This window comes from Diadema antillarum, unplaced genomic scaffold (genome assembly GCF_040938485.1).
Source record: "Diadema antillarum isolate AM-2024a unplaced genomic scaffold, OU_Dant_1.0 scf00000107, whole genome shotgun sequence".
Lineage (NCBI taxonomy): Eukaryota > Metazoa > Echinodermata > Echinoidea > Diadematoida > Diadematidae > Diadema > Diadema antillarum.
This window is the reverse complement of record NW_027270996.1, coordinates 487,122-631,300: the sequence shown is the minus strand read 5'-3', so window position 1 is coordinate 631,300 and position 144,179 is coordinate 487,122. Positions and strand designations below refer to the sequence as shown.

Below are 144,179 nucleotides of genomic sequence, written 5' to 3'. Positions count from 1 at the left end.
ACTACAGTAGCTCACGCTTTGATGTAAGACATCACTTTCCATGTTGATGTTACTGTTTCATTTGGTTCAAAGCAAATACTGATGGATAAATGAACCCATCACTTCTATGTTGATAACTGGTTCATTTGGTTCAAAGCAAATACTGATGGATACATGAACCCATCACTTCTATGTTGATAACCGGTTTATTTGGTTCAAAGCAAATACTGATGGATACATGAACCCATCACTTCTATGTTGATAACTGGTTTATTTGGTTCAAAGCAAATACTGATGGATACATGAACCTATCACTTCTATGTTGATAACTGGTTTATTTGGTTCAAAGCAAATACTGATGGATACATGAATCCCTCACTTCCATGTTGATAACCGGTTCATTTGTTTCAAAGCAAATAGTCTAATTCTACTTGGCGCTTAAAAAAACCCCAGAAACATGTGACATGTTGAAATTTATGGTCTGAAACATGTCGAAACATGAAACATGAGACATGTCAGAAACATGTCGAAATTTATGGTCTGTTCAAGTGTCGCAGCTGGCAACAGGTAATATTTGTAAGTATAATATAGTGGTGTTACAATTAGATTCATTTTTGAACTTAAATGAAATATGCAAGTAATGGTAGAAAACTTGCTACACAAACTCTGGTATGCTTATCTTCGGATAGTCAAGAAAAAGAAGTGTTTTCGGCACACCGAAGCAATCTATGAATGTTATAAACAACACCATCGAGACAAAGTTTTTAAAGGGGAATAGTGAGGAAAGGGGGAAATGTAGAAAATGAAAGCTATTTCTATTGATTATAATGCATTCCTGCAAACTCGTTAGCAGGTAATGGCTTGCTATTTTTGGAATTACGATAAAATCATTCCATCCATTAACACACCATGGCAAACGAGCGTTTTCTCGTAGCCCCTTTACTTCATAATGGAAGGAATAAAGTGCTACCATCGGTGGTTTACATAACATGGTCTTTTTCTTTGGTACTATATATATCTAGCATCAAAACTCTTCGCCTATTTTAGAGTCTTAATATAATATCTATAAACTAACACGGGGGGGGGGGGGGTGTCCGTTCTCTAACTACCTCTAACCAGCTTCCGTGTATACATACCGTGTCATCACGTTATTTAATTGTCTTTTTTGGAAGCAAATGGATGGGAAATTGCTTTATGTTAATTATACAGGAGCATGATGTACCTCACGACCCGACCGCCGTAATGATTTTGCCGCGTTTTCATGAATTCGCCCCTCTCCCTCTCCCTCTCCCTCTCTTTCTCTTTCTCACTCCCTCTGACACCCCCCCCCCCCCCGCCACCAATGGCTCCATAGTTATACACGACTCTATTTGGGTTCACTGTTTATTAGCATAAGTAATGCACCAATTCAGGCGAAACAAGGGTTTTTATTATCCGCCTGCAAGAGAGGCCCCCGTTCAGCGTACGATGAAATTATGTCAGCCCAGTATGTCTATATAGCCATGTGACACATTCACTGATTAAGAATTTGAGCAGCACAAACTGTGAAAGTAGCAGCCACTTAATTGCTGTGGGAAGACGGGAGGGGAATGCTCATTCATGATAGAGATCAATTATGCACTAAGTGGGGAAGAGAACTCGAGAACTCGAATGATTATGATAAGAAATAGTTCAACGCATCTGAAAACGCAGTAATATCGTGATGAAAAACAATTTGTTTCAAACCACGAGCAAGTCTGTGTATCAAATGATAAGCGTGTTACAAGGGGTGGGGTTTTGCCACTATGTTGTCTCAAATAATGGGGTACACTTTAATTAATATCATTCAATTAGACCTATTTATCGAGAGAAAATAACACACACATACAAGCACTTAGATTATACATGCAAAACTCACCATTTGAAAAAGTTGAAACTTATTTCGACAGGATAGGTCTGCTGGAAATTCGATGGCATCGAAAACAAATGAAAATCGAAATCACTGATATTCACTGCTGACTTCTGGCGTTATTTCTTATCCAAAACGGCTGAGTTGGTCGATGCCTACTTAAAAATACATACAAAACCACACTGATATACGTTTACCACGTTGTAGCAAAGACTAGAGTAGGGAAAAAATGAGACGACGGGTACAAGTTCACTCCGCATTAAGCCCCCACTACACATGAAATAATATATACAAAATGTGACGCCATACCTGTTGATCGACCAGGGTCCTTGAGCCCCTGTCCGACTGGAGACCAAGGATCAAAGGTTACTGCTCCCAGTTACCAGCAGGTTGTGACCTTCCCAAGGCACTTTGGTTCATGTGCGAACAGCCCATCCAGATATTGCGACTGTATCCGGGTACGGGAGTGATAAATCCGATCGTCAAATCCTAGAGTCAATCGCTGTACCGTACCAGCACATCGTCTCCCAAAATGTGGCCAGTGCTCGAATTTGGTTCACCGCCTCTACTTATAGGGATATTTTGTGGCGTTAACGGTGATTATGCGGCGGGGAATTCTTCCTCAAATGTTTTGTCCTGAACGAGAACGTGCGCTCAAGGGGTTTGGTAGCACACGGATGTCCCTACAAGCACAGCACACGGCATCAACCTGTGCGATCGGTAGAAAGGGGTTTAAGGCAAGCAAGCACAGCGGGAAACCCTTTTCACCGTTCCCGCACCGCGCGTGGAGTGATCGTATGCACGCAGCTACAACACGTTACTATCTTCAGTAGCTAACCGCTGACATAGCAAAGTTCGTTGGTTCAGCGTGCGAATTGATAGGTGGGTAGCAAGCAGGCAACTGGGCTCAAACCCGCCACTACACACTGCCTCGCATTATGCGCGATCTGAACCTAGCCGACCATTTACTCGGGATTATGAATTATTCAGTATGTTAGCTTGCATTTGGAAGCTCACTATCTCTCTCTCTCTCCCTCTTTCCCACTCATGCAATCTAGCTGTCCATTTGGCTTCTTTTTTTCTCTTGGCGCGCAAATTATACCACCACGGTGCGGTGAATATACCAACGATGCTATAGATTGGCACCACCCCCACTTCACCATGGCAACGGGAAGTGAAAACGACCAAAGTGATGTGATGCGGGCAGAAGGAGGAAGTTGGATGACAGTCTGTTTCATGGCTGGCAGAGCATCAGCATATTTGAGAGATAGCTGAGAGATAAAGATGTCACTCAACACACTTTGAGCACTAGCAAACAAACAAATTCATTTTGATTTCAGTCATGTACTTCGTGTACTTCGTGTACTCAAGAGGTTACATGAGGTTATCGAGGGATTCGACACTAACTTATATCAGGACATTGACACATACTCACGCACGCAAACACACAAGCGTGTATAAATATATACATATATATACATATACTTACATATATTTATATAAAATATATATATAGAGAGAGAGAGAGAGAGAGAGAGAGAGATATGATAATGTATATATGTAATTATATATGAGGCGCATGATCGCAGACAGAGTTAAGTTCCATTTGTAGATATTTTACAGTAAGTCCATCATCAGATATAGCAAATATAGCACATACCCAGTGATACCTCACCGGTTACATATAACATGGAAAATTCTTGGAGATTATGATTAAGAATATCCCATATTTTCTTTCTATATATTCTTTTTTAGCAGCTTTAATCGAAAATGTCTCAAATTGACAAGCATGGAGCAAACATGTTTAGAGATAAAACGTGTCATATCATATCGATGTTTGTATTCCTGTGATTACATATTCAATTCAATTCAAATTTTATTTCATTTTTCGAAAAGAACATAGACTTTTCACTTTGCTTGGTAACAGAGAAAAAGGTCGCATAATCAAAAAGTAAACTGAGAAAAATGTAATTGTGGATCCTTGTTCTGATAATACGTTGTCATGAGAATTGAAGCGATAAAGACGAAATAACAATACGCAAACTTCGAAAAATGGAGGGACCCACTAAAAAGACAAAGTTTGTAGAATGTGGGCCCCTCGGGTCAATGTCAAATAGAAAAATAAGCTGATGCACAAAGGGAAAAAAAGACTATGAATAAAAAGTCTGAAAAAAGGTCTGGAAGCCCACTAAGAAGACAGAGTAACAAACAGACACACATACACACGCGAAATAAACATCTAACGAGGCTGAGACGATGAAACTAATAAAGGGAGACCAAGAGACAAGACAGAATGAGACAAGACTAACATGACAGGAAGACAATAGAACGGACAGAAAGGCATGACAGATCCAGCGATCCTTGACAGAATTATATCGAAAAAATAATGGGATGCGTGAAAAAGGATACGGAAGTATAGAGAAATAGATGCAGAAGTAATATAAATAAAATCGAATCTACCCTGCAAGTGCTTTGGGACAACAGGGACGTGTTCTTGACAATGTATAATGTGTGTGTTACGTAGAATTTTAACAGTTTCAAATGAAAATTTCAGAGAAAAATATCTTTGAAAGGCTTAGAGAAACCGAAAGAGAAACAATCAATCAACATCGTTATTGTGTTGCCGGATCATCATCTTTTCCTAGATTCTCAGCATAAGAAATATGCAAAGGGATTAGGATTTGATATCATAAGATTTTATTATGCAAAGGAATTTTGCTTACAGCTTTATGGACAAATCACTGTGGAAATTACAAGTCGTAGCTCTGTGGCCGAAAGTAATTAACCCGCTCCCTTTCCAGCATTTCTGAGATTTTGCCCAGAACTAGTCAGATTTCTGAATGTTATGGGTTAAAGCAAGGTTTTGAAAAGATCCCCTCGAGCATTATATTACTATAGTCACTTGCTTCAGGCACAATCCTGTCCTGGATATCAATGCCATCATCACGCGATGCAATCCCATGCATTAATATGCTCATGGACAAACATTGCTTATGACAACTGACAGACATAACGGCATCATTCAAACAGTGCGTGGTTCGAAGATTTACAATCAGCCCTGAGTCATAACGAAGTTATAAATAAAAAAGAATCAATTACCATGTATTAGTATTCGGGAGCAAGCGTATCTAAAGGTTGAAACATTATCTAAGACAATGGAAAATTCCTATATGCCACCGCGAGTACAAGATTTTTTTTAAATTATATTTTATTTTTCATTGTATTACAATGAAGGCCAATGCTGTGAATCATAAAAGTTTCCAATAAGCCAGTTGACAGCTACAATCTGAGCATGTGCTGATGACGGTCATTTCAGACCTTCTCTTAAAACTGACTTGTAAATGAGGTATTTTGAAAAAAAAAACTGTATAAGTCTCCATAACAACTATGATACAATTATTCATGTATGAATTAGATAGGTATACATCTGAATGTACAGGTGAATGTGTATTCTTTTCCAGCGTTCATGCAACATTCACTTGTAAATTTTACTCCTTTATGCTTGGCTGTTTTCAACTGCTCTTCTAATCCAAAGTTTGTTCTATGTTTTGGAAAGTCTGTAAGGTTCAGAGGTCATTGGAGACTATTGCAAACTGTGAACTGGCCTATTATAATAAATGAGTCTACATGACACGCAACTTGCATCAAACTGGAATAAGCCTATAAAGTTGATACATTCAGGGAGACATTTCATAAAGCGTTTTGTCGGATATTTTCTTTTTCTGACAAATTTGCTCTCAGCCAATCAGATTTCAGTATAGCCTTAAATATTTTGTCAGGAAAAAATGTCTGACAAAATGCTTCATGAAATGCCCCCAGAAGTTAGATGTTGGCTATACACACACACACACACACACACACACGCACACGCACGCACACACACACACACGCACACGCACACACACACACCCACACACGCACACACATATTTATGCATCATTAAGGAATGATGCCTTTTCTTAGAATTTGTATCTATTTTTTTTCAAGAAAACCACCTGCATTGACTACAGGGCCATCAATGTCATCCTGCTGTAATTTTGTTCTCTATCACAGCTCGCTATAGCCAATTTCGGCGATCGGAAATTCACGCTAGAGTTAATTCCTAATAAGGACGAAACCCAGATTTTCGCCCACATCAGACGGAGAGGGCGATTGTCTTACATTTTTCTACCCGTAGAGAGACGACGACACGGAAATGATCTTAGCATGCAAAGGATTTCCGAAGACTAAAAATGTCTCAATTTCCTCGTAGAAAAGATGTCTTGTGCGGCGGAACCATGAATAAATGACCTGATTAACTAAAAGCAGCTGAGTATATAGTTAGACTCTTAGCCTCGAGTATAACATAGGCCTGCATGATTCTTTAAAAAATGGTGTGATTAGAAAAATGTGCTATTCCGGAAGGTCTATCTATATTATGTACTCAGCATATGAGGATTTTTTTTCCTGAAGATAAAAAGATTAAAAGGAAAAAAAATGAAATTATTTAACAGCAAAAGATCTACAGATTATACGGTGTCGCTTGGGATATGCAGCGAAATTATGAAAGACCATGAAAAGAAGTCGAATTATGACACGAAGTTTGTTGTGGTTGTTGTTGTTTGTAGTTCTACTTGTTGTTTTTTGAAGAGCTTGCAAAAAGGCGCTAAATCCATTGAAAAATGATGGATTTAGTGCCTTTTGGAAGCAAGCTCTTCATTTGTTTGCCTTGTATATAGGAGATACATTGAATAAAGAGACAATTTTGTATATATTCTGTGGGTGGCATGTATCCACATAAAAGTTTCTAAGCCCTCTATAGAATCCTTCACACCCACTCTGCTTGGAGAGGAAGACGTGATGGAAATAAACAATGAAAGCAGTATACATATCTTTTTATTTCTTGTCTTTAACTCTCCATTCAAAAAATATTTTACTTGTGTCAGCGGCAAGGGTTTTTGTTTTCAATTTTCAAGGGGTTCCAGAGAAGTAATGACACGCCATACATTCAGTTCAAACATGATCATTTGCGATGTGAACTTTCCTAGCGTATACCTTTAATAGTCATGAGGTCTATATCTACTGAAGATCGGAACACACTCACAAATTAGTCTAGTCGACTTATGATGTCGTGACAGAGAAAAGAAAACCTTCATGACACTATAAAGTAAGATTCTTTTCAACATCTTTGAATAAATATGAGACATGTTCAAATTACGTGAATCATCGCAGCAAATCAACAATACCTTAGGTATCATAACCCCAACACAACTTGCTTATTAAAAAGTGTCGTGATTAAGCATATATCTCGCTTATCTGGCAAGTCTCGACAATACCGGATAATTGGGGTTGGACTATATTAACAGGTGGTTAATCATGCGCTTCTTTAACTTATAAGAACGCAACAGTGTCTATGTATCATATTTTTGTAAAGTGTATGTGTGTGTGTGTGTGTGTGTGTGTGTGTGTGTGTGTGTGTGTGTGCGTGTGTACAAACATGCACTGATGATTTCATGTGTCAGTTAGAGTGATCATTGTGTCGATCAACAAGATCTGCGCGCGGACCTTGTGCTCGTGCGTGTACGCGTGAGTGTAACTTCATGTTTGTGTATAATACCAGATACAAAAAAAAAAATTGTATCAGTTATCATCTGTGGTCAAAGACATTATGAACAAGACGCTATACATCCTGCAGCAGTTGCAGCAGCAACATCAACGCACACACACACACACACACACACACACACACACACACAATGAGGCAATAATGTCCGCCGCCCACGTTTACACTTAAAAGGTCTACTTTTTCATTAATAAGACGAGACCGACGGCAAAGCGTTCAGTGGCGGTGTGCAAAGTCCAAGAATAAACATGAAGCACATCATGTGATATCGTGCTGTGTTTGGTATGGCACATATACTCCTAGTATGGTGTATGACGAAAATAATGTCATCTTCGCCATATTTTCATGTCTGTCCTTTTATCTCTCCGTATCTCCTATTGGATCGTCACTATAGACACTTAGTTTATTTTTTTTTTCTCAGAGTAAATTGGACCCGATTACACCATATCATAGGCCTACCTGTAGTAGCACCTTACCCTATCGACGGTATTTTCGAGTTTAACAGCTAAAACATCAGCATGGTCTTTCCTTAGATTTTTGTTGATTCGCTCTTCTCGAATTCTTTCACACTGTCTATGTTATCAAGAGAGAATTCGTATTCCGAAAAAAAACAAGGAAGTGACTGTATGTTGAGGATTCAAACCTATGTTCAGATTGTATTGATTTTCCACGAGTAAAACTTACATAATCCGATTTGCTCAAAATGTACTTGATCAGCCATGAACAATAAAGTCTTTGTAATGATCAAGTTTTTTTTTTTAATGATCATCCCCCTCGCCTCAAGTGTTATCACAATTATCAATATGATTGATTGATTTGTTCCTACCCGTAGAATGTATCATACTCATTACTTGACATGAACTACATGCATGCAATATCATCATATTCATGGACACCTGTTGGGCGATCTTACTTCAAAGGCGATTCCCGCGTAATCAGGCGTGACGGGTGATCCAGTTTGTAATGCATAGCTGCTGTGGAACAGGTCAACAAACCGGCTTCCGTCGGATATTACGCGGGTCACCGATGCGCGGGTTTCTGTGTGTTTGCATCAAAAGGCCATTGTGTCGGGCCTGCCAAGGTTACATATAGCTAGAAGCTTTTGTGATCTCCTCCGTGGCCGTATTATATCATTAATTTGGATGCGTATCGTTATCATCGTCCGCGATGCTTTCCAAAAATACCACTAAATTAGCAGACTACACACCACAAACAACCTCGCGTATGCCATGTGCCCGCATAAACACGTTTCCGCTAACCTTCATCCTTTGAAATGTATGCCTCTAAAATTATATTAATAGACCGGAGATCTTTGTCTCCCTCTGGCTTTCTTACTCTCGCTAAGAACGCAGAAAGCGACATTACCGACATTCAAACCTGTTCCACCCCATTAATGACAATGTATATGTGCTCCTTTCGATCCTATATATGTGGCTTAAACCTGATGAAGCACGTCCTACGATTTCATATCGTAGAAAGAAAAACTAATACATTTAAAGCAGGCCTTCAACAGCAGCAGCAGCAACACCAACGACAACAACCATGATAACAATTACTGGTGGCGAGAGTAAATGCAATCGGTCTACCGCGTATGGATTCATTTCACGTATGCGGTATCGCCGATCGCCGCGTGCGACACAATGCACGCGCCATATACTCGGTCACGGTATGACGTCAAACGTGAGAGATGAATGACGTCATACTGCAGCGTTGGTTAAGAGACGAATCACGCTAAATGCCGCGCCCGGCGCGACTGCAAAAGGCAGAGGGTAGAGAGATCGCCAAAATGTGATGTCATGTTGTTAGCCGGGGACATTATATTCCAGACGAAGACTGTGGAAAATGTCAACAGTGTCTACAGGGGAATAATCCAGAGATGGAATCAAATCGAGTCGAGAAAAAGAGACAAACAAGTCGCTTCATAACACGCTTTATCGAACGCGGAGGGAGACGTTTTTGGCACGGAAGTCAGTTCATTCCCTCGTATAATCTCATCAGCTTTAAGCTTTTTAGACTTTTTTTAACCCCAAGAGAAGAGAGCAGGAATGGTAGGCCTATGTATGTATAATACTCGTGAGTAAGCTATAGTCAGGAGGAAATTGAATGAAGTATAATGGGTTGGATAAAATCGGCGTGGGAGAGAATTCTAATCTGTGCGGTGATATTTATGACATCCGAGGTTCATTTCAGTTCTTTTTTAAGGACGTTTCCGGCAGTCTGTCCTGATGTCAGAAATTTCCATCAATCTGTACGCAGTCTTTTGGGGCTTTATTCGCTGGGACGAATATGAGTGATACCACATCCTACTTTCGATTTTTATTTCGAGTTTTGTATCTCATTCATTATCTTTATTCAGTCAATAGACATCATATAATTAGTTACGCAATAAGAGGTAGCTTGATTTATACGCTAACAACATTTATGAGTACAATGGCGGCACGGGTCGATGTGATAAGATACAATCGATGGTAATCCTCATGTTCCTTTCATTTCAGCAGGTAATGAATAATTGCAGTCTTAATCTAGTGCAAGTGGTTGCTGTGCGGGAAGTGGGGGGGGGGGGGGGCTTGCAAGGAAGAGAGATATAACTTGGTCAGCAATTTTGAATGCGCACAACTACTTAAAAACATGCATGTAAATGTTAACTAAACGAGTATCATGATGAATACGATTATGTAAATGTTATTTGATAACAGTACCACTGCAGAGAAAGTAATGTAATCTCGATGCTTCTTTCTGCTACTATTTCATTCTACAGTATCAGGTTTAGCTCGGTATTGTTTTCCCTTCCCCTTTTGTACAGCCAGGCCACGCCCCTTCGCGGCTGGCGACACTCCCACTGAAAGCAAACTTTATACCAAACCCAACTACCACCTGTGTCTTCATGCAGATGTGTGTGTTGTTTTTTGGTTTCATTTCCATCTGAGAGGATGGCTGGATAGCCCATATTCAGCTGCAATAGCTAGTCTCTGCACCCCCCCCCCATATGTTAAAATTTATGAAATTACTAGATTCAACGCGTAAATAAAGACTTTAAATAGGATCGGGTGTTGCTGACATTATTCACAAGCCCCTCCGTGTATCTTGGATAGTTCGTCGACCCGTGATTATTAAAGGGCAAGGTGTTATGGCGTCACAGACGTCGAAAAGATCAATAACTCGTGTAATCGCTGCGAGGTAACGTCGAATGATTGGGTAAAAAGAACAACAACAATATCATGCGTCGGTTTGTGCCGCAGATCGCGTAAAAGTCACGATGACCTTTCGGTGATATCGCACCCATTAAAACGATGTCTGTGTAGAAAATATTTATGTTGAAAAAGAATGCGTTGTTGCATATTACCCAGGCACAGAGGGTGTGATAGGAGGCGGGAGGGGGGGGGGGGGAATGGAGGAGGGATTATACAGTTGAACACAAATTGACATTGTTTTCATTTGTTTCGTTTTGATAAAAAAAGTGGAGCCCAGGGAGAGAGATTTGGAAGAAAGGGTTTACGTTTCGTTTTCGTCACATATTTTCCCCAAAGTTTTTGTTGTTTGTTTTGTTCACAGGCTAGCCTTAAACGCTGAACTTAAGATATGTGTTCTTTGCTGAATGTCTTCTATCTTAAAAGTGTCTGTATCAAAATGTTGACAATATCATAAAGGGTAACTTTTGTTCGTTATGGATTGGAAAGCAACAATGTAAATAAAAAATCTAAAAAAGGACACAAAAATTGATCGATCCAGCGGACATTAGGAAGTGCTGTTCCTTTTTGAAGCATTGTCTTGTGCAGTTAGCCGTCGATCTCTTTCCCCTTTGGAGCCGGCGGCTGAGGCGGATGTCGGGGCCATCTGCCCGCTGTTTGATGGTCGATAATGCCAGCCTGCAGGGAAAATTCAGCACAGACGTCTATCTCCCCCTCTCTCTTTCTGTCTTTCAACCCTTAATAACAGCTTGACATTTTAAACTATGAAGGTCAAACGTAAAGAAGGACAGAGATAGAGAGAGAGAGAGAGAGAGAGGGTGAGTGTGTGTGTTTTTTTTGTGTGTAGTGGGATGAATATATAGCTCTTAGGACAGAAAAGATTATATGAGACATGTCCAAAATAGACAGTGATGCTTTAGTCGCAGTGGTTCAACAGACATTTAAAAAAGCATCATGACTAGTAACACGATAGCTTCTTAATGAAAACAGTAAAATAAACAAATCAACAACAAGAAAATCAAATCAGTCTCTTAAATTTTGCATAATGTCTCTGGATATACTAAGTAGTGCTAAAGTTTAAACACACACACACGCACACACAGCCATAAACACAGCTTGAAACTGGCCGGTGCTGGAGGAGAAAGACTTTATTTTCATCAATCAAAAAAATAAATAAATAAGATGTATACCAACAGAGAAAGAGAATATCTTATGGAAGAGTAGGGCTAGCTGCATAGATCCGTTTTCACGATTTGGAGGGGAGGGTTATTTGGAGTTGGAAGATCTGTGCGAGGGTGTGGGAGTATGGGGTGCATTTCGTGCACCAAACGTTCATTCATTCGTCGACGAAATGCCAACTTCGTAACGAAAGAGACCATACTACACTTGGCGCCCCGTATATGGGAGGGGGGTATGCCCCCCCCCCCCCCACACACACACACACACGAGGGAGATTTTGCATTTTTAAACCTGAAAATCAGAGATTTGGTGCACACTTTTTGTGAAATTTTTGGATTTTTTTCCCTATGAAAAATAATATTCACAGAAATGTAAATGACTATAACACGCGACTAAATCGCGGTATCTCAGCTCTTATTCCGCGTGTGCGTCATCTCTGTCTACTAAGTGTAGGAAGTTGAGGGAGGGGGTAGCCCCCTTCAACACCACGGAGTTTTTGCATTTTTAGAACTGAAATAGAACGGTCTATGATGCACACTTTTTGTTGAATATCCGGGAAAAATGTCAATCCCCAAAGTGTGCCGAGTCGAAATCTATGGATAGGAACCGAGCGGCACAAGGGTAAATTAAAAGAGGATGAGGGAACTTTTGAATTTATTGGAATTGAAATGACAGATTTGGTGCACCTTTTCGGTGAAATATATTGGAAATTTGTTATTTTCCAAGCGTCTTGAAATGTATGTAAGGGGACCTGACCGGGAAGGGTCCCACGCATGGGAGATTTTGCATTTTAAGAATTGAAATTCAAAGATCTGGTGCACAATATGGGTTAATTTCTATCGCAAAAGCAATGAAATTTTCCCCATCTCGGGAATCATTTTGGGTCAAAATGACATGATTGCTCCACTTGCCCTCCAGGATCGACGCCCATCCCATGAGTGAGGGAGCTTTTGCATTTTTAGATATTAAGTGAAAATATGTCGTAGACATATTTTTGATTGAAATTTGGCAATTTTAAATCCCCAAATTGTATCAAATCTGTGGAAGGAAACCAAGATGGGAAAGGGTTAATTGAAAGGAGATAGCCCCTCCCACCGAACTTTTGCATTTGTTTTAGCTGAAGCCACAGCCGCTCTGGTGCACACTTTTGATGAAATATTCGGAGGTGAGGGATTGCATGTTCAGAGTTGAAATTTATTAATCTCATGCACACTTTGGGTAAAATGTTTGAACTGTTTTCTATCAAAAAAGCCAGAAAATTTCCACATCTTGCGAAATATTGCGGGGGGGGGGCAAGATGATATATATTTGCCCCGCCTCCCCCCCCTCCCCCCATCGACGTCCCCTACATGGGGCTACATTTCCAGGGTATGTTGGCACTTAGATTATATCTTGGACCGACTTTACTTCATGTTTCTTTCTGGATTCATGATTTGTGGAAACAAGTAAGAAACAGACGAAGGATGCTAAATTCAACATGTTATGTATTTTTTAATGGTATATGTTATTTGTTATTTGCAACTAGAGTCTACGATTATATTTTTATACCTCTCTGTTTGAAAAACAAACAAACAAACAAACAAACGAGAGGACTAACGCGTACTCGGGCATGTGCACACAATCACATGGCCATTTATATCAATGCTGTGATATTTTCGTTATCCATGAATGCATTCCTCCTATATTTGTGGAAACCTGTGACTTGTCCGTGTCTCGAGGCGGTTCCATGACACATTATATGCCCGTCGACAATCGCTTGGAGCATTTTGTCCATTTTCGGAGCAATTCCACACATGATCACTTTAATCAATGCTCTGATATCTCAATTTTCCGTGCATGCATTCCTCCTATATTTGTGGAAACCTGTGACTTGTCCGTGTCTCGAGGTGGTTTCATGACATATTATGCTCCGCCGATAATTGCTCCGAAAAAAAAAAATGAACGAAATATCTAAATGCTCCGAGACATTTGCTACGCCCACATTGCTCCAGTGACAGTTGCTCAGCTGATATTTAACTTCACCAACATTTTGCTCCGCCAACAATTACTCTACCAGCAATTGCTCCATCGACAGTGTCTCCGTCGACAGATACTCCGGGGATACGAGCGAATACAACTTTTTCAGTCATGTCCAAACCGTAAGAAAACAAGTCATAAACTTTTTTTGAGAAGCAGGAACAAGATGCTGCAGACTGGTATATAGGTCCAACGAACTGTTGAAATCCGTGTAGGACCCCGTTTACAGTGCGGGGCTGGGCTGAGCCCGGCCTCAATTGCGGTACTCGGCCCCGCAATTTTGTCCGTTTACAGTGCCGGGCTCGGCCCGGGCTTTTAATTCAAACCTTTAAATATTTTGTCGTAGTGGCGCCCTGCTTGTGAACAAACACTATTATTGGGAGGGCGCCGGTCGCAATGTGGTATAGTCTGGTTTCCAGACCCTTAGCCAACTGGACTCCGCGGCGACGAAGTCGCGGCCTATGCCGAAGGCAAAGACCTCTGCAGGACAAATCCACCTTAAACTATACTAGTTTTCGACGTTGAGGGCGTTGATATCCTGAATAGCGAAATAGTACGGGTAGAGGGTCTGGAAGCCAGGTTGGTACCGCATTTGGCCCAGTTTGCGTTTACAGTGAGACAAGGCCGGGCTCGGCCGCGGCTCGGCCGCGGCCGAGACTACCTCCAGAGCTTGGCCGATTTTGGTACCGCATTTGGCCTTTTGCGCGTTTACAGTGAAATGAAGGCCGGGCTCGGCCGAGCCCGGCCTTTTCACTCACTGTAAACGGGGTCTTATAGTTCCGTATGCGTTTCCGGTGTGGTCCGCGTTGCTACCTTGTCTGTCCGTATATATAGACACCATATACATTATAAGATGAAATCGTGGTGTCCCACGCCAGAACAGCCCGGTTTAGGATCCGGGATGATCCGTAATGCGATCAATGCAAGTGTTACAAGTGCAGTGACGCGGCCCCAGTCACGTGCTGGTATAATTATGATAGGTTTCCACGTGAAGTGTTCATCTTACCTCACTGTTAACGTATGATGGACCCCTTTTTCTAACAATTCTTGCCAAACCTTGTGATTAACAAAATGCGTTTGATTTTTGTGCTTTTTTGTTATACAATGTCATGAAATAATTAACAACTTACGTTATAGTAGAAAAGACAATCATTTTCAGGGGGGAAAGTGCGATAAGTGGGCTGTCATTGTTCATTGAACGGTGCAGAGATCTAGCAATTTGTAGAACTTGAAATGTTCGACAGTGCATGGGTAAAAAAAAATATATTTTGAAGCTCGATAAGAAATTTGATAAACACTTCAAAATCTAGTTGTTGCAAATATTGGGACTCATGCGAAACAATACCTGTTGAGTTATGTACAGATAATTTGATCCATAAAAAGTCTCACTAACGGCAACTGAATTACTGTGGCTATCTCATGCCAGTGGAAATGTAACATAAAAAGAAATTACACTTATCGAAAAAGAATAATCGTAAGGATTGTCAAACCAACAAATATGAATCGATGGTTACTCCAGAATTACTCCAGTTTCACCTATTTCAATCACCTGTCGATGTATTTATTCAACAAAGAAACGGAAATATCCTACAATTTTTTTTCTTGAATGATTTTTTAATGTCGCAAAACTATCGCTTCATGGCATAAAACTGAAAAGCGAACATTGTCATGCAATTATGACAGAGTTGAGAGTAAAATAATATCGATCGAAGAATTATTGTTGAGGAGCAAATGTCGTATCTTCGGGGCATATTTCGGCAGAAAATGTTGGCTGCTGATCAACTGAATATCTGAATACAAGAACTGCCCAAATGCAAATTTGGCTATTAAACACAAACAAACAAAGAATTCATGCTCTAGTATTCACAACACCTTTCGCCAACCTACACAAACAATACTCTTAAAAAGTCATTTACGAAAAATCGTTGCCAGGCGACAATGCGTTGGTGTAATCTGTATACGAATATTATTCAGTAAGATTATGTGTGTTTACCGTTTGAATAATGACAAACAAGGATAGAAATATTATGGAATGCTTCTGCCGTTTTCAGGAAATTGTCAATCTTTAGCTTTGAAATTGTCAATCTTGTGCTTTAAATATATATTTCGGATATGATAGTATAAATTATGTAAGGTCAACATGCAGCCCTACTTTCAAGATTCAAGATTCAAGATTCAACCATAATCATTTATTATCATGCACTAAGGCATAAAAATCTTCTCAACAGACTCCATTTCAAAATTTCACATGTAAAGGAAAATAAGTATATATGTATACATAACTGAAAGACAAGTAACATAACACTAAACAAAGTTTAGTGTTATTTACTTTTCTTCTCTTCATATTCTCTATGTGTGAAAGTTTTCAACCATAACAGGGTCGATTTACGCTTCCCCTTCTCTATGTATGTATGTGCAGTATGTATATATATATATATTTATATATACACACACACATATATATATATTTGTATATATATATGTATATATATATATATATACATGTATATATACATTATATACATCTATAGGTCTATATACGTTTACGTTTCTCCTCTGTTTATGTACGTGTAGTATGTGTGCATATATATATATATATATACATACATATATATATATATGAAAAGTTGGTGCTATAATCATCTTGTTCTACCTCGGATTCAGTGGCAACTGATGATATATGACATTGCGCTTTCACACGTTCAACGAATGGAGACTTTGGTGTCGAAGGTGCTTCGTAGGTGGCTTGGGGTCAGCTGTAATCTATCTTCTGTCGCGCTCTACTGTAAACAGTCGACTCTTCGCTTACCGTTGGACAGTCTTACGGGAATTCTGAAGAGAACGGCAGTTAATAGCTTACTCCAGCTTCGCGACAGCGCTGATGAGACGGTACAGAAGATGAAGCCTACGATTCGATGTGGGAGAAAGTGGAGTCCTGAGGAAGCTGTGGAGAGAGCGGAAAGCAGATTGCATTTTGAGGACATTGCAAGGGGACAAGTTGGGCGCAAAGGGGTAGGAGTTTCAAAATCCCGCCCATCGCTGGAGAAAATGAGCAAAATGGAGCGGCGGTGTGAAGTTGGCAAAATTGTGGCTATGGAGCATGATGACGAATATTTTGTGCGTGCAGTTCAGATGGGGGTGCAGGGGAGGTGGACTTCGTGGGAGAACGTCAAACATCGCGATCTAAAATGGAAGACTTTGTTTGATATGAGTCCAAAACTTCTACAATTCGTCATAGGCACGACATATGACACCGTCTCATCCCCTAAAAACCTTAAGAGATGGGGCCTCGCTGCGAGTGATGCCTGTGCCCTGTGTGGAGAGGAATGCACCACATCACACATCTTGGCTGGTTGCCCTTTGAGTCTACAACAGGGTCGGTATACTTGGCGGCATAATCGTGTGCTGAGAGTTATCCTTCATGGTCTTCAGGAAGAAGTGAGCGCCAGGTCGGAGAATCCAGTTTCTGGAAGCCCCTCCCACAACATACGTTTCGTACGCCAGGGAGAAACAGTAACCAGGAGTTCGGAAAGAAAGCATATGGGCCTACTGGCTGCAGCAAGTGATTGGAAGGTGAAAGCAGATTTGGACTCTAGACTTGTGTTTCCAGAGCAAATCGCTGTCACAGATTTGAGACCCGACATTGTACTTTACTCAGATGAGAGGAAATTGGTAGCCATGGTGGAACTCACAGTATGTGAGGAGGGAAACATGCAAAATGCTCACGAGCGAAAAGCAAGGAAGTATGAAGAACTCCAAGCATGCTGTGATGAAAATGGATGGGCTGCATCAGTGTGGCCGGTAGAGGTAGGGTGCAGAGGGTTTGCATCTCATGCTCTTCTACCTTCCCTCTATCGCCTGGGTGCTAGACGTTCAAAGGCAAAGGCTCTGGAAAAGGTAGCGTGTAGCGTAGCAGAGAAAGCCTCCTTCCATCTGTGGCTGCATAGACATTCACAGGTGTGGGGTATTCCCCATGCCTAAGCATTGTGACGTAACTATGGGATGCGCGGATGCTCCAGACCGCTTGTGTTGCCGATAGTGATACGCGATCTTTCACCATGGAGACGGTACTGTGAGCTGCGTGCATCATTTCGAATCAAACAGGTTAGTGAGAAGAGTCGTCTTGCCGGGATCGGTCATGTTTGCAAAAGCATGCCCGATTCTGAAACGATTCTTTCCTACCCTTTTCACCTTCCGCTCCCCGGCAACTGATGAAGAGAGCGGTGTTTTGGGACTAACCTGTTTTTCAATTTCACTTGTTTTGTTTTGGCTAACTCCTGTCGGGGTGTCGCCGTTTATTTTGGCCAATGTTTCGGTATTTCATATTCCCTCCTGATCGTAAGTTTCAGTGACCGCCAGGAAAGACTGGATGACTATCAGGAACAGACTGATTGACAGCTAGGAAAGACTAGTGTGATTTTTATCATGGATACAGTTACTTCAGAGAATTTCATACCGGCTGGGAGGTCGCCCGGGTTAACAAGCTCCCATGTTTCGACGACTTTGGACCTGGATTTTGACTTAGACGACGATTTTGATTCAAGCGATCTGAAGCTTGCGACCGAAGAGGACACTTGTGAAATTTGTCACCGTCAATTCAAAGGGAGGAGAGGAGTCCGAATTCATCAGGGCAAGACAAATTGCGGTGAGTCTTTGAACCGTATCTTGTTTCATAACTTGAGTAAATCGGGGCAGAACGGGAACTTGGTAAACGAAAACCACAATGTTCATCGTATGCCGTCAGAGGCTCGAGATCGTTTTGTTTTGTCAAAGCAAGAAAGAAACCCTTCGATAAATTGGCCAAATATGAGTAATAATCATGAATGGGAGAACTTTGATGAGGAAGCAGAAAGAGTGGTGAAATCTCTCATGCATGGTTCCACCGAACAAAAGCTTAAGACTTATGAGAAGATGGTGCATGCTATTGCTGTGGAATGCTTTGGTACAAAGGAAAAGGTCAAGCGTGTGATTAAACCGAACCGACGAGCTCTCCGGCTGAGAGAACTTCGTGAGGAGAAGAGGAGGCTCCAAAAGAGGTTGCGGACGGCACCGGATGAGGAGAAGGAAGGTTTAAAGGACCTGTGTGATAATCTGCATGTCGCGATTCTCAACCTACGTAAAGCGGATAGGGCTTGTAAGAGGAGACGAGAGAGAAGAGTGGGGAGAAGGAGCTTCATGACAGACCCTTTCCGTGCAGCCAAAAAGATTCTTGATCCGAGCCCGAAGATTGATCTTGACTGCTCGAGGCAGGAATTAAATAACCATCTTCAACAGACTTATTCATCGGACGCGTCAAATGTTTTTGAAGAATGGGATGGCGCAATCAAGCCTGACCCGCCTTCACAACCTTTCAGAGACACTGCCCCATCTTTCCGGGAGTTGAAAGTAATACTTGGGCGGACAAGAAATGCTTCTGCTCCGGGGCAAAACGGTCTTCCATACAGAATGTACAAGAAGTGCCCACGTCTTCTTCGCGTGATATGGAGTCTTATGTTAGTTGTATGGAGAACAAAGAAGATCCCTATCCAATGGAGAGTAGCAGAAGGTGTGTACATTCAAAAATCGGCGACTTCCAATGAAAAGACAATCACTGATTTCCGACCGATTTCTTTGCTTAATGTGGAAGCTAAGCTGTTTTTCGCAATTCAAGCCAAGAGATTAGAACATTATCTTCGAGCGAACGACTATCTAGATGTCTCCGTGCAGAAAGGAGGAATACGTGGCCATTGTGGCGTATGGGAGCACGTATCTACTCTGTGGGAAACCATCAAAGATGCCAAAACCTGTCAGAAGAACCTCGCCGTAATTTGGTTGGACCTTGCGAACGCGTTCGGTTCCGTTCCCCACGCGGCGATAAGTTTTGCTCTTCGCTGGTACCACGTTCCCGACACGTTTGTTGATCTCATTCAATCTTACTACGCCGGATTGTACGCGCGCTTTTCGGTGAAGGATTGGACCTCGGACTGGCAGAAGTTTTCAATTGGCATTTTCATGGGTTGCACCTTGTCTCCTATTCTTTTTGTTTCGACTTTCAATCTTTTGAATGACTTTGTCAGCCAACTCTCGACGAAGCAATATCTCTTGAAGAAGAGGGGTTGTCGTGTTCCTGTCTTAAAGGAATACATGGATGATATAACCATCTGCACTTCTTCGGTGAATTCGGCGCAGGAGGTTTTGGACAAAGTGAATGAGTTTATGACATGGAGCCGTATGAAAATCAAGGCAGCGAAATCGCGATCGCTTGTATTGGTCCACGGGAAAGTTCGACAAGAAGAACCTTTGTTGTGGACGGGCAGAGGATCCCTGGGATTCATAATACGCCAGTCAAATTCTTAGGACGCAAGATCAATGGAGATTTGAATGACAGGCAGGCTCGCTTGTCCATTGAGAACTCCCTTAGAACTTGGATGAAGCTGCTGGATAAAAGTGTGCTGTCTGGAATCATGAAAAGTTGGTGCTATAATCATCTTGTTCTACCTCGGATTCAGTGGCAACTGATGATATATGACATTGCGCTTTCACACGTTCAACGAATGGAGACTTTGGTGTCGAAGGTGCTTCGTAGGTGGCTTGGGGTCAGCTGTAATCTATCTTCTGTCGCGCTCTACTGTAAACAGTCGACTCTTCGCTTACCGTTGGACAGTCTTACGGGAATTCTGAAGAGAACGGCAGTTAATAGCTTACTCCAGCTTCGCGACAGCGCTGATGAGACGGTACAGAAGATGAAGCCTACGATTCGATGTGGGAGAAAGTGGAGTCCTGAGGAAGCTGTGGAGAGAGCGGAAAGCAGATTGCCTTTTGAGGACATTGCAAGGGGACAAGTTGGGCGCAAAGGGGTAGGAGTTTCAAAATCCCGCCCATCGCTGGAGAAAATGAGCAAAATGGAGCGGCGGTGTGAAGTTGGCAAAATTGTGGCTATGGAGCATGATGACGAATATTTTGTGCGTGCAGTTCAGATGGGGGTGCAGGGGAGGTGGACTTCGTGGGAGAACGTCAAACATCGCGATCTAAAATGGAAGACTTTGTTTGATATGAGTCCAAAACTTCTACAATTCGTCATAGGCACGACATATGACACCGTCTCATCCCCTAAAAACCTTAAGAGATGGGGCCTCGCTGCGAGTGATGCCTGTGCCCTGTGTGGAGAGGAATGCACCACATCACACATCTTGGCTGGTTGCCCTTTGAGTCTACAACAGGGTCGGTATACTTGGCGGCATAATCGTGTGCTGAGAGTTATCCTTCATGGTCTTCAGGAAGAAGTGAGCGCCAGGTCGGAGAATCCAGTTTCTGGAAGCCCCTCCCACAACATACGTTTCGTACGCCAGGGAGAAACAGTAACCAGGAGTTCGGAAAGAAAGCATATGGGCCTACTGGCTGCAGCAAGTGATTGGAAGGTGAAAGCAGATTTGGACTCTAGACTTGTGTTTCCAGAGCAAATCGCTGTCACAGATTTGAGACCCGACATTGTACTTTACTCAGATGAGAGGAAATTGGTAGCCATGGTGGAACTCACAGTATGTGAGGAGGGAAACATGCAAAATGCTCACGAGCGAAAAGCAAGGAAGTATGAAGAACTCCAAGCATGCTGTGATGAAAATGGATGGGCTGCATCAGTGTGGCCGGTAGAGGTAGGGTGCAGAGGGTTTGCATCTCATGCTCTTCTACCTTCCCTCTATCGCCTGGGTGCTAGACGTTCAAAGGCAAAGGCTCTGGAAAAGGTAGCGTGTAGCGTAGCAGAGAAAGCCTCCTTCCATCTGTGGCTGCATAGACATTCACAGGTGTGGGGTATTCCCCATGCCTAAGCATTGTGACGTAACTATGGGATGCGCGGATGCTCCAGACCGCTTGTGTTGCCGATAGTGATACGCGATCTTTCACCATGGAGACGGTACTGTGAGCTGCGTGCATCATTTCGAATCAAACAGGTTAGTGAGAAGAGTCGTCTTGCCGGGATCGGTCATGTTTGCAAAAGCATGCCCGATTCTGAAACGATTCTTTCCTACCCTTTTCACCTTCCGCTCCCCGGCAACTGATGAAGAGAGCGGTGTTTTGGGACTAACCTGTTTTTCAATTTCACTTGTTTTGTTTTGGCTAACTCCTGTCGGGGTGTCGCCGTTTATTTTGGCCAATGTTTCGGTATTTCATATATATATATATATATATATATATATATATATATATATCCTATTCCTCTTGTTTTTTCGACCTACGTGACCCCAATTTTCGTTCCTCATCTACAAAGGGACTGATGCAGGTCTTATTGGTTGTGGTTAGACAGCGAGATATCGCCACATACGTGATCGAGATGCTGGCGCAAAGGACGCCCTGGTTTGTGGTCGTTGTCCGTGGTCTATTGAGACAGTCTCCGGCCAGCTGCTTGTGTTTCCTGCTTCCAGCAAATGACGGAAAACAAAAGACGAGACATTCCTATCTTCTACATGGCTCGATATATATTATGTACTTACGTAATGTGCGCACACTTTAAAGGTATTGTTCAACGATATCTTTAGCCTTTTCCCTTCTGTTTTTTTTTCTTTTCGAAATTTTGTTTCTATTGCTCTTACATATGCTACCACTGTCTCTACTATATTGTGCTAAAACGAAGCAAAAAGGTTTGTTGTTATTTAAAACTCCATCGTTTAAGGGGATGGCTCGTAACTGATCAGTGGGAATTAGTGGGAATGCTGGGGGATGATTGTTTCAATTCTTGTGGGATTCATTTAAGAGTACATTATATATCTATTGTTGTGTGAAAATTATTTGCTTCAGAACGGTCTCATATCTAAGTAATGTGCAGTTTAATGCCCCGTCACTGTACAGGCATGCTAACCTGGAAACATTAAACTGCACATTACTTGAATATGAGACCATTCTGAAGCAAACAATTTTCACACAACAATAGATACATAATGTACTCTTAAATGAATCCCACAAGGATTGGAACAATCATCACCTAGCATTCCCACTGATTCCCCCTGATCAGTTACTAGCCATCCCCTTTAAATCACAAGAGCAAAAAAACCTGAGGGCTATACACTATGTCATAGTCAAGATATCCCATAGGCAGCAGTGCTACCATAAACCACTGTATACATGGTCAGGTATCAAGGTGATGTCTGTTCATAGATTAATTTTATAGTGAAAGTATGATTTTAATCAACTTTGTCATCAATATTGATGATTTTCTGGGGTTTTTTTTTCTTCTTCAATCAAGCCACTGCGCCACAACTTCAAACATATTGTCGTGGTACACATCAGAGATGGTGATGAAAAAGAACACATAATTATGGAATCAAAACCTGCATGTTCGGTTCGTGTTCTCAATATTCGATTCTCTTGAGACAACACAACTCTACCTGCAAACTGCACGTCTTTCTTACTAGTTTAGTATGTTCATGCTAAGCTAGATGATATATACATTGCATGTTTTATATGATAAAAATATTGTAAACCTTTCAGTAAATACTTTTCGTAAACAAACTTAGCGCAATTATTACCGAATAGGTGCTCCCCTCTAATAAATGAATAAATCAATAAATAAATAAATGAATAAATGAAGTAATAAAACAAATAAATAAATATAGTAATGAATGAATAAATAAATAAATGAATTAATAAATAAATAACAAATAAACTGCGTTATTGTGCGAAAGCTTGCGTGATACCTTCAAACCCAAATTTCGACTGTTACTATAACTCTGAACTTGCTTGGGAATAAGAGTATGAATTATAATGAACCGCATTCGTTTTTCTTTTCTTTTTTTTATCTGTCTAGGGAGGCATGGCAAATAGTCGGCATCTATAACTACCAACGCTCGAGAGCTCCTTCATTTTAGAGTCTGGTCATTATTCAAACGTTCGCTCCATGTGAACCAAACTGCCTGATCAGTCGTTAGCGCTTTCAACAAGCATCAAGTCTGAATTACTTTGTTTGTTTGTTTATTTGTTTGTTTGTTTGTTTGTTTGCTTGCTTGTTTGTCGCTGTTGTTGTTTTGGCGGGGGATCAAATGCTACCTCCTCCAGTCATGACACTCGTGACATGACGTACTGTAGCCCCACTTAACGCCACTTGAGATGAGTGTATAGGATACCCTTCGGGTCCTATTTAAATTTTTTTCTTTCTTTTTAGTGTAGACTATAAAAGGGTGATAACTCATAAAGGTGGTGGCGGAACCGTATGCAAGCGTAACACCAAACACCGTAATCACTTCCAAGTTGAAGCCTGCAGTAGCATTAAGCGAGTATAAAAATGAAAAAAGAAAGAAACGAAAATGAAGAAAAAAAGAAAGAAAATAGAATAGAACAATGGAAGTAGGAAAAGAGGAACATATAATAAGGAGACGACGATGAAGAAGAAGAAATGATGAATATGAGGAAGCAAAAAAAGAAAAGGAAGAGTTTAGTAAAAGGAGGAGAGAAGAAAGAAGAAAAAAAAGAGATGATGAAGAAGATGAAGAAGACTACAATGAAGGAGAAGACGAAGGAGAGTTAAGAATGAGGAAGGAAACATGAGAAGAAGAATACAAAAAAGGAGAATAATTTCAAGACAATGATATTGATCATGACAGAACGAGAGGCGATGAAGGAAAAAAAACCCGCGATATGGCATCGTAAACTTTTCCGAGGTGAGGCTAAAATAAAATCGTTCAGAATCCTCCTGAGACAGTGAGAGGCAAATCAACTCAAGCTGTGTGAAATGTGACGATTTATGGTTCAATTTTACTAACAAAAAAAAAAAGATATATGTGAAAGCCTCTGCATGATGGATACGCTGGTAAAAGGAATGGTGAAGACGAGAATTGTTTGTCCGCGAGTCTCTATGGCAACATGGGATTTCCTTAAGACCGCGCTCACTCCGCTAACTGTACAACGAGAGAACTGTCGTAAACAACGCTCTGCACGCGGGTTTCCTCAATCTTCCCGCACGACAATCAACAGTATACTCGTAGTAGGGAAAGAGCGACGGGTTTCATGACGTCATACTGAGGCGAATTTATGACGTCAAACGTGGAGAAGCCATCAATAAGATAAGAAGGGTGCGTCGGTCGACGCTTCCCACAACGTTTGACTGTTGCGCTATCAATCTTGGCATACAGTCCGACCTCGATTATTTAGATCTGGCCCGCTCGCTGATATCTGGACTTCTCTACTATCCGGACAAAAACGAAACGAAACAAAACAAACAAACAAACAAACAAGCAAGCAAAAAAAAAAAAAAAAAACTATTTCAAACACATTTAAAACTCTTACAAAACACACGCAATTTACCTATGATATTCCCTAAAGAAACATGTTACGAATTTTATAGTGAAATATCTCGATTTCATGACTATATGATTTGAAGTAGGCTAGCATATTACACTACTGTTCCGGTGTACACTACTTACGTATAGCTACCACTGCGTCGGCAGCCTACTTGTATTGCAATTACAAATTATGCATAAACATCGCTTCTCCCATATCAGTCCAAATGGCTTTAAAGGGACATTCCAGACGATTTTCATAATTTCACATCATGTAGTACATTGATCGACAACACCATGTATAGATTTGTGGAATTTATTGTGGTTCTTGAGCAGAGAAACAATGGTTTGAAAAACCTTAAGCAAATTACACTGAACAAGGATGATGACATAGGAGGTTCACATATTTCAGAAAATGTAGCTGTGTAATTCCATTACAAAACCGCTTGCTTGCGAATTCACCTGTGTATAATCTATGCATGCCTTCTTCTTTTGTTCTGCTTCCTTGAGACCCAACTCATGCATTCTTACCGTGACTCTGCCATGTCATCATCCTTGTTCATTGCAATTTGTTCTAAATTTTGAAAATATTCTTATTCTTCATCCCAATTATCACAAATTCTGAAACGCTTTCCTTAGTATCACTAATTTATAGTTGTTCAAAATGTAGAAATCTAAAAATCGTCCGGAGGTCTCCTTTAAATATCCGGACGGGCGCCAGCCCTGACATGACCGGACAACAGAGGTCGGACCAACCTCCTTGGTCGGACTATAGATGGAAGAATTGACTTAATTCAATGACTTACACAGTGAAAGAGTGAAGAGATTATTATGCGACATTTTATCATACTGGTATTTTGATATCATTTCACATATTAGATTGATGTCAACATTCGTGTCGTGATAATAGATTCGATTTGAAATGTTTCGATCTTGAGTGCTTTTGAAGAAATTTGTAAAGAGTACAATGAATCAATATCGTTATTACCGACATTGCTTTAGGGATACATAATATATATATATATATATATATATATATATACATATATATATATATATATATATATATATATATATATGAGATATGACAAAGGGAGGAGAAATCGGTGCGTATCTTTGACATCGCTATTCCTCTTACTGTTCCTCCTTTTTGGAAAAGCGCAAGAGTTGAAAAATTGGTCTCCGCTGGGAATCGAACCCGAGTCTTTGGCATGGAACGCCAACGCCTTAACCGCTCGGCCACGGAGAAGTCATAGCGATTCAGGCAGACCCAAGCTCGAATACCCGACGGACCAACCTTTCAACTCTTTAGCATACGTTCCTTTTTGGGGCAGAGAGTTATGAATAACGATATATACGTATATATTTTATATATATACACATTACACACACATACGCGCACACACACATACATACATGCATACATTTTTTACATGTACGCGTGAAAGAATATAATTACTTCTATGTAGAGATTTATTGTTATTATAAGAGATAAAATAGATTAAAAAAAACTTTCTTGACTTCTTATGGAAAAGCGTCTCATTTTCAAGATTCTTCGTTTTGTTTAGAAAGCACAAATAACATCAGTCCACAGTACAAATGTACTTTATATCAAGGAACTGTTTACCCTATCTGTCCCCATACGGAGTCTTATATCCCAGCATTAACCACTTCTCTTCTTTTCTAAAGTTAATGCAGAATTCTTTGGTCAGAATTCCTTTTCGGTTGCTGTCCCAAGATTATGGAATTTGATACCGCAGCATATTCGGCAGTCTCTTACATTGACATCACGTATACATCCACTTTGAAGACTTACTATTTGGAAAGTAAAAATTTCTTTCTTTTATCAAAGTCATATCAATGTATACACTTTGTATTGGGTGTTGTATTTTTCATGTCATTTTTTAATTGTTATTTTGACTGTAATTTTTTGTCAATGTTTTTGTGTCAGTGTGCGTGTAAAATAGATCATATTGTAAAGCGCGTATGTCGTCTTGATCAGTTTTATGTGCTATACAAAGCCTCAATTACCATTGTTTCATAGACATAAATATAGATTTATATTAAATATATCTTACCCCTCAAGTACATTAAAGGGATAGTACAGTATTGGTGGAGATGAGAATCGGGCTTTTAACTTTTTGTGAGATACCAAGAAAACACTTATGATTGTACAGAGCATACCATTTTGAGAGGAATTCAAAGTTTATTTGATGAAAATCGGGTTTGGAATGACTGAAACATCCAAAAACAAAGTAAACCAAAGCGATCGTCAAGTGTGGGTCCCACACTTTATTAGAATCGCTCTTTTTTGGATATCTCAGCCATTTCAAAAACAATTTTCATCAAATAAACATTGAATTCCTCATAGAATTACATGCTCCTTCATATTTCATAAGAGTTTTCTCAATATCTCACCAAAAAATGTTAGAAACCTGAAATTAGGTCTCAGCCAAAACTGTACGATCCCTTTAAATATTTACATTTTGCAAGAATATTGCGTACAAGACGGAAAGTATGATTCTCCAAAATTCGAAATCTGTCCGAAAATAATTACACGCGCACATACAGTTTTGTTGTTGTTGTTTAAGTAGGCCCACTAGAAAAGTGACGACTCTTTCAACAACCAAAACACATGCTACGTGCTCACGTGCTATACAGTAAAGAAGACAAAAATACGCATCCTTCCGGGCGATAGATATGAGGCATGAGAAACAATGCAATTATGACGTCATCAATCTATTCTTCTTCTATTTCTCCCCCGTCTACCTCGCCTCCGCGCTCGAAAATCGGGAATATTACAGATATTAAGTGTGTTTGTGTGTGGTTGGGACGGCTTTAATACCTGGCGGCTTTCGTTCTTAATACATCACGCACCTCGGCTTGATTAGAAATGAGTCGGCGAAAAGAATGAGAAAAGAGCAAAAATTTGACAAGTGTGTAGGTAAATAGACGCCCGAATCAACCGACTCTCTCTCTCTCTCTCTCTCTCCCTCTCTTTCTCTCACTCTCTCTCCCTCTCCCTCCCTCTATCTCACTTATCCTACACAACGCTGTCAACGAACGTCAACTACAATAAAAACATCGGCGGAAATTCACGTTGGATCTAAGGAAAATACTGCATGGGCTGGCCTGCCCACATGCACTCACTCCATTCAACTTCATTCAAACTTAATTAAAGTGCATAAAACGTTGAATGAACCGTAACTTTTTTGTCCCTTTTTCTTGGCAAAGGCGTGCACATACACAACATAATTATCACTAAAATTACTCGTTGAGATTGAACAGTAAATGATGCACCTTTATTACATAAGACAAGATGCAAACGATATAATTTTCTTCATTTTGATTTCTACAACAGTGTAACCGTAACAAGTGGCAACTCATAACAGCCAGTGAGAAACAAAATCAATTATTCATTAAAAACATAGTATTTGTGCCCGGCACAAAATGTGAAGAAGAAGAAGAAAAATATCACAATCACTGATTAATACCATGTTCATTTCAAGTGTACTTAGTGCATCTCGGAAATTCACACATTTAGCATTATCAAAATACTTTTCTGTAAACGATGTCGTGATTGGAAATAACTTGCAAGTAATCTACAAGTGAAACATTGCAAACATTTAACACATGCAAATCGATCAGATTGTCTATGTGACGTCATTCTGCCTTGACATTGGAAGACCTACGTTCTGATAATTCTTCTGGTTTCTTTTTTTTTTTCTCTACACCTCATCGAAGGCGACTTGCTATGAAAATGGCTTCTCGTGGTCCTCCCATTCATTGGGCTTTGCGCTTGGTAGAAGTCCTTGCATTTCAGGCAAGGTCTACAACGTGTCATCACTTTATTTAAAGAAATCGTATCAACGAAGATTGGGTGCGGTTGACTGGAGGTACTAAAAAAAAATAAATAAAAAGAGGAGATTTTACTTGTCCAAACCTACAATGAGGAATTCAAATAGTTTGGTCCACTTTCTGATATAACTATTACTTGTCCCCATAGCAGAATACACAAAAAAGGGGCTAGCGATAGACTTTGCCTCTGGCCCATACCTCGCCCATACCCCTCCCTCACCCCCTTCTCCCCCCTCACCCCCTTCTCCCCCCTCCCCCCCCCCCCCCCCAAAAAAAAAAATCAGAGGCAGGGAGTACGTAGCCAAACAATTCCCCCCCCCCCACACACACACACATATACACACTGATTGTTCACAATGGAGTCTCTAGTAACAGTGAAACAAAGTTTCTGCTTTCCTAAATCATCTCGCAATAAAAAGAACACACGGCAGATGCAAAAGGACAGATGTTCCCGGTTCAACTGTAGAAACATACTTTTTTTTTTGTGAGAGGTTCTTCTTGCTACAGATTTACCCACACCACCTATGCTCTTATAGCTGGTCATTTGGCATCAATTTTCTAACAGACAGTAAAAGTTGGATTCAGGATAAGATTTAGCAAATTATCATTTAAAGACAAGTAAAAAAAAAATAATAACATGAGTGCTTACGATTTAATATAACTCTTCAGGAACTCCCCAACTTCTCTTCAGCATATTCACGCAACATTGACCATTAAAAAAATGAATAATCATTGTGCAGGAACAAGGGGTGTCTCATAAAATCAGTACACAGAAAATAATCAATGACAGGATAACACACGAACACACACACGAACAAACACACAAATAAAGCAAATTATAATAATGCAAGCAGGCAGGAAAGGATGTGGGGGGGGGGTGTGTGGGTGGGGATTCTGTCAATCCGCTTTTCCCCGAGACATTTGGACATGCGGGCATCAATTTACATATTTCTCTGGAATAATCACCGGTGTATTCCCAATATGCTTTGCAAGAAAAAAAGCGATTCACTTTAATAAATGGGGAATCCATGGCAATGTTTAAAAAGGAAGTATATATTTCATCAACAAATCAAATGTTTTCATCATCTGTTGCCATTCATCTTGTAACCAGTAATACAGTGGAAGAATGCCTCTAACCCTAACCCCCCCCCCCCCAAAAAAAAAAAAAAAAAAAACTAAAAAAAACCTCTGCACTTGAACTTGAAATATACCTATATATAAAGGTATAAATATTATCATCATGAAGCCTTACATTGGAGGTGCATGGTAAATGGCACGGTAATGTATACTTCAAAGGACATTATCTAAATGATAAAAGCTCCAAGACATTGTGTCATACATTAAAGAGTAGAATATTTACATTAACCTTGTACAGAGCAATCAACGAGAATTTCTACCAATAAAACATCAGCTTTGCAGTAATACAGATAAAACAAACAAACAAACAGATATATCAAACAAACATCAAAATCCATTATGGGATTTTGTGATGATGGTGTACATATTTTAAGTATTGCTTCAACAACCGTTCATTTCAAATATTTCATACAAAAACATTGCCTGCAAACATCAAACTCACAGAATGAAAAAGAAAGATTGCAAAACAAATAAAACATGTGCATAAAAATAATCAGATTTTAACATAACATATGTATTCCGGACGTAATGGAAAATTTGCAACTTCTATTTTGTGCATTTCAATATGAAGGTCATGATTTAAGATAGTAGTAGAGATATTATCAACAGGAAAAAAAAAATTATGAAATGCGATCATTTTCCTGTGATATAATGTAAAGTAATATTTCTGCATCTTACACAATTGTAAATGACAGATTAAGATTTCCCCTCAAAACTGTTTCATACTTTTCCTTCTTTGTGACTTCATCTTGGTTTGTAAGTACGATTCTACAACAAACTTTGGTTTATTCTTCACATCAAAGCAAGAGCAACTAAATACAACTGCTTCAATCAAGGATTCAATCATACCCAAGTTAGGGGTTGGCTTCTAATTTATGTAATGGTTTAACAGAAAGACTATTAAAGTTGATTGTCCATATTTACACACACATTTACTTCAACTCAAAAAGGACCATAAAACTGTGAGCAAGTTGACAATGTCATGCTCTCACAAGGAAAAAGCACTAAACAAAAGCCTTCATATTTTAGGACACACCATCATAAATCTATTCTTTTCATTCAATCCATCAATACTGGGAATAAATGCTCACGTCAACTCTTGATATAGACTGATGATAAATGATTGTTCACTCCTGATTCATTCATACATTCAAAACAAACGGATAAAGAGATTAAAAAAGAAACAAAAACAAGCAAACAGCAATGATATATCAAACAAACAAAAGAAATGCAAATCATATATTATATATATCATTTGGCCTGGCAAGAAACAACAACCAAAAAATCAGACAGACCAGGTACAGCATACTGTACGAGCTGAAATTTTCGCGGTGGTTTTATTTTCGCGAATTTCGCGAATCGCTTTTGAACCGCGAAAATAACAACACGCAAAAATAACAACGCGCAAATAGTTACGTTCAGTTAGACCATCGCAACCGCGAAATTAACAACACGCGCAAATGTCCTCCAAGTAGCAATTCGCGAAAATATCTGTATGCGAAAATTTTAGCTCGTACAGTATTCACTCTTAGACATCAAGAACATTAGTTTCACATGTTTTTTTTTTTGTTTTTTGCCAGGAGCCTCCAATGCTCTTGCGCTTATGGTTATTGCACAGAAATGAGAAGAGTCTTAAAAGATAATAAATTTTTTTAAAAAAATGCTGAAGGTAATGTTTCAACTTTGCAGCAAACAAACAAACAAACAAACAAACAAACAAAAAAGAAAATATTGACGTGTGTTGTAACGTATCAATGGCATTTTCCACGATCTGCACATTGCATACACGGTCTTTGTTGTTCAATTCCTACCCAGTCCTTTTTGTTTGTTTGTTTAAAAAAAATATTCTTTAAGGAACCATGATATATGGTTAATACACAGCTCCAGGAATTCATTCTGGACACAAACTGGAATTGCTGATACGTAAATTATAGGGAATTGATAAAGTAAGTATAGAATCAACTGGCTACTGTGCCACTTGATTTCAAGAATGAAACTCATCTGTCCTTTACATTAAAATCAAACTATGTTCACACAAAGTGAACAAATATAAAAAATGATTTAAACATTCAAAACATCCAGGAGATATCTTTAATTCATTAAAAAAAAAAACAGCAAATATTACATCTGCTTGATTATCACCACAAAGAGCAAAGAAAAAAAAAGTGACTTTACTGCAGATATTGAACAAAAATACTGTCATGTCACCAAAGGAAAGATAGAAAAAGAATTCAATGCACAAATACCTTCTATTGATACAAACATGTCTGTGATGCACACAATTTCAGCGATTAATGACCCAACGTATAAACTGTATGTCCAATTTGTGAGGCAGCAATGTTTCTTGACAAAAAAAAAACAAAAAAAGACTAGAGCAAATGCTGTACAGATGCAAATACCTGAATATGAGATAAAAAGACACCAGTGTTTTCTGTCACATATAGACAGTGTGCCGCCTTTATACAGCACACTAAACGAGCGTACCCCCCCCCAAAAAAAAAAACAACAGACACAGTGAAGTTTGAAATGAACAGGTAGTTGGTACGTATGCAGCGACAGAATCTGATTTATATTGGCATATCTCTAAGTCCGTAAAATAAAGATACATTGTACTCCAACAGTTTTTATGTTAAACCCTTCGATAACAACATGGCAGACACATTGCATCAAATCATAAACAATATTATGACCTAATTCGAGCACCTCATTAAAGCATACAAAGTGTCTACGATCAGATGCTTGACTCAGAAGCAAGTGTTCAGATACCTTCAGACAAGAATGAACCTCTTTGTTGTTTGGTTTGGGGCTTGCTTCCATGATTTGCTTTTGTGCAGACATATATAACATCGAGGATGATGTTGTGTTGTACCAGTGGTGAGCAAACAGGCAATGGGTTAAATACAACCTGGCTCGGCTCAGAGCAGTGTCCCTAATGTCTTGGTATTCAAATTGCAGCTGGAGTCATATGGGGGAAAATATCATCCTAAAGACCACTCAAGTCCAGAGGGTAAGCCAAAGCCAAAACAAAAATGTCTTGTCAAAAAGAGCTGGTTTGCCTCTTCAGTACGTCGAAGTCAAAACACTTTATTCAAACTGATAATTCTTGCGTAGAGTTGTTTTAATTGTAACTGATTAAGAAATTGCCTACATCTACACAAATAAATACCGTTCTTGTTTGTTTGTTTGTTTTTTAATCATGGCTACTACTATTAAAAACACTGAATAACTTGTGTCAATTCACGATGAGGAAAGGCAATTTATCAATCCCTTGCAATCAAAACATATTGGCTTGCCTGGATACCAAGCATGTAGTGCATCAACTCTCATTCTTCTTTCACTGAGCTTACTACTTATTTGCAACCGACCATGTGTGTGTCCCACAATGACATCTTGTCATAGAGACGAGAGTGCAGAGAAGATTTTGAAGAGATATGAGATTTTTACTGGCACAACATCTGGAGAGAGCACACTGTAGCAAGATAAAGTAATTAGTGTGCAACCAACCAAGAAGTGGAGTTGAAAACTGTATGATGGACACTCTAAGTTTTTCAAAAACAAACTGACTGCTCTTGTGAAATACTGTTGACACCATGTCCATGAGAGTTGGCAGATGGACTACATACAACCCCAACAACTTTTTATTCTTTCCTACACAAATGCTCAGTGAATGTACAAAACACTGCCATTACTAAGATGGGCAAAACTTAGAGAAATATCTGGTTGTTCCCTTCCATGCTGTGGTAGTGATGCAGTCTGAAGCATCATTTAAAGGTTGTTTCACTGTCGTTGCCTTTATATTAGTGCAGAACTTCTTGTCAGTGCAACTAAATACAACGGCTCTATTTGGCATACATCGTACATAGTTTCCTTCTTTTTCCCATTTTTATTTACTTTTTTTTAATGAGACATAAAAGTTAATTTGTGTTCCACACTGATCTGAATGCAGGTCTTTCTTACTGACATAGTTTAGTGACCAATGGCAGAGACAGAGATGAACCCCCTTGGCATGGCGATTCAATGGAGGCTGCCCTCTACTGTTCAAGTACATATATCTTTGTAACTGAAAAACAATGAGTGCAGAGTTTCCTGGCCAAATGTGTTTTACCCATGTTTGAAAAATATACATATACCTCTATCTATCTTCCTAGTACATAAATATACCTTGCTCTACATGTATTTGGTACTCACTGTATTGCATGCATGTTCTAAGGCATGTACTGTTCTTATTTTAGGTAGAGGAGAAAGCATACAACTGTGTGCATTTGCTTGAATATCAGATGCACAAAAGAGGTGCACTGCAGGACTCACCTACAAGTGAATATCATTAATTACAGAAACATGGCAAACATTCATAGTCAGCACCCCAAGAATCATTCACAGAACTCTGCACTGTGAAGTTTTGTCTGTTGATTTGTTTATTTACTTGTTTGTTTTTTCTCAATAACTACATGTATTATGACAAGCGATTGTACTGTAGTGCGCTCATTGACTTAAAGTAGCATCTTTTCTACCTAGCAGTCTACTAATGGAAGATCACACTTTTGCATTTGTTTTTCTTTTCATTGCGTCAAATCTACTGTATATGCCATATATTCAAAGAGTTTTTGTTTTTTTTCATATCGGGACTTCGCGACAATTTTAAGGGTGGTTTCATTTGCGATTGTGAAGTACAGTAATGAACGAACAAATGTTCATGTGCACGTCACAGCTGTGTCGGGATCAGCGAGTTATTCACGTGTTGTTAAATTCGCAAATCGCAACCGACTCACGAAATTCACCGAAATAAAAACCCTGCGAAATATATGGAGTATACAGTTTTCAATCATTGTGTTACTCTTTTATCTATTCTTTTTTTTTTTGGTCATATTATTTTTCTTATGATCTATGAGAAAGAAGCACTTGACAGCATGCATGCTTCTCTACAGCTGGACACACAGAGTTGGCAAGAAGGAACGATCATTCGTTCATGATACACGAACGGTGTTCTGGTTGTTTCCACTGAACTGTTTATGGCCAAAACGCTTCTCCACACCCCTCACACAAAGCAAAGTTTATACAGTCGTACCATTTGAGCGGTTTCTGTCCTTGGTGCGCTGTTTGCTGAGAAACCTGCTTTCATTTCTCACATGGCCACAAAGGAAGCACTTACATACTTTTGAGCAAACTGCCGTGGGACTTACAACTTTTACGTCCCCTCCAAAGGATCAGTCAATGAGGAAAGAGTATATCTCACTGAAGGGCACAACTGCTGCCGCCAGTGGATTTGAACCAGCGACCTAAAGACTGAGTACCTGTGGTACATATTTCCAATGTGCCACAACAGATCCACATGTGTGGTCTTTATACAAACAACATCATTGAGTGGATACCAACTTCAAGAGACTTCACACCTTTACAGGGGCTAGGCTCATAGTCAATTAAATGTGTCAACATTAATACTCCGCACCTGTCAACAGCTACTGGTTTGTGCACACCGTCACTGACAATTTTTGACGTAGTGGCGATAAGGGCGTTAATGATAGCCCTTCCTGGAGTTTAATATGCCATTATATTTATAGTAGGTGCTTTGCACATATGAAAGGAATGATTTGACTAATGATACATTAGAAACAGCTTGTGATATATTGATTCTGATCTTATGTTTCTTCAGTTCTATCTGTCCTACAATGTATATAGGGCCTACCTTGTTTATACATGTTTGCATCTAGTATGGTGTGACATTAAAGAATCTGCTATCTTTGCTTCATCATTAACTACAGTTTTAATCTCTACAATGAAAAAAGTGAATTTCCTACAGTTTGATTTTTCATTTGCATTTCCGGATTCAAGAATTTCACATGTATCATCGGCCGAAAGATACATGCACTGCAGGTTGGGGGGAAAATACAATGGTATACGTGCTGGGAAAAAAAAATATGTATGAGAATAAGCATTAGCAAGTTGTAGCATTATTTCACAAGTTATCATATTTTTAGAGAGCACATTACATGGTCTCTGTCAGAACGCACTAATAATACTTGCTGAGTTTTCCATCAACAAACTTGCAATGATGTTGGCAGAAACCCATAACACACTTTCATGTTTGTTGTTGTTTTTTTAATACTTTGCTATCCACCGTCTGAAAATCCCACAGGCAACCTTCCCTCTGATATCCATTCCTTTGTTTCCCCTCTTCTGCTGTGGTGGATTCCACGGGACTGTGTAATGGTGGACTATATGGCATTTTCCATTCCGCCTGAGGGGGGGAGCAGATATAAAAATCATGCAGGTGCAACACCAAGGAGTTCATCTAGCTCACTTTCACACCATTGCTCAAGGTTTCTCCCTCCGTGTTACCGGAGGTGCTGCTCTCCCCTGTAGCTAGCACTCCATTGCAATTGGTATCGCACTTTTCACTGCTTTGGCACGCATTGCTGGACTCTCCCGCTGGTGACGGGGGAGACTCCTCCTCTACCGCCTCGTCAAACGTCCGGGGAGTTCTGTCGGGGATTTGGTCCGTTGGCTCGGGGGAGCTGGCCCAGCTCATAAAGTCTTCAAAGAAATCGTCGTCGTCCGCCGACATCTCTCGACGGTGCATCTCGGGAGAGGAGGGCAGCGATACGGACAGCCTCCTCTTGACCGGCTTCTGAAAGATTTCAGTGAACTCCATCGGTCCGAAGAGAGTGGACAACACCTGTTCGATGTTGATGGACATGTCCGGCGAGAGCTGCTTCAGATGTTCCCGCCCCGAGTTCACAAATTTCGTCCGGCCGCCCAGGAGCAGCGACGTGTTGAATGGATTCGTGCGGCTCCCCTGCCGGGACAGTCTGCGGTCCCGTGAGCCCCGGTCCGAGTTGCTGCGCACCAGTCGGTGAGACGTCGGTGATGTGGGCGGGGCAGGGGTGGGGGTGTTGGGCACGTTCAGGTAAACCGTGTGCCGACGAGACCTGGGCTGAAACGTACCTGGCAATGAAACAAGACAAAAGCATCACATCATTTGCACACTCACGAGTTGTCACATCACACTTCTTCATTCACAAAATGTTTACTCTATTCTCAGTTGGTTTGTATTCTGCATCTAAAAGATAGATAATTTTTCTCACTGCAAATATGTTTTTCCCAGAAATGCAGATTACTCTCAAAAGGAGAACTTGCTTTGGCGATTTATTTCTAAATTTGACTTGTCAATAAATTGTCAGATGAACACCAGCTCTAGGACAGAAATGACAATATGATATTCGAAACCTCAATCACAGGAACCAGCAGGTAAGGCAGAGCTTACGTTTTGATATAAAAGCAAGAATCAACTATATCGGAATGCGACAAGGTTACCAACTTCTGCAGATTGAAAAGCATTCCAATGCACACTTAGAAACATATTACAAAGGAAAAAGAGAGAAAGAGAGAGAGAGAGAGAGAGAGAAAATGTCGGTGAAAAAAATTGGGGGATATGAGATACAAGGCAAGCTACTATGAAACTTCAAAAAACAAAAATTTTTCCCTTCATATGCATATTTCCCCTTTTGGATGAAGAAGAAATACTGAAAATAATAAAAATTACACTAGTTTGCTGTTCTGATGTCAGCCTTATAAAAGACAGCAGAGATAAACATTTGGACAATCGTTCATGTACAAATACATGCTGCATTATACTGCATACCACATACAATTTACCACATCTTTATTATTGAGAATTTTCGAGTTGGCTAATATTTGTGGAATGCATATGAGACAACATTGCCACCTGTAACAAGAATGAATTGTTTTTCACCTCCAAGGTGGGACATTGCTAACTTTCCTCTTGAAAGGGATACTATTTTCTTTTCGACCCATCAATCTGGTCCCTAACTGCGAATTCAAACACCTGTGAAACTGTCTTAACAAGTAAGACCAGATTCGCAACATTCGTAACAATGAACTGATATCTCGACTTGTCCAACAAATGAGCATTCGCTCTCCTGTTCATTAATTCTAGCTTACACCCTCTGCAAATGAACCCTCATGACTATATAGGTGGAATGATCCTGGACTCTACAAGCCAAGCCTTGAAGGGCACAGGACTGTGTGTGGAATGGAGGTCCCATGCTTGACGTGGTCATACATTGTAGCTCCTGCCACCAGTACCACTTCTCACAAGCCGAGAGGGTAGAGTGGAAACCAGGTCGAGCAGTCTCACGCATCTTCAAGGAATCAGGTGGGTGGTCCCCCACCCCTTTCCTTGACCCAAGGTGGCTTGCAACACGCTTAACCCATTCCTTATGGCAACCTGGTATACCAGGTTCCCGTGGCATCAACCGACATACGGGAACCTGGTATACCAGGTTTCCTAAATGTAGACAAGAATGCCTGCATTCATGGCCTAAATTCATGTTTTTTGTGATATGCTTCCCAGAAAAATGGCTTTGATAAGAGATTGCAGTTTCTTTTATCAATATCTCTTTTCTTTCTGTATGAAAACTGCATGTATCGCAGTATTATTTGCCTTTTTTCCAATGTAATGTGCGTTTTGTTTTGCTATAAAATTTGTATGAAGATGTACACAGCAATCAAGGCTGAGGTCAGTAGATTTTTACTTTCCCTGACCCCATTCAGGTGCCTCTTTGTGTATACACAAAAGAGTTTGTGAGTCCATCAGCGCACGCTCAATTCAAACCTCGCACCCGATAGATATTTTCATTGTTCGATGGCACATGCAGTTGACCTTGCAAAGGGGACACATGTAGCGCTTGACTGCCTTTGCACAGGTGGATTATCAACCTGTCTAGTCTCTGTCCATCTGTAATAATCTTGTTTTGTGGCATTGAAGGCTCTCAGAGAATTGCAGGAGGAACGGGGTTAAACAATCATGCAGGTTTACTGCCCAATACAAATGAGAAGAGTACATCTATGTATAATCATCTACTGTGAACAATTTTGAGATGGTTTCGTTTTCTAGCACCGTTAAGATCTCGTCCAACAGAGAAGCTGTCACATTTGTTTGTCACAGTGTACATACATCAGTAAGGTTATGCATCGACCAACCGATACCAGCAAAGTGGGAGGACTGGCATCGCCATGGCAACGGGAAGACCGTACCTTTGTCTCTCTCCTGACGGCCAAGCTTGATCTTGATGTGCTGCAGCTGGAACTCCACATCGACGAAGCCAGGTCTGCTGGATGGATTCATCTATAGCCACATGAAAAAAAAAGAAAAACATTTATTTGGAGTCTGTACATTATCAGCAAAATTACAAGAGAACATCAACAACAAAAGCGACACAAAACAAAACAAAGCACAATTTCTGCTTAAACCCTGCAAAAGTAGTTCAAAATCAGAACAATAAGTTTCTGGAGGGGAAAAATGTTGTCACTGCTATTTTTCAGTCATGTAATCCAATGCAGTATAGGGTTATGCATTATTACAGGAAACCAAAACCCAATGAGAAATGTGGATTGAGTGAATGCGGCAACATTAGTAGAACACATCAGTGAAAGTTTGAGGAAAATCGGACAATCGATGCAAAAGTCATGAATTTTTAAAGTTCTGGTGTTGGAACCACTAGATGAGGAGACTACTAGAGGTTATGATGTCATGTGTGGACAACAATATGAAGAAAATATAAAAGGAATTCCACAAAAATTCACTTTTCTAGCATAAAGAAAGAGCACTTGACTAACCGCTTTCAGAAAGCAGGGGGAATAATTGCTACCCTCAACATATGTCAGTATCAAGTTGATGGAATGTGTAATTTCATGAAAAATGAATTTTTGTGGAATCCCCTTTATATTTTCTTTATATTGTTGTCCACACATGATGCAAAATTTAAACATTTCATAAGTTCCTTATTTTTCATTCGATTTCAGTCAAATTTTTACCACTGAATTCGTAAGATTTTACTAATTTTTTATCAGACTAAATTGTTTATGGACTGGATTTTCCCTTTAATTTCCTCCTTGTACGTGCTCAAAACTTTCACATTTAACGTATTTTCATTTCTCTACTTTGCAAGAAATGATGTCCATATTGAGGGTATTTATGAATTCCCTTTGAGTATAGGAAAAACAAGAAATGTCAATGGTAAGCATATACCTTCAATAAAGGGTATTACTCTCAAAACACTTTTCCAGAACATTTGCTATTGAGAGGCAATGAATTCACATGATTGGCAAATAATCAGTATCTGGTTATATACCACTTTTCATGACAATACTTTGAGTCATTTTCAAAATTGGAATAAAAATAGTGAAATTTTAGCATTTCTTCTTGACCTTAACCCAATGACTAACCCGTATCTTTTTTTTTTAAAGCATGCATGCATTTTGCCATTCCAGAAGGATGGCAAACGGACACCCCAAAAACATAATGCCTCAAGCGACGCTTTGTGGCAGAGGCATTAAAGGGATGGTATAGTTTTGGTCGAGATGAGGGATTCGTATCTTAACTTTTGGGGAGATTATTAGAAACCATATATGAAATATATTATAAGAGATTACAATTCTAGGAGGTATTCAAAGTTCATTTGATGAAAATTGGTTTTGAAATGGCTTAAGATATTCAAAAGCTAAAACAAAGTGGTCCTAAAAAATGGTGGGCCACCTTCTATTGGGACCTCTTTGTTTCTGGATATCTCAGCCATTTCAAAACAAGATTTTCATCACACAAACTTTGAATTTCTTATAGAATTGTATGCTCTTTAATAATTCATATCTCATTATCTCACAAAAAAGTTGGAATACTGAAGCCCCATCTCAACCAAAACTATACCATCCCTTTAAATGAAAAAGAATGATAACACTCACATTGCAGCAGAGAAACGCTAGCTCCTTCAGAGGCTCAGGACAGTTCCCGGCAAGAGCTTGGAATGCCTTCTCATCGAGACCGAAGTCCTACAAAAGACAAACACAAATACAAATTTCTTAAAGTAAACAAACACACAGTTGGTAAAGAAAACAAACATGCAGTTGGTAAAGTAAACAAATCACTCCCTTTAAAGCTCCTATACAATATATGGATGCCGTTCTGTGCAAGATATGAATTTGGCACTGACTCACGCTGAGAATACCTTGATCTTTTGGACTACATGTAGTTCATCCCATGACACCTGTATACACTGTATGTGTGAATTTTGTGTGCCTTGGGTGTGGGACACAAAGCATGGTATAGAAACCTATGAAATGATGAATTCTAGTAATATACATACATGTATATATATAATGTCTGAAAAAAATGCAAATCCCATGATCTTTGCATTCATAATTGTGAGATTGATAACATGTGCAACTGCCGAAGACACGAATGTACATGTATTCTCAAATGGAGCAACACTGCTATGTTGATGCATAGTCGCAACAATGCAACATTCACACGGAATATTGGGTGGGAAACTTCATTCTCATAATCCATTATAAAGGAGCAATTGTTTGTTTGTTTGTTTGTTTGTTTGTTTGTTTGTTTGTTTGTTTGTTTGTTTGTTTGTTGTCTTTTTATGGGGGAGGGGGGAGTGTTGACTCACATGCACTCATATTCTATAATGATCTCTGGCTAAATTGATACAAAACTATACAACTTTCAAAGTGTAGTTTTCTTTTTGGTCACTAAAACTCCCAAAGGTGAACTCATCTATAGGTCTGAGGCAACTGAAAGATGTTACCAAACTTTGAAAGTAAAAACAACATTTTGTATATATTAAAATTCAATCAATCTTTTAATTCCTATGGGGAAGCAAATGACATACAGATCCAGACTTCCATCAACCAATGAAATTTTATGGGTCCTATAGGTAACCTTGCGAAACAGTATGGACTTTACACTCTTGACTACAGCAAATCATATGTTTTGGATTTTTTGTTTTGATGTTAATGAAATTCAGCATCAAGTGAGGAAGGCTAACTACTTCCTAGGGCCATATCCTGAGAACAAACGACAAAGAGGCACGAAAAACAAAATATTGAAAAGAGATTAACTCTGACGACGAGTGCGAAATGAATGGCGATGGGCCATGAAGCTGATTATCACAGAGTAGGCAATCAGTGGCACTCATATTTTTTTTTTAGTTCATGTGAAAGAGAAAACATCACAACAGATGAGCAAAGGTATGGTTTAAAGGAGAAGAGTGCATGAGAGAGAAAGTTCATGGGAAAATTGCTGACACATCATATTCTGGCAGAGGAAAAAAAAGCATGGTGCCAATCCCATACACCTTGCTGTGTGCTGCTGCTCTTAGATAACATTGCCTGTGACATTATTTTAAAAATTGGGTGTAGTGAATACCTCTCAGAAGGGCCTATTATCACTCCATCTTCAAGGGGGGGGGGGGGGGCGATCTGGGAGGAGTACAAAGGTCAGCTGCACTTTGATCACAAACGGCAACCTTTCCGAACATGACAGGCACGGAGCCCCTGACTGTGACAACACCAGCATCACTGTGTGATCTCTCCCTTTAATGTGATGCCAGAATGCCTTCCTTTCTTGTATTTGATTTATGAGACATTTATTTGTCTATGTTATCCTAAAGATGGCACGCTATACAATGTACCTCTGAAATACAGCCAAGTTTCATGTCTTCTACCAAGGCTGGAGAATGACTCTACATATTTTATTTTTTTTTTTTCAGGGCATCCTGTTAAAGATTAAATCTAGAGCTAACGAAAACTTCAAACGTGGGTGTCGGATTAACGGGAGGCTTGAGGGTAGGGAAGTTGGGTGCTGTGGAGAAGACCGAAAACAAACTTCCGAATGAGGGGACGGGTGGATAAGTGATTGGTACCCCGCCTCCATCCCCGTCCTAGCGATCGGATTTACCTATCGTGGTAACCTTATGTGGGGGCAGGTCTACATCTCATGTAGAATTATCTGGATAGCAGGTAATCATCACACACTGCCGCACCAGCCAAACACTGCTTAGAGGGGAAACAAGTGTGTGTTTTACATGCCATCCAGCTGAGGTGTAAGGCAAGTACTGATAACAAATGAAGATTGACACCACAGAGGTGTGTCCGTAATGCATCCTATCGAGGGCTGGTTAACATGACGAGAGACACGTAGCAGGTTGGGCAAAGCTTTGCATTCTTTAGTGGTCCATGTTGGTGAATCTTCTTGCATAATTAAAGGGGAGTTTTATACCCCAAATGTACATGTACGTAGATTGGGTGAATGCAACAATACTAGAAGAACACATCAGTGAAGTTTGAGGGAAATGAGGCAATCCATCCTAAAGTTACAAATTTTTAAAGTTTTGGTGCTGCCACTGCTGGATGAGAAAACTGCAAAAGTTTGTGACATCACAGCAGAATAAAACAATAAGGAAAATACAAAGAGAATTCAACATAATTCTATTTTTCAAGCGATATGACGGAGCAATTGACTAACCTCTTTCAGAAAGCAGGGGAAATGATATAACTTTTTTAACATTTGCCAGTCATAGTCAATTTGCCAAGTCAAAGGAATGTGTCCTTTTCACGAAAAATAAAGTTTTGTGTAATTCTTGTTATACTTTCTTTATATATTATTGTCCTGCAATGACGTCACAAACTCTTGTAGTCTTCTCATTCAGCAATGGTGGCACTGAGATCTCAAAAATTCACAACTTCCGAACAGATCATCAGATTTTCTTTTGGGAAACTTTCCCTTTAAGACAGTTGGTTCATAAAAGACTTATGTGCCCACAAACAATGCATAATCTAATCATATGGAAATTGTGACTGCAAAACATGAATGTATATGAATAATATAGTATTTCTAATATCTGATATTGTACATTGCATCACACCACCTCCTTCCTCTAGAAAAAAAAAAGTGGAAAAAAAACACAAAATATTTCATACTAACTAACTATTCTAAGTGACAGACTTCTGGGGACAAACAGAACTATCCCTTTTCATCATGGACCTCCCTGCACTATTCTAGCTGGTTCACATTTTCCACTCAACAAGTGTGCAGTGGACTTCAATGCCTTTTAAGAGGAAGCTTATATTTGGCAACTTCACAAACAAATCACAGAGAGCTACACCCTCCCCTCCCCTCCCCTCATTTCCCTCTGCCTCAATCCTTGCTGGTACTATTTCCTCCTTCCACTTCATCAAGCTAGCAGAAAAAAAAAAATAAAGACAAAATAACATATTTCAAACAAGATAGAGGGAAAAAAAAGGTTAGGTAAGGAGGAACTCAGATGAAATTTCAGACACTGTGGCGCTACAGCTTCCTGACAACAAGGTCTCCGGTACAGAAGACGGAGCGATAGCACTGGCCCAGATGCCTTTTTAGAGGGGAATTCTGTACACCCACAGTGAGAAGCGTGCTTTTGATGCTATGCCAAAATTTGAGTGACTATTCTCTTCTGCTTTCTTTTTTTCACTTCTTGTTTAAGTTATCATTACTTTGTTATTAGAGAGACAGAGGGGGGGGGGGAAGGAAGGAGGCAGGCAGAGAGAGAGAGTGATGGACAACGGAAACTTTGAAATGCAATTGGATAACAATGTGGAAGGGAACTTATGATATTAAATCTACTGAGGAAAATAACTCTGGCAACAGGGCAGCTTGATTCAACTTAGTTTCTTTATATGTGTAGTACTCAAACAGAATGCTGTTAGACTCGCCCAGTATCATCTCAAGCTCAGAACTGCTTGAATTTAAGGATAAATGTCTGAAAATATGGCTCTAACATGAAAGATCAGAATGACATCACATTCCTATAATTGTGATGTTATAGATCCTTATATGACTGAAGAACTATGCAAATTTTATCTGAAAAGGCTCTCAAGGCTAAGCTGCATTTTATCTGGTATTAATACAATTTCTGATCTTTGGCTTCAGGTTGGCATTTGGCCGAAGAAGCAGGTTTGCTTTGTAAATTCTTTCTGAATATCTTCTGTCATTGAGGTTTGCTAGGGGTTTATCTTTTGAGTGTCTGCATCATATGGCACCATGTTTCAAGCTTAGACATGCAAAGGCCATAGTCCAATATATTAATGGCAGTTCTATGTGACATGTGAAGAGTGTTCACTTCGTCAGCGATCAGAGTGCATGGGGGTAAACCCTGGGCAGCCGAAGTAGGGAGTGTTGGCAGAGAGATAGCACGGTGGGATTATCTGCAGGATACGTTGAATCACACTGTTTGGGTGCGAAAGATAAGGGGGTGAGCCGGGGCCTGCGCTTTTTTGGCACCCGCGTCACGTCTGGCCATGAGGGGGCGACTGCAGCAGGATCGCTCCTCATCCAGGGCTACAGGTCTCACGCTCTTTCATGAACACGGTCACACATATACACACGCCACAGTAACTCTTTTACTACGTCAGACTGACTTGACACACCTCTTAGTCACTGAGCATCTGTTCGGCAACCCTTCAGTCAACTTTAAAATGAATCTGGTCGGAGGCACGGACGGGCGAGTTCTTTCACGTTTGATCTTTCAGACCAAACGAACTGTGCAAGGTTACTGCTGCTTATCTATCAACAAGGCCATCAAGACCTTGATACACATGATTAATCTGCACAATCCTCATTAAAAAAAAAAGAAGAAAAAAAAAATGTGCCCTTTGACCTTTACCTATTCATTCAATGCAGTGTTTCACTCAGGAGCTGTTTAAGACCCTGTCCCCCACTGAACTAGTGTCTCAAAAAGTCAAAAGAAAGGTCCTATCACACCACCTGAAGGGGTCTACCACCTATTCCTAACTTCAGCTGCCTCTTTAACAGGAAGTGTTTCATTGCAGATTTCTTGGGATTTGAAGCAAAACATTTAGATGCGTTATAACGTTACATGGAATATACCGGTATTTCATCATTTGTAATATTTGTGTATATTGCTTGGAAATGAAAAAAAGAAGATGAAAGACTATTAAAATGAAATAAAAATGAACGAATTTGCTACTGAACTAGGCAGAAACCCCACATGGATTTGAGATAGACCCATTAATAGCACTGCATGCTGGGGGGGGGGGGGGGGGAGGGGAGAGGGGAAGAGGGGAAAGAGGGGTGAGGGGGTGACAAGGGTTGGGTGTAATGAGGCAGAGGAGGGGGCTACTATACCTTGCGCCGTGGAAGCTCGTCTGGATCGGCAGTGGCCCTGATGATGATCTCACATAATATGATGCCGAAGGAGAAGACATCCACCTGTTGAGGGCGCACAACATCGAATCACAAACAGTTAACGCACATGGAGTGAGGAGCGCAAAAACTTTCTCATTCCTAACTGAGAGCAAGTAGAGCAACTAAATAGTGATTTTTCAACCACATTTTTAAACTTTGTCTTTAACTCTCATTTCATATCTTGTCATTGCCCTGATATGAATGAGTCACTACATGCATGGCTAATTTTTCTTTTGGAAGATACATTGTACTCAAACGTCATAACAGGAGTGGACAATGGACTGACACACAATTTCATCGTGCTGGAAATAACACAAATATTTCTGTGATTTACATGTATGCTGAATATGAATTAACACCATATAGGGACATAACAGAGATTCAGTGTGTGATGCTCAATATGAGCTGACAGTCACCACATGGTGTAGTTATGCCGACCAGCTACGGCATGCAATAACTAAACATTTCACGCTGTGGGGAGTTTGACCCAGAAAGACACCTCAAACAAATAACAGGTCAAAGGTTGTATGTTGTCCCATCATTCTAAACATGTGACTTTCTCTGCCTTCTTGGTAGGACAGCACCCAATATTCTTTATTGTTTGTTTTTTTAAACTTTTTTTTTTGAGGGGGGGGGGGCAGGGTCATTTGAACTTTATTGTCGACCACATTTTGAAACGATCAAATCCAATGTTGCTCTGTCCTTGGGGTTTCAATAGTTTCCTGCTAGTCCCACCCAAGTAGCCTTTCAACTAATAAGGTTAAACTTTGGGCATTGAATAAGACTTCTTTGTCCATATAACAACCAGAGTGAGATGTGTAAAATGCAGCGGCATTAGTCTAGACACACTGTGGTTTACCCCTTGAGACATACATTGTACACAAAAAAAATGTAACAAGGTGAGACAATCAATGAACAGTCTGTGTGAAAGAGGAAACTAGATCAACCACATACCTGATAATCCCATCAAGTCTGATACGTTTCACCTACAACTCTTCTTCAAACAAGACATAATAGGCGAAAGACCACTGCCAGTTTAAAGGGTGTGTACAGTTCTGGTCGAGGTGAGGATTTAGCATTTAACGTTTTGCGAGATATTCAGAAACCACTCTATGAGATGTCAAAGGGCATGCAATTCTAAGGGGTATCAAAAGTTTATTTGATGAAAATCGGTTTCGGAATGGCCGAGATATCCAAAAACAAGGTGAAACAAAGAGATCCTAATAAAAGGCGTGGCCTGTCGCCTTTTATTATTATCACTTTTTTGGATATCTCAGCCATTTGAAAACCAATTTTAATCAAATAAAGGTTGAATCCTTCTTAAAATTACATGCACTTTCACATTTCATAAGAGGTTTCTCATTATCTCACTTAGGAATGTTCAAAACATGAATCCCCACCTCAACCAGTACTGTACAGTCCCTTTAAGACAAGGTATGTACTGTACACACTCATTTAGGGGATGGGTATTACAAGCTTACACGCATCCCATCATTTTGGTGTCAATTTTGAAATATTGTGTTTTCCTGTCTTCTTGAGTCATCTTCACTGGATTTTTATTGAACTAGAACAGTCCATGAACACTTACTAAAATTAAGATGTATATATATATACATTGTATATACATAAAGTCTCATTATATCTAAACATGAAAGGAAACAGTTACAGTCCGGCAAATGGCTGATAAATTGATGCTTGCTCTGGAAATAGATGGCGTATTGACTCTAATGGGCTGCGTTTCTTCCCAATTCCTCGTCATCAATCTGCACATTCCTATTTTTTGACCTCAATGGGAAAAAATACTATCAAAGCCTGGTGGAAAGCGCCGCAACACTTTGGTGTCAACAGAACTCCTAGCTTTTAGAAGTGAAACTGATAGCGGCATATCATCTTAATACAGTAGTCACTGACAAAAGTTTGACAAATGAATTAAATTACACATCACATCTTCATAAAATGAAAATGATGCTAGCAGTTTCACACACACAATGTAAATGAGGCTTGGTTGTATACATGTACATGATCGTCGGCAGTAGATGCTTGTCAAATATTAATTTCCTTTTGCAAGCCCAAATGATAAAACATAAAAACTATGTGCGTGTGTGTGGGTTTCAGCATCCCAAGACACAGCGTCAACCACTTTCGATTGCAGTTTCATTCAAAACTTGATCGTTTACTACAGCTTTATGCTTAATAAGATCACATATGAACAATGTTACGGTATTTGTACTATCGTCACAACTGGTGATCATTAAAGGACAAGTTCACCTTCATAGACATGTAGGTTGAGTGAATGCAGTAATATCAGTAGAACACATCAGTGAGAGTTTGAGCAAAATCGGACAATCCGTTAAAAAGTTATGAATTTTTGAAGTTTCTGCTCAGTCACGGCTGGATGAAAAGACTACTACAGCTTGTGATGTCACATGAGTACAACGATATAAAGAAAGAATAAAGAAAATTCAACATATTTCCATTTTTCTCGCATAACAAAAGAACACTCGACTTCTCTCTTTCAGAAGGCAGGGGGAATAATATTACCCTTAACATACGTCAGTAGCAAGTCGAAGAAATGTACACTTTATCCAAAAAGTAAGGTTTTGTGAAATTCTCTTTTTATTTTCCTTATATAGTTGTACGCATGTGACATCATACACTGTAGTAGTCTTCTCTTCCAGCAGTGACTGCGCACATACTTGAAATATTCATAACTTTTGAACGGATTGTTTAATTTTCCTCAAACTTTCACTGATGTGTTCTACAAATATTGCTGCATTCTCTCAATCCTTATGTATATGAAGGTGGACTTGTCCTTTAATCTGTTGCCGTAGAGATTCTTAAGTCTCAGCAAAACCTGCACAGGGACCTACCCAGATCCCGTAGGCCGTTGGTTTGAATTGAATTGGGGGGGGGGGGGGCACAGTATTATTGTGGGAGGACTCAACCAGGGAGTGAGTGTTCTGAACAGCGTCGTTCACACTTCTAAATCATGGTGCCACATGGCTACCACTAACATTTGCATTGTTAAGTGGCGGACGGGTGTAAAAGTTGGGCAAGGTCTATCACATGTGGACTAGTGACGTGGTGACATTAGTGAAGTGGTGACGTTTAACCCAACACTTCCATAGTCCTTACTGACAGTAAACTATAAAAAGCCTCTCAATGAAGCTTCTTTTATAAACAATCGCCCATAATGGATCACTGATGTGACCCAGTGGGTCAAATAAACCTCAACCACATCCACAATGAAGATATACCAGATAATAATATCCTACAGTACCTCATGAATGAATGATACACAGAGTGGACGTCCCAGAGGTTAGAAAAGCCAAAATCACATTCTGTTTGCTTCGTCAATTTGATAGGTTTATACATCAAACAAATCATCTCCTCTACTTTTGTGAGATGAGATTACCAACAGCTTGGTGCAGGAAAAGTCTACAATAATTTCCTTCTGAAAACCAACCATTATTTACTGCCTTAAGCCACACCCATGCCTTTTGTTGTAGGCCTTAAAACCCTTTTAAGGCCTTCAACCTTGAATTGCCCTTGACATTGTTTGTATCAAAGCCATTGCGATATGGCACTGAGAGGGTTGAAGAGAATGTCTACACTGAATGCAAGTTTGTTGAATACAGCCTGGAAATAGAAAGGAACAGGGTAGTGAAAGTCGCACAAATTCGGATAAAAAATAATGTGACAGAATTTTGAAGGTATTATCAATTAATCAACCAGAAATTGACAAGTCCATGATGTAGCAAAGATGTGAGCTCACCTTCCATTTGCCCGGTGCATGAAATTCCATAAAATGTCTTCCTTTTTTTTTCTTTGCTGATGACAAAATATTTGTGTGTGTGTTAGCATTCAGAGGGTGCATGGAAAAATATGTACAATGATTGTATTATTGGCAGTCACTCTGAGCTCAAAGGCAACCTTCAAACTACAGTGTACAGTTTGGGTGAGAAAGATAGAACGATTACTCCTACCCTGTGATTTTTCCCCTCTTATCTTTGTATCATGAGCTCTGTATAACTACGTTTAATACTATTCCCAATCTTCAGGCTGCCTGATATATTGGCACACAAGGCAAATATTTGGAATTTACAAAACAATAGATGGCTTGCACAAACGTGAAATACTGACTCCAGAGTTTGGACCCCAACGAAGCTCTAACTTTGCAGATTACTGAATTTTCACAAGATTGATTCAAGCAAGGTTGAATTCCTATTTCATCTTTCAGTCTTTTTCCTACTCCCCACACTTTTTTTTTTATAATCAGAATGAAAACAAGACACATGGTACTACCTGACTGCAAGGAAAACTTGATTTCCATAAATACCAATGATATTATATGAGTTTATTGATTTCATGCTTGATTTATCATTAATGAGTGTGTAAGGCCCAAGAGAAGGGGCATGAAAACTTAAAGTATCAATATGTGTGACTCTTGCAATCCTGAAAATGAGATTCCTGTCATATGCTGGTGTATTGAAAAGGTAGGTAATTCAGAATAATTCAGAATAATAAAACTGAGAACTCCTTTATGATGGAGAGGAAAATGAATACTATAAATTTCCAATGAATTTATTTGAACCCCGAAAAAATTCCAATTGTTATTCTCGGTACAAAAGGTGAGAGAATACTCACATGACATGGGGTTAGATTTTCATTTCTTCTTCAGAAACTCTAAGGTGTATTACTGTATGGGTAAAGACTTTATACAAAGTGTTGGGAGACATTATTCTTCAACCATGCAAACTTTTGTGACATTTGCAAAAGGAGTATATGACCTTTAATGGAGTTTTGATACCACCCCCCCCCCCAAATAAAAATGGTCAAAGAGGTACAATTGTAGTACGCTTTTAGTAGAATATCCTTCACATGAAAGACAATAAAGAACAGGTAATACATACTAGCAGAGTTTACAGTACATAAAATTTAAATGCGCCCTTCCCAATATTTCAAGTGTCTCGGAAACAAATTAATGTATCACTGGCTGAGTTCTTTGTCCTTCGCAATCTTCTTTATGGTCCTATGTGTAACTGCATACGAGGCACACTTGTATATCAAGTTTCATTTCATATAGTTATGCCATATAGTGAACAATTTAGAGGAACATTAAAATCAAATATGCAACACCATATTAAAGCACAAGGACTAACAGACATGGCAAGAAGCCATATGAAAAGAGACAATAGTTTGACTACTACACCTTTTCTAATCCATCATATTTGTTGTATAATTTTGTTGCACAGATTATCATGTAGCCATCCTCAAATTGGCCATTCTGAATTTTACTATATATCTTATATTGGAGAAAGACTAGATGCAAAAAGTTAGATTAATATGCAAAAGACAGAGAGAAATAGACAAAAATTCTCTAACTTGACAGAGAAAAAGGAATTCAGATTGTCTATCAGACTATGTTCAAATGAAATCATAATTGTGCAGGGGAAAAAGAGAGATTAAACAACTTAATATAAGCAATGGGTCACACCAAATTTGGCATTAACAAGTGCATTCTGTTTTGATTCTATTTAAGTTCCTCTTTTTTTTCTGGAACCAAAAACAGCTTGCCACTATTCACAAAATCGCCAACCATATCATTTCCAAACAAAGCTACAAAACACATTTTTTTTTTCTCTCTTGAAATGTAGATTCACTATCAAAACTTCCCATGGCCTTAAAAGTTGAGGAAGTTGCAGAGGAAGTCTTTGGGGGCGACCAAGGATCTCGTATCTCCTTCAACCATTCCGGAACTTATCAACCGATCTGCTCCGTGGTGGTGATCGAATCGGAAGGAACGGAGCCTTGGCTCTGGAGGCCCCAGACTCGCACTTTACTAGCGATGAACATCCTGTCTGCTGATCAATTACTGATCTTGCCCATCTCTGAAGATGACTTTTGAAGTTTGTAACAATCATCATTTCCATCAGTGTCTCCCATCTGCTGTCTTCTTTCTTTTCTTTTTCTCTTTTTTTTTTTTTTTGGGGGGGGGGGAGAGGGGAGATGGACTATCTTTGCTTTCTCTCATAAAATATCTTGTATATTTCATAACCACTACACAAGTGATCTATACAGCCAGCTTTGGATATGTTGAATATTGAGGGACCTAGGAAATATTTTTGCTTTGTTCTGTTCTGTTTTGTTCTATTCTGCTCTGTTTAGTTTAGTTTCTGTTCTGTTTTTTGTTTAGTACCTGAGTGGGAAGTTCAATTTCAGCATTGCCAAGACAATGATCATGATTTTCGGGGGCACAATGAACACTTCCCATTCTTACAAAGTGTCCCAGGTACACAAGTATTTCAGGCATGCATAGAGAAGCTTCTCTGGAGGTTTTCATTATTACTTGATTTTGTTAACAGTTTGCTTTTTTTTTTCTTTTCTCCCCCGCACCCTCCCAACTTTTAGCAATGATCTGTGGTGTTTGAAGGTTTGTTTACCATTGGGAGCAGTGATTTAAAAAATGTTTGAGTTACTGTATACGCCGAACATTTCGTGCAGTTTTTATTTTGCGAGAATTTTGCGAGTCAGGTGCTATTCATGAGTTGACAGACTATTACCTGGGAAGAACATAGCAAACTTGGTGGCCTTTCAAAGGACTCCAGGGGACACGGTGTCCACCTGAATATTCTTCCACACTGGCAATAGTACCTGTCAGGTTTGCAGAAAATTTGACAACTGGATGCATTTCACGCATGACGCGAACCGCACGATGAATGATCGCAAAAGCTCACTTGCGCCTTTGGTTCAGGTGATGAGCTAAAGATGCTCTCTGATATCTGCCTCGTGTGAGTTTATAGAAAGTGTCATACTGCAACTAACTGAATCTATATGGCAACTTTAGTTTCATTGTTTCTTTGTTTTTTTAAAGGGGATGGCTAGTAACTGATCAGTGGGAATCAGTGGGAATGCTGGGGGATGATTGTTCCAATCCTTGTGGGATTCATTTAAGAGTACATTATATATCTATTGTTGTGTGAAAATTATTTGCTTCAGCATGGTCTCATCTTCAAGTAATGTGCAGTTTAATGTACCGTGACTGTACAGGCATGCTAACCTGGAAACATTGAACTGCACATTACTTGAATATGAGACCATTCTGAAGCAAATAATTTTCACACAAGAATAGATATATAATGTACTCTTACATGAATCCCACAAGGATTGGAACAATCACCCCCCAGCATTCCCACTGATTCCCACTGATCAGTTACTAGCCATCCCCTTTAAATCACTTTCGTTCTCCAGTTTACCTGTACCTCATTGTTACACCTTCACACTGAGTACGGTCAATGCATTCACCTGCAGTGAATCACTCTGTGCAAAGCAATGTAACCCTTTCGCACCAAAAAAATTAAAAATGGTGTCATTCAGACTTCACTTGATTGTACAAAGTTTTAACCTGAACGAACCTTCTCGTCGTACGGCTTGAAGTGCAGACATTCTGGCGCCATCCAGAAGGGGGTTCCTACAGGCGACTTCAGGCCAGAGTGCTCCCTATAGATAGACACACACACACACACACATAGAAGATAGGGAGAAACATTGAAATGATCAATATAGCACTATAAAAATACACTTTGTGTGCTTGAACAGAGACTATTAAGGCCATGCTCATGTTGTGTGACTAATAACTATTGGAACAAAACAAGCATGAGGAACTGTGAGGGACAGGGGAGTTAGGGGCCCAAAACAGAAAGGGGGCATTAACATTTTAGAATGGAATGTTCTCACAACACACTGCCCGCCTTATTACTCTCTAAAATTCCCCAAAACCACCCGTCAACTTTTTTATATTTTTATGCTTTACCATTTTTATTGTTTTCATATAGAATATATAATTTAAATGTAATTTGAAAGAGGTCAAAGGCCAACAAAAGTATGTCAGAATTACTTCTGTGACACACCATTGTCTTGGTAAAGTCTTAAAGGACAAGTCCACCTTCATAAACATAAGGATTGAGAGAATGCAACAATATTAGTAGAACACATCAGTGAAAGTTTGAGGAAAATTGAACAATCGATGCAAAAGTTATGAATTTTTAAAATTTTTGTGTTGGAACCGCTGGATGAGGAGACTACTATAGCTTGTGAGTCATATGCGTACAACAGTATAAAGAAAATGTAAAAGAAAATTCAACATATTTTCACTTTTTTCGCATAATAAAAGAGCTCTTGACTTGCCTCTTTCTAAAGGCAGGGGGAATAATATTACCCATAACATTTGTCGGTAACGAGTCAGGGGAATGTGTACTTTTTTCAAAAGATGGAATTTTGTGAAATTCTCTTTATATTTTCCTTATATTGTTGTACGCAAGTTATTCATACACTGCAGTAGTCTTCTCATCCAGCGGTTGCTGCACTAAAATTTTAAAAATTCATAACTTTTGAACGGATTGTCTGATTTTCCTCAAACTTTCAATGATGTGTTCTACTAATATTGCTACATTCTCTCAATCCTTATGTTTATAAAGGTGAGCTTGTCCTTTAATAGGCTTTCAAATGAGAGTAATATTGCTGTACCTTCCAGGGAACCATAGGCCATTATGTACAGAATCTTTACTTGCTAAAGGGTTAACTTTTTGCTCACTTTTGGCGAGAGTTCAACACTGAGGTTCAAATTGAAGTTTGAATAAGACTCTAAAGCATGTTTCATCCTTTGATGTTTCTGTGGATACGTCAGCCCAGACATTCCTGTATTATCTCGGCAGCTATACAGTACTGCACGATGTCTCATGCTTATCAGGACATTGGTATGTAGGAAGGAAGGAAATACTTTGCAGCAACAATAACATTTCAAAATCTTCTTGCACACTATACTACATGGTACAAAAGGAATTGTCCTTGATGTTTACTAATTCTCCTCTCATTCTACTCAATCTCTCAGTATGTATGTTTGTCTGTTCATCTTTCTGTATCTGCATGTGTGTGTGTGTATGTGTGTGTGTGTGCACACCCCCTCTCTCTTTCTGTATGTGCTACATTATGTGCCTTCATCACTTCACTAAACTTCAGCACTTCATCTATCTTTGTAAGCACACTTTCAGTCTGTCTTGTCTGTCTGTCTGTCTGTCTGTCTGTCTGCCTGTCTATCTATCTCTCTTTCTGTATGTGATACAAATGAATGACCTTTAAAACACTGCTTAAATTCTCCTCTGATTCCACTCTGTCTGTTCATCCATCTGTCTGTCCGTCTTTCTCTATATGTGATATGAATGAATGACCATCAACACCCCTAAAGCTCTTCTCCTATTCCCTCCTGTCTGTACATCTGGCTATCCATCTATCTATCTATCTATCTATCTATCTATCTATCTATCTATCTATCTATCTACAGACTATCTATATATCTATTCATCTATCTATCTATCTATTCATTTATCTTAATCTATCTATTCATCCATCTATCTATCTATTTATCTATCTATCTATCTATCTATCTATCTATCTGTATGTATGTATCTATCTACTAGCATTGGTCTATTTCTCACTCTCACCCTATAGCTCTGTATGTGGTACATAATTATTATGATATGAATGGCCTTCAACACACTGTCTCCTACTTTTCCTCTGTCCACCCATCAGTCCATCTCTCCCTCTCTCTCTCCTCCACTCATGCATATTTCCACACACTCATTCTAATCTCATTCTTCAGTTTCTCGCCCAGCCTTTTCTTCTCTGCTACATACCAGGTACATGTTGGTATGTTAAATGTGCCTGTATGTCTCCATATGCACTCCCTCCCGTCCATGAAAATATCACTAAAACTCTGTCGTCGTCAATCAACCGAACTCTCACTTTCCCCTGATGCCTAGTAGAAGCACGAGTCTCATTTACATGTTTCCATGTTGCTGTGGTATTCTAACCCCCTCCACTTCATGGGTGTACTTGCCAGAAGCAATTAGCATTATTTTCAAGAAAGTTTTATTCACCCCAAGTAACCGAAACCTCGTCAAACTTGCAACCTTGCTTCAATTCAACTGCGAGCTTGAACTGCATGCTACTGTGATATCTATCAGTGATGATTGGTTTTGTTCTTTTTGTATGCGTGTGTTTTTTGTTTTGTTTTGTTCTGCTTTTGTTTTGTTTTCAAATTCACTCTGTGTATGTGCTGGTATTGACATCCGATCATGTTGGAAATTCTCTCGACAAGGACAGAATAAGTGAGTATTGGCATGCAACAGACTTGATCCGTAACACAATCAAAACGGGTCACGCCTCAATTACAATGTACAAGTATAAACCCAAAGATATGCAAGGTCAATAAACTTATGTAGATGAAGCCATGCTCTATGTTTGAAACACACAAAATAGTGATGTAGTGACACTGCTCCACCATTGGGTGTTTTGGGATAAGAAGATTGCCACAATCAAAGAAGGATGAGTGAGCCAAAATGAAGGGTTCACCTTTGGAAGAGCTAAATCCTCACAATCTGAAGGCAAGCCTGTGACAGTGGTATTAAATACACTACAGAAAAAAAGGACCATATGCCCAGACACAAACATTTAACAGATTCAGAGTAGAAAAGCACATCTCTCTGTTGCTTCTGTCCATTGAAACTGCTTCTATCATTACAGTTTGACTTTACTTCAGTTTCATCAGGCTCATTTCGAGTTCTTACTGCATCCTGCTATTTACAGTTGTATTTTTGTTTCATTTATTAAAATGTACAACTTTTGGGTTACTCATTCTGAAAGAAATTGCAAAAATGTTATGAGTCTTTAGTTCATCACCACCAGCATCATTTTACCACATGGTATAAATGACTGTCCTATGATATTCTTTTCCCCGGCAATTATGGGAAACCACGTTTCACTGGTTTGGTTCCGAGTCCTTTGGTAATTTTCAGTATTCATTGATGGGTGTTACATGAGGTCTAGTAAGCCTATACACATCCTCTTTTATTTGAGTGTGATACTATTCTTACATGTGTGTATTTGCTCGTTTTCATTGCGGAATATTTACTTTAACCGACTAAACACTAGTCCTGAGTATTTCATGAATTCTCCAGCAGAATCAGGAAGAGTTGGCAGCTCTACATCTGCAGTGCATTCCAGAATCCTACCAAACCCTTTTAATAATTCATACTAAAAATACTGCCAACAGAGAAAGTGTTTTCCATTAAGTCTTCCCAGAGTTTCCTCGGGTAGGTCTAGTATCATGCAATGGTCGAAACCGATTGCACAATGCCGCAAAGGAAACACATATGTACACCGTATACTGTGTACACATTGAAGAGATTACTCGTTAGACCTTGATATTGCTACCACTGCGGATCAGCTGGAATAGGTATAAATGTTATATCCAGGATATGAGCAATGGCTCCGACCAAAATCCGCCAGGGTGGACTTCCCCTATAATCCTAAAATCACTCGACAAGCACGTAGCCCAGCCACAGAAAATACTATTAAACAGAAGAATTACAGCTACCGCCACTGAACACTCATCAGATAGAGAGAATATTAACAGCATCAAATTCAATGTATAATCAATATTTGTCTGATATCACACCGAAACCCCACACCCCCCTCCTCCTCTTCCCCCTCCCCGTGGCGACTGGCTGGAATGTTCCCAAGGGAGTGGAGAGTGAGCACTGTCAGAGATGGTTGGAGGTAATGTATCTACAGTAACCAGGGTAAGAAGAGCCTGTAAAGGACATTGAAATTCTTCAGAAGTCTGACTTTGCTATATGTATATTAAAACCAGCTACTATTATTCTTATCAAAACATATTTGTATGGCAATTTTGAGCTCATGTTAAGAGAGACACACACAGAACACAACAAAATCGAGACATGAAACTCGTCACTTAAAAGACGAGTTAGGTGATACGCTGGGGGTCATCACTATCGGTCACCCGTGATCGACAACGAAAATGATGTAATAAATCACCTTAAAGTTGTATAACATATGTGCGTGAAGTCGATTTTTTTTTGACGTGCATAATTCAGATCAAATTGTTTCTATCATGCAAACCATATGGAGATCCCGTGCGTGTGTCTGCGTGTGAGAGTAGGCCTAAGTTGATTAACAGTTTTTCTCAGTACAGTGTATCTGTACCTTGTCGTCCTTGACACGAACAAATTGAAACATGACAATAAAGTGTTTCAAAGATCATCTTAAGTTTAACATTGGTCTTTTCAAATATGAACTTTGACCCTTATTTGCACAACCAAAATTGCTATATCTCATCTTGTTGTCATTAATGTATGATCAGTTTGAAGAGCTCTTACAGCTACAAGCCTGTGAAAATTTCCAGCAGTAAAAACAATGAAGCATCCAATACAAAACAAAGGGAAATATAGCGAGTGTGTGTGTTTACATGACAATGTGATTTATACCTGGACGAAATATGCCGCTATATTGTAACTACTTACTGAACCATTTCAAGGGCTCTGGTGCTTGAGTATCGATAAAATGAGTATAGATAAATTGTAATTTGGCGATAACCGTATCACCTAATGATAGGACTTAAAACACACACACAGCACCCAATCAGCAAGAACAGGAGTTGCTAGAAAATTGGTAGAGGAATATATCACACAAAGAGAGAACTACATGTATGCATTGAATGTGACTCATGCTTTTTACATTAGAGGATGTCAGCTGTTTTGACACAGACTGCACATGGCAAGACAATCTAAATTTTGGCTTTTCAGAGAAAAAAAAAAGGGATGTGGGACAACCACCCCCCCCCCCCCCCCCAAACACACAGATAAAGAAAAGACAGTACTGAAAAACAATCGGCAAGAAAGGGTAATTCCCTGACAACTCGGTCATTGTCACCACTATCAACTAAATGACCATTTTGCGTCAGACCACAGGTACTTGCGCTCCCAACTACGAGATCAGTGACCTCAAAAAAAGCTTGTTTAACTTTACAGCTTTGATTCTACAGTATGCCATTTCTCCCTTTTGTGCCGTTTCCTCTCTCCCCACCAAAATTGGGCTGTTTATTTTGCACGCTAACCCGGTTTGGTTCATTTAATTCCATTGTTTCGTCGACAAAAAGGGAAATCAATTACAGCTGTACGTTTAATAGCTCTCTTCATGTTCCGGGCGTGCACATTTTGATGGACACTTTGAAATATTTGTACGATAAAAATCCATGACAAACTTACAGCTTCCTTCCCCCCCTTTTTTTTTTAGTCCAGATATTCATCAATAGTCACATCACTTCTGGTCACATGGGCAAATTGGGCAGTAAAGATTAAAAACATCGACTCAGCGACAGACCGAGTCATATAGTTTGCATGCTTGTATAATTTTTTTTTTTTTTCGGCAACATCCTCATATATTCCTGCAATGTGTTATGTTGTGAAGATGTACAATATGCAGCATTTGCATTACGGATAGCCTAATACAGACAAATATCTGACTTTAGATGTCTCAGTCTTTATTTGTAGTAATTTCCAATGTGCATACTCACATATGGCGACATTATGACAACAGAATGTTTGTAACATTGCAAGAATCTGTGAGGAAGGCTGGGTGTCTGCGGAGGGTCTTTATCAATGAAACGTCACTATTTTGATTTATAGTCAGTAGTCCCACATGATCATGCCTGTGTGTGCAGGTCCCCTGACATATCAAGAGAAGTTTGTTCTTTTACTGTTACCATGAACAATGATATCATTGTCAATAGTTATAAAACAAGTAATGGACCATATCTGTCCATATGATACATCAGCTCAAATTGTAGTTATACTTCAGTCTGTACGTTTGAGATTGAGTGGCAGCCAGCATAACATGCAATGTAGTTACAAGTGTACTGCATGCTTCAGGATAAAATTTGTTCATCTAGGCCCCTGCCCTGTTTATAGCGGGGTTTGACAAACATCCTCGACATCTCACCGTGGAAACCGACAAGAGAGGCCCAAGTCACAGATCACGGCTCGCCTGTCCAGACCGACTCTCTTGATCAGCACATTCTTTAAGACAAAAAGAAATTTAAGAAATGAAATACAGAAACTAGGCTTTAGACAAATATCTCAGCATTTCACGAACTTGTACAACTGTAATAATGCTTGAGGGATAAAGAAGAGTCATTGAACATATCAAAAATGAATTTAATTGTTATTAACACAATCCATCAATTACAAGACCTCAGGAATAAGTGCTCCATCCTTCCAAATTTCCAGGAGAGAGTTAACAAAAAGAAAGTAGACAAAGTAGACAACAACAACAACACCACCAAAATTTGTTTTCTTTAATAAAGAATTAAATTGGTAAAATGTGTATTAAGCAATTCCATCTCAACACTGAAATTTTTTTAGAGTGAATCGTGGTGCAAACCTCCTGTTTTTACTAGGTTTCTTTCTTGACACTTTATACATATTGAATATACAGCATAACGTCTAGGTAATTATGATGACATCATCTTATTGATCGGTGCGGGACAACAGCTGCAATAACAATTATTTTACTCCAGTGATGACAATACCGGCAATAGTTAAAATCAAAACTGTACTCATTACAATGATAATTCACAGACACCAGCTCAAAAGAAAATTTATTCTCATACCATAGAGCCATATCTCAAAGAGCATGGGCAAATGCATTATGAACTGCACGTATATTTTACAATAAAAATAGCATGATTCAAGCAGAAAACTACTTGTACAAGTGTATCTACCCCACACTGGTCTGGAGAAACTAAATTTTGCTCTGTAACCAAGGCGACTCCAACAGTTCTTTTTTGCCACACCCCCTATAATAACAGTGCAATCCTGTTATAAAGAACACAGATATAACGAAATTCTGGTTACAACGAAGTAAAAATTCAGGCCAGAAAATTATCCATTCTTTGTTCTTTATTGTTTATTTGTTCGGTTATAACGAAATTTTGTTATAACGCAAGAAAATTGCCAGTCCCGAAGACTTCGTTATAATGGGAGTCCACTGTACTTACGGATGAGGTGAGGTCCCTGTGCATGATACACTTCTTGTGCAGGTGAGCCATGGCGCCGGAGATGTCCGTTGCCAGGCCGATCCTAATGGGCCACGACAAGTAGACCTGGCTGTCACACAGCAACCCTGTCAACGTCCCTCCATTGATGTACTGCAAGAACAAAAATAGAGAAACCACATGCTTTTATAGTGTCTTTTTTTTAATCTTACACTTTCCAAGCTAATGAACCTGTAGTTTGCAGTGTACACTGAACGTAGATGAAAGCATGAAAACATGAATGACGCAATAAAAAGACATTGCATGAAACAAACACAATAAACAGACGGTACAAATACTTTTATTTATTTATTTATTTATTTATTTATTTCTAATCTTTTGTCAGGGTAGTCCATTCACCAATAAATAGTGGTCTTCCATGGAGCCCTGAATAATATTGATGAACATACAATTGTATGTACATTGAATAGCAAAACGTATATACAGAAGATGACATAATACAGTGTAGATACATACCAGCATACTGTACATTGCAAAATAACATAAAAAGTACATGCCACAGCAAGAGTTCACCAGAATGCCGAAATAACAATTAAAAACGCTATTATACAGGAATGATAAAGCCCAGAATGAATTTCGTGTGTTACTTACAAATAGCAACTTTGCTTAAACAATCTCTTAAATGAATATATGGAAGAAGTTGATCTAATTGAATGATCTAGCCTGTTCCATTCAAGTACAGAGGATACGATTTGGCTGCACTTGTGACAATCAGAGCGAAACCTTGGCACACATAGAAGAATAAATACTGACACATAGGAGAATAAAATTGTAAGTCAACAAACAACGCAGAATAAATCAATGAAAGAATTTACTTTTTCCTTCAATTTTAATCAAGCACGACACCAAATTTTACACAATATGCACATTAAAATGGCTCTCTTTGGCATATTCGGTCTTAACTGTACTGAAATTATTTTTACGTTTTGATCTTGCATCAGCCGGACAAGTTTCTTGGAAAGCCCGTTAAGTTTCTTGGAAAGCCCGTTTGATGCATTCCAAGCATATTCAAAAAGATGTGAGATGAATTTTGAGCCCTTCTTCTACTAAGAACTATGGTCTGCCCTTAAAGCAGAATATCTCCTTATGGCCAAGTCCCTTTCACATCATGTCGGAATGCTATACGACAGATGAGACCCTTTTAAATCTTGAAATAAATAGTGTGATACTGTAGCAAATGTCCCTATTAAAGTAACGACATCATGCATCCGTACAGCAGATTCCATTTTTAATTGAAGACATTGTTACACCACTGGTTGAGTATGCAAAGACCCCTTTATAAAGGCAAACTCACTGAAGAAAGCTCATATTGACAAAGACAGCTTTTCAGTTTTAGTGTACCAATGAAATGTAATCTCTATTGGTTAATCTCCAGACAGGGAAAGATAGGAAAAGCTAACCACAAAGATACTCCCTGTCCATCCCGAGTTCCCAGGAACAGTAATGTCCACTGGACCGTGGTGAAGAAAAATAGTTCATACCACAATACAACATGCTTCTGGTCAGTGCCACTGACCATTCATCACTCTTGGTTTTGTCTTTTATACCTTCGATACTCGGAAAAAGAGTTCACAGGATGTCACTGCAAGCAATTTGCAAATTTACAACTCAGTCTTGATCTTCTACTACTTGGAAAAACACACCAAGGATCCCTTTAAACTCTTAATGACTGTGCAGTAGAGTTGTGGTTGATCGAGACTTCTCTTTTATTTCAGTACCTATATGATGCAGTCAATCTTACTTCAATCTATGCGGAGCACATAAAAGCATAGCAAAGCACATATGAAAACAGTATGTTTCAATACAATCATTGTCTAACAACTACGTTGCTTTTGCAAAACAACATTCTTTGGGAGCATTTACAGTGCTTGTAGCTGGTGCTATTTTGGTGGATGACATTTCTCCAGGTTGGTTTATTTGTTTGTGTTATAAATGCTATCTACGATGAACTCTACAAACGTTCAGCCTTCGCGTCTCCTCAAGATTACTCTTTATATTTGACGCAGCCACGCAGGCGTCTACACGTTGTACATTTAAAGACATGAACTGTCATCATCACAAAGTATACCGTCTATACTGAGATCATGAACTGATGTTGGAACACGTGTATAATAGCCTGGGTCTGAATAAGGCACTACAATGTAATTCAGGCATCAAAAGTCATAAATTATTTGCACACTTCAGAAACAGACACACAAAAGAGATGGTGGGAGGAACCATTGTACATGCACATATACACACTGTATAACCAAGGAGGTGCCCCTGGTATAATTAAACACTTCAAGTCCTTGTCTATGAATGCTGTAGACACCAGCAGTGAGTTATGTTTCATTTTGTCTTGTCCTTAATTCACTCTTTTATTTTTGTTTTGTTATCATTTCTCACTCATTGACACTCCTGAAAGTGGTTGGTTAAAAGGCCATTACAGCAGTTAAATTTCCCCCTCGGTTAATATGCCTTTTGATACCAGCAACTGGATATTTATCCCTTGCAAAACTTCCTTGTGCCAACATCAAATTGAATGGTCAATGGGTATGCATTATATCACCTATACATGTACCTACAATTTGTAGCTAATTGAATTCAATTTGCCTATAGGATGCAGAATGAAAGAGGTTTGTGTTCTACAGCTCACGCATGAAAGGGAAGAAATAGTCGTAGGTAATGACTACAAGGATGATGATAGTGATGATAATGTTGATCATATTTTCATCTGAATAGTCACTGATGGGAGAGCTCTCTAAGCAAAAGTGGTAGTAGTAGTAGTAGTAGTAGTAGTAGTAGTAGCAGCAGCAATAGTAGCAGTTGCAGTATGCAGTAGTAGTAGTAGTAGTAGTAGTACGTGTAGTAGTAGTAGTAGTAGCAGCAGGAATAGTAGCACTAGTAGTAGCAGTAGCAGCAGTAGTAGTAGTAGTAGTAGTAACAGTAGCAGTAGTACTAGTAGCAGCAGGAATAGTAGCACTAGTCGTAGTAGCCACAGTGTAGTAGTGACACTACAAATGATAGTCATTGTCACTTTCACCGTCAACATAGGCTTACAACTTGTACTATCCTCTGTAATTAAAGGTCACATGAAACTGTGTAGGCGACCACGATCAAATGAAGCATTTATAGGGATGCCAAGCTTGCAAACAGCATTGCAGTATTCTATGGACTGAAAAGGCTAATTTTTGTTAAGAAAAACGGTTACACGTATATTTACCTTTCCTACCATAGACATCTGTACAACTTGTAGTCATACAATTTGGGGGGAAAAAATGATTTTCTATGAAACCCGCAGTATATTTAGAAAAAAAAGTACAAGTAACTACAAGTATTGCAAAAAAAAAGGTAACATTGGACACCTATGAATTCATGAATTCAGGAGACATCCCTCCCCCTCCCCTCCCCCTTCCCCCCCCTCCCCAAAAAAAAAATACAGTCACTGATAGTAAAATTGAAATCGAAAATCAAACACTGAGCATTTCCATGAGGAGAAAATAACATGAATGATGAAGAATTCCTGCAGTACATTGAGATTCATTCGCTGCACACGTTCCAACACATGAAGTGTTTGTCGAACGTCGGGCATGTGCCGCGCTCATATCGAGCGTGGCATTGACGGTAATCGCGCCGCCGCCAAAAATAGCCGCGAAGGTTTCTGAAGGAGATTGGCGGAGAACGCCACGATAAGGGCCTACCCAATCACTCTTGACGGTGATGTGATGTCGGGGGCAGAAAAACATCTTGTTGATCAGGAGGGTTCTTCCATTCTTGGGTCTCATCCCAAAGGGGATGCTACAGCCTCCTACTTACAGTGAAATCAAGGGTGGAAATTATGCGCAAGGCTGCTCATGTATAGTAGCACTAAATATAGCACAGGTGCTCCATGAAAGTATCAGCATCCAAGATTCCTCGCCATAAAGTTATGGGTTTGAGGGACTCTTTTCTGAACCTTTACATGTAGGCTACTTTCAAATCAGCATCTAGTGGACAAGCTCTATGAAGCCCATACAGTTTGACACTTTCAGATCCATCAGCAATATGATTACATACAAAGTCAAAAGGTCTTGAGAGGTTTTGAGAAAAAACCCAATTAAACCGTTGAAGACGAGTCCCGAGTATACTCAGGCAGGTGTCTATAGGAAATGCGTGTTGTAGCAATATTAGCCCGTCCTCAACGGGTTAAAGAAGGAGTATGCATTTCAGAAACATATTTTTCAGATTGTATACAAGAAGACATTATCAGATGTCACACGCAAGGCCTTGAGCAATTTTTCATAACTTTTGTAAATGATATGTACCAGTGAATGCATGAAGGGATTTACGTTAAATCATGCAATAAAATTTCCGTTGAAATGAATCAATATTTTTACCACAGACATTACTTGTAATCCATCTAATAGCATGTGACGCTGCAAATACGTGGATGATTTATTCCCTTGTAGAATTTCAGCTATCTCGATTAATTTAATTTCATCTTCCTTTTTCATCTCTACAATAAAAGAGAAAAATAAAAGAGAAAAAAGAACAACAAAATATCTGTCCTCAGCTGGCTTTCCATTGGCTCAATTTGATAATCTCATTTATTTTCAAGTTATCAAGTCTTGCAAAAAAAGATTGTATTTTAAACAAATCCCCCACAGGCAATTAAACCTGTGTACTTCCTACCAGGGCACTAACCTCTGTCCCAACCTGTGTTTCTTTGAACCACCTTGCCAGTGACTCATACACAGGGACGCGACATCAGAGTGATGTACTGGTATCTACAGTAATGCAGACAATATCCCTGGTAATAAGATTCTGTCATTGAGGGGAAAAAAAAATTGCAGCGCATATATTTTAATAATAAATGGCTCAATTTGCCTGGAATGGGCTCAGGACGGTCGGTGGGTCAGTCTTTCAAGAACAGTCCAGCATCTGTTTTTTTTTTTCTGTGTGACAACAAAGGCCCATCTCTGGTTATTGGACTTTGATTGGGGTTTGGAGGGATGGAAATTGAAAATAACTTCGGGAACCAACAATGAAATCTATTCTGCTCTGGAAAAGTAGTTTCATTGACACATTTCTGGGCCATTGCTCCTTCCTTGCTCAATTCTCTCTTCTTGCGAAAATTGTTATCTTGGAACGGCATCACATCTTCTAAAAATAATTTGTGATGTCACTCTCACATCATCCACACCTCCAATCAGTTTTGCACAACTTTTTTGTTTTCCTTTATGAATGCCATGTTCATAAAGCAGAACTTATCCCCTCCCCCCCCCCACAAAAAAAAAATCCTGAACAAAGAGGTTTGCGAGGATAACATCAGAAAATTTATCAGAGGTTATAGATTTGCTTCTATCCTTTAATCGTCTCTTTGCCAGTCTGTATATGTCTGTCTGTCTGTCTGTCTGTCTGTCTGTCTCTCCATCCTCTTCCTACCTACTTCTCTTCTAATTCTTACCTGTGAAGGTATTCATCTGTCTTTGTATTCATCTTCAAATTTTCTCATTGAGTAATCTATTTCTTTATCTTGCTCTCATTTTTTTTTTTCTATCTACCTATCCAGCTATGAATCTGGTATCTAAAATTTAATGTGATTATCCATTCAATCCAACCCTAGATTTTTCCATCAAATCATCATATTTCGCAGGTACGAATAGCCTATTAATCTGATTACCTATCTATTGAAAAAAAAACCTTTGACTCATATGAAACCAATAGGCATTCTATAGGCCTACCACTTCCTTTATGTTATACCCTTTCAGTGAATGGGCAAAACTATGCAGAAATCCTCATCAAACATCAGCAAGCACCTTCAATTCATCAACTACCCCTGGCTGATATTTGATTATGCCACAACCACTAAGTGGCTCGATTTTTCTCTCCCTCTCTTTTTGTAGGTATTACATCAGATAAGATTGACCTCCATTCATCATTCTCGACAGCAAACTATCATCACAGCAAACAAGAGACGGGTAGACTTGGGAGTAAGACTGTTTGCAATCGGGTTGAGAAATGTTAATGCTGCATTAGGATTACAATTAAAATTACGATTTGAATTGTCGTCCGTATACACAACCAAGGAAGGCTACCTGGATTATGTACTCTAAGTACGTGTGAAAACAGCTTTGTTCACAGCCAAGCCCCCTTTTCACCCCTCCTCTTCTACCACTACAAAAATGTTTTAGGGTGTAAATACACCTGTGGGTATCGCCAGGGAGGTGAGTTCATCTCACCTCCCTGGTATCACAGACACACTGATCCCCTGTTCAGACGTAAGCCAGTTTATACCAAAACTTGATACAGAAACGACGTATAAAGAATCATCGTATAGCCGACAGACGATTCAGACACTAATCTCGACCGTTCTGGAAAACGTTGTATAGATGTGCAGTTTCTCACCGGGCATGCTGTTATGGTCATGAGTGACAGATGTGGGGTCACCTTTCATGTGCGCTCCCATTAAGCCCCGCCCAGTTATACCGTTCTATGGTTGCCATGCATTCAGACACATAATGGACATGATGGAATGCTGATTTGTTATCGAGTTCTGGTTCGAAACGATGCTCTGACCATCGTTTCCCTATATGTCGTTTCGTTAAACGTTGTTTCGTTAGTCGGCGTTCAGACGTATAGCTTCATCGTATAGCTATACCGCTTTGGTATAGCTATACCGTTTTAGCATAGATTTTTTCCGTCTGAACACCCTGTGATAGAGAGATGGGGGGGGGGGGTAGGAAGAAAGGATCTGCCCATAGGGATGATTATTTTGTCAGTGTGTGCATATTGACCTCAGTTGAGGTCGATCCTCTGGAGGTCAAGTGGATAGGTCCTGACACCTTGCTAAGTGGTCACCTCTCCAAATCATTGGGGTCAACAGCAATTGGCAGACTAGCTTTCATCCAGAAGAGGGCAATGATAACACGCCCACCATGGTTATATTCTGGAAAAAATCTACGGTGGCACAGGAGGTGTCATACTGTACATGATGGAAATGAATCTGTGTGAGATGAAATCAGGAGAACAAGATGACCGGACAAAGAATCACCTGCATTGCTACAGAATATGTGGTATTACATTCCGGCTCTGTGTGCAAACTGCTGTATCTTGTTAAAGGACAAGTTCACCTTCATAAACATAAGGATTGAGAAAATGCAACAATATTAGTAGAACACATCAGTGAAAGTTTGAGGAAAATTGGACAATCGATGCAAAAGTTATGAATTTTTTTAATTTTTGTGTTGGAGCCGCTGGATGAGGAGACTACTACAGCTTGTGAGTCATATGCGTACAACAGTATAAAGAAAATGTAAAAGAAAATTCAACATATTTTCACTTTTTTCGCATAATAAAAGAGCACTTGACTTGCCTCTTTCTAAAGGCAGGGGGAATAATATTACCCATAACATTTGTCGGTAACGAGTCACGGGAATGTGTACTTTTTTCAAAAGATGGAATTTTGTGAAATTCTCTTTATATTTTCCTTATATTGTGGTACGCATGTGACATCTAAGTTATTCATACACTGCAGTAGTCTTCTCATCCAGCGGGTACTGCACAAAAACTTCAAAAATTCATAACTTTTGAACGGATTGTCTGATTTTCCTCAAACTTTCAATGATGTGTTCTACTAATATTGCTACATTCTCTCAATCCTTATGTTTATGAAGGTGAACTTGTCCTTTAAATGCCCATTAATATGTTCTCGGAAGTTTCCTCTCTTAACCCATTTCATGCCAGAGAATTTGGACAGTGTGTACAATGCTATGGGGTTTTCTGTGCTACTGATGGGCACAAAGGGTTAATCAATTTCACTCAAAGTACAGATCTTCTTTTCTTTTTTCTTTTTTTTACTGCATGTCTGAGACCGTGGCACAGCATCCAGGTTTTGAGCGCGACATGGTAATGGACAACCTGAGCACACATTCAGTAATTTACAGCATCATGTCCTATCATTAAACAAAGATTAATTGATGGCAGTTGTCGACATTGTACCTCGCTATTAAGTTTTATTAATACCACTTGCATAAGTTCATAGTTTTGTACCCAAGTGAAATAAGCTTAAAGGTGCACCAGCCACGATGGCATAGATGTGACTAGAAACATAATGTACACACCATGCGAAATACCTTGGTTGCCAGGAGTGATTGCATCTCACGGTAACATACCATCTGCTCTCCTTTAGGCCTTTCACACCTTACATGAAGCAGTTAAGAACACCCAGAAAATATGAAGAACCTAAAACCTCCTAGCTTTGGTACTACATGTATGAAGTTCAAACATACTTGACATCTCAAAATTAATGAACTTTTTATCACTCAGAGCTTAATTTATATCCTGACTACATGTAGCTTTTCTTTGTAGGGAAAGTGGAAAATAAATGATGGTTGCAATCAACTGGTTTAACTTATTTCAACAGTCATGTTCAAAGAATGATCTTGCATAGACAAGGGGCCCATTTCATGAAAGTCTTATGAAAGACTTTTTGCTCACAGGACAATTTGCTCACAGGACAAATTTAGGACAGACTTCATGAAATTAATTTTACTTCTCTTTGAAAGTCTCGCTTAGCTAGATATTAATGACTGTGGCAATTCTGAGATTCATGCAAAGACTTTTATGAGATTACCTCATAAAACTGATCCCTGGTGACCAGAGTGACCCAGTCTGTCAGGTAATGCTTGAAAAAGCATCTATTTCATATTATTTTGCTTTGAATCTATTAACAAACTTTTTCAATTAATATTGCTAAATACCAGGCTTGCTGTCAGGTGGATGTGCTGGCAAGCACCATTTATAAGCCAAGGATTACATGAACTGTACAATAATGAATAATCATTGTATCACATATGCTATATCTCATTGAATTTGAAGTCCAACATGCTTGTTGGTACAAATGACCTTTTTCTGCTCATATGCAAATTGAAACTCTGAATAGGCCTGATTGTGGTGAATTAACTTTTCTCTTTGTAGAAATATATCATCTAAGAACCACAGGAAGCAAAATCATGCAATCTCCATGTACATTGTAGCGTATCTTCACATTGGTGTATTAAAATACAGACAGCTTTCACATTGGAGATAAATTGCAATGGGTATTAAACCTTCATACTTGGATGAAGAATTTCTGCATAATAAAAAAGTGTGAAGGTTTAATGTAATGTAATGCCTACTGGATCCCTGCATGTCATGTACATGTATCATTTATGTAGCAGCTGGATGAAGTCATATCTAATGGGGCAAAAGGTAACAATAAGGATATGGAAGATTAAATTTAATAGTACTTATAAACTGGGTCACATCACTCCTGGTTGGATAAGAATCCGCCACACCCATTCATGGATCCTTAAAAAATATGATTTCAAAGGCCTGAACTCACTCGTTACCGATAGCAACCTATCTGTGAAACTGTATTCATGGCATATTGAACAGCAGACCTGGGAGAGTTAAAAACTCAACTTCAGAGTTCTTGCAGTTGATCTGTCGGCTACCAGCACACCATAAATCAGAGTGGTCTTCGGTTTACGGAAGGAGAGTGAAGCAAATAAAGTATACTGTTTCACATCCTATAACATTGGTTGAATTAAGCCTGGTCCATCCAGCATTTATATTTCTGTTGTTCTTGTTGTCTGTAAAGTGACACACAATTATATGCTTAAGTTGACTCTTATCATCATAGATCTCATCCAAACCAACAACAGCACAAGTTTCATTACAGCCTGGATATTAAATTTCTTGCTTGCAATTCATGGACTTCCATCTCCTCGTCAATCAAGAGTTTTTGTCTTCAACCAGTTTTGAGTGACAGCTTGCACTTTGTGCCATTCACGTTTGACTGACAATGCCCCTCACATTTTTGTAGAAAAATACAACAAGAATAGTAACAACAGCAAATTGCACTTTCATTTCCAGCTTTCTGTTGAAGCAAGTCTAAACACATTGAGGTTTGCTACTGCACTTACACAGCCACAATATCATGCAACCCCCTAGTGATTATTCATACTGCATGCTCACAAATTGTCCTCTTCTTTCTTTGTGAGTGCAATGTTTCAGTTTGTCATATTTCAGACATACCAGTAGATCATTTTTAATAGTTCGTTCAAATTTCCCAACTTTACTGACACGCTCTTTCTAATCATTCTGTTCTCATTGAATCCACAAACGTTTGTTTTGGGTGTAAATTCCCTTCACAACATTTTCAATTTTGAATGTACAATGCCCCATTTGGTGATTGCAAAGAAGAAAGAAATGAAAGAAAAAGACATTGCATGACTCACCCTGAAATTATGGTGTGGAGGAAAGGCAACATTGCACCATCGAACCTGATATGTTTATAAAATATCATTGAAAGTGAAATTGCATCTTTCATCTTCATTACGTTTCCGCCACATTAGAACAGCACGTTTCTCAGTGAAAATAAAACCTAAACATAATTATTATAGATGGGTGTTGCCCGCAGTTTGCTAGAAAATTTGTATCACAATCTGACACTAGTATTGGTTTCATTTCCTTCATATTTTTTTTCTTCTCCCGCTGTTTAACTTTTGTAAATGCTTTGAAAACGAGCCTTGTCTCTCATATTGCAAATTCCTCTCGAAACAAGAAGATACGTTCCTCGTAAATAAGACACTCTGTAAACTGTACATGCTCTGTTGGAAGCAATTAAATACATGTAGCATGTGCCTTTTAAACCCATTCTATACAAGAGTCAGAAATCCCCATCCAAGAATTGTACAGGCCCCATAAGATCTTTGTGCGAAAAGGGTTAAATCACGCCCACATAATTTGCTTGACAGCAAGCCATACCCTAACACACAACTTGCAGTCTTGATTTATTGAAATCATGTAACACCCAGTATGCATGACACAGCTATATTTCATCTCTAATGATGGTTTGAGTGATTGAATGATGATCTCCAATGAGGCAGCACTGGGTTTTAATTACAGGGACTTTGTAGAGAATAAAATTCCACTTCATGTTCACGGCAACTTGTATGCAGAGAACACACAGAACAGTACAGAATATATTTACGTCAACTCGGATATTAAGCCGTTGAGGACGAGTCCCGAGTATACTTGGGCAAGCGTCTATGGGAAATACGTGTTGTAGCAAAATCAAACTGTCCTAAACTGGTTGAAAGAATGAGATGTGAAATTGTTAAATGTGCTGTGCTTTCACACAAACTGGTGAGGAACACTTTTTTTGTGTGTGTGTGTAACTTGCAAATCACAGATGTTTTATATAATGTATCATAAAGCAGTTGCACATTAAGTAGTGACAGAATATGGACTCAAAATTCTCAGCATGGCAGAGTACAAGGTACATGATGTAAAAGACTAATTATTCTTTCAATAATAATTCAAATTACTCATCAACTGTAACTCTCTTCCCCTGGCCAAAGTCATCACTGCTATGGAAGAATTTGAAACGAACAAAATATCTTCATCTTTAAAAATCAAGCTTAAAATATTGACAAAATTATGAAAGAACTTCAATGAAAAGAATGGCCTTGTTCATTTAGGTGTACTTGTATTGTGAGATACATTATTGCATTTTGCCTTGTTCATAAATTGTGAGATATGTTGTTGCATTCTATGAACATTTCTCATTTGTCAATGTATTTCATGCTGTTTTGATGGTTCAATGACCATCCCAAGTTCATACATGTACATGTGCCCCACTTCAAAGTGCCTCATGAATTAATTCACATCCTACATTTTTTTTTATTGGTTGGTTTGTTTTTATATGACTTGTCCATGGAAGGCTAGAGTAGGTTATCAACCTCATATCCGTGTAAGCCTAACCCAGTGTATCCCTCTAATCCAGCCCTACATATTTGACATAGACCATCCCACCACTAACCTCCAATCAACGCCTTCAAATATATGACAGGCACATATTCACAGGAGAAGGAAAAAACAACAACAGCATTGATACTGCCTGCAACTCTTTCTAATCTCCGGAGAGACAAGGAACCTCGGCATTGGCCTTGATCAAAGACTAACCAAACTGGGGGGGGGGGGGGGGATGGGGGAGGAGGCTAGGGATAGTATTTCCTCATCTTTATATGTTCCTTCTCTCAGCTTCTATTTCATTTCATTCCTTTTACAGTGAGGCTCTGGGGAAGTTGTTAGATCCTTGTCCAAGTGTCACTGACCTCCTCATCTTGATCTTAGAAGATTTTCTTTCTTTCGCCCCCATATGACACCCTCACGACAAATTGCTGACAATTCATCACAATTGCTTCTTTCACCGCTTGCCAAATCGGCCATAAAAGTCCCAGTTGTCTGCTACTTGCTTGCACAGTGGCTATTAGTACTGGTGACTGATTCTTCTTTGTGTGTTTGTGTGCATGTGTATGTCTGTGTGCATGTGTGTGTTTGAGTGTGTGTGGGTGTTTGTTTGTATGTGTTTATGTTTGAGTGTGTGTGTAGGTGCTTGTGTATGTTAAGTTACGAACTTTGGGTAAGACAATCTAGCCAGCATTTATCAGGTCAACACTACAGATACAATACTAGCCAATGACAATATACCAAGTATTTTGTACATGTCCAAGTCATTCATACTAAATACAATGTAAAGTCGTAAAACCAGAAATTTTCTTGTGCATTTCAGTTTGTGAATTCTGCAAGATTGAAGAAGTTAAAATGCACGCAAAAGTTCTTGTTCACACCATATGCATCGAATGCCAGCTGCAATTTACGAAAATTTCATGCCGCAAAAGAAGGAGGTTGGCTCCAATTCTCGAAATTTCATGCTGCCAATACATCTTGCTTTACAATAGTGTTGACTGTGTTGTTTTGTTTTAGTCAATACCAAAGCATGCTAGAAACACAGGTTCTTTTTAATATCTAGACTGCAGGCCCCTTTCACACCGACAATTCCCATTACAACTGACAGTGAATGAGGCAGTCTCCAAGGCGCAAGAAAAAAGGGGGAACAACAAATGTACATTGTACATGTAGCTGCACAATACCTCTGTATGTACTTATCCAGTGTAATTATTCTTTAAAGGTTCTTTTAATATCTAGACTGCAGGTCCCTTTCACACAGACAATTCCCACTGCAATCGCCAATGAATGAAGAGGTCTCTAAAGGGCGAAAAGGATGGGGGAAATAATACAATGTACTGTAGAATACCTTAGTGTGTACCTATCCTGTGTACCAGTAGTTATTCTTTCATGTTTTTTTTTTTTTTAAATCTAGACTGCAGGTCCCTTTCACACTGACAAGTCCCATTACAATTGTCAGTGAATAAAGAGGTCGCCAAGGGGCAAGGAGGAAGGGGAAATAATACACTGTAGTTGAACAATACTTTGGTGTGTAGCCATCAAGTGTCATTATTTGGCAGAGTGCATTGACCTGCGGGACAGATTTTGGTAAGAACAAGAAACACAATGTAAACCATTCATTTTGCTATTTCAAAGAAATGGCAGATTCCCACTTGGTAGTTGATGTTTTGGCTTCAATCATAAAATACTACTGTAGATCTGATACTGTAAGGATGTGGTACTATTCCAAGAACAGATCTTAAATCATATTTTTCCCATTTCCTACATTTTCGTAATATCTACTTCATATTCATTCATTTTATTTTATTCATGCATTCACTTGTAAATGGAAAATGATGCATCCCATGGTGGTTCATGAACATTCACTACTTGAAACATTTCTTTTACTACTTGAAGTGACTCAAATAAACCAGTATCAGTTATCAAACAGGATTCACCCTTTTAGTTTGTAAATCTAGTGTATTCCTGGAAGAGCTGGCTGCTGCCCCCTCCCCCCCCCCACACACACATACACACACACAAACACACATGCACATAATGAAGGCAAAATAAGAATTTAAGGATAACAAGAACAACAACATTGACTGTGCACATAACTTGGAATCAATACTTCAAAAGGTATCAATTGTGGTTACAACTATAATATCAGTTGGCATTTAAAATAGCAGTGAGCCATTATTTTTCTTCTCAAATGTCATTTCCTTTTCAAATAGCTGACATGCAGACTGTTTGGCCACTTTAAAAATGAATATGAACTTCACTCTGCATGGCTGAATTTTCATCTACAATTGCGACATACTGTAAAACACAATATTTTCGCGGCATGAAATTTTCACGAGTTGCCTCTAACAGTCAAACGATGCATAATGCAGACAAGAACTTTCGCCTGCATTTTAATTTCGCAAATCTTGGCTCTCGCGAATCTCAAAATGCACGCAAACATTCCTCGTTTTACAGTAGTTTTACTACGGAGTCTCTGTCCTTTGCAGACCTCCAGGCGTTCACATTCACCGGTGAACGACACATTGAGAGTTCCTTGACTTTTGTACCATTTCATCATGTTCAGGACTTTATCGACTTGCCCTGAGGGCAGTGGTGATCTATTTCATGTATCAATATCACTTTTGGGCCAAAAATCTAATCTTTTTTTATACTCTTCTTTGACAGCACTTTCTCTCACAGAGTTCTATGTCCTGAAGAGTGCATTTTCAGGTGGCTTTTTTTCCCTTTTCTTTTAGAATTGCAAGTTTCAAAGGGAATATTTTATCCTGATATATTACTTTGTATGAAGACCGAACAGATAAGTCAAAATTTGGTAAAAAATCAGATGCACACACAAATAAATTATTAACTGCAAAAGTCCAGGAAATAATGCAAATTAGCAACTTTGTGTAATGTAGGTGTTGAGTAGCTCTCTATTTGATTTTCACCACCAACAAAAAAAAAATCAATCTTTAATTTTTCTTTTGAGAAACATTTTCTTCAGACCTGTACTTTGTATATAACTTGTTAATCTATCTTTATGTGTCCTCCTGAGTGCATGAGTTTTGCCTGCACCCATATACACATCGTATTTAAGAAAAATGAAATTTAGTCAAAGTTTGTTGCAAACATAAAAAAGGTAAGCTGCTTCCTTTAACACCTACAGTGTACATCACACGAGTTGCAAATTCATCTTACTCTCTAAACTTTTATAATTCATAACACTTTTCATATACATGTTCAAGGTTTTCCCCTAATTTTTGCCAATCAACCTCTCTGATTTTTCTGTTTCCAAACAAAGCAACATACCAGTAATATACAGTACATAAGTAAAATTTCCTTTTAAGACTACATTATCTATGAGAATGGCGTACACTCGGTTGATTGGTCTCAAAAGTACTTTGCCCCACTCCTGTGCTTTGACACGTCTTAACAACAAAAACAACAAAGAAATAAAAGGGGGGGGGGTGGAGGACTGCTAGTGGTACTTCATGTCAGTGAACAGTCCTGAATCAATATCAAGAGAACAAGGAAATCTTCACGACAGGGCACAAATTCTTTCAGGGAACATTCCAACAGAAGACAATAAAGAAAAGCTTCTTTTTCCTTTGTATCTTTGCTCACAATCTAATGAATTTCTGCTACCAAGAAACAAGTTCTTGAAAGGGCCGCCTGGAAGAAAAAAAAATGGCCATTAAAAAAAAAAAAAACTGTTTGTAAATACGATGTGTGTGTGTGTGTGTGTGTGTGTAAAAAATAATACTGTAAAACCGGAAATTTCATAAGCACGAATATTTACGAATTTCACGACGAGCCAAGATTCATGAGAGCAAACTGCACGTTATAGATTTTGTCTCCAAACGCCTTGAATGCCAGTTCTTCGTATGCTGTACCACATCATGGTTGGCACTTTGCAAAAGTTTCATGCTGCGAAAAAAGGTCGTTGGTTGCAACTCATGAGTTCCATGTAGCGAGTGTTTCTAGTTTTACAGTGTCTCGTGCCTAGAGGAAATTGCACATTGTATCATTAAATGAAATTCCAGAAAGTGGCATAAATTCTGTAGTCAATATGTTTTGTTTACATAAGCACTGATTTGGGATATCAAATGCCATGAATGAGGGCAATGGGCGGTAAAGATGGGTAAAATTCAATTTAGCGCTCTTGTGATGGATGCTTGAAGCTCCCCCAAGGTCGCAAATTCATCCCTGTGGGCTGGACAGCCCTCCAACACTCGACGCAGACCAAAACACGATTGGTCCTACTACACCCCCTATCCCTGCTTGACCGTTTTGTGATCTGATTAGAGTGCGGCGCTTGCAGAGCGGCGTGCCAATTTGCGGCCACGAGCGCGATGTTGAGAATCAAATCACGATGACGAGGGGGCGAGCGAGACTTGTGATATGTGGTGTTTGTTCCGGGGAGAGCCAATAAAGTCATATTTGTGAAATCGGCCTCTGCATATGAGCAATAGATTGGGAGAACCTGTATACGACTGCCAATTTCAGACAAAGCTCTCTGCTGCCTGGCATATCTGAGTGTGTGCAAAGTGGAACTACAGCTGTACGATATATCATGATTTCGGTCCACTGGCATTCTGGTAATAAACTGGCCATACACCTTTAAAGGCAATATTTGCCCAGCTTCAGTGCTTCAAAATAGTTCTAAAATGTGACTCTAGGGATAGAAACAACCAATGTAAAAATTTTAATCAGGATAATCAATGGTATTGAAGTATTGTTAAATATACAAAATGTGAACAATAGTTATAATAAAATTGTTTCTAAAATAAACTGTCTACAGTTAAGGCTTATTGAGAAAAACAGTGATACATGTATCTCCTATATTTAGACCGTATCGCAAAATTTTTATACGGTCCACCATAGGATGTTTTGTGATACAACTGACCTATGCATACTATGCATCAAATGTGATGAATCTTAAACATTTTTAAAATCACCTCTCCCAATGGTAAACAGTACCTTTAACATTTCTCCCCCCCCCCCCCCCAACTCCATCTCATATGGCCCATACTTCCTGGTTCTTGGGTGACAGACCTTCGCTTTTGCAAATAAATGAAGCTTTTACTAGTTTTTTTTTTTTGGTGGTATTGTATTTAGGCTAAAACAACAACGACTCCTACAATACTTCCCTTTGGAAAAATGTCACAAATTACAAAAACATATTGATGTGGTTGGATATTCTAGGATTCAAGCATGAATTACAACACATGTTACTGAGGTCTTTTCAAAGAATCTTGCCACAGTCGGAAAATACACTAAATCTTCCAGGTCATCAATCACAGACGAGATTTCAGATGAAAAGAAAAGAAAAAACTATTAAGGTAGGTTGATTTACCCTAGAAAGACATGAACGAAAAATGGTGCTGTTGTATACAACGTGCTTTTAGAACCACAGGTTAATCACGGCAAGGAACACAGACCACAAACCACAACCCTATCATCTTTTGACCCTCACCCACCATTATCACTCTAATGGTCTGTCCTCATATAGAAATTCCCCTTTAATTCTGGCAGTTTCCAAAATTCTTTTCAATCAGCAGCATATCCTTGACTTGTATCAACATTACGTTCTATTTTTGGTTGAGTACACATTGAGTATCAAACTGCTCCCCCCCCCCCCCCCCCCCACTTACAATAGATGCATTCACACTGGTATTACTGTGGTATTCCTTACCCTGGTAATTTGTCGGCCACGTTCTCACTGGCGAAAATATCAGGGTAAAAGATATCGCAGTAATTCACTTGGTACGATTCTCATTTACAAAATATCATAATATTTCTGGTAAGCATTGCGCTCGTGCATATATGTCTCATACAGGAGAAGACATGTAGTGTGTAAAGTCACATGAGATATACCCTGTACAACTCTGTACGATTGGTGCAAAATGCAGCATCATTTGAAATACAATATCTCACCGTTGGTGTGAATGCACCTAACAGTGCACAGTTTACACTCCATAATTATTGGAAGGAGAAGACAAGCTACTGAGGCTATTGTTTATGATCATAACATTTGAATGGCAGTGACTGTTCTATCAGACAAACCCCTGGGACTGTTCCACATGAATGTGTTCTTTTATGATATCACCAGAATCACGGATGTGAATGCCGTATAAAACCAGAAATTTTTGTGTGCATGAATTTTCGAGAATTTCGCGAGGAGCCAAAATTCGCAGAATTAAAATGCACACAAAAGTTCTTGTCTACACTATCATGCATCGAATGCCAGTGGCAGTTGGGACAAAAATTTCATGCCACAAAAAAAGGCTGTTGGCTGCTCTCTGCGAAAATTTCATGCCGCGAAGATTTCTCATTTTACAGTACTGTAGGTACGATGAGTTGGTGGCATCACACGTATTTATGCTGTTGCACCATTGAACATGGCATGAGCAAGCTGCCAGTAACTCCCTGTCTTAATATGTTCTCCATCATTGTCAAAAACCCAAGCACCGTTCAAAAACATGACAAGAGGGATGGTACTAAATTATAACTAAACTAACCATCTTTGCCTACTTAATACTACATGTCTCATGCAAGTTGCTCCTTAACTTGCACAAATGATTTTTATGAAAATGCCATAGTTTTCATTATTTCCCCTACTGTAAAACATGACATATTCGTGGCATGAAATTTTCGTGAATTGGAGCTGACGGCCTCTTTTGTGGCATGAAATTTTCGTGAATTGCCACTGGCGTTCAATGCATACAGTGTAGACAAGAACTTTTGCGTGCATTATATTTTCGCAAATCTTGGCACTCATGAAATTCGCGAAATCAAAACGCACGCGAACATTCCTCGCTTCACAGTATCAAATTCATCAATGTATAGGGATGTGTATTAACAATAGCATCATTCATTTTAAAGCATAATCATAATCAAAACATTTCTTTCATGAGCAAATAAAGTGGCAGCAGAAACACATCAACAATGGAAATATGAATATAAAGAATTGCGTTTTTTTTTTTCTGTTGGCAATCGAGTAATTTGTTTGTTAGCAAAGTGCAGAGCAATTCTGTATTGCTACCTGGTAATGAAAAAATCTGTATTAATTTTCATCTTCAACTTTTTCTTCTTCATTGAATGCCTGCATGTGGCATCCAAAATCCACCTTAGGATTGGAAACCTTTTGCACTGACTATGCATCCAACGCATCGCTATGGCTATTAAAATGGACACTTCTTCCTTCCTCTGCCATCAGAAATACAAATTACGCTGTCATGAAGTATCATTTGTACTTAATAATTAATTTTTACCAACTGACTTTTAATCTCTGACAGAATACATGTACATACATAGGGCTTGACACTAATTTCTTTCTTTGGTGGCCTGTTGCAGCCACCAAAAACCTTTACATGTGGAATTTTGGTGTCCTGAAAAAGACATGTATTGGCCCAAAATAAAAGGAAACGTAACAATCCATTTTCAGGGCACCAAAAGATATCCTTTTTGGAAATTTGGCGACCTGACATTAGTTTTTAGTGGCTCCTGGTCACTGCTAATGTTCAGCTCTGCATACATTGTACATGCATGTTTTGCATTTTCTATATTTTTACAGTTTTATTTCTTTTCTTCTTTTTTTTATCAAGGGATTTTTTTTTCTTATGTGCTGACTTTCCAGTTGTTGTTTAGTTAAGGGTGGGCAAAAATACAAAATATCAATAAAGCAGTGAATCAAAAAATGTGAAACACATCCTAGCGAAGGGCGTGTCGTATCACAACTCGGCAGATATCAGCTTAGCAACTTATAATCTTCATAAACTGGATAAAGATTTTGACCTAGACTGGTTATCTTAATGCCACCACTTGTTCGAAACAGGAAGCACCCTTGAGGACAAAAATGCCTGGGTAAACCACAAAAAACAGAGAAAAAGTTGTATTTTTACATATGAGCAGAGAAACAGGAAATCAAACACTTATCAAATTAAAGGAACATTAAACAGTAAATGCCTTATCTGATGTGATTTCATCCATGGTTCCCTTCGTAATGCGAAGCTGAATATCCTTTCCGTTATTAATCTCATACAGCTGAACTTGATTCAAATACACGTCCTGTAAGTGTATCAGTAACAGGATGTAAAGAACACGTTGCCTTGTGGGTCTCTGGGATCTCCTGCACCTGTTCTTGTAATGTACCATTTACTCTCAAATATATCAACATTAAAGAGAAAGCAAGAAAACTATTACAAAGAGTGTTTCACATACATGTACTGAGAGTGCATAATTTGAAACACAAGTGTAATGATGCATCACCAGAACCATGATTCAAATTTAATAGGCACCTTTGCCGTGTTAAAACTGGAAACGCACAAGATGATTCAAATCATAATTCCTATTGTCATTCAAATGACAGTCAATTATGATTTGCCAGAATTAGGGAATGAAACAGTCGTATGCAGACTGACTTCCAAATTGCGTTTTTGGGGGCGGAATCTTTGGTGGCCTTTTAAACCACTTTCACAGAAAAACCATGCTCTTTAAAGGACAAGTTCACCTTCATAAACATAAGGATTGAGAGAATGCAACAATATTAGTAGAACACATTAGTGAAAGTTTGAGGAAAATTGGACAATCGATGCAAAAGTTACGAATTTTTAAAATTTTTGTGTTGGAACCGCTGGATGAGGAGACTACTACAGCTTATGAGTCATATGCGTACAACAGTATAAAGAAAATGTTAAGAAAATTCAACATATTTTCACTTTTTTCGCATAATAAAAGAGCACTTGACTTGCCTCTGTCTAAAGGCAGGGGGAATAATATTACCCATAACATTTGTCGATAACGAGTCGAGGGAATGTGTACTTTTTTCAAAAGATGAAATTTTGTGAAATTCTCTTTATATTTTCCTTATATTGTTGTACGCATGTGACATCTAAGTTATTCACACATTACAGTAGTCTTCTCATCCAACGGTTACTGCACAAAAACTTCAAAAATGCATAACTTTTGAACGGATTGTCCGATTTTCCTCAAACTTTCAATGATGTGTTCTACTAATATTGCTACATTCTCTCAATCCTTATGTTTATAAAAGTGAACTTGTCCTTTAAATGGTAGCACTGCAGTCACAGCACAGGAGCCCTACTCACTGCTCACAAGTGATTGATGAAAATTCGGTAAGAAGCCACACCTCCCCTCCTTTTTTAAATAAATTTTTTAAAAAAGGCATAATCCACGAAGCCTCCCTGGGTAGTGTCTACAGACAATTCATAACTAGAATTGTAATTGCAATCGTAACTGTAATTCAGCATCTCGACTAACATTACTCTTAACAGCAAGCAAAGTTTTCTTCGGTGAAACTACATTTCCCTATACGGAGAGGGAATATCTACATTTCACTAAAACTTTAACAACTGAGGGTAACTGACAAAGAACTACAAACCGTGTATCAATGAGAGCTAAACACGGACAAGGTTTTGATGCTCTTCACAGTAATGTATTTTTGTGAACTCATGCCTCTAATTCTGCACTTGAACCAATTATGTTCCACGGTGCACATGGCGACCTCCAGTGAACAGAAAATATGGTTGCATGATACCAAAGACAAAGAATCTACGCATAATTACCTCCGCCTAGGGAGGAGGTTATGTTTTCGTTACCATTGGTTTGTTTGTTCATTTGTTTGTTTGTTTGTTTGTTTGTTTGTTTGTTTGTTTGTTTGTTTGTCCGTGTGCAAAAATAACTCAAAAAGTAGTTAAAGGATTTGGATGAAACTTGCAGGAAAGGTTTAGAATGATACAAGTAAGAAACAATTAACTTTTGGTAGTGATCCGATAATTTTTAAGGAATTTATGAAGGATTTTTGATATTTTGGCGGGTAGGGTCAATGAACTTGGGAGTTCAGACTGCGTGTATTTGAGGTTTGCATGCGCGTACTAAAGTGCTTGCTCTAGTTTCTGCTAGGGCGAGGCGCGCCATACAGCTGAGGGTTTATGATGTAACAAAGGCGTCTATATTGGGAAATCGGGCGAATTTTCAGCATGTAATATTATACTGTACATATGGGTGGAAATCACTGATCTCTATGGAAGAGGTCAAAGAGCTTTTCCCCAGTGGTGGAGAGGAGAAAATCTCTTTGGGAAGACATCGGTGGAAATAAGCTGCTTGGCGGAGGTCTGCGCTCTCAGAGTGCTTTTCTAGTTACCTCCGCCAAGGGAGGAGGTTATGTTTTCATTACCGTTGGTTTGTTCATTTGTTCGTTCGTTCGTTCATTCGTTTGTCCGTGTGCAAAATAACTCAAAAAGTAGTGAACGGATTTGGATGAAACTTGCAGGAAAGGTTTAGAATGATACAAGTAAGAAACGATTAACTTTTGGTAGTGATCCGATAATTTTTAAGGAATTTATGAAGGATTTTTGATATTTTGGCAGGTAGGGTCAATGAACTTGGGAGTTCAGGCTGCGCGTATTTGAGGTTTGCATGCGCGCACTAAAGTGCGTGCTCTAGTTTCTGCTAGGGCGAGGCGCGCTGTGCAGCTGAGGGTTTATGACGTACAGTAACAAAGGCTTCTATATTGCGAAATCGGGAGACTTTCAGCACACTATCATAAACACTTTCAGCATGACGTATAAGTAGGCCCTACATGTACGTATGGGTGGAAATCACTGATATTTCTATGGAAGAACAAGATCAGTGGTGGAAATGAGCTGCATGCTTGGCGGAGGTCTGCGCTCTCAGAGTGCTTCTCTAGTTTGAATCTGATTTCATGCTTCATATAAAAAAAGCGTCTCCAGAAAATTTGATATTACCAGCGTAATTGGGAATGCACAACTGCACCATACACAAAGAAAGACTGTGTGCAGGATTAGTCCAGGTACGCTACACCCACAACCCCAAGTCCTATGGAAATCAGATTGCCATAAATTAGATTTTATACACTCATACACACGTTACATGTACAACCATATTAAAAGTGGTTGGATTTGCGTAGGTTACGCAAAGTTGGCGTGACATCTAAAGGAGAATGCAGTACTTGCTGCACGCGTGTTTGCTCTAATTGTTCAAGAGTAGCGCTCAGAAAGACATGCTATGATCACTGCCCTGGATACATCGAAGAAGATCTGCACACAAAGATCAACGGTCTATATACTCTAGGCAAGTTGGAAAAAAAAAACAATATTTACTGTCAACAATCAAGAGAATAGCACTCGCTGAAAAAAAAAGTCAGTAAACAAAATGGAACAGTTCAATTCTTGAGCAATCCATCATGCCCTAATACGGAAGTGCAAACAATGTGCATTACCTCCTAGGTATGTACGTATTCTTCTTCGATGTTGATAGACTCTATTCATGTAATGAATGTGTTTACTGGCAAAAAGCTTCAAGTCCATTCTTGTCATCCCATAGTTACGCCACTGCTACCTGTAGCTATAGGCTCATGCATTCCGATGAATACCAGTACAAGACTTTGAACATTTGATGTTTATTTTGTTGTAATATCCAATGTACGGTGTACGAAGAATTTCCATTGCAGACAATAAAGTAATCAATCAAGCAATCAATTTGTCTGTCTCTAAATGCTGGGAAAACAGTGACAATAATGACAATGACGACAATGATGATGATGATGAAAATGATAATGATGATAATGATGGCAATAATGAAATGATAATATATTAAATGAGAGTTTATACTGCACTACAAGTTTCATTTCTACATATCTAGTTTATAGATACTGGAGAGATTATCTACGCACAACTCAAGAAATGTAAAAACCACAGAGTGCACTAATCTCCATAAATATGGTTACACGCAAAAGAAATATTGAGCAAAAAGGGACTTCAGGCAGATCTTCAGATTTAAGTTTCAATGGATAAGATACAGTATAGATATATGTACAGTGGTACTTCAAAAGAATACACAAGACTACAAATAAGCACCTCTTTTATAGAGCTTTATCAGTCAATTACATTCATCAATCTGTTCTTCTTTCACTGTTTCATTCAAATACACTGTGAGCAAAATTGTACTGTATGCTCTGAGCTCATTCTGAAGATGATGCCCAGTAGTTTACTCTTGGGGGTGGAACAATGCGTCGCGATGTATGATCAATTGCATCAATGTGTTTACATGGGCCATTCTCCATGGGGGCAAAGAGGGACATTGAAATTTGTGATTTTTGCCTGCTCTATAAACACCGCAAAAAGTGGTTGTTGTTGTTATACTGTTGTTGATACTCACACCCACAGAAATAGAATCTGATGCACCTACGTGTACATGTATAGTATGGACCATCATTAACACAGAGGTGTGTACTTGATGAAAACATTAATCTACAGTCCTGAATAAATGTGTCCTTGGATATCACACTGAGAGAAATAAATACACAAATAATTCTGTTTTGATTGAAAAGCTGTGTCAGAGTACAAGACCCCGTTTACAGTGAGAGGCTCGGCCGCGGCCAAGCCCACCTTCATTACAGTGTAAACGCGCTAAAGGCCAAATGTGAGGCCAAAATTGGCCTCGCATTTGGCCTCGCTCTGGAGATGGTCTCGGCCATGGCCGAGTCACGCCCGAGCCACGGCCGAGCCGCGGCCGAGCCCGGCCTTTTCTAAGTGTAAACGCAAACTGGGCCAAATGCGCGGCCAATTTTAGTCTGGCTTCCAAACCCTCTGCCTGTATCTTTCGCTATTCAGGATATTAACCCCCTCAACATCGAAAACTAATATAGTTTAAGGTGGTTTTGTCCTGCAAAGGATTTTTTCCTTCCGCAAAGGCCTTTGCCCGAACGGCGACTTTGTCGCCATAGAATTCAGTTGGCAAAGGGTCTGAAAACCAGACTATACCAAATTGCGTTTGTTTACAAGCAGAGCGCCACTATGACAAAATATTGAAAGGTTTGAATCAAAAGTGTGGCCGAGCCCTGCAGTGTAAACGGACAAAATTGCGGGGCTCGGCCCAGCCCCGCACTGTAAACGGGGTCCAAGACTACTTTGATACAACAAGACTCATTAAACTGTCAATCTAATTTTGCCAGAATAATCATCAAATTTTATTTTCCTGCACGCACTTGCAGAATTTTCTTTTTCTTTGGGCAAATTTTCCACAGAACAGCTCCCACATTCTAGAAGAAATATTGAATTATGTTAGCTGATCTCTTCCTTTGAATGCTAACAAACTCAAATAACTTCCATGTTTTCTAGCAAACTAAATACTTCACTCTACCATAAATTATGCAAGCAAACTCTAGCGGCTAACAAGATGCCTTCCAAGTCATTAACAATTTCACACCTATATGGAGAAGCAATTTATATTTCTCCTTCACAGCTGAAAAGATCAATGGCTTGCCTTCTATGGTGTGCGGAAGTACTGCGGGGCTTCCCTCGATAAGTGGGCGGAGCCTAATCCACACAAATATTGAAAACTACAATTGTATATTCAGCTTCTGCTTTGTCGTGTTTGTTTGTTGTTGTTTTTTCCCTTTTAAAACGAACACAGAGCATGCACTGTATCCACATACATGTAAGTTTGACAACAATGGCATACTTGTACAAGTGAAGGGTGAGAAACGGACATGATATCGTCAGCTGAAAATGAGGAGGGCGTTACGAGCAGGGCGTTATTAGGTGCCTCGAACACTCAGCCGACTATATGCAACTTGCAACATTAATTACGGAGCTCTGCAAGAGAGATTCTTGATTCAAATGCCGGTGGAACTGATGATTACTTCTCTACTGCATACCCAGTACATACATCATATCATGTTTGTTGTACAATGTAAATTGCCCGGCTCAACTCTCGATTTACAATTTTTTCTTTCTTTCTTTCTATTTTCTTTTTTTAACTTGGGCACAGCACTGCATACGAGTTATGAGTTCTGCTGACCTGGCAGAAAAAATGCTCCCTCAATGAGAAAATGCAATGACAGTGGGGGGAAAAAAAGGGTGAGAAGATGGCAATAATGACAAATGGCTGAAAACAACAACCATAAATACAATAAAAAATGCATTTTGCACACTTCTGCTCATTATAGAACGTGATTTCAGATTTGTACGGGTAACATATTGTATTTATACTGGTATATGATTGGAGGGCACATTTTCTAAAGCTGTAGTTTGAGCAGATTTTAATGATATCTGCAGTTTGTGCCTGCACTTCAGGGAATATTTGCTAGACAGCAACTCATTAGTTTCACTTTACAATACACAAGGAAAAATTAATCATTATGTGCACGATGTGCGTGTGTGTGTATGTGTGTGTGTGTGTGTGTGTGAGTGTGTATATGTGATGAAACCTTGACATGATTCATAAGATTGCAACTAACATATCATAGAGTATGAAAAAGTAAATGTATGTTTCACTTTTGAAAGTCGGTCATAATGTTGGTATGATTTTTCCCCCCTACCTTAAAAAAAAAAAAAAAAAAAAAAAAAGCAATCAAACAGTCAACTGGACTTTGGTGAGCCTTACTCCAGCAACTTAAGTCTGAGGGTCATAATCTTAAAGGGATATGAAACCATGTATCAGCAAACACTGTGTCTGTATTTTCAAAACACTTGAATCCTACTGTACTGCGAGTATGAAGAGCGAAAGAAAAACAGCAGACACAGAAGCAGCCATACAGGACTGAACAAATACTGGATCGGTAGCCTGGGCGTAATCTCACAATGCTTTGGATGTTACAGATACGTACTTGGCAATACTCGTTCACTTTGTGTCCTATTTTTAAGAAATGAGATCATGACAACAGATGGCTATACTTCTGTACTTCTATCACCTATGAAGCAATCCTGTTGAAAAAAATTGTTTGTCAGGACATCATTACAAAAAAAATCTAGCAGACCAATCAATGGAGTACTTGACCTTTGAGGGTCAATCCAATAAATTTTGTGAGCCCAGAGCAGGTAGGGGGGGGGGGGGGGGGGGGCTACAGGGCCCTGTAGGACAAGGTTCAGTTTAAATTGACACATCATTCCACACAGACTTTAGTCTCAGCAAGGAGCTTCTTGGTCTCAGGGTGAATAAGATAAACACAATTGATAAGATGAAAATTACTGATGTAGGAAAGCCCATTGGCTTCTGAACTCTGTGTGGTTATTAAGTTTGAATGATGCAATTAGCTCATTTTAGATTGCTGAATCATGCAGTATGAATACAATTCTTGTAAAATGGTGTATCCATGGTTGTGTGCAATTCTTCAGCCACTTTTCATTCAATCAGAGTGTTTTGTAGAGTTTATACTTCCTTTGTATGATATTCTCCAGCATACATTTTATGGTGTAATTTTATTTTCAATCAAAATGTAAATTAAGCCATTAGTACCAAAAGTTGCAAGATATATCAAAAAGGGTCGTCACTCCTAGGAAATGCTGTTTCATAGAATAAGTCACCAGCAAAATAATTTCAATAAATGATTGAAGACAAAACAGACCCTGAAAACCCTAAGAACCCCTGTCAGGTATACAGTATGTACAATGATAATTTCCTATTTCATATACTGTAAAAGTGGAAATTTTTGCAGTGTTTTCAACCTTTAAATTCTTGTTACATGTGTGAAATATCATATGCTATAGATAAAGTTTAATACTACACTGTAGTCATCAATAGTTAGTGTAATGACGGATGAAAAGCCAAAGATCTGCTTTTCTGTCATTCCAGCTACTTTCTGAGGTACAGAAATTGTTAAGAAAACTTGAAATTCAATTTGATAAAGTTCATGCATTATGTCCTAAATGTATGTGATTGCATACTTTCACATTATTAAAGTGAATGAAAAGAATATTAATCTGAAAGGCCATCAAGTATTGAAATAGAATTCTTACATCACTGTGTTTGCTTTTTTCGTAATAATTTTAAGAACTGATGAACACTGAATATTCACGGCGAGGGGGAGGGGAGTAATAACTTAAACTCTTTCATAATCAATAGATATTAAAGGTCAAGATTTCCTCTCTTGTCCAGGAGTGACTCATATGTATACAGCCTGTACGTACAGTGTACAAATTTGTACATAATCAAGAATAGCCATCCACTGAATGGATCATATCATATGATAGGGAGGTATGGGGTGTGTGTGTGTGTGTGTGCCAAGTACAGTATGTCGTGTATTTGCATTGTGTGAAACATTTTGTGACCGTAAACCAACAGACTGCCAACTTAACATACCATTCGCGACTGAATCGTCAATATTTTCCCTACATGCACGTGCAGCAGAACGTGCAAATGTACATGAACAAAGTACACTTTAGTTCAATCACTGCTCCTGTTCGAACATTTTGCAAACTGCTAATCATACATATGGGTGATCGAAGGACCTTCGACAAGTAGCTACTTGGTGTGTGCCTTCGACTTCGACATTGTAACACAGATAAATGTATGGTAGATATGTTTCTCTTGCTGTTGACATACCTGGGATTCATATCACACTCTGTTGGTGAATGTATATTAGTATTATTAAAGGTAGGGGATACCTTTTACAGACCTCCCAAAATGCAGCAAAACATTAAATATGAACCTCAGGGGACTTGCTTAGGCCACTGCTGAGAAATTTGGAAGTCAACAGTTATCTACAATTTGAATAATGCACAAAACTCAACTACTCAGTAGTTCTGTGTGTCAGCCACACTTAAGCCTTTTTGTTGCAGTCTTCTGTATTTTTGTATCTATAAACACAAATCTAAAAGTATCAGAGCTGATGTAATAACATATAGAGTGTGTGGCAAGAATGTATATAAAAATGTTTGTAAGTTTTGATGAACTTTCTTCACAAAATATACAAGATGGACACACATGCAGTGCATGGGTCTGCAAAGGTAGCCTAGTAATGTACTGGAATTTACGGTGAGCCCCGAAAAAAATTCAATTCAAAATCTAACGGTCAATAAAAATGTACTAAATGTTACCTTCCACTTTCAATACTTTCTGGGAGTTTCTAAAATGATAGTCTCTTCAACATACCACTGTATTTATACAACTCTTCATTTAAGGCATGCAAATGGGATTCCCTACCTTTAAGCAGTTATCTCAAATAAGAATAAATAAATGGTCATGTATGCTTGAATATCAATGTATCTGCAGTGTGTTCAAATCCACACTATGATAATGAGGGCCATGCCAGTGAATAACATATTGACATGAAAATCTTTAATAAACAATAGGAAATACAGAAAAACTCCTGAAACGTTATACATGTACTGTAAAACCACACATTTTCGCACAGTTCAGTTTTGCGAGAGCCAAGATTCGCGATATTAAAATGCAAGTGAAAGTTCTTGATGCTTCACTACGTGGATTGAATGCTAGTGGCAATTCGCAAAAATCTCATGCTGCGAAAACAGGCTGTTGGCTTCAATTCGTGAAAATTTCATGCCTCATATAAATTTGGTTTTGCTTCACAGCACACAACAGTCAAGAAGGCAGACTAGCTGATGCAGATTATGCAGCAGGAAATATCTGACAAGGATAGAGGAATTGATGATACATGACACTGTTGTACAATGTTGTTGTTTTTTTCTAGTTTTAAAAGTCTAGCTATTAAAGAGCAAAAAGCTCCCTCACCCTTGGCAGCACCACAATCTGCTCTGATACACTACCAAGATGGATGTGCAGTAAGTTCAGTATTAAATCTACTCTGGTTTTTAAAAGGCAAAGCATAGTTCTGGTACGCCTGCAAAATTGTCAAATTTCGCTCCAAAATGTTCACGTATGCCTAAGAGATGTGTGGAATAATGCTGTAATAACAAGATATTCGTTGGGTAAAGACCAAAATGTGAAATTTAAACCAAAATGTTCGCATCTCAAAACTTACCCGATCGGGGTCAGGCTAACTCGGAAAAGGGGACAACTCGGTCTCTCTTTGACAGCGGGGCCGAGTTGTCCCTCTGGATTGTACAGTGTTGTACTATGGGAGCGCTTCGCATTTTGGCTGGTCGCAGTTATGGGCTGAGTTGATACAACGTGCACATCAACGAACCTCTTTGGCGCGCCTACAAAATAAATGTGCGTCTATGTATAGAATATGACGATCACAAACTGCGTATTAATTGTCTGAAATAGGGCCTAGTTGTCCCTGAGATTGAGTTAACCTGGATCCTTCTGGAATAAAAGTCGGCATACTGACTTTTATTTTTGATCTCAGAACACTCCGAAACAACTCATCATCCCAGCAAATCGCGTCAACCAGGTAAGTTTCTTGGTAGACTCTTTCGATATATATAGCAAGCAAATATGAAATGTTGCAACACGGGTTCTCAACCCCTTACCAAAATATGTTTTCACTTTAATTCATTAAAGGATGTATTACCTCAAGCAGCGGATGTAGATTCCCTTCATGAATGCACAGTCCCATGAGTCTGGAAAGGCAAAGAGAGGGAGAGTGGAAAAGATGAATAATACACATGTACAGAACATCAAAGCCATTAATCTTTTACAGCATAAATGATACATCATGTTCATTCGTTTGATGGGAGACTAAAAAGTTCAAACAAAAGGGGACTTTTCACCGAAAAGGAGGAGGAAGTGCGAGGAAGATGAATGAACTGCATACAATCAAAGCCACAGGGCATCAAAACATCAAATCATATTTCTATATGAAGCATTTAAGAAAATCAGAATGGATATCTTAAATTGCAGACCTTCTTAACAGCTATTTTCATCAGTTGAACATAACTTTGTTATGTAGAAATCATCTGGATTTTTTTTTCTTCTCTTTGCAAAATTTCAAATAAAAAAAAAAACACACATACAAATACACAAATGCATAAAATAACAATCATGTGATTTTCCTTCCTTGAATCTGAAAGTAGAAATCAGCAAGTATCCATCTTTTAGATGATGCATAATGACCAAAATCATTAAAAAATAACTGGACGCACTCATACCATAAGGACTTAATTGTCTATCTCGAAATATAAAAAAATTTGTGATATAGGGGCCTTCTGAGTGGTAGCACACAAATGGCATCCTTCATACAGGATTTCATGGTTCATGATACATCCTGTATGTTTAACACTCTTTTCCATGAATCCATTGAATAACATATCTGAAGCCTTTGAATTCAATCAACTTATGCATTCAAGTGATCTTACACTTGTACCTCTCACAAAGTTTTTGTGCAAGTTTAAGCCAATCTCTGGCTTTCTTTATTAACTGCATTCTTGCATTATTCAGTTGTTTTCAATGCTGCTTTTAATCATTCTCTTTCAAATATGCACCAACTATTTCTCAAAGAGCTGGTTCTGAAAGCATTAAATGTATTCTGAGACTGAGGTCAGTTTGGCAAGAATTTGGTACTGAATTGAATGGCAAAATAGGAGAATCAACAGCCAAAGCAAAGAGAAAAAAATGCTTTGGAATGGAAACAAAAGCACGAAAGCTGCAGCTCCACACAAAATCTGGAGTGAAACATGACATTTATCAAAACAACGTACATGGTACTTCCAATGTCAGGAAAATCAAAACTATCACTCAAAAACAACTGCCTCTGTTCTTATAATAGATCTACATTCTCCTCTTTACTCTACTTGACACAAGAGGTCAAAAACATGAGAGGTCACGAATACAAGACACTGTCAAAATACACCTGACAGTCGACAACGACATAATGTAGGTGCTTTCCCCGTGGTAAGTTCGCAGGGCTGTAAATCTATTCTCAACAGATATCATGCCATGCCGATGATGGAATTCCAACTTGGAAAAGACAGCATGCCACACTGATGGATACTGCAGTCTCTCACCTCACAGTCAATATCATGTGGAGGAAATTGCGCACATACGTCATACTATAATTTGCTGCAATTTGTGCTATTTCTGCATCATCTACAAATTGTAGATCTCAGATTGTTCTCTATGTAGTGATACTGTCTCAGCCCTACAGTCTGGGGTTAGCAGACGGTATGGGTTTCGGCAAAAACAAAATCATAACTATATCTGCAGCTCTAAATGTTGTTGTGTTTTAAAGAAAGATGAGAGAGAAGAAATGGGGCCCAGCTCTACATATCCACCACTGAAATCTAGATACTTGATACACACTTTCAGATAGTATGTTACATGGATCAGATTGTATTGCAGAGAAGAATCTCATCTATCAATATATCACATCTGCCTTCTGTAAACATTTATGATATATAATATATCACTATCTCTTATGACATGAGAAACATATGACTGCCTCCACATGAAATTTTGTGATTTAAAAGGAGCAGTTGCACAGAGCTGTTCTACCTGATACATTGTGAAAAATTAAAGGAAAGTAAAAAAGGAGAAGAGAGACAGAGAGAGACAAATATTTCCTTCATGATTAAATCAATATCTATCCCATTCTCCCACTTAACAGCAATAAAATGTGTACTACACTTTCAATTGGCTTTTTTATTTCCTTTGACTGTACTTGCCCAATAATTAGTGTACGCTGCCCAAAACACAAAGAGGGTGTGTGAGTGCACAGCAAATGTTGGTGGCAACAATATGAAATGAAATCATGCAATGACTACAAACTCACAATTTAAGCTTTGTTTGCATGCTACACCTAATTCAGGTGAAACTTGTTTTCCTTTCATTGGGAAAAATTGCAACATTACAAAATGTGATGTTTGAGCTTTCCACTTGCAATGAAATGAAAAATCGCCTAAGTTATATAATATTTTTTTTTCCCCAAGGTAATGCTTAAATTCATAATTGACTTGGCAGTCTGCAGCACTCAACTACAGCTACTTGTTGTATGATGCAACAGTACAAACACCACAGGAAGTCTCATGACAAATATTGCAAATATTTTTCTTTTGGCATAACTTTCTTTCCAAAACATGACAGCACATACAAATTTTTAAAAATAATGAACTTTGGTCTGTGATTTTTCTGCCATTTTCTGCAAATTTGATGCAGTTGCCTCGCAAACTTTCACCCGAATCATTTTTCCCCCCTAAATGTGGCTACATTTTACTGGCAAGTGGCAATGTAAATGATGACTCTTTCTTAGCCCAAATTTTCAAGAGTATGGACACAAGAGGTTGTTGCCTAGGAGATGAGGTGGTTTGGAGGAAGAGAAATGAATCCTCCAGCAATGCGGGCTAGCGGAGGAAGTCGGGCTTTTGAAGCAGTGTAAATAGGAGCTTCGGTCACACCTGCCAACTGCAAGAAATTATCTGATCTCCCACGGGGACACCATTATCCCTGCGCAAACATGTATCTTATTGCGGAATCCGGACAGGAAGTCGGCATCGCTTTCACCGTCACATGACGTCGCCTAGCAACCATCCATCTACTGATGAGCAGCAGGCTGGGCGATGGTAGCACATTTTTGTCATTGTATCTTTTTTCTTTCTTTTTTTTAACTTTAATATACTGTCAGTTGACATTCTGTGAGTTCTCATACCCTCATTTTATACACGTAATTTGCATGTGCATTAGTGTATACAGGGATGCATTGAATACAGTTTGCATAGGATATGTTCATAATTGCTTTCAAAATTTGGATAAACAGGGACAAATCTACCACAGATCTAAAACAAAAGTGAAATATGAAATGTCATGATGATGAATCCCCTCTTTGCACCAGACGTACACCATACATATGAGTAGACTAAAAAGTCATATTTTGAGTGCATTTTCAAAATATATTAACAGGAAAGAAATATTGCCAACACAGATCAGAGAGCATTTCATTGAGTGTTTTGTCAGTGATTTTCACTGACAAATTTGCTCTCGGCCAATCAGATGCAAGGATTTCAGTAGCTTAAAACAGCTGTCAGTGACTTGACAAGTTTCATGAAATGCTGCCCAGGGGATTCCCACGGCAACCAAGTGTGTACAGGATGAAAGACTAGCCTAACTGATGCCTCATCCAAGCACACTCTTGGGTGAGAAAAAACAACAACAACCCAAAGCAAACCACTGTCACATGCATATATCAGGGGATCTCCCCTGAGATGTTGCATAATCACCATCTGCGTGACATTAGAAATTATATCCATGGATGCAACTTAAAGCTGACCAACCTCACTGAGCTGCTGAGTACATCATGGTGCACTGTCGTGCATCACGTGAACAAAGATGATTTTTTTCCGGCGTATCGTGTAGGTGGTGCACCAAGATTGAGAAGCTCACCAAATAGGATGGGAAGTGGCGTTGCTGACATGGTTGATTAGTACTAGCTCTGCGCATGTGTACCTGTACTAACAAGCCTGGGGCGCATTAGAAACCACCTAAATTGGAAACCCTTGCTTGATGTTCAATTCTGAGACACAAAAGTCAATATTTGGTCTGTCAAATTGTCAAATCCACTGGTGGAGAGAAGCTTCTGCTTGAACTGATCATTCTCACTTCTCCCAGACATGTGTGGGAGGCTCCTTTCTAGAATCATCAACAAACTTCCAAAACAAGAACAAAGACACTGTATCACACACATACATTGTCCACACTCATACAAAATATTTTTCCAAAAAGCTTCTGGGTTTTTCTCTAGTGCTTGTTGTACATTACTGTATCGTCACACATCAGCGCGTTTTGATATCGCTATAAATGCTGCATACACTACAGTATGTATTTCTTCCGGTTTTGTGGTTTAATCATTGAGTGGGGCTCTCGCTCAAAAGTTTAATCTGAAAAATTAGGTATCATGTAGAAGTGTATTGTAAATCAAAACTATAAGCTAATCATCAAAGTTTAAAAATTCATGTTACTAATACTATTTGAATCTTACAGATTTAAAAAAAAAATGTCATGCAGGCCTAACTAGAGCCAGATACATACCTCTCCCTGATTCACAGTAACTTTGCTTTATTTAGGGCATATCTCACCGGAGACTTTGCCACAACTGCCGCGACTGATCAGTCATTGCGACTTGTGCGATTGGAGAGATAAAACAATGGTCTGCACTCTCACCAAGAAGGAGACTCCATGACAATTTCAGAGATGTCTCCATAAAGATAATGGCCTAATTCATTTCTGCGGAAGTCATGGAGACATCGCTGCAACATCTCTGAGACGTCTCCGCAACGTGCTTGGTAAGTGACTAATGGGTCTCCGCAAAGTTGCAGAGACGTCTCGGAGACCTCATGAATAAAATTAGACTCCGTGACTTGGTCACAACTTGGAGACATCACGGAAATGTCTCTGCAACCAGCGAGAGACTGGAAAAAGACTCTGAAAAATTTAACATCTCAATTTTCTCGTGGCTTCCCAGAGACTTGGCTACATTCCAACAGACGTTGCGGAGACATCTCCGCAACTAGCGAGAGTCAAGTCACAACCAGGTCACCAACCAGTCTCCAGCCCATTAATCTCACACAATTTCTTTTTCTCTCCGTACAACTTGAGAAGAGATTATGTAATATAAAACATCTAGATAAAACAAGCTTCGAACTGAATGAAGGGGGCATTACTGGTATTTGCAGCCCAACTACTGTGTGAAAACGTTATCCCGATTCAGAACGACCCTTTTATTCATCATGAAAAATTTCAATCCGTATGCATACCCATACTTAAAGAAGAACATGTGTCAAAAGATAGAGGTTACAGATATCCATCCACACCTCATTATGCTTTTTTGACTGCTTGCTGGTAGCGCCTGGTACAACTAGAAATATCACTGAAGGTGATTAATACCCCCGCCCCGTGACGACAGTCTTACCCAAGGAAATTACAGCACTTGGTGAAAACATGCATTGAAGACAGTATATGACATGGCATAACACACACTGAGATAACTTATTTCAAAAACAGAATACATGCAATAACAGAGGTTAATGTGTATTGGTACTCGTCAAAAAGTTGTAATCTTACCAGAGTATTGTGTGTGCCACATTTCATAAGCTTTTGTCAAAAACTGAGGAAGTAGTTCAATCCACAAGATCTTTCCTTGATCTTCCGCCATTAATATGCCGTTACCATGGCAACGCAGCTTCCGACACGTCCAAAAAATATGTCTTGCACATCTTCCCACCAAGACCAATGTGTGTGCCACATTTCATGAGCTTCAGTCGAATACAGAGGAAGTAGTTCAATCCGCAAGATCTTTCCTTGATCTTCCGCCATTTATATGCCGTTACCATGGCAACGCAGCTTCCGACACGTCCAAAAAATATGTCTTCCACATCTTCCCACCAAGATCAAGGTGTGTGCCACATTTCATAAGCTTTGGTCAAAAAACTGAGGAAGTAGTTAAATCCGCAAGATCTTTCCTTGATCTTCTGCAATTAATATGCCGTTACCATGGCAACGTACTTTCGGGTACTGTCGAAAAATGCGTCTTGCACATCTACAACCAAAGGCACACATCTGTACCAAGTTTCATGGAAATTGGGCAAAAACTGAGGAAGTAGTTTGCAACACAAAATTTTCCATCATTTTGGCTCATAATATGTGAGCTGTTACCATGGCAACATACTTTTTGTCACTGTCAAGAAATGTGTCATGCTGACCTATATCCTAAGACAAACATTCAATATAAATTCCATGAGAATTGGAAGAACACTGATGAAGCAGTTTTGCCATGAAGCATTTTGCCCTATATTTTACCAATAACATGCCGTTACCATGGCAACGCACTTTTTGCCACTGCGGAAATATGTGTCTTGCACATTAACATATTCAGATGAACATCTGTACCTAATTTCATAAAAATTGATCAAAAACTGTGGGAGGAGTTCGCGACGCAAGATTTGTACCCATTTTTGCCCATAATATGCCGTTACCACGGCAACGTACTTTTGGGTACTGTCAAAAAATACGTCTTGCACATCTACAACCCAAGGCACACATCTGTGCCAAGTTTTATGGGAATCGGTTGAAAACTGAGGAAGTAGTTCGCGACGCAAGATTTGCAACGGACCGACCGCCCGACCGCCCGACCGCCCGACCGCCCGACCGACCGCCCGACCGCCCGACCGTCCGCTGATTCCTATATACCCCCTTCAAACTTCGTTTGGCGGGGGTATAAATATAGTAGCGTTCTAACAAGAAAGATCGGCTGCAACGTCAACTGTATCATCTACAATTTCCATGAAGTGCTGGTATGGAATAACACGGCCCAAATTAGCAGCAGCCTTGTGGCCTCCAAGGGTGACCAGAAAATAATCGTCATGGAACATCAGACAGCAACCTTGAAAAACAAGAGAACTGTACTATAGATTAACATTGTCCGCATACACTTCTATGTACACTGTATAGATGCAGGTGTTTCTCCAGACATCCACTTCATTTTAAATTTCCACGAAGAGTCTTTCTTGATAACCCCTCTGAATGTACTGTACAGGTATGCAAGAGAGCACCCGCACACCATGCATTTGATTTCCATCAGCCACGCACAATTAACAAGGACAATTTTTGTTGAGTATAATCAAGTGTTTATCCTTTATTTTTCTGTGGGGTGCAACCAATATTTGATGGGCAATAATTTCCAAAGCCCCTCCTGCGGTATGAACTCTTGTAGCATTGGGAAATTGTAAAATGGTGAAAAAGAGAGTATTGAACAGACACTCAACCTTCAAAGGGGACAGTCAATGGCCATTCAAGCCCAAGGGGCATTCAATGGGAAAAGCCTTACTTTTTGCAATTTCTAATGACATTAAAGTGCAATTCTCATTGCAAAAATTTGGGTTGCAATTGCGGTTGCATCTTTTTGATTCAGCGTCCTCACTATATAAAAAAGAAACTAAACTTTTTGTGTCGCTATTAGAGAGAACCAACCTGTGCATATTATGAATGGTATTGCTTTTATTCACTTAGTGTACATCTCAATGCCAATTCAATATACAAAGTGTATCATGGGACACTAGAGCATGGTAAAGGATAGCAAGGAGGGACTGCATGGTACATTGTGGAATGTAAAATCTTGGAAGTTCTTGGCAGTCACCGTTATCACTGCACACCTAGACTTTTTGCAAGAAATCACACAAATTTGTGCAATTTGGATTGCAATCCAAATCTCACAAAACACATTATTCTGTTGTCACACTAAAAATTTGAAAATTTGGATAGTGAAAAAAAAATTTGAGTGCAATTACAACAGCATTAATGTCAAACATTTTACACCAGGAGTTTGGATGTCCAGACTATGGAATTTCTCTCTGTGATAATTACCTCCGCGAAGGGGGGAGGTTATGTTTTCGTTACCGTTTGTTTGTTAGTTTGTCCACGTGCAAAATAACTCAAAAAGTAGTTAACGGATTGGGATGAAACTTGCAGGAAAGGTTGAGAATGACATACAATTGTAAGTAACAAACGATTAACTTTTGGTACACTATTGTAGTGATCCAAGAATTTTTGGGGAATTTATGAAGGATTTTTGATATTTTGGCAGGTAGGGTCAATGAACTTGGGAGTTCAGGCTGCGCGTATTTGAGGTTTGCATGCGCCCACTAAAGTGCGTGCTCTAGTTTCTGCTAGGGCAGGGCGCGCCATGCAGCTGAGGGTTTACGATGTACAGTAACAAAGCCTTCTATATTGGGAAATCAGCACGTACAAAAAAGTGTATGGAAATCACTGATCTCTATGGAAGAGCAAGATCATCATTGGAAAGTAGCTGTTTGGCGGAGGTCTGCGCTCTCAGAGTGCTTTTCTAGTTATATTAAGGTAACTATTATTTCAAAATAGTTTTAAACTCAGCTCTGCAGTGTATCATGGTCCATTTTCTTGTGCCAACCTGCTGGAGGCAGTTTCTGGAACAGGTTTTACCTGTTCTGGGCTCTGTGTGAAAGTAACTCAAAGTCTAGGCTGGAAAACATAAGCCAGAGCAGTTGTATACCTGTAGGTATCAATCATTTACAGTATGTTCACACATATCACCATAGCCTTGATCGCAGACTCTTAGAATATTTTGTAAGACCCAACACAAGTCACACTGATGTTGAGCATACCTCCTGGCAAGTATGTACAGTAGCTCTGATAAAAGAACAAATAATATAAACATTACAAACAGGTATGTGCATCTACAGATCATGCCATAGTCTCTTTTACATAATAATACAAAGTCTTTGCCAGAGAGGCCCACTCTACTGGTGCAAGATACAAGAGCTACTCAAAGTATCACGGCTTTCATCGCACCGCAATCACACACTCCCGACCGAAAAGCGGCTGAGAGTGGTGATCTGCTCGAATTAATCACTTGGGCAGCCATCTAGAGCGGTGTTGACATACGCAACAACGGCCACAGCACTAGAGAGTACTTGGCGAAAAGATAACCGGATAAATGGAAATGAGGAGGCATCGAAGGACATGAGACAAAGCATGTCTTGCAGATTTCCGCTTCCACTGAATTTTTCATGTCAAACAGTTTTTGACTTCCTTTATCTCTCAATCTGTCTGTCTCTCCCTTCCTTTTTTCCCCTAATCTCTACAGCTCAATGCACTGGATTAAGTATTTTGCTGGAGCCCAGGATTACACTAACAACAGTACAAAGAACTGTTTAGAATCTGCAGATGACAGAAAATTGTTTTTGTAACAGGTGGCCTTAATCTTTCAAACTAAGCCTCTCTTTTTCAGATGATTATAAAGCTTGAGGAGTGCTACATGTAGCCTCTATAAATTATTTGTTGTAATCGTGTATTAAACTGGACAGATTATACAATATATGTAAAGCACATATTGCACTCTACATGAACTGCCTCATGCACTACAGTACGGTTATCTATATTTCTAAGACAAATGTCAAATAATGTGACATTTTCTTTTTCATTTTGATACCCCTTCCAATAACAAATTTCGATGGTCAGAACTCTCCAAGCGCCATCAGTCACTAAGGCTGCAGTCTGGACAAAGCCTACATGTATATGGTCTGGCTTCTGAGCGCTGACCTCTGACAAAGCATTCTTTCTGTTTAGGCTTGAGTATGTTCGAAGCTTCTCAGCCTCAATATCACCATTTTCCAGACCTTGCTTCAAACTGCATACAGTACAACATGATACTGTTATTGTACATGTATACAATAAAAAAAACAACAACAACAAAACAGACTACCATCCTTGTGATTGCGTAAGGCGTTAGATGCAATCTACAGTCTGTTAAACTCTGCGGTTATGCAATGTGGCTCGGACTCTGTAGGATTGTGTACAACTTATGTATGCACAGGCATTGCTATCTACTGAAGACAGTAAAATGCCATGCCAGTTGGTGGTGTAGTCTCGTCTCCAGACTGGCAGGAGTGTTACTGTCATAACATGTTGTAAATGTTGTGGGTTTGAAGTATAGAATGTAATTGCAGGTTCACGATTATCAATATAAAATGGAAATCAACATGGAACATTTCAAAATAAAATACTCGAATCCAGAAACAAGGAAATACATCATGCTGAAAACGAACTGTGCAAATGTATAATCTTTATTTCAAACAACTAGGGAAGCAAAGTTTGAAAGGGGGGGGGGGGGGACTTTCAACAAAATTTCACAGTTAAGGGTACCAAGATTTGTTTGAGGCATGTGTATTGTGCAAATGATCATAAATTGAGTCCTAATATGAAAGCTTTTCAGTAAATACATGAAGTACATCAAAACACAATGTAAGCACTCTTCCTACTGTAGACAGTACTTTCAAAGTACTAACTTGTCTTTAACATCCTTCAGGCATCACTAAGGAGCACATTATTCATCCCTTTCACTTGCAACATTCTTTTTCCCCCTCAAGTGAGTATTAAAATTCTCTTGCACTGATGCACATTGGTGTATAAAGCTCAGCTCTGCAGACCAGGAACATTCTTTCCCATCAATCTGTAGTTTGATGGCCACTTTCACTAAAAGGCTGTCCTTCAGTTTAAATCTTTTACCACTCTATTTGTTATAAAACTTTCTTCCTCCTTGCTATACCAAACACATGGAAAAAGTACAATTTTCAGTTCATGGAAAGTCTACTGTTCAAGTACCAGACTGGTGTCCCCATTAAAATGACACAATTAGACCTGAACTACATTGTAACGAGCTCATGGTGATATCAGCTCCAAACTATTCAAACAATGATGGGAATTCTTATGTTTACGAATTCCATGGGGCTGACACCATGCTTCTGGGCAGGAAATCTCTGCAGAGGCAGCTGTCTGTTCCCACCCCATCATACACACACATAATATACACTTTTAATACACACACACACACACACACACACACACACACACACACAGGGAGACATGTGCACACTGTAACAAAAACATGCTCTACCCCTCTCTCTCTCCTCCTTTCTTTATGTGCACACACACACATACACACACAATACTGTTGTATATTATCGTTCTTCATCCCTTCCTCTCCCTCTCTCTCTCTCCTTCTTTCTCTCTTTCACACAGAGGCATTCCTGCATAAACTATGCACACTACAATGTATCTTCTTTTTTGTTTTCATATACAGTGTAACAATACCCACAAAACACCTCTCCCTCACATACACTATCTCTCCTTTTTAAACACACTCAGATACACACACACAAAATACACAGGTCTATATAGTGATTATACAATATAGTATTTTAATATTTTTCTCTCCCTATTTGTATTGGACAGGCCACATACCAGCAGTTGCCTGTGTTCTGATGGAGACGATACTCAGAACCATTCTCCGTTAACAAAATAATCGCTGCATTTAACAAGAATTAGGTTTGACATCAAACACCAAAAAAAAGCAGGCCTGATACCTGATTAGTAGCTTTCATTTGGCTGATTAATACTAGTTAGAGTGTGCTTACTTGTGTTGGAACAGACAAACTTCTACAATCACATGTTCTGTTTATATACACTTCATAGTTTGGCATAATTGTATGAGTCATACTGTACATGTAAAATGTTTACTCTGTTTGAATGGGAAAATTTTGCTATTTGGAGCATGTGGAAAATATGTTATCCTTTAACTATGTGACGACTGCCAATTGCAAAGGTACAGTACAATGTCATGTATGATCACGATCAAATATCCAGTCATTTGTGATGGGGGCAACATTAATGCTATTCAAATATTAAAAAGCATTTTTAGCATTGAAATGTTGAGAAAAAAACAAAACCATCATATTCTAGGTTCTAAACTATGTAATCATTGTAAAAAAAAACTTTGTACACACACTTTACAGTAGTGTACAAAATAAAATGTACAATGTTCACAGTAAATTTCTCATGACCACTTCATCACAAAAGACCATACTACAACTCTATTCAACATACATTGTATTATACCAAATGTCTTGCATACCATTATAACAAAAGGTCATTCTTGATGACCAAAAAGCTTTGCCTAGGCTTACCGAGAATGATAGTAAAAGCAAATTACATAAACTGAATTCCAGGTGCAGAACTCTAGTAAATTTAGAATACATCTGTTGGTGAATTAAACAACTTGCAATTATACTGTACACTTGTAGGTCCCACGTGGACTCCCCCCCCCCAAAAAAAAAAATAAAAATAGATAAATAAATAAATAAATAAAAAATAAATAAATAAATAAATAAATTAAAAAAAAAAATAAATTAAAAAAAATAAAAATAAATAAATTTTAAAAAATACAACAACAACCACCAATCAAAAAACAAACAAACAAACAACTAAACCACAAAACAGAAGAAATACATTACAAAGATAGAAAGTGTTGATGAAATGGCCTAGGGTGACCTGAATTGCATCTTTCAGATCACTGCCTAACACAATACATGTATATGATAATTTGTGAATTCACCTTTGATAGACCTGCTCCAAAACCAAACCCACAATTTACTGACAGTGACAGTGAGCGAGTGTCTGGGTGCAACCAATTTGGTCCACAGGCAGACAAAATGTGATCATGACATCTACAGTCAATGTCAGACATTCACTGCATTCTCGGGATTCCTAAGTCTTCAACGATTACATACTGTCTGCGTTATCCGCAAATAGTGTACCGGTATGCAGCTCTGCAGTTCATCAAGTCTACAAGATGCTATATGTACGCGTAGATTGTATGCAGATGTTCTCCATCTATAAAACTCCTTTGCACTGTATCTAATTTGTTGCCAATTACTTTGAAATACACACATGCAGCTGCTGTCTACAGTGTGTAAAGTACTCAGTGTACATAACGAGTGTACTGCTGTCATCTTGTCCAGTATAACGAGCATTTGTATAAACAAACCAATGATGTCTGAACCATAGACTAGTATTGTATCCTTGGCTCTGTGTGTATGTGTGTGTGTGTGTGTGTGGAGGGGGGCATGTGTACAAGAGTATTTTGAAGCTCAGACAATTTGAAGTGTGCTGTGTGCTAGCCTCACCTCAACCGTCTTCAACATTTTTTATTTAGACTGTAAAAATATCTGGCAAAGTGCCAGTAGCCACATGCAACGTATAGTGTAGGACAACTACACAGCATATATTCTGTAGTACAATGCAGTTTTTATGCCCCATAGGGAAGTGACAATGAATGAACAATTGCTACATTCTCCGCTGCCATTGTATGAAACTCGTGAGAAAGTTCAAAGACCAGCTTTTCTCCCCTTTTTCTCAACTCCAAGGTAAACACAAGAGGACTTTGCAGTCAATGTGTACAGTCATTCAGTTGGTATTCCCTGTCACTGACGATGACATCTTTTAATGCCAGGAGTGTGATCTTTTTAAAAAAACCACCAAATACGATCTAACAAAGAGCTTTGCATTCCTGGGTTGGGATATGTAATGATGCGGCAGTACTATTAGTAGCATGTTAAACATGACTTCTTGACTGGTTAAACCAGCATTCAAATCGTCGATATGGAGTATACAACAAATTACGAACTAAAAATGGGTTCTTCTTTCTTCATAAGACCCCCCCCCCCCCCTTGGGAACAGTGCGATTTGCGAGTTCGCACTCTGAAAGAACAATGCAAAATTCAGTCTCTTGCTTTCATTGGCACCTTTAAGGCCACCATACTGTTGAGGCAACCACTGTGATGGATTAGCCTGACAACACTGTGATCCATAAGGGTACACACACACACACACACACACACACACACACACACACACACACACACAACGATAATAGAACATAAAAAGCATGATGAATGGTGGTACATTTGTCTGGGCGACTCACGCGACTAATTCTCCTCAATTACAGAACAAATGATTACGCTCCGATCCAAGCACTTAATTTATCTATGATAATTTGAATTTCTTGTTCTCATGTGCTACTGACACTGAATAACTAAACTATAATTGTAGAAATGTTTGTTTGCTTTCTTCTTTGAGCAGGAGAGCTTGTTTCTACCAACAATGTACAGCCCTGCACATCATTTGCTTACAATAAATGACTGTCAATTCATTAGAAAACAGATGACTTTCAATTTATTTGATAGCAAAATTACTATAAAGTCATTTGACAACAAATTGCTATTAATTTCATTTCAATAACAAATTAGTACACATTTATCTGACAGCAAAGCTCTTCAAATTCTGCTTGACGATAAATAATACTATGAATTCATTTTATAAACACAATGTGAGAGTGAAAAGTACTGTGGCAAATTTCGTACTTGTACTTGATACCAACCTTTACAGATCAAGCATTCATGCAGAGACAACATTCAAACATATTTTTTTGGGGGGGAGGGGGATATCTAGCAACCACGAACTGTGGTAGTATTGAGTGAGTATGTTATAAAATGGGTTCAAGAATGTAGCCAATTAGAAGCGCTGAAATGAGTCACGTGTGCGTGGGTTAATTTCTCACTAACATCCACGGCCTGACGTCACAATGTTTACACTAGCAGTGCGCACTCAATCAGTTGTTACAAGTGCGTCGCGCGCTACTATTACGCGCTGTCTATCCTGTAAACAACTTCTAGTTCGGGCTGCCTGCCGGCCGGCCTTTCTTATTTGCATATTCTATGTGTGGCGTACGTACAGTACTTATATGTGCGGGATTTCCAAGTGCGACGTGCGTAAATGTTTGGGACGAACATCTTCGGACATCTTACAAAGGTACGTGAAAAATGCTGTTAGTTTTCGACCCATTTTATAAAACAAATGATGCACAGGATTATTTCGTGGCGTTAGTGGAGATGCGCTACATCTCCACTAACACACTCTATCCTGTGCATCATTTGTATACTAGCACACTAATGCATTTTCCCTATTGGTATACAGTAAACCTCGGATAAGTCGACGTCGAGTGAGTCGAAAATCACTTAACTCGAAGCAAAATAAAAAGTCCCGATTTTTCCCTATGTATTTTCTCTAAGAAATATTTGGATAAGCCGAAGTACGAGAGTCGAATTTCGGCTGTGTCGAAGTAAAACATTCAGTCCCTTTTGTACAAAATATACGTAGTTTACATCACTTGAGCCGAAGAAGATTTGTCTGGCATTCTCATTACATTTAGAAGAGAACAAAAAAATCGGCATGTCGCAGAACCCCGTCCCTGGCCTGCTGCAGGTAAGCATGCACACTCACCGTACCGCTCTGCACGCATGTCGAATACATACACATGTATACTAGTACATGTTTACACACAGCACATCGATCCATATACCCGGTACTTTATCCATACACACAGCACATCCATACTTTATCCATGTCAAGCCAGAACTCCTTGGTCAACCAATCGCTGCTTTAATATTTTAGTGACAGGCCAAGTGGGCGGAGCTTGTTTGTGCGTGCCTGGCTGGCTGTATAGTTTTGTTCAATGGAGGTGGGATGGGCCTGGGAGAGTGTTTGTCTCAGGGTAGGGTGACAGAGATGTTGCACCATAGACATAGCACATCGGCACATTGCCACATTACAGCGCAGACATTCTCAGAACTACGTTTAACTACTAGTATTGATACAAATTCCATGTTCAATTTAGAACAAAAAAAAAAAACATTATCTTCAAGAACAGACAAATTTGAATGCAAACACACATACGCACGCACGCACACACACACACACACACACACACACACATATGCATGCAAATGTACTATAATACATGTACATAACTGTGAGTCGAAAAAAAATCGACTCTCGCGAGAGTCGAATTTCACTTAAGTCGACGCATTTTCGTCAGTCCCGAGAGCTTCGACTCATGCGAGGTTTACTGTAGTCCTGTACTCTTTTTTTTTTCTTTTTCTTTTGTTTTTTTACAGTACCTGCTGTGTCGGACCAGTAAATTTAGCAATCCCTGAAAAGTTGCTGATCCAACAGTGATTTTTTTTTTTCCGACCGTCGGACCAGTGACAGTGCTCAGCATTGCTGTATCAAATTTCTGTATTCCCTCATTGTACCCGTGCAGGATGTTCTATATAGACTACAGGAGTTAATAGTTGTGTGACAGTATGGATGCTTCGAGAGAAGATTTTTAAAGATTCCTTAATTTGGGGGGGGGGGTATTAGGCCTCCTGGGGGCCCCCAAGGAGGGGCAATGGTGCCCATTTGAACAAACTGAGATCCTATCCCCCTAGGGATGCTACCTAACAAGTTTTGTGAAAATCGGCGATGGGGTTTTCATGAAGATTGAAAATGTAAAAAGTTGATACACATACTGGACGCCGGACACCGGACGCCGGACGCCGGACGCCGGAGGCCAGATGCTGGACAAAGAGTGATCGCAATAGGTCACTTGAGTTTTTGGCTCAGGTGAGTTAAAAAGCTAAAATGGAGGGGGCGGGGGGGGGGGGGGAGATGGACATCCGCTCCAACCCACCCCCTACGGGTGCTTTGCTAAATCGCTGTTTCTCACTCCCAGCCAGCTGAGAAACACAGCATCTCTGCATTATACCTGTGTGAGTCTTGAAGCTGAGAGATTTGGTTCATAGGTCCATGGTTCAACTTACCTGACAATGTTTGGGTGCGACACGCGACACATGAACTGGATTTCGTGCTGCACGTTGTCCCAGTTGTTCTCGCACGTGTTAATCTTTGCCGCCAGGACTTGGCCTGTACAATGGTGCTGCACCTGTGGATATTATCAAAAAGACAGCGTTGGAGAGGGATTTTTTAATTCTTTTTTTTTTTAAGGGGGAAATTCAGACAGCAAATACAGTGTACAAAATTGGTGTATGCATGGATGACGAGAAGGAACAGAGAGATAGAAATTGAGTGAACGAAAAACAGACAGATGGAGGCAGAAGCTGGGATAGACAGAATTCACATATTGAGTGCTCCTGTTATTTGTTCACAACACGCTTTCCACTTCTACTTTATGTATAAAAACACACTGAAAGATATGATTTTTATTCATGCCATACAGTTGTTGATGCCGACAAAAAACATTGTCTTGATTTAAAAAAAACAACAACTCTATTCGAGTCCTTTTCTATTATATAAAAAAGGAAGTAACAGCAGGGTGTGAGAATAGAGATAAATCACACTGTCACTTTATGATTTTTCTTGCAAAGTTTTGTGTGGAATTACAATTGTAGACCAGTTACCTAATGGTAACTTTGTGATTTCTATTCCAGTAGGCCTAAATATGACCTAAGTGTCACAATGCCCTGTTACCCAGAATATTTTTCATTGAAAAGCTCAACAAAATGTGCTTCATTGTTGTGTCACCATGACAATAGATACATTGATATCATATATGGAGTAGAGAGGGGTGGAGGGATTTCAAAGTAATCCTTTATGATAAAGCACACATAAACAGCATGAAAATAAGGGGATAATGTACATAAATGTACAGTACATTGCATATCATACAAGTACATTTTGTACGTTGTATACTGTTTTAGTCCTCAGAATATTTTTGGTGGCTGTCGCTGTGAGTGGAAGAAAAGTAGTTTCTGTCACCTGATTCTTTCAGACAAATGCCTTTCTTTTTAGATACAAGTTTTTACACATTTGAATTCGCATTAAAGGGATCGTATAGTTTTAGTTGAGACCTAATTTCAGGTTTCTAACTTTTTTTTGGTGAGATAATGAGAAACCTCTTATGAAATATGAAAGAGCATGTAATTCGCGATGGGGAATTCAATGTTTACTTTTTGATGAAAATTGGTTTTGAAATGGCTGAGATATCCAAAACAGAGCGATTCTTATAAGTGTGGGACCCACACTTTATTACGATCGCTTTGTTTTACTTTGTTTTGGGATGTTTCAGTCATTCCAAACCCGATTTTCATCAAATAAACTTTGAATTCCTCTTAAAATGGTATGCTCTGTACTATTTCATAAGTGTTTTCTTGGTATCTCGCAAAAAGTTAAAAGCCCAATTCTCATTTTCACCAATACTGTACTATCCCTTTAAAAAAATAATTAGCTGAAATAAAACCCAAAGGCAGGCTACCCTCTTTAAATGCATTCATTTAAGAATGTGTGCATAAAACTTGGCTTCAGCTATGAAATGCATTGACTGACTTCGCTGAGAGCAGATGGTCTCCTATTCACTTCCATAGATTATAGTATCACAAGATACTACTGATCACAGTGTAGCACTTTCACACTGGAAATACATCCACAGACTAACAGACATCCACAGACGACTAAATTTGACAGCAGCTTCAGTTGTCATAAAATTTTCAGATGCTGAAATGTCAAGGTGTTTGCTCTGTAAAATGCTAATCACCTCCCTCCCGACTGACCCACGGGAAGAAAATGTCTCACCTTCACTTCTTCAATTACCCCATCCCCCCCAAAAAAAACCTTTTATATCACCCTACCCCCTCCCCTTAACAACTTTTTGTCCCTTTCCCATACTATCACAAAGTTACACATACACACACACACAAAAAAAAAAACATAACAAAGATAAATTCTAGGCCACTGATCACTTTAGCCTTGGCAGTGATTTACTTCAAGTCCAGTGGCTTCACACCCAGTCGCTCCCATGGCTAATCTAGCATACATTTCCGGAACACCCACAAAGGTATTAACTGTATCAGCTGAAACTATAAAATGATGAAAAAGGCTCCATCAGTCAATGATGTACAAAGGACATGGAATACAATCAATGCCATTATGCCAACAGCTCATCGATACCACAGATGATGCCATATTAAATGCTACATACTGCTTGCAATCTGCAGTCTCCCTATATTGTAAATGTATTAATTTGTCAAATTCACAGGTTTCCCCAAAATTCTTTTTGTATGTCAAACAGTGTTATGGGGAATTCCTATTTTTTTTTCTTTCTCTGCTAGAAGTGCATCATTTGTCATTCTATGCAAGCGTCAGGCTAAATTATGTACAGTGTATGACTAATAACAAACAGATACAGTGATTGTGTACAGTGTGTATACAGTGAAGCAGTCAATGTTATGAATGTGACATTAAAGGCGTAATTTACCATTCGCAGATGAATCAAAAACCCAGCTTTAGTGCTTCAAAGTAGTTCTAAAATGTGAGTTAGGAATAGAAACAACCAATGTAAATATTTGAACCACTATAATCGATGTCAATTATTGTTAAATATACTACAAAATGTGAAAAATAGTTATAATAAAAATGTCTCCAGATGAAACCGCCTACAGTTATGGTTTCATGAGAAAAATGGTGACATCTCCTTATATTTTAGGCTTTATTGCAAACATTTTATATGGTAGGATGTTTTGTGACAGAACTGACCAACACATTTGTGCATCAAAAGTGATATCTTGAACATTTTTTAAATCACTGCTCCCAAAGGTAAACAGGACCTTTAACTTGAAAGGGTACAAATTTCCTGATGTAAATATCTCACAGCAAACCATAGGAAATATTCAAAGTTCTCATATTCATATAAAAAGCTTTGAAGAGGAAATTAGACAAATACAGTATAAAGGCTTTCAGTTTCATACAGATCTTCATTACAAATATGTACAGTGTAAGGAATGTGTGGTTTGAGCTACAATATTTGGCACTTGAATGGCATTGAAGTGATGTTGGGCAACCTTTTTACAGATAATTATAGAAATTTCAGTGAAAATTGGGAGAGGTCATATCGATTTAATAAGGAGAGATATGTTCACAAATTACTGAGTAAATTGGGAATGCCAATAACAAATCAGGTTCAGGTAAGGAATAATCTCTCTTTCAAAATACTTTTTGATATATCCTCAACGAGAATCTGTCTGTAATGTACAAATATGTATCGATAAAGCAGAACATGACACATGACCGAGATACATCAAAGTTTTGAAATACAATAGACTGTAGACCTATATGAAAATCTGTAAAAAGTGGAAAATATTAATTCATCAGGGGTCCACTTCTTACAGATATTTGCAATGGAGACCACTGCTACAATACTCATTGTGAACTACATTTGTACGTGTAGATGACCCCGTATTAAGATACGTACATGTTTCCATGGAAACTGCTGATATTGCAAAGACGTAAGCTACAATCATAGCAAAGTAAATGTGAATCAGATGCCCCTTTATACATGTGTACGATTGTAAACTGGCTTCCAACATTGCACAAACAATATTTCATCAGCCAAGCAACCATTACAAGCAAACTTTCCAGGCATTCCTTACAACAAATACCAAGTTCATGTCATGTGAAGGCTTCCAATCATCTGTCAAATCTAATCATGGCTTCAATATCAAGAAATACCAAAATATAAAACTGTCCTCTCCAGTGACTTTGCATGTACTGTATCATACAATCCATAATGCAGTCATATTATCCAAAATTGGGTACATGGTGGTTTTACTCCTACACATTTAAAAAAAAAAATTACAGGTTAGACTACAATCGAGCATTCTGATAAAAATGAAATTCCCTTGGCAGGTTACCAAGATGATTAATGGGTTTAAAGGAAAAAAAAAATGGTGATATTATAGCAGAGAGGGAAAACAAACAAAAATCCAACAACCTCTACCATGGAAACCAGGCAAGAGGGTCAAAATTCTACCCCCTCATGATGCTGACCTTTGACATTAAGGAATGTAAAACAAACTTTGGGGAGGGGGATCTGTAGAAATACTAGAAATGTCGCTATGGCGACTGGTATGCCTCCGCCATAATGCATGATTCTCCTAATAGGTCTATAGTACATGTGGACAATGTGTGATTACATTTTCACAAAATTGGCAAAATATTAAAATGACATGTTTGTCACAAATGTATCAAAATATTCACCTTCTTTGACCTATGTTTAATTGGATGAATAGGAGAGCATGTATTTGGGGATTTAAGAACTTTAACTTCGACTTTGACCCTTTCATAAGTTTACGCACTTGAGTAATTGTCAAGGTATGGAGAAAAAGTGCAATTTCTGCATTGAACAGTAAATTGTTATCATTTTCATCTGGCCTTTGATTCATATTAAAGAGAATCAATGTCAGGCAGAACATATATGTACTAAGTTTAAAGATAACTTGAGCCACTTCCGAGATATGGAAAAAGAAGTTCAGCACTTTCACTTGATCTTTGACCTTTTGAACTTCGACCTTCTTGGCAAGAAAAAAAAAAATCCCAGAGAATCTCTAGTGGGTTATACATGCATACATCAAGTTTTAAAAAAAATAATCCTGCTGGCATTGCATAAATATAAGGAAAATAGTAAAATTTTGAAGTATTGCCCTTGACCTTTGACCCCTGACCTTTGACCACATGAACCCCAAATTCCCTAGATAACCACTGCCAGTCAGTACATGCATACATACTTTGTTCCATAAAGATACCTTGAACAATTTCCAAGATACAGAGAAAAAAGTAAAATTTTAACATTTTACTTGACCTTTTGACCTTTGACCTTTTGACCTCATGACCCCAAACTTTCACCAGAGAATCTTAATTGGGTAATACATGTATACACTAAGTATAAAGAAAATATCTTCAGGTATTGCATAGATATGGAGGAAATAGTGAAATTTTACGCATTTGACCTTGACCTTTTGACCTTTGACCTTGAGCATGTGCACCCAAAAGTTGATAGGCACAACTTCACCCCCTGATACACATACATGCCAAGTTTCATTAGGATACCTCAAAAGGTTTTGATAGTTAGCCTGTCCACAAAATTCATTACGGACGGACGGACGGACGGACGGACAACCCGAAAACATAATGCCTCCGGCACCACTTCATGGCGGAGGCATAAAAAACTTTGTAAAAAGACAGGTTTGAGAACAGTGTTCTTTATGAGTGTCAGGGAGCAACTGTGCTACAGAGATGCTAGTACAATATCAAATGCAGTTTCCTTGTCATGACAAACATCTACACTGAAGCAGTAGAAACCTTAAACCTTTGGGGATGTTTGTAAATACAAATGTAAATGCCTACATACAATGTAGCATGTAACTTAATTGTACACAGGATCTGTAGCCTCGTCTGCAGGACCTTACTACATTTGTAGATTTCTAACGTTGCAAACGCACTGTTCATATACACGCACAGTCAGAATCTGAATCATAACACTTGTCATAGACGCAGTCCTTTGCTTTCCACTGGCTATTAAGTGACTTTATTCAGTTATCCGGCTCATGCAGCTCACAACAGCATAATGTCATCTGTGTGATGTGTGTATAGCGATGTCAAGTGACTTGTACAGTAGTCAAGTGAAGTGTAGTGTAGTGAAGTGAAGTGTAGTGGTTCACTGTGACAAAATACAGAGAAAACATTTAAATATTAATTACACTTGTATCAACTTCAATCAATGATTGTTATACACCAATTTAACATATTCTCAGCGCTCAAACTTAAATGTAACTTGCGCTCAACACCAATTGTTTATCCTTATTACTGTTTAGGTAATGTTATCACAAACCTTCTAATTACTTAATGCAACATGCACTTTAAATATATAATGTAGTCTGAATATGACATATATCTTTCAGTTTTCCAAACTGCTGTCAAACTTCATATAACTTACTTGTAGCAATTGTGTAAAAGCCTATGTATATCCATTCAGGCTGAATAAAGAACAAATTAGATACACTGTTTATAATACCACTGCCAGTGCTAGTACAACTATACGATGGGCACAAGCCCCTAAGCTTCACTGGGCAGTTCTTTTGTTTGTTTCAGTACTTAACTTCCTTATTGAACTACAGCTGTACAGGGTTCTGGATTACATCCCTCTACCAAACTATCCTGTGCACCGCACAGCTAACTACACAGACCATCACTGTTCTGGAGTGGTCTCCATGGCAACTATCTCTACTTGGGGCTGCACTGCACCCACCACTCTCTCTCTCTCTCTCTCTCCCCAGCCATGCTCTGGGTCCTAAAACACACACAGGCATATATACACTATATACAGTGAACAAGTGCAAATTACTACACTTTGAATATCCATGCTCCAACAACTTCATCTACTTTGTATCAATTGTAAGTTAGTCTTCCAAACTGTCTAGGAACACTTAGCAATACAACACCTTTCCACCACATATTATACATTGTGTAATATACCAATCCAAGTATTCTTCTCATACTCATGGAAAGTTGATTTCAATACATTCTACCCTGTGTGGGTTGAATATGTCTACACATCGACATGGAGCATGAAACAAAGAGATTTACTCTCGTTCAGATACTTATTAACAACTTAATTACTCTGTTCTCAATTAATGAGGAATATATGTGTATGCACAAATCAAAGAAGGATACATATTAATTATGAATTGGACTTACCAACTGTTACGTATCCTGGTCACAAATATAACTCTCCTCACTGCTCTTAGAAGACACTGCTTGTCCTCAAAGCTTCCAAACTCACTCTGCTATTAAAACAAAGAGTGTGCACTGCCTTGGGGGTGAAGGCATGTGCTCTATGCAAATTAGCTTGGGTGTTCTACTATGCAAATTAGGGTACTGAACAGAGCATGCATTGTTTTGGGGTTTGGGGTTGCTCTACTATTTCAGGGGTGTTAATGTCTACCTGTTGAGGGATAGTGTTGTCAATATTAAACTTCTTATGCCGCTACAGGATCTGTACATCATACAAAACTGAATTGGAATAACAGGTGAACTTTGAGTCCCTGCTTGCTGCTTTCTAAACAGTTGGTATATTCCAGGCCACTTGAAAAAAAAAAAAAAAGAGACGTTTTCCCTTTATAAAAAAAAAACTTTATTTCATTGTACTTGTATGATTATTACTTCTTCTTCTTGTTTGTAAGACTTTAGGTATAAATCTTCAATCCTAACATTTCCACATGTTTATAAAAAGAAAAAAAAATAGAAAAATCAGGACTACAAATGTACACTGTATGTCAGCTCAACGGCCTACAATGCTACATGTACATAATTTCAATACATTAGTATTTTACAAAAGTGTCCACATGTCATTTTCATCATGTTCTTTTAATACTTTTGCCATGACCTGAACAAAAACCATGTCCACCAAATACATAGAGTAAACTGTGGAGACTTCCCATACACCTTCACAATTGAAGCCTTGAGAACAGTAAAACCTACGGGAGTACAATAACTGGCTTTCTTGGTTACAATGTGAGACAATGATCAGTTCCACAGAAATTTCAAGGACATGACAGAGTACAAAATCAGTGAAGTCACACATCAGTTTGACTTTTATACTGCCCCTAGAGTGGTCGGGTCGCCCACCCATCCCCCCCCCCCCCCCCATTGCCAACAGTAGAGTCTGAAGTTCACATTCCTTTATAAACTTGTCACAATGCCATCATACTGTAGCTTCACCATAAAATATCTTCCAAAGAAGAAGTGCACAGTATGACAAATTCCGATCAAACTACCATTTTGAGCATACAAACTGAACAGAGGCTCTGTAAATGATGGAGCAAATGCCTGAGGGTGTTTACAGTAGATCCAAAAATTACCTTGTATTGCTCCCACATTTGTAGAACAAATTTACAATATGTTGCTGTCATTCAAACTAAAGCCACATTCACATTCAAATACTCAGTGGTTTAGCAAAGGTCTTTTAGTGGGTGCTGGAACGAATGGCTGAAAGGACACGTATTTACCTTGTTCTGGCAGCTTTATTACATCAGTTTTTGCCTACAATTCATATTGAAGGATTTTTTTTTTTTCAGATGAAATTGTAAAGGCAAAAAAGGTATTTGTTGATTCAAATATTACATGTATTTTGCTTTTCAACACCATGTACAACTGCTTCATGATAATCCCGCTCTAAAACTGAGTGAACAAATGTCTCCTCTGTACATGTACAAAGTACATACAGTATTTATTTTGATGTAAAACCTGCAGGCATCTGTAATCTATTTTCACTGATTAAGCACACGATGATATAAAAACACAAAGACACAGACACAAGACTGCTTTAAATATTTCAACAGTCACATACAGTGTATTTTGTAACAGAGAAAAGGGGGTTAGAGTCTTTTTTTCCATACTACTTCCCTTCATTGCAAGCGTTCACACATTGTAGCTCGATGGTGCAACACAGTGAAACTCATACTCAGAAGCTTGGCCAACATTGAGTAAACATTATTTTGCTTGTGGGGGAAGTACAACATAGTGCCCAGTACCGGTATCGGCATCAAAGATTCCTTGTCATTTGTAAAGGCCTCAAAAAGGAGATTATTAAAGCAACCCTGTTGAAGCAGTGTACTTCCTTCTTCTCCTACTGACCCGGCATACATTATCCCCCCCCCCCCCCCACCTTCATCTGAACACCATCCTATCATTTGACATTCCACTATGGCTACAGGACACAAGTCCAGTATACAGTACAAGCTGTTATTTTCGCGAGGGTTTGATTTTCGAGAATTTTGCGAATCACATACTTTGGACTACGAATTTACCAACACGCAAAAATATCTCCATGTGCTAAAGGTAATATTAGTGCATTTATGTTTAGCGTTGGCGTCAATTCACGAAAACAACATCTTGCAAAAATGTCTATGACCTTCTCGTTCGTGAAAATATCTGTACGCGCAAAGAACAGCGTAGGCTATACAGTAACTTGTAACATGCCTGCAATGGCAGAAAAAGCAACTCCAGGCATCATGGGGATAAAAATTACTGTTTATCAACAAGGTAAAATAAGGTACATTTTGTATAACGCTCAAGTTACAGTGCACAGTTTCTCGGTCAGGTGAATTATAAAAAAGACGGTATTCCTCATTTGAACAGTATTGCGCAATGTTTCTATCCGCATTTTAGATCATTACTATTGAAACTGTTAGATGTTAATGAGTTTCAAAGTGAAACTGTTGTCTCTTACATCGTGAATTAATTTCTTTTCTCTTAAAAGGTAACTTTAACAAATTACCCTCAGAATTGAAAAAAAAAAAATTATTGAAGAAAGAATACGAAGATCAGTTTCATTTCTGAGTAGACCTACACAAAAAGAGAAAAAATATCTTGAATCATAATGTGACATATGTTGGATGTTTCCCTTCTTAACGAGGGGAGGGGAGGGTTTAAAATGGAAATTTTAATATCGTGATATACGGAATTTCAAATAGCTTCAGAGCTACGAGACTGAAAGCACAAACACCAAAGTCGATAAACATCTTCTCAGAACTGACAGACTCTGCATAACAGCAGAGAGCTCTCCATTCCCCTGGTAAGACCTTTTTCTTCCTTTTTATGACAAGACATGCTCACAAAGCCTGATGCACGAATTGCCTTATCGGTGGAAGTTCCCTGTAACATTTTCAAAGTGATATACAGACTGTATACTAACATGTAAGTATGAAACTGTTGATTAATAAAGATGATTTAAAACCACTGAGACACTTGCTCAACATACAATGTAATTCAATTAATATTACTCCTGCAGATATTTTCTTTCATATTTCCACCACTTTGCAGTTGGATTGCTTGTTTATGTATTGTTTTTGTTTTTGTTTTTGTGGGGGGGGGGGGGTGGTGCCAATGAGTATCTTGATATTTTAATTGATTGTACATTAAATACAGAGCATACTTTACCTTGTAGACAGTGGCAAAGAAGCCGCTTCCAATTTTCTCCTTGGTGAAGTCCTCCAAGAAGACGATGTTGGTGAGGGGTGAGGCCCGCCCCCCAAAGGACGAGGTGGACTCCCCTGCACCGCGGCACCGCATGTGGAAGTCGTTACCCTGCGTGGAGAAGCGCCGCTGGAGGCTCCCCGGCAATGGAGACGGGGACGGCCTACCGACCAGAGGGAGCGGGATGTCGCCCTCTTCTCCTTTGGGCTTGCCGATGCCATTGGGGCACCCATTGCTGGCGGACGGGACGGCGTCCATGGTGATGGGATGGAGGAAGGTTATCACCTCGATGGGTATTCTAAGAGTATTGTTCTCATCTTGGAGATTCTGTGCATAAATTGGAAGATAAAAATAATAATCTTGATAAAATCAGTTCTCCATAATCACAGGTCAAAATAGCCATCTCATAACTCCCTCATCTGTTTTACATAGTAGAGATAAATAATGATTTCAATGTCTCAATGCACATGGATGATGTACATTGTATTCCTCGACGATATCCCCATTAAACTCGCTGGAACACAGTTGACAGGAGGGATGCACATACGTACATACATTGTAATATAGAGCGAGGAAGCATGACATTGTACACACTCAATATTTCTAAACTTAGAACTTTTTTCCATGACTAAACATATAACAAACATAGTATGAGACATGTATGAAGATTTACATTAGCTTGGTGTATCATACTGAAACACCATGCCTTTACAATTGCACCACTTGCCTACATTACAGTTGGGCAATATCCTTTCCTATGCAAATACTGGTAATTTATAAGGTTCTTGAATTTGAAAAAAAATTCAAACATCTTTATTGCAGGATTCTCCAACTCGTTAGAGTGATGGCAGCCTTCCCCTGGTCTTCGTTCATCTGGCCTTACTCTCCAGATGCCCATTACACATCTCAAGGGATACGGAGACCCGGGAATTTTTCTCTATCGCTCCTCGCCTAAGATGGAACTCCCTCCCATCTTTTCTCTGTGAAATTGACGAACTGGATCACTTCAAAGCCTCACTCAAAACTCACATTTTTCACCAGGCATTCAATTGTTAACTCTCTCGGAGTCTGCGTCTTTGAATGTTTCTATAACAGATACACGTATGGCGCTATACAAATGCTGTGGATCATCACCATCGCCATCATCACTAATACAGTGTACAAGTTCTGTTTGTTGTAGGACACATACGTTATGTACACAGTGTGTGTATTCATCTTCACAGTGTTAAAGGGATGGCATAGTATTGGTTGAGATGAGGATTCAACTTTCAACTATTTGCAAGATCCAAGCCACGTATGAAATTATATACCCTGTAATACTTTACGAGGAATTTAAAGTTTATTTTATGAAAATTGGTTTTGAAATGACTATATATCCAAAAACAAAGTAAAACAAAGTGATCCTAATAAAAGGTGGGTTCCACCTTTTATCAGGATCACTTTGTTTTGCATCTCAGCCATTTCAAAACCAATTTTCATCAAATAAACTTTGAATTCCTCATTTAGAATTATATGCTCTTTCATATTTCATAAGAAGTTTCTCATCTGACAAAAAAAAGTTGGAAACCTGAAGCCCCATCTCAACCACAAGGCCATTCTGTAAGCTTCATGTTGTCAGCATATATCAACAGCACTTACCTTATTCCCATACAAGGCAATCGCCAAATTGTGTCTCGCCCATTCGCGTACAAGGAATTAATATTTTTTATAACTCCCAGAAGTTAAGTGACCTGCTTATGACCTTTGACCTTGTGGTGACCTTCAATACCCTAAGGGACATTTACCATCCAAGTTTGGTCACAAACGGACAAAGGGATCAAAAGTAATGAGCCATAATCGAAACACGCCATAAAAACTTAACATTGGGTCCTAAAAATTTGTTGACCCCTTTCTGTGACCTTTGACCTTGTGATGACCTTTAACTCCCCAGGGGACATCTACCGTCCAAGTTTGGTCACAAACGGACATAGGGATCAAAAGTTATGAGCCACAATCAAAACGCGCCCTAAAAACATAACATTGGGCCCTAAAAGTTTGTTGACCCCTGTCTGTGACCTTTGACCTGTGACGACCTTCACCTCCCCAAGGGACATGTTCCATCCAAGTTTGGGCACAAACGGACAAAGGGATCAAAAGTTATGAGCCATAAACAAAATGCACCCTAAAAACTTAACATTGGGCCCTAAAAGTTCGTTGACCCCTGTCTGTAACCTTTAACCTTGTGGTTACCTTCAACTTCCCAAGAGACATCTACCATCACCCAAGTTTGATTGCCATTGTAGCAACATGTGCTGAGTTATGTGTGATAAGAGAGTCTTGCAAGTAAACTTTAACGTATGACCTCAAATGACCTTTGACCTTATCATGTGACCTCTTACGGCACCATAACATGAAGGTACCCCAAGTGCATCTATGACCCAAGTTAGGTTGTAATCCAAGCAACTTATGTGAAGTTATTTGTCAAAAGAGAGTCTTGCAGGTAAACTTTAACGTAGAAAAGAGGGTCTTGCACATACCCTTTAATATATGACCTCAAATGACCTTTGACCTCATCACATGACCTCTGACAACACCATAACATGAAGATACCCCTAGTGCTTCTATCACCCAAGTGTGGCTGCCATTGCTGTAACAGTTGCCAAGTTATGCATCATAAGAGAGTCTTGCAGGTAAACTTTAACATTTGTGACGGACGACGGACGACGGACGGACGACGGACGGACGACGGACGGACGACGGACGGACGACGGACGACGGACGGACGGACGACGGACGGACGCCATTTGGATCCCTTAGTCTCGCCTTCACCTCCGGTGGGCGAGACAAAAACTATGCCATTCCTTTAACATTTAATTTTAAGATAAACGAAGACACCTCACACTACACAGACTCACAATCCTGAAGATATTTACTCGTATAGTGAGGGAGTATTAAAGGAAATTTTAGAAAGGAATTTTGATGAAATCTTTCCTACTCACATCACATATATGCATTGATCAGCCTTAATATTTCGGAAGAAGTATCATGTAGTACAATAAAGTTATTGGTAAAACAGGATTCACTATTCCAACTAGGAAACTGGATTATAAATCAACTGTCCCACCGGAGAAATTTAAGAAGCTTACATAGTTGTAGCTCACAAAAACATCAACAGAGTTTCAGAACTATCTAGAAGCAGTTTCAGACTTGTAAAAGTCCTATAAACTTGTTTGCTATTAAAGTTGCAAGTGTTTCTGAAACATTTCTTGCAAGGTGTCTGAGCAAAATCCTGGTTGTTCAGACACTTTAAAGATGGATTTTACTTGCTGACTGCTCAAACCGCATGTGACATCCCATACAACAAATGTTGATTACACTCACAACTCTTGATGTACTTTAGTATGAAAGAGTACTGTAAAAGTGGATATTTCGACTAATTTTTCGCGCTCGGCGAGGTAAGAAGAGTTTCGCGTGTTTTTAATTCGGCAGTACCAAGACATCAACTACAGGAACATACAATTGTATGGCAAGCAAAAATATTCGTGTGCTTTTATTTTCACGCTAGTTTCTGATTGCGCGAAATGCACAAAAATTTCAACACCGCGAAAATTTCCACTTTTACAGTAGTGCAGTTTGTACGTACTATACACTCACACCAGGGAGGTGGGAAGAGACATCCCAGAAGCTACAAGGTCAGGCTGTTCACGAGTCATTCTCCTACGCAAGTTTTACAAGGTTTAACTGTTCAGCATCTAAAAACATGCATCCAAAATTAAGCAAAACTTGACTTGAAATCCACACTCTGTAACTACAAGTAGGACTGGAAAAAAAAAGGTTTTTAAGGAATATGATTCAAGTTTGTTTTTAGGATAATTCAAACAATTTTTAAACCAAAACTTTTATCTACACTACATGCATACACAGTGTAGCTGTATTCTGATTTTAAACAACTCTGTCGTGTTATTCTGGAATGAAGTGGAAAAGCATCAGGTTGAGTCCAAACGACCCTGGACGTCTGTCTACTCCATTTTCAAATCAGGCCTCATGCCATCATTGGCGGATGGCCAGGCTTGCAAAGGGGAAGTCTAGGCATAGAACCCAGTTTAGCCTTCATATCCTGAAACCATGCTTGTGCGTGACGCCCATTGCAATCAACATAATGCACAGTGTAAATACTGTACTATTCCCTCTCGCTGTTCAAACACTTCCAGCGATCCTGTCTTCCTTGTGAGACAAGGATTTCAAATATACTGGACAATTTTTTTGTTGCATCATCCCCTACTATTCCCCCTTCCCGTTTTATAATAAATAGAAAAGTTTCCTTTGAAAGAAGCCTGCATACAATGTACAGTACATGTATATGTATGGCAAAAACATTACATACTCAGAGCCAGTTCAGAAGTGATGTTTAAACAACACATAAGTTTACTCTGAATTTCCTCCTCAGTGTTTCTGTGGATGTGATGTGAAACAAACTTGCACTGTTAATATCTCCCTCCTGACTGACTTTGGCCACTGAACAATTTGTATAGCGCAACACTCACATGCACAAAACGTGACCACATCCCTAAAAATAGCGTTCCATCTTTGACCTCATCATGTCAGTGTAACAGCAAACATTCGGTATCAATGACCATTGTCTGTTCAAGTGGAACCTACCACAGAAACTGACTTTTTACACAGCTTTATAATCCTCGAGGGTACACATATTATATCTGAGGGACAAGTGTACACTGCCATGTCATGTGTTTGAAAACAAAACCGCCAGGTGAAGTGCAAAGAAACGTTTTGCTCTGAAGGCCACTTGCTGTCAGATGACAGTACTACAGAGTTGTACCTAACCGTACTACACAATGTCTACAGAAAACACAAAACCCAGACGTACTTGGCAATGTCTGCTCTCTTATACTCTCTACCTGATGGTTGTAATTCAAGACTAACAAAATAATGTGCACTGTACTTGGCAGCAAATGTTCTCATATGGGATAGTACTTAAGGCCCAGCTAGGTGCCAGACTATTTCTACAGAAAAGGCCAGACTCATCAGTCACAAGTTGGTTGATAATATCAATCAGCACTAAAGATTATATTTTACAGTCACACTAACCCTATGCTTGCCATTCACAATGTTTTGTTAAAATGTATGTTTGTTTGTTTGTTTGCTTCGTTGTTTTTTTTAATAAGGAATGGGATTACATAGAGTTTAGGTTGAATTCTTTGTACGGGGTATCACTTTAACAATACAGACATTACATTTTAAAGAGAACATTTTAGGAAGCCTGTAATACATTTTATAGGCCATATCTTTTAATGATCACAATGTATGGATTCCCTGTGTCTCTACTTTCTCTTTTTCACTGCCGTACCAACAGAAATTGCTTTGCCAAAAAACCGGAATCCTAGAAGATACGTAGATCAAATGTATGACACACAATACCTGGTACAATTAGCCTCGTGATTTATACAAAGTCCATGCTCTTGCAGAGTGTGGACACAGTTGACACACTGACCATGCAGCCATCTTCAAAGGGCAGAGAACGTCTGCACTTTCTTGCTTTCCACTCATGAATGCACTGAGGTGTACATCCATTTGATTATAAATTGAAATTAGGACAAGGAACTCATTCATGTCTATCATTGATGTACACAGCATGATGCGAACACAATAACCGAAGAGCATACATGTAGGCCTACATGGTAAAACCCATCACACAAAGGATGACTTCATGCGTTTTCCCCAGTGGAGAAAATATTTTGTGACTTTTATGCAGCGTCAATACGAGAGTACTGCATTGCGTGTCTTGTACAGAACTTCAATTCAGCTGCAACCTTCATGCAGCAAATTTACTGTTGTACCAAGAAGCAAACATACATTGTAGGCACAAATACTGTACAGTAATCATATCTGCCTGCTACAAATCACCAAGGTCTAAAAAAAAAGAAGAAAAAAAAACCAAAACACTTGTCAACTATAGACCCGTAAAATTCTTTCCCCTCAGTACACCTGCACGTAGAAAATATTCATGAAACTGTCTATAAAGACCACTTGCCCAAAAAGACCACTTTTTTCTGTCTCCCTTTACAACAGGTTGTCTGCATTTCAGATTTCATGATACTTTCTCCTCTTTGAGAAGGACTTGATTTTACTACAGAACTGACCTATCATTATACCACCTGTACATTTTGAAAGGATCTTCACAAAACACCATGAAATAATCATTCCTTTTCTATAAAGCAAGTTTCATTCCATGGGGGAAATGGGCAAAAGCCAATTGGGTAATGCACAGGATGAATTGACCAATCACCCGAGTCAACCCAAAATAGTTCCTGGAAAAGTGTGATGATTATGTACATGACAATTTTGTGTGACTGCCTAATGAAATCTTATTAGCTTTTCACAGCACATTTGATATCAATGCCACTGTATAAATTTAAATCTGCACCATCATGACTGCTAACACACTAGATCCAGATCCCCTAGAGTGTTGAATACACCTTCGGCTAGCCTGTACAGTGACAGGGCATGTTTGGTTGACTGTACATGTATGTAGAACTACTAGTATTACATGGAAGAAAAAGAAGAATCTTGAAGAAACTGCAGAAATCTATTCATGCGTTACTTTTCTCTGAGCATTGTATGGGCAAAAACCATCAAAAATGCAACACATTAAATATAGAAACACTAAGATTTATCATTTCACCTCAGATTTAGGAGAAGATGTAAATTTATCACAAGATTTTATTGCGTAAATTGTTCGAAAAATTCATGTTTGATCTTTTACAGTACAATATAAAATTTGAGTCTCATTTGCCATTTTTCTCTTTGTTGTCTGCTCGGTACAAATGTGTACAGTGATCGTGGGTATGAATAGTGATTCTGGTGTATGGATAAGATGTGAAAGATGTCAATTATTCCATTACGAAAATCGTGTCCGGAATTATAATGCTATCTTGCACCGTGCTTAAAGATAACTTTTTGAAGAGGGGATAATTTGAAGTCTATTCCCAAAATCGGGGTGAATGATTTACATAATTTTGCAATACAATATTCGTAATTTTCATGACTGTGAATACAGCAGGACTTGATTATCTGGCCACGTCAGGACCGGCAGGCATCCGTATACTGTAAAACATGATATATTCGCGGCATGAAATTTTCGCGAATTGGAGCCGACGGCCTTTTTGTGGCATGAAATTTTTGCAGATGACCACTGGCGTTCAATGCATATAGTGTAGACAAGAACTTTCATGTGCATTTTAATTTCGTGAATCTTGGCGCTCGTGAAATTCGCAAAAATAAAATGCACACAAACATTCTGGTAATATGATCCACTCTCCTACCAAACGACACGGTAACATCAATGTTAGGCCTGAAACTCTATGCCATCTTCAAACCAACCATGTCAATTGACAACTTATGCACTTGTCAATGTAATGACGCACCCCACTACCCCCGGACATGGGTGCGTCATGGTCATTTTTTGACTGACAACACGGGGTTTTTGACGCACCCCCACAGTCACTTTTTGACGGACCACACGGGGTTTTTGACGAACACCACAGTCACTTTTTTGACGGACAACACGGGGTTTTTGACGAACACCTAGGTCACTTTTTTGACGGACATCCTCGGTACATTTGACGCACCCCCGTAAATACTGAAAGGATTTTTGCATACGCTTTATTCAAGCAATTTCATTTTCTTTCAGTTCATAAACACAATTTGTCAAAGTTTCGGCAAGTTTCCTTACCCTGGCCCTGTAAGCACCGTACCGTCATTCACCGTACATCACTCTGCTGCTACGATATTCCGAATGTATGTGCATGCAATCCACAGCCATACATATGACTTGTCTGCAGCTGCGCTGTATGTGCGCGGCCATTTCTAGTCCGGTTGAATGCAACACATGGACGATGTACGTTCGATGAGGAATATAAACGAGCACGCTGCTCACTTGCGAATTGCACAGCGTTAGCGAGCGAGTCGCGCACCACTAACACTCGACTTGCCTGCTACTGCAGGTACGCGCAGTACGCACCACGCAACGGTATACCAAAGATCGTATACGGAATTCCGTATACGATCTTTGATTTTACTATTTAGTACTGTGAGGTTGAAATCGTTATATCGCTGAACAGTCCGTCTGGCTTGAGATTGAGTATGCGTGATTTCATGAGTTTGTTGGAAAGAAAATGTAAGGAGAAAGGGTGGCTTTTAACCAGATTCGGGCAAGCATTTTCCCCTCTTAGGCTTACTCCTAAACGCTTCCCGACTTTGATTTTCACTTGCCGCGGGAAAGCGCTCACTGTAAATTCACTCGCGGTACGTACGTGTATCCGGTACTGGTATACGTAGCATGCAAAAATGCGTGCAGTTTTCCATAACCAAGTGCATACCATGACGCACCCCTCGGTTCAGAATAATGCGTGTTATTTTCCATAGCCAAGTGACGTACCATGACGCACCCCTCGGTCAAAAATTTGACGACAATGATGGGATTTTGACGCACCTCTCGGTCAAAAATTTGACGGACATAGCTGGTAAAATGACGCACACGTGGGTCACAAATTTGACGGACCAAACGAGGAAATGACGCACCCATGTCCGGGGGTAGTGGGGTGAGTCATTACATTGACAAGTGCATTACAAGTTGTGGAGTCTAACGTTAGATCCTTACAAATTGTACATGTGATGTGTAATACAGTGTCTGTTATTGTTGGCGAATGCTGCTTTTTCTTCCCCTGGAAGACACAAAACATGCATAAAATTAGAGATAGAGATCTATTTACTCTCTGACTCTCACTAATTTAACTGTCTTGAGACTCCTATCAATTCAAAGATACAAGACTCATAGTCAAATACAGAGAAGGCCATGCTCATGCATGCATGTGACCACGAAAACAAACCATGGCATTAATTTGTTCCCTGGGCCTGAGTCGGGCATTGTCATTTGCATGCATGCATGCACAAATGCATTAAACATTTGTCATAGACCGATAATGGCTCTGGTCTAGATCTCTTAATCTCTAATAGCTCCTAATAATATTACAGGAATTATATCTAAAGTCGTTGAGCTGCTCTGGGTGATAAACCCCGGGCGCTCCGTGCACAGATGTACATTTCGGGCTCGGCTACGAGCTCCGTTCCGTCTGTACACATGTCAGCATCACAGGTTTTTTGGGGGGCTGGTAGTCTGAGCAGCATGAATCTAAATAAAAGTATTAACAACTTACCCAGCATCGTGGCAGACATATTCTGGGATGAAAACAGGGGAGAAAACCGTCTGTCAAATTCTGCAACGAAGATCTCGCGTATCAAAACAGGGGTCAGAGTGAGCGATAGATGTGAAACTTGCCACTGGCGCTCGACGATATCTCGTCCAGTAGATGATATACTAGTACCTGGCAACATCACATCGTGAATGCATGCATACATGCATGCTCAAGCCTACGCGATACATACACTTGTAATTGTACGTGGGCGTGCGTAACAAATCACCATGCAGTACAGCACTCAAGCTGCGATACGCACAGCTAGCTAGTTCGGTGAGCTAGCTCGGAGTCGTATGTTGTATGGTACGCTAGCTGCAGCCAGCTTCCAGAGTTCGTTCCCACGCCCGGCCTGTTTATTTCCGTCAACAAACCACCATTCAGACGAAGGCATGGGTAGTGTGTAGACTAGTGTTCCACGGTATGAGCACAAGAGAGGGCGGCAAACTTCAATCCACCTGTCGTCACTATTGTTTGTACCGTGACCGCAAAAACAAACGAACAGACCGAACTGTACAGAGAGAATGCCGAATGAAACAGATTAACCCCCTTGTAAACGACCGAAGTGGATTACTTGAGGTTTGAGTCAGGACTCGGGATTAGCTTGTGTCACACTTATACGAATGGAATTAAAATCTACAGCACAATGATTCCTTCCTATATGATCGTTCGGCGAAAACAGGGCGTCACTTGCCCGAGTCACTATCCGATGAATGCTCCTTACAAGAGTAATTTTATTGAAAAAAAAAAATACCTCCATTGGACATGCCACGCCAAAACGTGGTGAAAATACTCTTTATACGTCATTGTTTTACATTGTTTCCCTCGAGAATGCACCCTTACCTCCTTCTGTTTTACTTTGCTGTATGAAAAATGCTATACAGGTCAACTAAAAATAAAAACATACATACACTCACACACAGAATGTATTAAGATCTCATTCAGATGCTTTACGTAAATGCATAAATTATGATTAAAAATTTCATTTCCGCGGCATCTTGTTAATTTTTTTTTGAAAAAGTACACTTCCAGATTTCCGCAACTGGCATTTTTGTTTTCTCTCTTTTTTTATCTCAGGGTTGCTTTAATCACTTTTTATTTTTGTTAGGTTCACTTTCTGTGAAATAATGCATTATTGGGCAAAGTGTCTTAAGATTATACGAAGAGTTTGTTCGCAAAAACCGATAAGTTCATTTTTGAAGATTTTGAAGTACGGTCTCTGTCATAAAGTACAAAATAATACCTTTCAAATGATATATTGGTCACTACATGATAAGGTATACATTTTTGAAGTTATGGTCAAAAGAAGCGAAATTTTCTTATTATTCTCCTTATTTTTCTTGACCTTTAATCGCAAATATCTCCATTTGAATATGAATGTCAGTGATGTGAAAAGACTCCAAAAAGTCCAAAATCGAGCGGCTCGCCTGGTGCTTGGTGTAAAGAGAAGATCCCCGAGTGCTCCTTTACTGAAGCAGTTACACTGGCTCCCCATCAAAGAGCGTATCGATTTCAAACTAGCCCTTCTTGTCTATAAATGCATGATGAATACCGCTCCTCAATACCTATCCAACCTACTAACCATCCCTACAGCCACCAGATATCAACTCCGGTCACAAAATGATAAGACAGTCCTACAAATCCCACAAGCAAAAACCAAAGCTTTCGAACGTACATTTTCACATGCTGGATCTGTTGTCTGGAACACTCTACCAAAACAACTTCGTCTATGTGATTCAGAGGAAATGTTTAGAAGGAAACTCAAGACTGAACTATTTCAATTGTTGTATGTTCCTATGCTTTGTGAATGTTGTTTGTTGATGTATGTACAGCGCTTTGATCAGGTCCTGTAAAAGCGCTCAATAAGAAATAGTTATTATTATTATTATTATTATTATTATTATTTGACAAATAAGGACTTATCGGTTTTTGCAAACAAACTCTTCACTACGAACATGGAACATTAAACACACTAGTGGGCCATGTAAACATAATAAATTGAAACAGCTCTTTTACTCAACCTTGCGGAGATGTGTTATCTAGACAATAGCAATAGGTTAGCCCTATCAACAAAACCCTACACACTGTCCTGTAATAAGTTTGAAAGATCACCTCCAATCGGATGATGTTTTCATGCCAACATTATCTAGTTTGAGGCACAGAACACAGGTTCAATGAGTATGTGCACTTTCTTACATACACTGATGAAATACTAATGAAAGAAGAACACAATAAAACTATAATTAGGTGTGTAGAGTCATGTTAATAGTTTTATCGGAGAAATTCAAGAAAAGAGGCACACAGTAGAATTGCATGGATTGCGTCTTGCCACACTTTTCTTTTGGTTGCAGTTACGGTAGGCTATTGGGCTATAATATGCCTATTTTGGTATTCAAGTCAAACATGAAAAAAACAATAATTTGTTCCGCAGGGGAATAGTTATAGGAAACACTCCTTGAGCAAAATATACACTGTTCTATAATAAATTTCAAACTACAGTTTTCTGGTATGCAACACATTTTTGTTTATATATCTATTCATTTTTAATCATCGGCACCGGCATATAGAACTTTAATAATCTCCTATAGAATTCATTAAAAAAAAAGAACTTGCTCTGTTGAACTTCTTTTTTTTTTCGTATCCTGAGTTGTTCTAATGTATATCCCGTTCTCTTTTCTTCTTCTTTTTTTTTCAAAACCATTGATTACACGGACAGTTGTTGAATCCTGTTTGTGCTATTAGAGCGCGCCAAAACATCATTCGTGTTCTTCTGATTTACCATGCCTTAAAGGGATAGTATATAGTTTTGGCTGAGGTGGGGAATTCAGATTTTTGAATGTTTGCGAGATGATCATAAACCACTCAGTATCAAATCTATTAAAGAGCATACAATTCTAACAGGAATAAAAGTTTATTTGAGGAAAATTGTTTTTGAACTGGCCGAGATATCCAAAAACAAAGTAAAACAAAGTGGTTCTGATAAATGGTGGGTTCCACTTTAGAAAGTGTATGCTCTTTCATATTTCATATGAGGTAAAAAAAAAAAAAAACTTGTTGGAAACCTGAAGCCCTATTTCAACCAGAACTATATACCATCCCTTTTATCTTGTTCACTGTTATCTTGATGGCAATACAGGTGGAAACATAAATGAATTCAAGTAGCATATATTGTAGCTACTCATAGCAGCAGCTATTATTCTACCAAAGAAGTACTTATAAAAATACAAAATAATAATGTAGGTATCATATTTTTCAGTTTTGTCAGAATGTTGGCATACTTGACACTCCATGGCGTACTATTTAAAAAATTACGTCACATTTTATGACGAAACTTTCCAATTGACAGTATTATTTGTGAAATGATGTCACAAAGCAATGTATTGTGACACAAACAAAGAGCTATGTTTATTTTATTCTAACATCGCGCGCTGCTTAATAATAACGACGGGTCCGTTATTATGAGAGACCTTTCGCTCATAAGACACATATGAGAGACTCCATGAAATGGATAACATTTGAAAGGCTGACCGTGCATCACAAAACGAACAAAAAGTCGCACGCACTGATTTGTGTGTGAGCTGAAAATAGGTGAAATAGGTCAACCTAGCCAATCTTGACTTTTTCATATTTTCTGAAAGAGCAAATCTTCTTCTATATATTACTTAAGTTTGGGATCATAAAACAAAAAGGAAATTGGGTTTTAGCAGTTTTTCTGGAACACTTTTTGGTAGAATAGTGTGATTAGGTGTTTCTCAAAGAGTCCTCTTTTCATTTCTTAAAAACCCTGTCCATGCTGATCACTTTCAACTCTAGTGACTTTAGATGGGATGATGCTACTGCTTTGAAAGTTGGCATTGATCAGAATGTGTTAATAAAGCATGCACAATTTCAGCCTAATCCGATATTGAGTAATCCCTTCATTGTTGTTGCTCTGGCTTGGTAAAGATTGAATAGACCCTGTCCTTCAGAGCCTCTTTTCTCAGTTCACACTTATCCAGAGTGTGTACTTTCTTTCCAATATTTAGATAGGCTAGGAGAGTCCATTTGGATTGAGTTATATATCATTTTAAAGCATAGAGTCTGCTCTTTCAGAATCTGACCTTAACTAAAAATCCATGTCTGGCGACTTTTAGTTTGTTTTGTGGTGCAGGGGTCACAAATGGCTCTCGCTCGCGATCGCGGCTCTGATGAAGGAAGAGCATTTGCTGCCCTCTACGTTTACTGTTCCGTAGATCCTTTGCGAAAACCGGAAGCGTTGAAGGTCTGCATGTTATGCTGCTGGGGATCAGATCGGGAAGAACTGTAATGGGCGCTGCTGCCTCCTTCTGCTGTGTTGCTGTTCATCCATATTCTTCTGCGAACTGATTACACTTATGACCACTTGAAAACTCAAATAGCGCTTCAAAGAAGGGGATGGATGGTGAGTTACTATGATTCGGCATGTAAAAGTCCATGGGAATATTCGACGCGACGTTATAGTAGACGGGCTGCCGGCTGCTTCTCTATCCTCTAGAGCTAGACTACTGCTGCGGCTGCACCCCAACGACCGCTCAATTTTCGTCGCCGAAGTACTGGGTGCTGTGACTGTTTGCACAGCGCTGCCAGTGCCACCACAGCACAGGCGCGGAATTCGGAATTCATTGCGCTGCAAACTAGCAAAAATATGACTAAGGTTAGAACTGCTACTTGTTACTGTACTGCGTACAAGAATTATACTCATCGACCTAATTTTGCAGTATTACTTTTACGGCATTTGTGCACTTTACGGCCCAGTATATTATCGGTGCTTATTGACGCACCGTGGCGTGTGACTGAAATACCATCCATGGCATTGGCATGCCATCTAGCCATTACCAAGGGCAAATGCAGTAACAAGGGAGGTTAACTCTTTTCGTGCCATTAAACTCGACTCCCTGTGTGCCACATTATTCTGAGACTAGAATTTACCTGAAAGTCCAATAAGAGAACACCGCTTGATATTCAATTACCACACAATGCAAGATACGTGTGAGAGGAATGGAATCATGAGTGAAACTTACATTGTCCTGAGGCATTTGGTGATTTATCGATCAGTTTGGGCACGCCGTCGACTGAGTCATGCATGCACATGCGAACGTTGCACATAATGAGTTAACATTTAAGAGCCCAGGTCTAAATCAACAAGGAGATTATTTTATGCGAGTCTATCAATTTCATCATGTTGTTAACCCGTTGAGGACGAGTCCTGAGTATACTCGGTAAGCATCTATGGGAAATGCATTTTGTAGCAAAATCAAACTGTCCTCAATGGGTTAATGTGGCTCATAGACCCTAGCTACACCAATCATGCCCCTGGTCACACTCCGGTTGGCAAGGAACGGTCGTGTAATTGTATAGCAAATTGAAGGTTGTGAGTTATGTATGTGTAAGCCATTATTTACTGGTGATGTAACTGGTATAAATGAAAGACAAAAGAAAATGTTGAAACTTTGCCAATGCCTTACACTGGCACCTGTCCAACAGTCCCAGACCAGTAAAAAAAAAAAAAAAAAAAGATAATATAAAAACTAGAGATTGTAATTTGTCATCACTGACAAATTAAGGTGATCCGATTTTTTTATCAATGATTCGAGTCCTGATACTGCAAAGTCTCAGCTACAACATATCAAAATCTGAGAGAAATTCACCGAAGCATAAGTAAGATAGTGCTCGATAAAGAGAGTCATGTCAATTTTCACATCTAAAAAATTCCCTCCCATAGAGATAACACGTCATAGCGAACATAGAAAAAGAAGTACATATGACCTTTGACCCCACTTTGCACAGACAAGATGGCATCTGAGCAAAAAGTGGTTATTTTGTGAAATGATCCCTGTAACATGGATTTTACGTGTGCAAAATATGGGAAAGATACTTCATGTATTCACCAAGATACAGGATGAAACATTTATGACCTTTGACCCTAATTTACATACCCAAGATGGCGTCTGATCAAGTAGTTGTTATTTTATGAAATAATGTTCGTGACATGAACTAAACATGTGCAAAATATGGTGGTGATAGGGTATGTTTTTCTTGAGTTATTGCACATAAAGTTGCAAAAAGAAAGGAATATCTCAATACATCGAAGATAAACTTTAATTTCAACCAAGTTTTTTCACGTGATCCCGACAACGTATGAAAAAACAAAGGGCACACTTACGATAGCCCTACGTCTCAGCTACAACATATTAAAACCTTAGAGAAATTCACTAAAGCATAAGTGAGCTAGTGCTCGATAAAGATAGTCATGTCAATTTTCATTTCCATAAAAATTGCACTCCCATAGAGATTACACGTAAACTGGTCAAATTTGACAAGGTTACCTTCAATCCATTTTTTCGAGGTGATGTCGTCATCTAATGAAAATTGTGTATTTAATTTATGAAAGAGCATTTCATAAGCTACAACATATTGAAATTTGGGTGAAAATTGGCAAAGGATAAGTGAGATACGCTCGAGTAAACTTGAAATTTGATGACGTCATTTTGAAAATTTACTTTTTTTACTTTATTAAGAAATTTGATATCTTTTAATCATTTTTTCAGCATCGCCAACCCATGAAATGACATATACAACTCATCAGCTTTCAGAATATGTAAAGGAAATGGGGGGTCACCGTCCATCCTGATGAGTAAAATCGGATTTAAGATTTGCGGTTTTTTGGCATAGTTGCACTGTCTATCGCCATTGACGCGCGCGCGGAATTTCAACTTTGACGGGCCCGTATGACGTCATATTGAGTCGGATTGACTTGAAACTTGGTAGAAATATTCCTTCACATTTCAGACATCTGATCACAGTGAAAAAATGGGAAATTTCGATTGCATATGAGCTGTGCGTGCGTATATGCGCGCGCGCGTACGCGTCCGTCCGATTTTTTCATTTTTTCAAAAAATGCTCCAAATGGTCTGAAACGTGTGCAAAAAAATTTTGGGCTTGATTGGAGCATACAAATATTTCAACGCGCGCGTACGCGCACGTTTTAAGAGAAAATATAAATTTTGACAATATGAATAGAATTCGCTTGACTTGAAATATATGTGACGTAAATTTCATTTAAAAATTCCATCCCATTAATGAGATATGATTGAGAATGTGTTTTCATATAATGACGTCATAGTGACGTCACGGTCAACTGATCACAATGATTTTACTTGATCTGTCGTCTTTGGGACACGATACATACATGGTATAAGTTTGAACTTGATAGGCATAGCACTTTCTGAGCTAACCTCTGCACAACTTTTGAGGAGAAATAAAGAAAGAAACAAAGAAAGAAGAATAAAGAATCAGTACAGATACAGAAGGTGATCCGAGAGGATACTCGGATCACCTAAAAATTCACTGTTGGGGCCAGTTGCAAAAAGTTAACAGAATTAGTTAATCGAGGTTTGGACCAGTAAAAAATGAAAAAAAAAATGGGTTCGTGTGCAGCCCTGCCTCTGCCAAACTGCAGAATGTCGAATGGTAGCCAAAAGTGAGTTTAGTGAAAGCCTGACAAAAGATTGGACAAATGATGTCAAACCCTTGATAACAGAAAGAATAATAAACAAAGTACATTGTATAAAGTCTACACATGGAGTACTAGTACTATGCCTACTTTAAGAGAGATATTTACCTAAAGTGGGATTTTAGGCCGGATTTTTGTTTTATTGACTATGGTGTCGATCTGTATTCTTCTCTTCATATTTTACTTTTAGAGGAAATTTACCGACTTCTTGTTCCAGCTTTTTTTTTTTTGTTAGAAAACTTAAATAATCTGTATTTAAGAATCTTACCAAAATTTGTATCAATTCATTAAGTGTTAAAGAATTAAAATGTCTGTAAACTCAATTGTCTTGATAGTAAATTCTCATGTCTTTGAGGTTAGGTTATCAAAGTCAAGAGCCATAATAATTATGATCATGTAAGTACAGTGACAGTTAGATATTAAAAAAAAAAGTGGGAGGGTGGGGTGTCAGGTCAATCAGTTTTCTTTGACAAGGAGAGAAAGATCTTACATTTGATTGTGCAACCATGATAGCAGGCTAAAGATGATGTAATAGTATAATTATGCTTACAGCATTGACATAAGTTCTTTGTAAATGTTTGTACCTTTCATAATACCTTGTTAACATTAAAAACAGAAGTAGGCAAAATGCCTGCAGATGTTGTGTATTCTTGATAACATATGTCACGTCTTGATATGTGTGTACCTTTTGATAATTTCTCCATGTAATAGGAAACAAACCGAGTCAGAAGAGAAAGCGTGACTCAGACAGCTGCCCCAATTTGGAGGAGCCGCGCAAGCAGGTTGTCGAGGAAGGAATGTCTTGGTGGACCTGCATGATGCTCGGTGCCTCCCAGGACAAGTCCAGACCTCAGGGCAGAAAAGTGGAGACGAAGAGTGAGAGTATCACAAAGAGTTAACCCTCGTCCAGGAAAAGTTTCCTCACAGCTCAGAGTCAGGTATGCATGTTCGATTTGGGTTTCATTCTAACAGCACGCAGCCTATACTTTTCTTGCCGTGCTGTATATATTTCTTTGTTTCTCGTCCTAAAATGGTCTGCTGTTCTTGCTTTTGCTGATGATTGATTCAATTTTTTTATAGTCTTTATCTTTGAGTAGCAAATAAAAAGATAAAAAACATGATGGGGACAGTTTACAATCAAAAATACCAACTGGCTTCTTTTCAATTTTTGTTTTAAAAAAAAGAAAAAAAGATAATGATGAATAATGTGGATAAATTTCTGGAAACATTTTGGTATGAATGATACCTCCCTGACTTCCACTAGTCTGTAACTGCTGTCATGTAATTCCCTCATAATTGTGATGTAGTTTAGTCCACAATAAAGTCATTCACATTTATAATGAACTTGGAAATGTTCCATTACTCACGCCTTGTAACAGGGTCAAGCGTTTTGTGCAGATGTGCTAAGTGGCTCACTTGGCATTGTCCTCAGCTTTGTTATTGAAATTTCAATATGAATGTTATATGAATATTCATGAATTTCATACTTCAGTCATGGGAGATATAAAGAGACCATTGGACCCAGACGTTTGTGACAGCTGCCAGTGTATCCGCCCAGCCACACCCCCTCCCGATTCCTGCTGCGGATCCGGCTGCGCAGTCTGCGTCTTTGACATTCACGACCAAGAGGTAGCGCTGTGGAAGAGGGACTGTCGGAGAAAACATGGCCCTGAGCAGGGGCTAGAAAATGAGGTGAGATGTCCTTTAAAAAAAAAAAAATAGAACTTTGACATCTGTCAAATGACATTTGTTTGTTGCTCTTTTATTGAATTTCTTCTTGTGATAGATTGATAACACAATCATGTATTAGTTCATAGATTCAGTTTCCAAAGTATTGATGTTCAAGTCAAATTGCATTATTTCAGGAAAATTGAAGTTCTTCCTTGAAAAGCCCTGCTTACTCAAGGGCATAGCAAAGGTACCATCATTCTACGATGCAGTTACCCTTTGAAAGAACCACCTGAGAAAAATATTCCAGAGGAAAAGGGACCAATGATTGGTCGTACGTTCCTCATTTTTTTAAAAGAGTGTTACTGTTGTTGGGTTACAGCTCGTAATTGCGAAGGTTCGTTATTCCTTAAGGCTCTTTATTCCTAAGATTCATTATTCCGAAGGTTCACTGTTCGGAATTTCATTTTCGGATTAACCAATCTTCGGAGTAACGAACCTGCGGAATAACGCCACAAATTTTCGGATTAACGAACACTTTTTCATTTTCGGATTAACGAACCTCTAGGTATAGGGAATTTGCGTGTTTCGGATAAACGACCCTTCGAAATAACGAACCTTTGGAATAGCGAACCTTCGGAATAACGAACAGCACCCGCTGAGTCTAGGTGCTACAACTATAAGGTTTGAAGATGATTTTCCTTAAGATAAGACTATCATTTTTTGTGCTGGTATAAGATGTAAGCATTGCGATTTTAATCCATGAGCCTTTATCTTTCTCCAGACCTCTACCAACAAAGCTTTTAAACGAAGTCTATTGCATCGTAAGATGTGTCTAATCACTTTCATTGATGGTCCTCGGGTATTGTTTAGACCACTATTCACAATGAATGTGAAATGAGACCTATTTAGCGTCATCTTCGACCTTATGATGTTTTTCCACCAATGTTAAGTATTGAATCATTGTGCCCATCACAGACGGACTCTGGAGATTCAGCCATGGACCCCTCCGAGTACAGGGAATATGAGTTGAAGTCTATTACTCCAGTTTGCAGGAATACAGCCATCTACAGATTTGCCTTACCTTCCAGACAGAAGTTGAACCTGTCTATTGCTAAGCACATTATTCTCAGGTAAGCTGTTGACATTTATTTCTAAACTCGACTGACTGATTTTGATACAACACGCATTTTCCGTAGACACTTGCCCGAGAATGCTTGGGACCTGTCCTCAATGGATTAAGTGACTCATGAAATGTATTTTCTCTCCTTTTTTTTAATCTGAAGTTGAGTAACCAGAAGCAACATTACCTGCTGGCCCACTGAAGGTAGCCAATTATTAGATATGATTTAAATTGGATTGTGATCTTTAGATTGTTTCATTCTTGAGATGAGAGCACTGTATCTGGCCTGTTTTGCAGATTTATTATTTTTTTAATGCTTAAGCAAGGCTTTAAAAAAGCTGTAGTATTAATTTTGTATTTCTTTATATGATATGTCGATCTATTGGGAAGTTGTTGATGGTGATGATATTGCAATAGGAAGACATTGAACACACACTAAAATGACAATATTACCAAAATATTTCAGTACAGATCTTGTCTAACTACTCACATTTATATTTCTCAATATGTCAACTCTTATTTCTTCATTAAAGTACAGAAATGAAGAGATGCTCTCTTGTCAGCTAGTGAGAATTGCCTTTGTTTCCCCCTTGCTCACGTGTACACCCTATTAAAGTAGAAATGATTTGTAACCCTGCATCACAAAACCAACAAATAGTCACCAGACATGGATTTTTTGTTAAGGGCAAATATTAAAAGAGCAGACTCTAAGTTCTAAAATGATCATATAACTTGATACAACTGGACCTTCCTTAACCTGACTAAATAATGGAAAGAAAGTACACACTCTGGAAAAGTCTTTCTTTGGAAAAGAGCCTTTGAGTTTTATGGTCTATTCAGGTGCTTAATCTCACCAAGTTGTGTGCTGTGCAGTGAATGGGACAAAAGGCAGGATGCAAAACCCTGTGATAACCACGATGAAGGGATTATCAGATTAAGCTGAAATTTATACCCTCGTTAATCTGTTGAAGACAGAATCCCGGAGAATAGTCGGGCAGGTGTCTATGGGAAATGCGTGTTATAGCAAAATCAGTCTGTCCTCAACAGGTTTAGCAGATTCTATTCATGACTGATACTCACTCTCAATACATTAGAAATATTCTTTCAAAGGTCATCACATTTGAATGAGAAGAGTGTGTCAAAAGTTTTTATGAAATGAAAAGGTTTCTCTAAGACATACCTAATCTCACCATTGTTAAATAAAGTGTTCTGTAAAAACTGCTGAAAACACAATATCCTATTCACCTTATAAACTCAAATTTTAGAATTATTTAGACGAAGAATTGCTCTTCCAGAAAATATTAAAAAACTAAAGATTGACTAGGTTCACCCAATCTATCTATTTTTAATCCTCACGCAAAATAAAGGTATGCAACTTTCTGTTGGTTTGTGATGCACTGTCACATTTTAATCCTTACAAATTTGCTTTCCTCTCTCAGGGGTAAAGCTAATGGAAGCATCATCACCAGACAGTACACACCCGTTTCATCACCAGACTCCTCAGGCCATTTTGACGTTCTCATTAAGGTAATGACACACCCTCACTGCCAAGAGATCAGTAAATGTCAATCTATGGAGCCTGAAAGTGCACGAACGAGACTTCCGATGAGAATCACTTACAATAATTTGTTGCTTCCGTAATGATGCTTAGAAATCCCTGTAGCTGATTGGATGTCACTGTCATGGTTGCTATTTAATTTTTTGAGAAAGTACGAGTAGAAAAAGTGCCGTATGCCGTAGAATGCAGATTGTGCTAATGCTAGTAGAGTAGTCTTAAAAGGGCACATCTTGAAGTGTGGATTTATGTGTTCAGCTCACCTGAGCCAAAGGCTCAAGTGAGCTATTGCGATCGTTCTTCGTCCGGCGTCCGGCGTCTGTCGTCCGGCTTGCGTAAACTTTTTACATCTTCATCTTCTTCTTGAAAACCCCAAGACCGATTGTCGCCGAACTTGGCAGGTAGCATCTTTAGGGGGTTAGGATCTCAATTTGTTAAAATGGGCACCGTGCCCCACCCAGGAGGCCCCCAGGGGGGCCCAAACCCCCCAAAATTAAGGAATCTTTAAAAACCTTCTTCTCTAGAACCAGAAGTGATAGAGCTAAGTTTAATACTATTAGTAAGTACATTGATGACTGTAGTTTCAAGTTTGTTCATGGCGGAATCTGGGGTGCCTCCCTTGGGACCCAGGGAGGGGTTGGGGAGGGGTCCTAATGGGGCCTAAATTGTACATTTTCATCTTCTTCTTGAGAACCCCATGACAGATTTTCACCAAACTTGGCAGGTAGTATCCCTAGAGGCATAGGATCTCAATTTGTTCAAATGGGCACCAAGTCCCACCTGGAGGGCCCCAAGGGGCCCAAACCTCCCAAAATTAAGGAATCTTTAAAAATCTTCTCTAGAATCAGAAGTGATAGAGCTAAGATAATACTATGAGTTAGTACATTAATGACTGTAGTTTCAAGTTTGTTCATAGCAGATCCAGGGGTGCCCCTCTTGGGGGCTGGGGGAGGGGTGGGGAGGTCCAAATGGGGGCCTAAATTGTACATTTTCATCTTCTTCTTGAAAACCTCATGATGGACTTTCATCAAACTTGGCAGGTAGCATCCCTAGGAGGTTAGGATCTCAATTTATTAAAATGGGCACCATGTCCCACCCAGGGGGCCCAGGGGCCCCAATCCCCAGATATTAAGGAATATAAAAAAAAAAAAAATGGGCCCTTATTGTACATTTTCATCTTCTACTTGAGAATGCCAGCTCAGATTTTGGTAGAGCTGTGAATAATTTAGATTAGGGACTGCGTGAAAGGTGAACTAGCGATACTCAGGTGAGCGCAAGACCCCCGGGTCTCTTGTTATATTAGACTCAGTTGTCAGTGGTTTGGGTTCAAATATGATATCAATATTATATTACCAGTATGCTTCCTTGAGAACCTGGAGCTTTGAAGGATGATAGTTAATTTGTAAGCAAAAACGTTTCTGTTCAGTCTTATTTGAATCATGATTTCTTTCCTGTTATGAAGTGCAATGTATCAGTGCATACCTAACAACAAAATAGTGAATATTTTTTTTTTTTTTTGTCAGAAAGTCATGTAATGATATATTGCTCTGTTTTACATTTGCAAATTCTGTAATAGATTAAGAAAAGGAAAAGCAACTATTTATGATAGTAATTTTTCTGTAGTTTGCAAATCTACTTCTTCCTCAGCCTTCACATTCTGCAATCTCAAAAAGTAAAGATTATTTTGAACCCATTGAAATGAAGGAAATGAATGAAATAAATGCAATAGAGAGTAATGCTGTAGTGAAGATGCAGCTGGAAGTTGATTAGATATTAGTGAAAGCTTTTATAAAGTTGCATCTGAAAAAGAGCTATGGCAATAAAGGACACAGTTATTGCAACTGATTGACAAATTGCCTTCCATTAACATTACTACACAATTCACCACAAGAAGCATCAACATAAAGGTTTCAATTATGTCTTAAATTCTGTTCTCTTTAATACTCTCAGTTATATGAACACGGTGCAATGTCTCAGTGCATCAGCCAGTGGAAAGTTGGAGACCATGTTGAATGGAGAGGAACCTTTGGATCATTGACGTACCTTCCAAATAAGGTAGAATCACTTGTTGCCGAATCTCGTACATTGTGCTGCTACCAGCAAGTGTAACGTTATACAGCCAACCTTGGGCAGGCTGAATCTACTGGAATAGAAGAAAAGGCCGTGGCCCACCTTACAAGATACTATTTCATTGAGAGTTGCAAGACAAGTTTGCGAGTAGTAGAATTGGCGATCAATAACTAAAGTATACATGTAGGTAGCATGAGGCTTAGAGTATAAATCCTAAACGTACAATGTATCAGGGCAATTACCCCCGAAGGACAATTACTCCCCGGCTACGTACTGCTTAGTGCCTAGGGTTAGGGTTAGGTTTGGGGTTAGTGTTTGCTTTAGGGTTAGGATAAGGTTCAGGATTAAAATTAGGGGTAGTTTCAGGGGAAGGGTCTGGGGTAATTTTCCCGGAGGTAATTGCCCTAGACCCATCCTGAAATCTCTTTCTTGTTTGATTGAAATCATTCTTTTTCAGCTCATTCTTTTCAACTCAAATGTGAAACTGATATGAGCCAAACTCGGTCATGATATGTGGCAACTCCTCTTTGATATATCTTTCAGGAGAGGCAAAATAGAACATCTTGTATCGTTATCCTTGATAAGAGCCAAAATAACATTTCACTGCCATATGTAGCAACTTCCCACGGTAAAGACAATTCACACTGTATGATATCGTAGAACATGCGTGTAGATGTTGGTGTGTGCATGCATGACATGATATAAGAGTTTAGAAATATGATTTTAACTTAAAGGGACTGTACAGTACTGGTTGAGGTGGGGATTCATGTTTTGAACATTCCTAATTGAGATAATGAGAAACCTCTTATGAAATATGAAAGAGCATGTTATTTTTAGAAGGATTCAATGTTTATTTGATGAAAATCGGTTTTGAAATGGCTGAGATATCCAAAAAAGTGATAATAATAAAGATGACAGGCCACGCCTTTTATTAGGATCTCTTTGTTTCACCTTGTTTTTTGATATCTCAGCCATTTCAAAACCGATTTTCATCAAATAAACTTTTGATACCCCTTAGAATTGCATGCTCTTTGACATCCCATAGAGTGATTTCTGAATTTCTCACAAAACGTTAAATGCTAAGTCCTCACCTTGACCAGAACTGTACACACCCTTTAATACAAAAGATTCCACACCTATTGGCTTGGAATCATTCGTAAATTGACCATCTTTTGTCTTCTTCTTGGTTTTCTTGCTTTTAAGGTCCACTGCATGTGTGTGGGTGTTGGTGCAGGCATGAGGAAAAAGATGAGAGTTTGAAAATAAGATTTTTTGGCTTGCGATCATTTTTGCAGTGATCATCAGGTTTTTTTTTTCTTCTTGTTTTTAAGGTCCACTGCGTGTGTGTGGGTGTTGGTGCAGGCATGAGCAAAAAGATGAGAGTTTAAAAACAAGAGTTTTTGGCTTTGGATCATTTCTTCAATGATCATCAGTTTTCTTTCTTTTTTTCCCTTCTTCTTTAGGTTATCCGCATCCTAATGGTGGCAGCAGGAACCGGCATCACACCCATCATCCAAGTGATGCGGCACATCGTGGAGGATGAGGGGGATGAGACTACGGTTAGACTCCTCTACTCCTGCCGCTCCTACGACGAGATCCTCCTGCGAGACGAACTCAATGAGCTGGCCCTTTTCTGGAACGTCACCATCATATACTTTCTGACGCAGGTGAGTCAGGCTCTCTGATATTTGTTTGATCATTTGTCCCTTTTTTTGTAATTTCTTATTGGTGGGGGGGGGGGGGGAGAAGGTGGAGGGTAGCATTAGATGGCATCTTATTGATTGATTGATTTTTGTGTGTGTGTGTGGCAGCAATAGAAAGGTAGCATTTGATAATTCCTCATGTTCACACATATGTAAAGCTCCAAAATACCACTCAACTTGACGATGTTATTCTCCATTCCCTTCAGTTGTGGTTTAAATGTCGTAGTCCTCTGTATACAGAAGACAATGACAATGTCACACTGTGTCCATCAGGTTATGTGGGAACGTGAATAGCATTTCATTACGATGGCAGCCATTACATCTCAGCTCAAATTACGTGTGCATTTTGTAATGTGAAGCAGAGGAAGTCCCTGTGTTTCCTTTTCTATCTCGTGAGTACTTTAAAGGCATCATATGCTTTACGAGCGAAGAAGAATGACCAATTTACTGTAAAACGAGGAATGTTCATGTGCATCTTGATTTCGTGAATTTCGCGAGAGCCAAGATTCGCCAAGTTAAAATGCACGCAAAAGTTCTTGTCTACACGGTATGCATTGAATGCTAGAGGCAACTCTTTAAATTTCATGATGTGAAAGGGGCCGTCAGCTCAAATTCACAAAAATTTAATCCCGCGAAAACATTGTGTTTTACAGTAGCATTTTATCTCATGCATTCAATGGGTTAAAATGGAAGGACCTTCTGTATTCAAATCAGTCATGTACATTGCATTATGACGATTTGTCCAAGTCTTCAGAATCTATCATATTTGATGCACTCTAGGACTCTCCCGACTCACATGGCCAGGAATACGGAGAAACCGTTCAGCACGGACGCATCACCAAGGAGACGATTGCGGCGGAAGTGACCACGGTCGCAGGTCGACTGATGAGGGCGCTTGTCTGTGGGACGCGATCTTTCGAGGACGACGTCATCGCTTTCTTGAAGGATTGTGGCATCGAAGAGACGAGTATTGGCAAGTTCTAGTGATGTCCACACGTTGAAAGCAAATCCCAGCGTATGGTTTGTCACACACGCATCCCGTTAACATACGAACACTGTCCTCCATTGCGCGCCTGTCAACATAGGTGACAGTCCTATATGATGCCATACATGTATGCGGCTACTACAGTGAGCTTTTCATAACATATTCCACCTTGGAACAGTGGAGGGATTACTGCTGGTCCATTCACTTACCAAACATTTCATGCAATATAAGAGGGTGAAGAACAAAATCAAGGTAAGTATGGAGGAATTTTTTTTTATCTACATGAAGCTCTTAAAGGATACATATTTCCCAAGAGCATTTGGGAGTTCGCTCATAGTCACATCAACGAAAGAATTTTTGTAACATCAGATGGGAAGGGTGAAGATACTGTTTGAAGGAACTGTTTCACCTTTTGGACTAGAAATGTAGAGTGATACCAATGTTGTATTGATAGTTGTTATAACAGAAATTAAGTGCAGGTTCTATTTTGGTGTCAGCTGCCTGTGCAGAGTTTGCATGGTGTAAATGGCAGCGCTCTGAAGGTGCTTTTTTATATCCAGACATAACTTCAAGTACTTCCATAATTTTTTTTTTTTTTCATACAAGACTACCAGCCAAAGTACAAGTATATTCTACACTGTCAGTTGTGCAAATATGCGCATGGTACATTACAGTTACAATCTACATGTACCAGCAATTGTGGGGAGGGGGGTGTTGGTGGAGTTATGGAGTATCACTCTGCAGTTGTTATTGTTGG

General features: G+C 39.0%; 3 protein-coding genes across 3 annotated transcripts; 2 read left to right on the top strand and 1 right to left on the bottom strand.

Annotated features, from left to right (window-relative positions):
* The first annotated feature begins 16,561 nt into the window (after positions 1-16,561).
* Positions 16,562-17,833, top strand: LOC139719215 (uncharacterized). Its single transcript, XM_071630645.1, has one exon. The coding sequence runs from the start codon at positions 16,562-16,564 to the stop codon at positions 17,831-17,833; it is 1,272 nt and encodes a 423-aa protein (XP_071486746.1).
* Positions 17,834-35,954: 18,121 nt separating this feature from the next.
* LOC139719242 (dual specificity testis-specific protein kinase 2-like) lies at positions 35,955-126,882 on the bottom strand. The gene is made up of 11 exons (XM_071630671.1): positions 126,752-126,882; positions 117,504-117,866; positions 107,537-107,658; positions 91,111-91,159; positions 61,053-61,202; positions 59,996-60,072; positions 53,554-53,638; positions 46,079-46,162; positions 40,852-40,938; positions 39,148-39,238; positions 35,955-37,035 (listed from the first exon to the last, which is right to left on the bottom strand). Exons 2-11 carry the CDS (start codon positions 117,795-117,797, stop codon positions 36,383-36,385), a joined length of 1,692 nt encoding a protein of 563 aa, XP_071486772.1. The 5' UTR covers positions 117,798-117,866; positions 126,752-126,882; the 3' UTR covers positions 35,955-36,382.
* Positions 126,883-134,272: 7,390 nt separating this feature from the next.
* LOC139719214 (NADH-cytochrome b5 reductase-like) lies at positions 134,273-143,421 on the top strand. Its single transcript, XM_071630644.1, has 8 exons — positions 134,273-134,285; positions 135,030-135,194; positions 135,811-136,010; positions 136,965-137,119; positions 138,549-138,636; positions 140,615-140,719; positions 142,198-142,401; positions 143,218-143,421. The coding sequence occupies exons 1-8, from the start codon at positions 134,273-134,275 to the stop codon at positions 143,419-143,421; spliced, it is 1,134 nt and encodes a 377-aa protein (XP_071486745.1).
* Positions 143,422-144,179: the final 758 nt, after the last annotated feature.

Coding starts and splice junctions, on each gene's coding strand:
- LOC139719242 (XM_071630671.1), bottom strand. CDS start 117,797: ATGGACGCCGTCCCGTCCGCCAGCAATGGGTGCCCCAATGGCATCGGC. Junction 107,659..117,503: donor TCTTTGCCACTGTCTACAAG/GTAAAGTATGCT, acceptor TAATATCCACAG/GTGCAGCACCATTGTACAGG. Junction 37,036..39,147: donor CCGTCAGGAGAGAGACAAAG/GTACGGTCTTCC, acceptor TTTCATTGCCAG/GTACGTTTCAGCCCAGGTCT.
- LOC139719215 (XM_071630645.1), top strand. CDS start 16,562: ATGGAGACTTTGGTGTCGAAGGTGCTTCGTAGGTGGCTTGGGGTCAGC.
- LOC139719214 (XM_071630644.1), top strand. Junction 135,195..135,810: donor CAGAAAAGTGGAGACGAAGA/GTGAGAGTATCA, acceptor TTCATACTTCAG/TCATGGGAGATATAAAGAGA. Junction 142,402..143,217: donor TCATATACTTTCTGACGCAG/GTGAGTCAGGCT, acceptor GATGCACTCTAG/GACTCTCCCGACTCACATGG.